General features: G+C 50.7%; 8 protein-coding genes, 2 long non-coding RNA genes and 1 pseudogene across 10 annotated transcripts; 9 read left to right on the forward strand and 2 right to left on the reverse strand.

The window, feature by feature from the left end:
* Nucleotides 1-519: 519 nt before the first annotated feature.
* Nucleotides 520-1,473, forward strand: LOC122677874 (ubiquitin carboxyl-terminal hydrolase 17-like protein 6; the record flags this gene model as incomplete). Its single annotated transcript, XM_043878174.1, has 1 exon — nt 520-1,473. A coding segment is annotated over one exon (954 nt), but the record flags the coding sequence as incomplete, so codon positions are not given.
* Nucleotides 1,474-4,984: 3,511 nt separating this feature from the next.
* LOC122676854 (ubiquitin carboxyl-terminal hydrolase 17-like protein 6) lies at nt 4,985-6,139 on the forward strand (the record flags this gene model as incomplete). Its single annotated transcript, XM_043876406.1, has 1 exon — nt 4,985-6,139. A coding segment is annotated over exon 1 (1,155 nt), but the record flags the coding sequence as incomplete, so codon positions are not given.
* Nucleotides 6,140-9,650: 3,511 nt separating this feature from the next.
* LOC122676855 (ubiquitin carboxyl-terminal hydrolase 17-like protein 6) lies at nt 9,651-10,805 on the forward strand (the record flags this gene model as incomplete). The annotated part of the gene is made up of 1 exon (XM_043876407.1): nt 9,651-10,805. A coding segment is annotated over exon 1 (1,155 nt), but the record flags the coding sequence as incomplete, so codon positions are not given.
* Nucleotides 10,806-12,320: 1,515 nt separating this feature from the next.
* Nucleotides 12,321-15,473, forward strand: LOC122676856 (ubiquitin carboxyl-terminal hydrolase 17-like protein 6; the record flags this gene model as incomplete). Its single annotated transcript, XM_043876409.1, has 3 exons — nt 12,321-12,435; nt 13,088-13,143; nt 14,478-15,473. Coding segments are annotated over exons 1-3 (1,167 nt in total), but the record flags the coding sequence as incomplete, so codon positions are not given.
* A 3,505-nt stretch (nt 15,474-18,978) lies between these two features.
* Nucleotides 18,979-20,133, forward strand: LOC122676857 (ubiquitin carboxyl-terminal hydrolase 17-like protein 6; the record flags this gene model as incomplete). Its single annotated transcript, XM_043876410.1, has 1 exon — nt 18,979-20,133. A coding segment is annotated over exon 1 (1,155 nt), but the record flags the coding sequence as incomplete, so codon positions are not given.
* A 1,515-nt stretch (nt 20,134-21,648) lies between these two features.
* On the forward strand, nt 21,649-24,806 carry LOC122676858 (ubiquitin carboxyl-terminal hydrolase 17-like protein 6; the record flags this gene model as incomplete). Its single annotated transcript, XM_043876411.1, has 3 exons — nt 21,649-21,763; nt 22,419-22,474; nt 23,811-24,806. Coding segments are annotated over exons 1-3 (1,167 nt in total), but the record flags the coding sequence as incomplete, so codon positions are not given.
* Nucleotides 24,807-28,326: 3,520 nt separating this feature from the next.
* LOC122676859 (ubiquitin carboxyl-terminal hydrolase 17-like protein 6) lies at nt 28,327-29,481 on the forward strand (the record flags this gene model as incomplete). The annotated part of the gene is made up of 1 exon (XM_043876412.1): nt 28,327-29,481. A coding segment is annotated over exon 1 (1,155 nt), but the record flags the coding sequence as incomplete, so codon positions are not given.
* A 3,518-nt stretch (nt 29,482-32,999) lies between these two features.
* Nucleotides 33,000-34,155, forward strand: LOC122676860 (annotated as a pseudogene).
* An 8,163-nt stretch (nt 34,156-42,318) lies between these two features.
* LOC122676695 (ubiquitin carboxyl-terminal hydrolase 17-like protein 6) lies at nt 42,319-43,496 on the forward strand (the record flags this gene model as incomplete). The annotated part of the gene is made up of 1 exon (XM_043876272.1): nt 42,319-43,496. A coding segment is annotated over exon 1 (1,155 nt), but the record flags the coding sequence as incomplete, so codon positions are not given.
* Nucleotides 43,497-57,565: 14,069 nt separating this feature from the next.
* LOC122676464 lies at nt 57,566-86,300 on the reverse strand. Its single transcript, XR_006335589.1, has 3 exons — nt 86,138-86,300; nt 83,328-83,334; nt 57,566-57,665 (listed from the first exon to the last, which is right to left on the reverse strand). It is a non-coding gene; the product is annotated as an uncharacterized LOC122676464 (long non-coding RNA).
* Nucleotides 86,301-122,595: 36,295 nt separating this feature from the next.
* Nucleotides 122,596-129,959, reverse strand: LOC122676463. Its single transcript, XR_006335588.1, has 3 exons — nt 129,757-129,959; nt 123,003-123,383; nt 122,596-122,829 (listed from the first exon to the last, which is right to left on the reverse strand). It is a non-coding gene; the product is annotated as an uncharacterized LOC122676463 (long non-coding RNA).
* Nucleotides 129,960-142,325: the final 12,366 nt, after the last annotated feature.

A 142,325-nucleotide genomic window follows, 5' to 3' on the forward strand; every position in this document is an offset into this window, starting at 1 on the left:
GTGACTCTCTAGCAGGCAAGTCTGGAAGGCCAAAGCCCCCCCCGAATCATTTGCATCCTGAGCCCTGTGGTGCAGGGCCAGATCGGAAGTGCGTGCGGGGCTTCGTCATGGGGAATTCCCCGAGAAAAGTGTCGGTGGTGGGATGTCGGGAGTGGGAGTGAGCACGCCCTCGGACGCCTCAGCCAATGAGGAGCTTGTGCGTGCGGGGGTGGGGCTGTGGGAAAGCCATCAAAGGCCCGAGGGGGCGGGGCCCAGGCCCTTTTTCAGAGAAGCACCGTCTGAGGGAAGGAGGCTTCGTCGTGCAGCTGCAGGTAGGAGATGCAAAGACTCTTGGGCCTTGATTGCAGAGACCCGGGGGCTGCTTCGGCGCACGGGGGTGGTGCGTGTCCGTCTCCCTTCAACGTCTTCCCCGGAGGGCAAGGTTGTCGGCCCAGCGCCGCTGGTGCGGATGCCCTTCGGGGACCCTGTGTCCCTGAGGGGCCGTCGCCGGCGGTTGGGCGGCCCCAGCGGGGTGACTTGGCTCCTGGGTCAGCAGGGCTGGCGCCTGGCCACCAAGTCGCCCTGAGTTGGAGGGGGCCGTGGGGGGTCGGGGCTGGGCTTCAGAATCTGGGGAACACCTGCTACGTGAATGCAGCGCTGCAGTGTCTGAGCCACACGCCGCCCCTGGCCAGCTGGATGGTGTCCCAGCAGCACGCCACCCTCTGTCCGGCCCGCACCTCCTGCACGCTCTGTGCCATGCGAGCTCACGTGACCCGAGCCCTCCTTCACCCGGGAGAGGTGATCCTGCCCCACAAGGACCTGCTGGCGGGCTTCCGCACACACCGGCAGGAAGATGCCCACGAGTTTCTGATGTTCACTCTGAATGCCATGCAGCAAGGGTGCTTGAGTGCATCCCAGCCGTCGGGCCATCCCTCCGAGGACACCACCCTCATCCGGCAGATCTTCGGCGGGACGTGGAGGTCTCAGATCCAGTGTCTCCACTGCCTCGGTGTCTCGGACACGTTCGACCCTTATCTGGACATCAGCCTGGATATCACGGCGGCTCAGAGTGTGGAGCAAGCTCTGAGAGAGCTGGTGAAGCCCGAGAAGCTGGACGCTGAAAACGCCTATGACTGTGGCCTTTGTCTCCGGAAGGTGCCTGCCACCAAGAGGTTGACTTTGCACAGCACGTCCCAGGTCCTGGTGCTGGTGCTGAAGCGGTTGACACAGGTGAGCGGGGCCAAAAGGGCTCAGGAAGTGCGCTATCCCCAGTGCCTCGACCTGCAGCCCTACACGTCTGAGCGGAAGGCAGGGCCACTGGCCTACGTGCTCTATGCCGTGCTGGTGCACTCCGGGTGGAGCTGTGAGCGAGGACACTACTTTTCCTACGTGCCAGCGGGCAACGGCCAGTGGTATAAGATGGACGATGCCAAGGTGAGCGCCTGTGACGCGAGTGCTGCCCTGAGCCAGAGCGCCTACGTGCTCTTCTACTCCCGGGAGGGTGCGTGGCAAGGGGGTGCTGGGGGAGGGCCCGCGGCCCCCCTCACGGCTGACCCCACACACGCCGGGGAGCCTGACCCCGCCGGCCCCGGGGAGCCTGCGGGAGACGCCAGCGGCAGAGCTCCTGGGTCCCAGGTGTCCCCGGGGGACACAGAGGTCGAAGGAATCAGCTTAGAGCAGTGGAGACGCCTCCAAGAGCACAAGCGGCCGAAGCCGGCCTTCGACCTCCGGAAGATCCAGTCGGCCCTGCCTGCCGGCGCAGTCGTGATTCACCAGTCCACACACGGAGGAGGGAGACACGGCAAGCTGCCTGAACAGGAGCACGACAGGCTCGACCGGCCCAGCACGGACAGCCCGCCTCCGGGCCCGACGAGCGTTGGCAACGGCCCTTGTGCCAGCGGGAGGGCCCGAGCGACCAAGAGGAAGAACAAGAAGCCGCGGCCATCTCTGGGGCTGTGGCGGTAGGTAGGCTCTGAGGCACATGCGTGAAGACGCCCAGGCACACTCTGCGTGCGGCACTCCCTGTGTGACGCAGCAAGCGTTCCCGGCGAGGAGCGAGTTCCTCTCGGCGGTGTGGCTGGTGCAGCCTCCTGGAAAAAGGCGGGGTCTGCAGTGTGCCCGGGGCCACGGTCTTCACCTGGATCTTGCTGAGCGGCCGAGCTCTCGAGGGCTGGCTCTGCTGGGAAGTTACTGGAGAGGATGGGGTGCGTGAGCGGGTCTGAGCACGGTCCGAGGGCCTCGCACTTCTGTGGGGCTGGGAGAGTCCTCTCTGGATGGGACTTGGGGTGTGGGTTTGCCTTTCTTTCCCCGTCTGCATTCTCTGGCCGCACCGCTGGCCTCTGGTGAGTGACGCGGCAGGGAGACGCCTCCCAGTACGCCCACAGCCAGCCGAGCAAGGAGACGATCTCCTGAGCCCTCCAGGGGGCAGGGAGCAGCGGGTGCAGGTGCGTGAATCGTCTCCTTCTGGCCGGTCAGGCTCTCGAAAACGCCCCAAACGTCGAGCAGGGTCTGGGGAGAAGATGGGCGACCAGGCTCTATGGGTGGAATGTCCTTGGGAGGCGTAGTGCTACCTGGGAAAGGGACCTCCGGCAGGAATGAGGCGGGGATGTCTTCGTCAGCGGCGGGACGCTCGTGCGCAGAGTTGCCTGGGGCTCCATTTCCGGTGCAAGGAGTCTGCTGCAGAAGCTCCAAGTGCCAAACGGGACAAGTGATTCACCGTGCCATGAGCACCACCACCAGCACCACCGGCACCAACACGAAGGCCAAGGGGAGAAGGGCGACCCAATGAGTCCCAAAGAAACTTCTCCGCCAGCATGGCACAGGGGCCTAAGTGGAGATGGGTCATGCAACCGTTCCTTTCTGAAAGCAAAGGTCCTCCCCGCACTGAGGAAAGACCCAAGGCTGCCCTAGATCGTGAGAGCTAGACAACTGGACATCCGACTCTGCCCATCCTATGTGTCAGTCCGTTGTGTCGTCCAGCTTGGCCACGGACAAACGGCGCTGGATGCGATGAGACGCGGCCGGCCTCGGAAGGGTCTGGCGCGGTGGGGAAACTGTCCTTTCCTAGCTGCTTTCCCGCCTGCCTCGTCATCCCGCGACCTGGTGGAGGGGCGCTCGAGGACCCGTATCGATCCCCCCTTGCGGTTTCTTTCTTTCTCTTGGTTGCCGGCTTCAAACCCAAAACCCTCCATCAAACGGTGGACCTGCAATTAGCGATTTAGCATCTCAGACCTAGAGGGACAACTGTGGCTCCTGACCGCGCTAGTCGGCTTGGCAAGGAACAGAGAATGTTCCGCTGGCTTTTTCTCCCCGCATGGTTACCTACAAAGCACCGTGCCCACCACACGCAGAGAGGAAAAAGAATGACGAGCAGTATCTTCCCCCAAGAACACGAACAAGCGTGCCCTGGACTAGGAATTCGAGCCACACACAGGCCGCCCTCATTATCACCACCAATCTTCCTCTGCCCCATCGCCTCAAATGGACTTACTGCTTGCCCCATCCACACCCTCTGAAGACGAAGAAGAAGAAGAAGAAGAAGAAGAAAGAAGATGGAGAAGAAGAAGAAGATGGAGAAGGGGAAGGAGAAGGAGAAGGAGACAGGGAAGGAGGTGAAGAAGTTGGAGAAGGAGAAGAAGTTGAAGCAGGAGAAGAAGGAGAAGAATGGTGATTGGAATGGCGTGGCAGAGGGAATGGGAAGGTCGCCTGATGCTGGGGGAAATCCGTGCAAAAGAGAGACAGATACTGGCTGATCTGGCTTCTCTGTGCCCTAGGAAGGAGGCAAAAGGACAGCAAGTTTGTGAGCAAGTGCGTCATAAAGCACAAAGCAGTAGGGTCCTGGGATGGGATGGGGCAGCGGGAGGTGGGAGGGGTGCAGTAGGCTAAGGAAGAAAGCGGGGTCAGGACCGTCTTTTCCTAGTAAGGATCAACAGAATCACCACATCAGCTATGGGAAACCCATGCACTGTGGATCGCCCGTAGTGCTGGAAGGCAAGCATAATGTCGAGGTCGGGAGAGCAAACAAACATACATGTCTCACACCAAGAAGGAAACCCACAGTCATCCTCCTCCAGGAGGGAAGTCTGTTTATACCTTAGGTTATAGTGCGTTTTGAGCCCCTACATAGGAAAGATGACTCTCGAAGTCAACTAGTATAATTAAAGTAGAAACAGAGAATAAAAACAAGCAAAAAAAATAATAAAATGAATAGAACATAGAAAAAAATTAAAAAATGAACGAATACACAGAAAAAAAAAAAGAAGAAGAAATAAAGAACAAGACAACTAAGATTGCAAAGGGGCTGAAGAAAAGAATCCAAAGCTGCAGCGAGCCTATGGCGTTCTGAAAGAGCTCACTTTGGACCATGACCAACGGCCCCAAAGGGAGAAAAGCATATGTGCCACACTCGCGGCATCTCTTGGTGCTAGGACCCTGAACGCTAGAAGAGTGGCTCGTGAGAAAGCATCGAAATGGGAGTGGACCTCAGTCGAGGGCAAAGTTGAGGCAAGGGTTTCTTGTTGTCCGGGGAGGGGTTGTCCTCAGGCAGGGGTCTGGGCTGGGGAGACCCCTCAAGGGGAGAGGGTAGGTGGGCAGACATATGTTTCCACAAGTGTGTTAGGATCTGAAGGGTGAGCCCACGGAATTCCTCCCCAGCCCGCATGTGTGTGCTGAACTTGGAAGCCCTGCAGTGACTCTCTAGCAGGCAAGTCTGGAAGGCCAAAGCCCCCCCCGAATCATTTGCATCCTGAGCCCTGTGGTGCAGGGCCAGATCGGAAGTGCGTGCGGGGCTTCGTCATGGGGAATTCCCCGAGAAAAGTGTCGGTGGTGGGATGTCGGGAGTGGGAGTGAGCACGCCCTCGGACGCCTCAGCCAATGAGGAGCTTGTGCGTGCGGGGGTGGGGCTGTGGGAAAGCCATCAAAGGCCCGAGGGGGCGGGGCCCAGGCCCTTTTTCAGAGAAGCACCGTCTGAGGGAAGGAGGCTTCGTCGTGCAGCTGCAGGTAGGAGATGCAAAGACTCTTGGGCCTTGATTGCAGAGACCCGGGGGCTGCTTCGGCGCACGGGGGTGGTGCGTGTCCGTCTCCCTTCAACGTCTTCCCCGGAGGGCAAGGTTGTCGGCCCAGCGCCGCTGGTGCGGATGCCCTTCGGGGACCCTGTGTCCCTGAGGGGCCGTCGCTGGCGGTTGGGCGGCCCCAGCGGGGTGACTTGGCTCCTGGGTCAGCAGGGCTGGCGCCTGGCCACCAAGTCGCCCTGAGTTGGAGGGGGCCGTGGGGGGTCGGGGCTGGGCTTCAGAATCTGGGGAACACCTGCTACGTGAATGCAGCGCTGCAGTGTCTGAGCCACACGCCGCCCCTGGCCAGCTGGATGGTGTCCCAGCAGCACGCCACCCTCTGTCCGGCCCGCACCTCCTGCACGCTCTGTGCCATGCGAGCTCACGTGACCCGAGCCCTCCTTCACCCGGGAGAGGTGATCCTGCCCCACAAGGACCTGCTGGCGGGCTTCCACACACACCGGCAGGAAGATGCCCACGAGTTTCTGATGTTCACTCTGAATGCCATGCAGCAAGGGTGCTTGAGTGCATCCCAGCCGTCGGGCCATCCCTCCGAGGACACCACCCTCATCCGGCAGATCTTCGGCGGGACGTGGAGGTCTCAGATCCAGTGTCTCCACTGCCTCGGTGTCTCGGACACGTTCGACCCTTATCTGGACATCAGCCTGGATATCACGGCGGCTCAGAGTGTGGAGCAAGCTCTGAGAGAGCTGGTGAAGCCCGAGAAGCTGGACGCTGAAAACGCCTATGACTGTGGCCTTTGTCTCCGGAAGGTGCCTGCCACCAAGAGGTTGACTTTGCACAGCACGTCCCAGGTCCTGGTGCTGGTGCTGAAGCGGTTGACACAGGTGAGCGGGGCCAAAAGGGCTCAGGAAGTGCGCTATCCCCAGTGCCTCGACCTGCAGCCCTACACGTCTGAGCGGAAGGCAGGGCCACTGGCCTACGTGCTCTATGCCGTGCTGGTGCACTCCGGGTGGAGCTGTGAGCGAGGACACTACTTTTCCTACGTGCGAGCGGGCAACGGCCAGTGGTATAAGATGGACGATGCCAAGGTGAGCGCCTGTGACGCGAGTGCTGCCCTGAGCCAGAGCGCCTACGTGCTCTTCTACTCCCGGGAGGGTGCGTGGCAAGGGGGTGCTGGGGGAGGGCCCGCGGCCCCCCTCACGGCTGACCCCACACACGCCGGGGAGCCTGACCCCGCCGGCCCCGGGGAGCCTGCGGGAGACGCCAGCGGCAGAGCTCCTGGGTCGCAGGTGTCCCCGGGGGACACAGAGGTCGAAGGAATCAGCTTAGAGCAGTGGAGACGCCTCCAAGAGCACAAGCGGCCGAAGCCGGCCTACGACCTCTGGAAGATCCAGTCGGCCCTGCCTGCCGGCGCAGTCGTGATTCACCAGTCCACACACGGAGGAGGCAGACACGGCAAGCTGCCTGAACAGGAGCACGACAGGCTCGACCGGCCCAGCACGGACAGCCCGCCTCCGGGCCCGACGAGCGTTGGCAACGGCCCTTGTGCCAGCGGGAGGGCCCGAGCGACCAAGAGGAAGAACAAGAAGCCGCGGCCATCTCTGGGGCTGTGGCGGTAGGTAGGCTCTGAGGCACATGCGTGAAGACGCCCAGGCACACTCTGCGTGCGGCACGCCCTGTGTGACGCACCAAGCGTTCCCGGCGAGGAGCGAGTTCCTCTCGGCGGTGTGGCTGGTGCAGCCTCCTGGAAAAAGGCGGGGCCTGCAGTGTGCCCGGGGCCACGGTCTTCACCTGGATCGTGCTGAGCGGCCGAGCTCTCGAGGGCTGGCTCTGCTGGGAAGTTACTGGAGAGGATGGGGTGCGTGACCGGGTCTGAGCACGGTCCGAGGGCCTCGCACTTCTGCGGGGCTGGGAGAGTCCTCTCTGGATGGGACTTGGGGTGTGGGTTTGCCTTTCTTTCCCCGTCTGCATTCTCTGGCCGCACCGCTGGCCTCTGGTGAGGGACGCGGCAGGGAGACGCCTCCCAGTACGCCCACAGCCAGCCGAGCAAGGAGACGATCTCCTGAGCCCTCCAGGGGGCAGGGAGGAGCGGGTGCAGGTGCGTGAATCGTCTCCTTCTGGCCGGTCAGGCTCTCGAAAACGCCCCAAACGTCGAGCAGGGTCCGGGGAGAAGATGGGCGACCAGGCTCTATGGGTGGAATGTCCTTGGGAGGCGTAGTGCTACCTGGGAAAGGGACCTCCGGCAGGAATGAGGCGGGGATGTCTTCGTCAGCGGCGGGACGCTCGTGCGCAGAGTTGCCTGGGGCTCCATTTCCGGTGCAAGGAGTCTGCTGCAGAAGCTCCAAGTGCCAAACGGGACAAGTGATTCACCGTGCCATGAGCACCACCACCAGCACCACCGGCACCAACACGAAGGCCAAGGGGAGAAGGGCGACCCACTGAGTCCCAAAGAAACTTCTCCGCCAGCATGGCACAGGGGCCTAAGTGGAGATGGGTCATGCAACCGTTCCTTTCTGAAAGCAAAGGTCCTCCCCGCACTGAGGAAAGACCCAAGGCTGCCCTAGATCGTGAGAGCTAGACAACTGGACATCCGACTCTGCCCATCCTATGTGTCAGTCCGTTGTGTCGTCCAGCTTGGCCACGGACAAACGGCGCTGGATGCGATGAGACGCGGCCGGCCTCGGAAGGGTCTGGCGCGGTGGGGAAACTGTCCTTTCCTAGCTGCTTTCCCGCCTGCCTCGTCATCCCGCGACCTGGTGGAGGGGCGCTCGAGGACCCGTATCGATCCCCCCTTGCGGTTTCTTTCTTTCTCTTGGTTGCCGGCTTCAAACCCAAAACCCTCCATCAAACGGTGGACCTGCAATTAGCGATTTAGCATCTCAGACCTAGAGGGACAACTGTGGCTCCTGACCGCGCTAGTCGGCTTGGCAAGGAACAGAGAATGTTCCGCTGGCTTTTTCTCCCCGCATGGTTACCTACAAAGCACCGTGCCCACCACACGCAGAGAGGAAAAAGAATGACGAGCAGTATCTTCCCCCAAGAACACGAACAAGCGTGCCCTGGACTAGGAATTCGAGCCACACACAGGCCGCCCTCATTATCACCACCAATCTTCCTCTGCCCCATCGCCTCAAATGGACTTACTGCTTGCCCCATCCACACCCTCTGAAGACGAAGAAGAAGAAGAAGAAGAAGAAGAAAGAAGATGGAGAAGAAGAAGAAGATGGAGAAGGGGAAGGAGAAGGAGAAGGAGACAGGGAAGGAGGTGAAGAAGTTGGAGAAGGAGAAGAAGTTGAAGCAGGAGAAGAAGGAGAAGAATGGTGATTGGAATGGCGTGGCAGAGGGAATGGGAAGGTCGCCTGATGCTGGGGGAAATCCGTGCAAAAGAGAGACAGATACTGGCTGATCTGGCTTCTCTGTGCCCTAGGAAGGAGGCAAAAGGACAGCAAGTTTGTGAGCAAGTGCGTCATAAAGCACAAAGCAGTAGGGTCCTGGGATGGGATGGGGCAGCGGGAGGTGGGAGGGGTGCAGTAGGCTAAGGAAGAAAGCGGGGTCAGGACCGTCTTTTCCTAGTAAGGATCAACAGAATCACCACATCAGCTATGGGAAACCCATGCACTGTGGATCGCCCGTAGTGCTGGAAGGCAAGCATAATGTCGAGGTCGGGAGAGCAAACAAACATACATGTCTCACACCAAGAAGGAAACCCACAGTCATCCTCCTCCAGGAGGGAAGTCTGTTTATACCTTAGGTTATAGTGCGTTTTGAGCCCCTACATAGGAAAGATGACTCTCGAAGTCAACTAGTATAATTAAAGTAGAAACAGAGAATAAAAACAAGCAAAAAAAATAATAAAATGAATAGAACATAGAAAAAAATTAAAAAATGAACGAATACACAGAAAAAAAAAAAGAAGAAGAAATAAAGAACAAGACAACTAAGATTGCAAAGGGGCTGAAGAAAAGAATCCAAAGCTGCAGCGAGCCTATGGCGTTCTGAAAGAGCTCACTTTGGACCATGACCAACGGCCCCAAAGGGAGAAAAGCATATGTGCCACACTCGCGGCATCTCTTGGTGCTAGGACCCTGAACGCTAGAAGAGTGGCTCGTGAGAAAGCATCGAAATGGGAGTGGACCTCAGTCGAGGGCAAAGTTGAGGCAAGGGTTTCTTGTTGTCCGGGGAGGGGTTGTCCTCAGGCAGGGGTCTGGGCTGGGGAGACCCCTCAAGGGGAGAGGGTAGGTGGGCAGACATATGTTTCCACAAGTGTGTTAGGATCTGAAGGGTGAGCCCACGGAATTCCTCCCCAGCCCGCATGTGTGTGCTGAACTTGGAAGCCCTGCAGTGACTCTCTAGCAGGCAAGTCTGGAAGGCCAAAGCCCCCCCCGAATCATTTGCATCCTGAGCCCTGTGGTGCAGGGCCAGATCGGAAGTGCGTGCGGGGCTTCGTCATGGGGAATTCCCCGAGAAAAGTGTCGGTGGTGGGATGTCGGGAGTGGGAGTGAGCACGCCCTCGGACGCCTCAGCCAATGAGGAGCTTGTGCGTGCGGGGGTGGGGCTGTGGGAAAGCCATCAAAGGCCCGAGGGGGCGGGGCCCAGGCCCTTTTTCAGAGAAGCACCGTCTGAGGGAAGGAGGCTTCGTCGTGCAGCTGCAGGTAGGAGATGCAAAGACTCTTGGGCCTTGATTGCAGAGACCCGGGGGCTGCTTCGGCGCACGGGGGTGGTGCGTGTCCGTCTCCCTTCAACGTCTTCCCCGGAGGGCAAGGTTGTCGGCCCAGCGCCGCTGGTGCGGATGCCCTTCGGGGACCCTGTGTCCCTGAGGGGCCGTCGCTGGCGGTTGGGCGGCCCCAGCGGGGTGACTTGGCTCCTGGGTCAGCAGGGCTGGCGCCTGGCCACCAAGTCGCCCTGAGTTGGAGGGGGCCGTGGGGGGTCGGGGCTGGGCTTCAGAATCTGGGGAACACCTGCTACGTGAATGCAGCGCTGCAGTGTCTGAGCCACACGCCGCCCCTGGCCAGCTGGATGGTGTCCCAGCAGCACGCCACCCTCTGTCCGGCCCGCACCTCCTGCACGCTCTGTGCCATGCGAGCTCACGTGACCCGAGCCCTCCTTCACCCGGGAGAGGTGATCCTGCCCCACAAGGACCTGCTGGCGGGCTTCCACACACACCGGCAGGAAGATGCCCACGAGTTTCTGATGTTCACTCTGAATGCCATGCAGCAAGGGTGCTTGAGTGCATCCCAGCCGTCGGGCCATCCCTCCGAGGACACCACCCTCATCCGGCAGATCTTCGGCGGGACGTGGAGGTCTCAGATCCAGTGTCTCCACTGCCTCGGTGTCTCGGACACGTTCGACCCTTATCTGGACATCAGCCTGGATATCACGGCGGCTCAGAGTGTGGAGCAAGCTCTGAGAGAGCTGGTGAAGCCCGAGAAGCTGGACGCTGAAAACGCCTATGACTGTGGCCTTTGTCTCCGGAAGGTGCCTGCCACCAAGAGGTTGACTTTGCACAGCACGTCCCAGGTCCTGGTGCTGGTGCTGAAGCGGTTGACACAGGTGAGCGGGGCCAAAAGGGCTCAGGAAGTGCGCTATCCCCAGTGCCTCGACCTGCAGCCCTACACGTCTGAGCGGAAGGCAGGGCCACTGGCCTACGTGCTCTATGCCGTGCTGGTGCACTCCGGGTGGAGCTGTGAGCGAGGACACTACTTTTCCTACGTGCGAGCGGGCAACGGCCAGTGGTATAAGATGGACGATGCCAAGGTGAGCGCCTGTGACGCGAGTGCTGCCCTGAGCCAGAGCGCCTACGTGCTCTTCTACTCCCGGGAGGGTGCGTGGCAAGGGGGTGCTGGGGGAGGGCCCGCGGCCCCCCTCACGGCTGACCCCACACACGCCGGGGAGCCTGACCCCGCCGGCCCCGGGGAGCCTGCGGGAGACGCCAGCGGCAGAGCTCCTGGGTCGCAGGTGTCCCCGGGGGACACAGAGGTCGAAGGAATCAGCTTAGAGCAGTGGAGACGCCTCCAAGAGCACAAGCGGCCGAAGCCGGCCTACGACCTCTGGAAGATCCAGTCGGCCCTGCCTGCCGGCGCAGTCGTGATTCACCAGTCCACACACGGAGGAGGCAGACACGGCAAGCTGCCTGAACAGGAGCACGACAGGCTCGACCGGCCCAGCACGGACAGCCCGCCTCCGGGCCCGACGAGCGTTGGCAACGGCCCTTGTGCCAGCGGGAGGGCCCGAGCGACCAAGAGGAAGAACAAGAAGCCGCGGCCATCTCTGGGGCTGTGGCGGTAGGTAGGCTCTGAGGCACATGCGTGAAGACGCCCAGGCACACTCTGCGTGCGGCACGCCCTGTGTGACGCACCAAGCGTTCCCGGCGAGGAGCGAGTTCCTCTCGGCGGTGTGGCTGGTGCAGCCTCCTGGAAAAAGGCGGGGCCTGCAGTGTGCCCGGGGCCACGGTCTTCACCTGGATCGTGCTGAGCGGCCGAGCTCTCGAGGGCTGGCTCTGCTGGGAAGTTACTGGAGAGGATGGGGTGCGTGACCGGGTCTGAGCACGGTCCGAGGGCCTCGCACTTCTGCGGGGCTGGGAGAGTCCTCTCTGGATGGGACTTGGGGTGTGGGTTTGCCTTTCTTTCCCCGTCTGCATTCTCTGGCCGCACCGCTGGCCTCTGGTGAGTGACGCGGCAGGGAGACGCCTCCCAGTACGCCCACAGCCAGCCGAGCAAGGAGACGATCTCCTGAGCCCTCCAGGGGGCAGGGAGGAGCGGGTGCAGGTGCGTGAATCGTCTCCTTCTGGCCGGTCAGGCTCTCGAAAACGCCCCAAACGTCGAGCAGGGTCCGGGGAGAAGATGGGCGACCAGGCTCTATGGGTGGAATGTCCTTGGGAGGCGTAGTGCTACCTGGGAAAGGGACCTCCGGCAGGAATGAGGCGGGGATGTCTTCGTCAGCGGCGGGACGCTCGTGCGCAGAGTTGCCTGGGGCTCCATTTCCGGTGCAAGGAGTCTGCTGCAGAAGCTCCAAGTGCCAAACGGGACAAGTGATTCACCGTGCCATGAGCACCACCACCAGCACCACCGGCACCAACACGAAGGCCAAGGGGAGAAGGGCGACCCACTGAGTCCCAAAGAAACTTCTCCGCCAGCATGGCACAGGGGCCTAAGTGGAGATGGGTCATGCAACCGTTCCTTTCTGAAAGCAAAGGTCCTCCCCGCACTGAGGAAAGACCCAAGGCTGCCCTAGATCGTGAGAGCTAGACAACTGGACATCCGACTCTGCCCATCCTATGTGTCAGTCCGTTGTGTCGTCCAGCTTGGCCACGGACAAACGCCGCTGGATGCGATGAGACGCGGCCGGCCTCGGAAGGGTCTGGCGCGGTGGGGAAACTGTCCTTTCCTAGCTGCTTTCCCGCCTGCCTCGTCATCCCGCGACCTGGTGGAGGGGCGCTCGAGGACCCGTATCGATCCCCCCTTGCGGTTTCTTTCTTTCTCTTGGTTGCCGGCTTCAAACCCAAAACCCTCCATCAAACGGTGGACCTGCAATTAGCGATTTAGCATCTCAGACCTAGAGGGACAACTGTGGCTCCTGACCGCGCTAGTCGGCTTGGCAAGGAACAGAGAATGTTCCGCTGGCTTTTTCTCCCCGCATGGTTACCTACAAAGCACCGTGCCCACCACACGCAGAGAGGAAAAAGAATGACGAGCAGTATCTTCCCCCAAGAACACGAACAAGCGTGCCCTGGACTAGGAATTCGAGCCACACACAGGCCGCCCTCATTATCACCACCAATCTTCCTCTGCCCCATCGCCTCAAATGGACTTACTGCTTGCCCCATCCACACCCTCTGAAGACGAAGAAGAAGAAGAAGAAGAAGAAGAAGAAAGAAGATGGAGAAGAAGAAGAAGATGGAGAAGGGGAAGGAGAAGGAGAAGGAGACAGGGAAGGAGGTGAAGAAGTTGGAGAAGGAGAAGAAGTTGAAGCAGGAGAAGAAGGAGAAGAATGGTGATTGGAATGGCGTGGCAGAGGGAATGGGAAGGTCGCCTGATGCTGGGGGAAATCCGTGCAAAAGAGAGACAGATACTGGCTGATCTGGCTTCTCTGTGCCCTAGGAAGGAGGCAAAAGGACAGCAAGTTTGTGAGCAAGTGCGTCATAAAGCACAAAGCAGTAGGGTCCTGGGATGGGATGGGGCAGCGGGAGGTGGGAGGGGTGCAGTAGGCTAAGGAAGAAAGCGGGGTCAGGACCGTCTTTTCCTAGTAAGGATCAACAGAATCACCACATCAGCTATGGGAAACCCATGCACTGTGGATCGCCCGTAGTGCTGGAAGGCAAGCATAATGTCGAGGTCGGGAGAGCAAACAAACATACATGTCTCACACCAAGAAGGAAACCCACAGTCATCCTCCTCCAGGAGGGAAGTCTGTTTATACCTTAGGTTATAGTGCGTTTTGAGCCCCTACATAGGAAAGATGACTCTCGAAGTCAACTAGTATAATTAAAGTAGAAACAGAGAATAAAAACAAGCAAAAAAAATAATAAAATGAATAGAACATAGAAAAAAATTAAAAAATGAACGAATACACAGAAAAAAAAAAGAAGAAGAAATAAAGAACAAGACAACTAAGATTGCAAAGGGGCTGAAGAAAAGAATCCAAAGCTGCAGCGAGCCTATGGCGTTCTGAAAGAGCTCACTTTGGACCATGACCAACGGCCCCAAAGGGAGAAAAGCATATGTGCCACACTCGCGGCATCTCTTGGTGCTAGGACCCTGAACGCTAGAAGAGTGGCTCGTGAGAAAGCATCGAAATGGGAGTGGACCTCAGTCGAGGGCAAAGTTGAGGCAAGGGTTTCTTGTTGTCCGGGGAGGGGTTGTCCTCAGGCAGGGGTCTGGGCTGGGGAGACCCCTCAAGGGGAGAGGGTAGGTGGGCAGACATATGTTTCCACAAGTGTGTTAGGATCTGAAGGGTGAGCCCACGGAATTCCTCCCCAGCCCGCATGTGTGTGCTGAACTTGGAAGCCCTGCAGTGACTCTCTAGCAGGCAAGTCTGGAAGGCCAAAGCCCCCCCCGAATCATTTGCATCCTGAGCCCTGTGGTGCAGGGCCAGATCGGAAGTGCGTGCGGGGCTTCGTCATGGGGAATTCCCCGAGAAAAGTGTCGGTGGTGGGAGGTCGGGAGTGGGAGTGAGCACGCCCTCGGACGCCTCAGCCAATGAGGAGCTTGTGCGTGCGGGGGTGGGGCTGTGGGAAAGCCATCAAAGGCCCGAGGGGGCGGGGCCCAGGCCCTTTTTCAGAGAAGCACCGTCTGAGGGAAGGAGGCTTCGTCGTGCAGCTGCAGGTAGGAGATGCAAAGACTCTTGGGCCTTGATTGCAGAGACCCGGGGGCTGCTTCGGCGCACGGGGGTGGTGCGTGTCCGTCTCCCTTCAACGTCTTCCCCGGAGGGCAAGGTTGTCGGCCCAGAGCCGCTGGTGCGGATGCCCTTCGGGGACCCTGTGTCCCTGAGGGGCCGTCGCTGGCGGTTGGGCGGCCCCAGCGGGGTGACTTGGCTCCTGGGTCAGCAGGGCTGGCGCCTGGCCACCAAGTCGCCCTGAGTTGGAGGGGGCCGTGGGGGGTCGGGGCTGGGCTTCAGAATCTGGGGAACACCTGCTACGTGAATGCAGCGCTGCAGTGTCTGAGCCACACGCCGCCCCTGGCCAGCTGGATGGTGTCCCAGAAGCACGCCACCCTCTGTCCGGCCCGCACCTCCTGCACGCTCTGTGCCATGCGAGCTCACGTGACCCGAGCCCTCCTTCACCCGGGAGAGGTGATCCTGCCCCACAAGGACCTGCTGGCGGGCTTCCACACACACCGGCAGGAAGATGCCCACGAGTTTCTGATGTTCACTCTGAATGCCATGCAGCAAGGGTGCTTGAGTGCATCCCAGCCGTCGGGCCATCCCTCCGAGGACACCACCCTCATCCGGCAGATCTTCGGCGGGACGTGGAGGTCTCAGATCCAGTGTCTCCACTGCCTCGGTGTCTCGGACACGTTCGACCCTTATCTGGACATCAGCCTGGATATCACGGCGGCTCAGAGTGTGGAGCAAGCTCTGAGAGAGCTGGTGAAGCCCGAGAAGCTGGACGCTGAAAACGCCTATGACTGTGGCCTTTGTCTCCGGAAGGTGCCTGCCACCAAGAGGTTGACTTTGCACAGCACGTCCCAGGTCCTGGTGCTGGTGCTGAAGCGGTTGACACAGGTGAGCGGGGCCAAAAGGGCTCAGGAAGTGCGCTATCCCCAGTGCCTCGACCTGCAGCCCTACACGTCTGAGCGGAAGGCAGGGCCACGGGCCTACGTGCTCTATGCCGTGCTGGTGCACTCCGGGTGGAGCTGTGAGCGAGGACACTACTTTTCCTACGTGCGAGCGGGCAACGGCCAGTGGTATAAGATGGACGATGCCAAGGTGAGCGCCTGTGACGCGAGTGCTGCCCTGAGCCAGAGCGCCTACGTGCTCTTCTACTCCCGGGAGGGTGCGTGGCAAGGGGGTGCTGGGGGAGGGCCCGCGGCCCCCCTCACGGCTGACCCCACACACGCCGGGGAGCCTGACCCCGCCGGCCCCGGGGAGCCTGCGGGAGACGCCAGCGGCAGAGCTCCTGGGTCGCAGGTGTCCCCGGGGGACACAGAGGTCGAAGGAATCAGCTTAGAGCAGTGGAGACGCCTCCAAGAGCACAAGCGGCCGAAGCCGGCCTTCGACCTCCGGAAGATCCAGTCGGCCCTGCCTGCCGGCACAGTCGTGATTCACCAGTCCACACACGGAGGAGGCAGACACAGCAAGCTGCCTGAACAGGAGCACGACCGCCTCGGCCATTGCAGCACCGACAGCCCGCCTCCGGGCCTGACGAGCGTTGGCAACAGCCCTTGTGCCAGCGGGAGGGCCCGAGAGACCAAGAGGAAGAACAAGAAGCCGCGGCCATCTCTGGGCCTGTGGCGGTAGGTAGGCTCTGAGGCACATGCCTGCAGAAGCCCAGGCACACGCTGCGTGCGGCTCGCCCTGTGTGACGCACCAAGCGTTCCCGGCGAGGAGCGAGTTCCTCTCGGCGGTGTGGCTGGTGCAGCCTCCTGGAAAAAGGCGGGGCCTGCAGTGTGCCCGGGGCCACGGTCTTCACCTGGATCGTGCTGAGTGGCCGAGCTCTCGAGGGCTGGCTCTGCTGGGAAGTTACTGGAGAGGATGGGGTGCGTGAGCGGGTCTGAGCACGGTCCGAGGGCCTCGCACTTCTGCGGGGCTGGGAGAGTCCTCTCTGGATGGGACTTGGGGTGTGGGTTTGCCTTTCTTTCCCCGTCTGCATTCTCTGGCCGCACCGCTGGCCTCTGGTGAGTGACGCGGCAGGGAGACGCCTCCCAGTACGCCCACAGCCAGCCGAGCAAGGAGACGATCTCCTGAGCCCTCCAGGGGGCAGGGAGGAGCGGGTGCAGGTGCGTGAATCGTCTCCTTCTGGCCGGTCAGGCTCTCGAAAACGCCCCAAACGTCGAGCAGGGTCCGGGGAGAAGATGGGCGACCAGGCTCTATGGGTGGAATGTCCTTGGGAGGCGTAGTGCTACCTGGGAAAGGGACCTCCGGCAGGAATGAGGCGGGGATGTCTTCGTCAGCGGCGGGACGCTCGTGCGCAGAGTTGCCTGGGGCTGCATTTCCGGTGCAAGGAGTCTGCTGCAGAAGCTCCAAGTGCCAAACGGGACAAGTGATTCACCGTGCCATGAGCACCACCACCAGCACCACCGGCACCAACACGAAGGCCAAGGGGAGAAGGGCGACCCAATGAGTCCCAAAGAAACTTCTCCGCCAGCATGGCACAGGGGCCTAAGTGGAGATGGGTCATGCAACCGTTCCTTTCTGAAAGCAAAGGTCCTCCCCGCACTGAGGAAAGACCCAAGGCTGCCCTAGATTGTGAGAGCTAGACAACTGGACATCCGACTCTGCCCATCCTATGTGTCAGTCCGTTGTGTCGTCCAGCTTGGCCACGGACAACCGCGGCTGGATGCGATGAGACGCGGCCGGCCTCGGAAGGGTCTGGCGCGGTGGGGAAACTGTCCTTTCCTAGCTGCTTTCCCGCCTGCCTCGTCATCCCGCGACCTGGTGGAGGGGCGCTCGAGGACCCGTATCGATCCCCCCTTGCGGTTTCTTTCTTTCTCTTGGTTGCCGGCTTCAAACCCAAAACCCTCCATCAAACGGTGGACCTGCAATTAGCGATTTAGCATCTCAGACCTAGAGGGACAACTGTGGCTCCTGACCGCGCTAGTCGGCTTGGCAAGGAACAGAGAATGTTCCGCTGGCTTTTTCTCCCCGCACGGTTACCTACAAAGCACCGTGCCCACCACACGCAGAGAGGAAAAAGAATGACGAGCAGTATCTTTCCCCAAGAAGACGAACAAGCGTGCCCTGGACTAGGAATTCGAGCCACACACAGGCCGCCCTCATTATCACCACCAATCTTCCTCTGCCCCATCGCCTCAAATGGACTTACTGCTTGCCCCATCCACACCCTCTGAAGACGAAGAAGAAAAAGAAGAAGAAAGAAGATGGAGAAGAAGAAGAAGATGGAGAAGGGGAAGGAGAAGGAGAAGGAGACAGGGAAGGAGGTGAAGAAGTTGGAGAAGGAGAAGAAGTTGAAGCAGGAGAAGAAGGAGAAGAATGGTGATTGGAATGGCGTGGCAGAGGGAATGGGAAGGTCGCCTGATGCTGGGGGAAATCCGTGCAAAAGAGAGACAGATACTGGCTGATCTGGCTTCTCTGTGCCCTAGGAAGGAGGCAAAAGGACAGCAAGTTTGTGAGCAAGTGCGTCATAAAGCACAAAGCAGGAGGGTCCTGGGATGGGATGGGGCAGCGGGAGGTGGGAGGGGTGCAGTAGGCTAAGGAAGAAAGCGGGGTCAGGACCGTCTTTTCCTAGTAAGGATCAACAGAATCACCACATCAGCTATGGGAAACCCATGCACTGTGGATCGCCCGTAGTGCTGGAAGGCAAGCATAATGTCGAGGTCAGGAGAGCAAACAAACATACATGTCTCACATCAAGAAGGAAACCCACAGTCATCCTCCTCCAGGAGGGAAGTCTGTTTATACCTTAGGTTATAGTGCGTTTTGAGCCCCTACATAGGAAAGATGACTCTCGAAGTCAACTAGTATAATTAAAGTAGAAACAGAGAATAAAAACAAGCAAAAAAAATAATAAAATGAATAGAACATAGAAAAAAATTAAAAAATGAACGAATACACAGAAAAAAAAAAAGAAGAAGAAATAAAGAACAAGACAACTAAGATTGCAAAGGGGCTGAAGAAAAGAATCCAAAGCTGCAGCGAGCCTATGGCGTTCTGAAAGAGCTCACTTTGGACCATGACCAACGGCCCCAAAGGGAGAAAAGCATATGTGCCACACTCGCGGCATCTCTTGGTGCTAGGACCCTGAACGCTAGAAGAGTGGCTCGTGAGAAAGCATCGAAATGGGAGTGGACCTCAGTCGAGGGCAAAGTTGAGGCAAGGGTTTCTTGTTGTCCGGGGAGGGGTTGTCCTCAGGCAGGGGTCTGGGCTGGGGAGACCCCTCAAGGGGAGAGGGTAGGTGGGCAGACATATGTTTCCACAAGTGTGTTAGGATCTGAAGGGTGAGCCCACGGAATTCCTCCCCAGCCCGCATGTGTGTGCTGAACTTGGAAGCCCTGCAGTGACTCTCTAGCAGGCAAGTCTGGAAGGCCAAAGCCCCCCCCGAATCATTTGCATCCTGAGCCCTGTGGTGCAGGGCCAGATCGGAAGTGCGTGCGGGGCTTCGTCATGGGGAATTCCCCGAGAAAAGTGTCGGTGGTGGGATGTCGGGAGTGGGAGTGAGCACGCCCTCGGACGCCTCAGCCAATGAGGAGCTTGTGCGTGCGGGGGTGGGGCTGTGGGAAAGCCATCAAAGGCCCGAGGGGGCGGGGCCCAGGCCCTTTTTCAGAGAAGCACCGTCTGAGGGAAGGAGGCTTCGTCGTGCAGCTGCAGGTAGGAGATGCAAAGACTCTTGGGCCTTGATTGCAGAGACCCGGGGGCTGCTTCGGCGCACGGGGGTGGTGCGTGTCCGTCTCCCTTCAACGTCTTCCCCGGAGGGCAAGGTTGTCGGCCCAGCGCCGCTGGTGCGGATGCCCTTCGGGGACCCTGTGTCCCTGAGGGGCCGTCGCTGGCGGTTGGGCGGCCCCAGCGGGGTGACTTGGCTCCTGGGTCAGCAGGGCTGGCGCCTGGCCACCAAGTCGCCCTGAGTTGGAGGGGGCCGTGGGGGGTCGGGGCTGGGCTTCAGAATCTGGGGAACACCTGCTACGTGAATGCAGCGCTGCAGTGTCTGAGCCACACGCCGCCCCTGGCCAGCTGGATGGTGTCCCAGCAGCACGCCACCCTCTGTCCGGCCCGCACCTCCTGCACGCTCTGTGCCATGCGAGCTCACGTGACCCGAGCCCTCCTTCACCCGGGAGAGGTGATCCTGCCCCACAAGGACCTGCTGGCGGGCTTCCACACACACCGGCAGGAAGATGCCCACGAGTTTCTGATGTTCACTCTGAATGCCATGCAGCAAGGGTGCTTGAGTGCATCCCAGCCGTCGGGCCATCCCTCCGAGGACACCACCCTCATCCGGCAGATCTTCGGCGGGACGTGGAGGTCTCAGATCCAGTGTCTCCACTGCCTCGGTGTCTCGGACACGTTCGACCCTTATCTGGACATCAGCCTGGATATCACGGCGGCTCAGAGTGTGGAGCAAGCTCTGAGAGAGCTGGTGAAGCCCGAGAAGCTGGACGCTGAAAACGCCTATGACTGTGGCCTTTGTCTCCGCAAGGTGCCTGCCACCAAGAGGTTGACTTTGCACAGCACGTCCCAGGTCCTGGTGCTGGTGCTGAAGCGGTTGACACAGGTGAGCGGGGCCAAAAGGGCTCAGGAAGTGCGCTATCCCCAGTGCCTCGACCTGCAGCCCTACACGTCTGAGCGGAAGGCAGGGCCACTGGCCTACGTGCTCTATGCCGTGCTGGTGCACTCCGGGTGGAGCTGTGAGCGAGGACACTACTTTTCCTACGTGCGAGCGGGCAACGGCCAGTGGTATAAGATGGACGATGCCAAGGTGAGCGCCTGTGACGCGAGTGCTGCCCTGAGCCAGAGCGCCTACGTGCTCTTCTACTCCCGGGAGGGTGCGTGGCAAGGGGGTGCTGGGGGAGGGCCCGCGGCCCCCCTCACGGCTGACCCCACACACGCCGGGGAGCCTGACCCCGCCGGCCCCGGGGAGCCTGCGGGAGACGCCAGCGGCAGAGCTCCTGGGTCGCAGGTGTCCCCGGGGGACACAGAGGTCGAAGGAATCAGCTTAGAGCAGTGGAGACGCCTCCAAGAGCACAAGCGGCCGAAGCCGGCCTTCGACCTCCGGAAGATCCAGTCGGCCCTGCCTGCCGGCGCAGTCGTGATTCACCAGTCCACACACGGAGGAGGCAGACACGGCAAGCTGCCTGAACAGGAGCACGACAGGCTCGACCGGCCCAGCACGGACAGCCCGCCTCCGGGCCCGACGAGCGTTGGCAACGGCCCTTGTGCCAGCGGGAGGGCCCGAGCGACCAAGAGGAAGAACAAGAAGCCGCGGCCATCTCTGGGGCTGTGGCGGTAGGTAGGCTCTGAGGCACATGCGTGAAGACGCCCAGGCACACTCTGCGTGCGGCACGCCCTGTGTGACGCACCAAGCGTTCCCGGCGAGGAGCGAGTTCCTCTCGGCGGTGTGGCTGGTGCAGCCTCCTGGAAAAAGGCGGGGCCTGCAGTGTGCCCGGGGCCACGGTCTTCACCTGGATCTTGCTGAGCGGCCGAGCTCTCGAGGGCTGGCTCTGCTGGGAAGTTACTGGAGAGGATGGGGTGCGTGAGCGGGTCTGAGCACGGTCCGAGGGCCTCGCACTTCTGCGGGGCTGGGAGAGTCCTCTCTGGATGGGACTTGGGGTGTGGGTTTGCCTTTCTTTCCCCGTCTGCATTCTCTGGCCGCACCGCTGGCCTCTGGTGAGTGACGCGGCAGGGAGACGCCTCCCAGTACGCCCACAGCCAGCCGAGCAAGGAGATGATCTCCTGAGCCCTCCAGGGGGCAGGGAGGAGCGGGTGCAGGTGCGTGAATCGTCTCCTTCTGGCCGGTCAGGCTCTCGAAAACGCCCCAAACGTCGAGCAGGGTCCGGGGAGAAGATGGGCGACCAGGCTCTATGGGTGGAATGTCCTTGGGAGGCGTAGTGCTACCTGGGAAAGGGACCTCCGGCAGGAATGAGGCGGGGATGTCTTCGTCAGCGGCGGGACGCTCGTGCGCAGAGTTGCCTGGGGCTCCATTTCCGGTGCAAGGAGTCTGCTGCAGAAGCTCCAAGTGCCAAACGGGACAAGTGATTCACCGTGCCATGAGCACCACCACCAGCACCACCGGCACCAACACGAAGGCCAAGGGGAGAAGGGCGACCCAATGAGTCCCAAAGAAACTTCTCCGCCAGCATGGCACAGGGGCCTAAGTGGAGATGGGTCATGCAACCGTTCCTTTCTGAAAGCAAAGGTCCTCCCCGCACTGAGGAAAGACCCAAGGCTGCCCTAGATCGTGAGAGCTAGACAACTGGACATCCGACTCTGCCCATCCTATGTGTCAGTCCGTTGTGTCGTCCAGCTTGGCCACGGACAAACGCCGCTGGATGCGATGAGACGCGGCCGGCCTCGGAAGGGTCTGGCGCGGTGGGGAAACTGTCCTTTCCTAGCTGCTTTCCCGCCTGCCTCGTCATCCCGCGACCTGGTGGAGGGGCGCTCGAGGACCCGTATCGATCCCCCCTTGCGGTTTCTTTCTTTCTCTTGGTTGCCGGCTTCAAACCCAAAACCCTCCATCAAACGGTGGACCTGCAATTAGCGATTTAGCATCTCAGACCTAGAGGGACAACTGTGGCTCCTGACCGCGCTAGTCGGCTTGGCAAGGAACAGAGAATGTTCCGCTGGCTTTTTCTCCCCGCATGGTTACCTACAAAGCACCGTGCCCACCACACGCAGAGAGGAAAAAGAATGACGAGCAGTATCTTCCCCCAAGAACACGAACAAGCGTGCCCTGGACTAGGAATTCGAGCCACACACAGGCCGCCCTCATTATCACCACCAATCTTCCTCTGCCCCATCGCCTCAAATGGACTTACTGCTTGCCCCATCCACACCCTCTGAAGACGAAGAAGAAGAAGAAGAAGAAGAAGAAGAAGAAAGAAGATGGAGAAGAAGAAGAAGATGGAGAAGGGGAAGGAGAAGGAGAAGGAGACAGGGAAGGAGGTGAAGAAGTTGGAGAAGGAGAAGAAGTTGAAGCAGGAGAAGAAGGAGAAGAATGGTGATTGGAATGGCGTGGCAGAGGGAATGGGAAGGTCGCCTGATGCTGGGGGAAATCCGTGCAAAAGAGAGACAGATACTGGCTGATCTGGCTTCTCTGTGCCCTAGGAAGGAGGCAAAAGGACAGCAAGTTTGTGAGCAAGTGCGTCATAAAGCACAAAGCAGTAGGGTCCTGGGATGGGATGGGGCAGCGGGAGGTGGGAGGGGTGCAGTAGGCTAAGGAAGAAAGCGGGGTCAGGACCGTCTTTTCCTAGTAAGGATCAACAGAATCACCACATCAGCTATGGGAAACCCATGCACTGTGGATCGCCCGTAGTGCTGGAAGGCAAGCATAATGTCGAGGTCGGGAGAGCAAACAAACATACATGTCTCACACCAAGAAGGAAACCCACAGTCATCCTCCTCCAGGAGGGAAGTCTGTTTATACCTTAGGTTATAGTGCGTTTTGAGCCCCTACATAGGAAAGATGACTCTCGAAGTCAACTAGTATAATTAAAGTAGAAACAGAGAAAAAAAACAAGCAAAAAAAATAATAAAATGAATAGAACATAGAAAAAAATTAAAAAATGAACGAATACACAGAAAAAAAAAAAAGAAGAAGAAATAAAGAACAAGACAACTAAGATTGCAAAGGGGCTGAAGAAAAGAATCCAAAGCTGCAGCGAGCCTATGGCGTTCTGAAAGAGCTCACTTTGGACCATGACCAACGGCCCCAAAGGGAGAAAAGCATATGTGCCACACTCGCGGCATCTCTTGGTGCTAGGACCCTGAACGCTAGAAGAGTGGCTCGTGAGAAAGCATCGAAATGGGAGTGGACCTCAGTCGAGGGCAAAGTTGAGGCAAGGGTTTCTTGTTGTCCGGGGAGGGGTTGTCCTCAGGCAGGGGTCTGGGCTGGGGAGACCCCTCAAGGGGAGAGGGTAGGTGGGCAGACATATGTTTCCACAAGTGTGTTAGGATCTGAAGGGTGAGCCCACGGAATTCCTCCCCAGCCCGCATGTGTGTGCTGAACTTGGAAGCCCTGCAGTGACTCTCTAGCAGGCAAGTCTGGAAGGCCAAAGCCCCCCCCGAATCATTTGCATCCTGAGCCCTGTGGTGCAGGGCCAGATCGGAAGTGCGTGCGGGGCTTCGTCATGGGGAATTCCCCGAGAAAAGTGTCGGTGGTGGGATGTCGGGAGTGGGAGTGAGCACGCCCTCGGACGCCTCAGCCAATGAGGAGCTTGTGCGTGCGGGGGTGGGGCTGTGGGAAAGCCATCAAAGGCCCGAGGGGGCGGGGCCCAGGCCCTTTTTCAGAGAAGCACCGTCTGAGGGAAGGAGGCTTCGTCGTGCAGCTGCAGGTAGGAGATGCAAAGACTCTTGGGCCTTGATTGCAGAGACCCGGGGGCTGCTTCGGCGCACGGGGGTGGTGCGTGTCCGTCTCCCTTCAACGTCTTCCCCGGAGGGCAAGGTTGTCGGCCCAGAGCCGCTGGTGCGGATGCCCTTCGGGGACCCTGTGTCCCTGAGGGGCCGTCGCTGGCGGTTGGGCGGCCCCAGCGGGGTGACTTGGCTCCTGGGTCAGCAGGGCTGGCGCCTGGCCACCAAGTCGCCCTGAGTTGGAGGGGGCCGTGGGGGGTCGGGGCTGGGCTTCAGAATCTGGGGAACACCTGCTACGTGAATGCAGCGCTGCAGTGTCTGAGCCACACGCCGCCCCTGGCCAGCTGGATGGTGTCCCAGCAGCACGCCACCCTCTGTCCGGCCCGCACCTCCTGCACGCTCTGTGCCATGCGAGCTCACGTGACCCGAGCCCTCCTTCACCCGGGAGAGGTGATCCTGCCCCACAAGGACCTGCTGGCGGGCTTCCACACACACCGGCAGGAAGATGCCCACGAGTTTCTGATGTTCACTCTGAATGCCATGCAGCAAGGGTGCTTGAGTGCATCCCAGCCGTCGGGCCATCCCTCCGAGGACACCACCCTCATCCGGCAGATCTTCGGCGGGACGTGGAGGTCTCAGATCCAGTGTCTCCACTGCCTCGGTGTCTCGGACACGTTCGACCCTTATCTGGACATCAGCCTGGATATCACGGCGGCTCAGAGTGTGGAGCAAGCTCTGAGAGAGCTGGTGAAGCCCGAGAAGCTGGACGCTGAAAACGCCTATGACTGTGGCCTTTGTCTCCGCAAGGTGCCTGCCACCAAGAGGTTGACTTTGCACAGCACGTCCCAGGTCCTGGTGCTGGTGCTGAAGCGGTTGACACAGGTGAGTGGGGCCAAAAGGGCTCAGGAAGTGCGCTATCCCCAGTGCCTCGACCTGCAGCCCTACACGTCTGAGCGGAAGGCAGGGCCACTGGCCTACGTGCTCTATGCCGTGCTGGTGCACTCCGGGTGGAGCTGTGAGCGAGGACACTACTTTTCCTACGTGCGAGCGGGCAACGGCCAGTGGTATAAGATGGACGATGCCAAGGTGAGCGCCTGTGACGCGAGTGCTGCCCTGAGCCAGAGCGCCTACGTGCTCTTCTACTCCCGGGAGGGTGCGTGGCAAGGGGGTGCTGGGGGAGGGCCCGCGGCCCCCCTCACGGCTGACCCCACACACGCCGGGGAGCCTGACCCCGCCGGCCCCGGGGAGCCTGCGGGAGACGCCAGCGGCAGAGCTCCTGGGTCGCAGGTGTCCCCGGGGGACACAGAGGTCGAAGGAATCAGCTTAGAGCAGTGGAGACGCCTCCAAGAGCACAAGCGGCCGAAGCCGGCCTTCGACCTCCGGAAGATCCAGTCGGCCCTGCCTGCCGGCGCAGTCGTGATTCACCAGTCCACACACGGAGGAGGCAGACACGGCAAGCTGCCTGAACAGGAGCACGACAGGCTCGACCGGCCCAGCACGGACAGCCCGCCTCCGGGCCCGACGAGCGTTGGCAACGGCCCTTGTGCCAGCGGGAGGGCCCGAGCGACCAAGAGGAAGAACAAGAAGCCGCGGCCATCTCTGGGGCTGTGGCGGTAGGTAGGCTCTGAGGCACATGCGTGAAGACGCCCAGGCACACTCTGCGTGCGGCACGCCCTGTGTGACGCACCAAGCGTTCCCGGCGAGGAGCGAGTTCCTCTCGGCGGTGTGGCTGGTGCAGCCTCCTGGAAAAAGGCGGGGCCTGCAGTGTGCCCGGGGCCACGGTCTTCACCTGGATCGTGCTGAGCGGCCGAGCTCTCGAGGGCTGGCTCTGCTGGGAAGTTACTGGAGAGGATGGGGTGCGTGAGCGGGTCTGAGCACGGTCCGAGGGCCTCGCACTTCTGCGGGGCTGGGAGAGTCCTCTCTGGATGGGACTTGGGGTGTGGGTTTGCCTTTCTTTCCCCGTCTGCATTCTCTGGCCGCACCGCTGGCCTCTGGTGAGTGACGCGGCAGGGAGACGCCTCCCAGTACGCCCACAGCCAGCCGAGCAAGGAGACGATCTCCTGAGCCCTCCAGGGGGCAGGGAGGAGCGGGTGCAGGTGCGTGAATCGTCTCCTTCTGGCCGGTCAGGCTCTCGAAAACGCCCCAAACGTCGAGCAGGGTCCGGGGAGAAGATGGGCGACCAGGCTCTATGGGTGGAATGTCCTTGGGAGGCGTAGTGCTACCTGGGAAAGGGACCTCCGGCAGGAATGAGGCGGGGATGTCTTCGTCAGCGGCGGGACGCTCGTGCGCAGAGTTGCCTGGGGCTCCATTTCCGGTGCAAGGAGTCTGCTGCAGAAGCTCCAAGTGCCAAACGGGACAAGTGATTCACCGTGCCATGAGCACCACCACCAGCACCACCGGCACCAACACGAAGGCCAAGGGGAGAAGGGCGACCCAATGAGTCCCAAAGAAACTTCTCCGCCAGCATGGCACAGGGGCCTAAGTGGAGATGGGTCATGCAACCGTTCCTTTCTGAAAGCAAAGGTCCTCCCCGCACTGAGGAAAGACCCAAGGCTGCCCTAGATCGTGAGAGCTAGACAACTGGACATCCGACTCTGCCCATCCTATGTGTCAGTCCGTTGTGTCGTCCAGCTTGGCCACGGACAAACGCCGCTGGATGCGATGAGACGCGGCCGGCCTCGGAAGGGTCTGGCGCGGTGGGGAAACTGTCCTTTCCTAGCTGCTTTCCCGCCTGCCTCGTCATCCCGCGACCTGGTGGAGGGGCGCTCGAGGACCCGTATCGATCCCCCCTTGCGGTTTCTTTCTTTCTCTTGGTTGCCGGCTTCAAACCCAAAACCCTCCATCAAACGGTGGACCTGCAATTAGCGATTTAGCATCTCAGACCTAGAGGGACAACTGTGGCTCCTGACCGCGCTAGTCGGCTTGGCAAGGAACAGAGAATGTTCCGCTGGCTTTTTCTCCCCGCATGGTTACCTACAAAGCACCGTGCCCACCACACGCAGAGAGGAAAAAGAATGACGAGCAGTATCTTCCCCCAAGAACACGAACAAGCGTGCCCTGGACTAGGAATTCGAGCCACACACAGGCCGCCCTCATTATCACCACCAATCTTCCTCTGCCCCATCGCCTCAAATGGACTTACTGCTTGCCCCATCCACACCCTCTGAAGACGAAGAAGAAGAAGAAGAAGAAGAAGAAGAAGAAGAAAGAAGATGGAGAAGAAGAAGAAGATGGAGAAGGGGAAGGAGAAGGAGAAGGAGACAGGGAAGGAGGTGAAGAAGTTGGAGAAGGAGAAGAAGTTGAAGCAGGAGAAGAAGGAGAAGAATGGTGATTGGAATGGCGTGGCAGAGGGAATGGGAAGGTCGCCTGATGCTGGGGGAAATCCGTGCAAAAGAGAGACAGATACTGGCTGATCTGGCTTCTCTGTGCCCTAGGAAGGAGGCAAAAGGACAGCAAGTTTGTGAGCAAGTGCGTCATAAAGCACAAAGCAGGAGGGTCCTGGGATGGGATGGGGCAGCGGGAGGTGGGAGGGGTGCAGTAGGCTAAGGAAGAAAGCGGGGTCAGGACCGTCTTTTCCTAGTAAGGATCAACAGAATCACCACATCAGCTATGGGAAACCCATGCACTGTGGATCGCCCGTAGTGCTGGAAGGCAAGCATAATGTCGAGGTCAGGAGAGCAAACAAACATACATGTCTCACATCAAGAAGGAAACCCACAGTCATCCTCCTCCAGGAGGGAAGTCTGTTTATACCTTAGGTTATAGTGCGTTTTGAGCCCCTACATAGGAAAGATGACTCTCGAAGTCAACTAGTATAATTAAAGTAGAAACAGAGAATAAAAACAAGCAAAAAAAATAATAAAATGAATAGAACATAGAAAAAAATTAAAAAATGAACGAATACACAGAAAAAAAAAAAGAAGAAGAAATAAAGAACAAGACAACTAAGATTGCAAAGGGGCTGAAGAAAAGAATCCAAAGCTGCAGCGAGCCTATGGCGTTCTGAAAGAGCTCACTTTGGACCATGACCAACGGCCCCAAAGGGAGAAAAGCATATGTGCCACACTCGCGGCATCTCTTGGTGCTAGGACCCTGAACGCTAGAAGAGTGGCTCGTGAGAAAGCATCGAAATGGGAGTGGACCTCAGTCGAGGGCAAAGTTGAGGCAAGGGTTTATTGTTGTCCGGGGAGGGGTTGTCCTCAGGCAGGGGTCTGGGCTGGGGAGACCCCTCAAGGGGAGAGGGTAGGTGGGCAGACATATGTTTCCACAAGTGTGTTAGGATCTGAAGGGTGAGCCCACGGAATTCCTCCCCAGCCCGCATGTGTGTGCTGAACTTGGAAGCCCTGCAGTGACTCTCTAGCAGGCAAGTCTGGAAGGCCAAAGCCCCCCCCGAATCATTTGCATCCTGAGCCCTGTGGTGCAGGGCCAGATCGGAAGTGCGTGCGGGGCTTCGTCATGGGGAATTCCCCGAGAAAAGTGTCGGTGGTGGGATGTCGGGAGTGGGAGTGAGCACGCCCTCGGACGCCTCAGCCAATGAGGAGCTTGTGCGTGCGGGGGTGGGGCTGTGGGAAAGCCATCAAAGGCCCGAGGGGGCGGGGCCCAGGCCCTTTTTCAGAGAAGCACCGTCTGAGGGAAGGAGGCGTCGTCGTGCAGCTGCAGGTAGGAGATGCAAAGACTCTTGGGCCTTGATTGCAGAGACCCGGGGGCTGCTTCGGCGCACGGGGGTGGTGCGTGTCCGTCTCCCTTCAACGTCTTCCCCGGAGGGCAAGGTTGTCGGCCCAGCGCCGCTGGTGCGGATGCCCTTCGGGGACCCTGTGTCCCTGAGGGGCCGTCGCTGGCGGTTGGGCGGCCCCAGCGGGGTGACTTGGCTCCTGGGTCAGCAGGGCTGGCGCCTGGCCACCAAGTCGCCCTGAGTTGGAGGGGGCCGTGGGGGGTCGGGGCTGGGCTTCAGAATCTGGGGAACACCTGCTACGTGAATGCAGCGCTGCAGTGTCTGAGCCACACGCCGCCCCTGGCCAGCTGGATGGTGTCCCAGCAGCACGCCACCCTCTGTCCGGCCCGCACCTCCTGCACGCTCTGTGCCATGCGAGCTCACGTGACCCGAGCCCTCCTTCACCCGGGAGAGGTGATCCTGCCCCACAAGGACCTGCTGGCGGGCTTCCACACACACCGGCAGGAAGATGCCCACGAGTTTCTGATGTTCACTCTGAATGCCATGCAGCAAGGGTGCTTGAGTGCATCCCAGCCGTCGGGCCATCCCTCCGAGGACACCACCCTCATCCGGCAGATCTTCGGCGGGACGTGGAGGTCTCAGATCCAGTGTCTCCACTGCCTCGGTGTCTCGGACACGTTCGACCCTTATCTGGACATCAGCCTGGATATCACGGCGGCTCAGAGTGTGGAGCAAGCTCTGAGAGAGCTGGTGAAGCCCGAGAAGCTGGACGCTGAAAACGCCTATGACTGTGGCCTTTGTCTCCGCAAGGTGCCTGCCACCAAGAGGTTGACTTTGCACAGCACGTCCCAGGTCCTGGTGCTGGTGCTGAAGCGGTTGACACAGGTGAGCGGGGCCAAAAGGGCTCAGGAAGTGCGCTATCCCCAGTGCCTCGACCTGCAGCCCTACACGTCTGAGCGGAAGGCAGGGCCACTGGCCTACGTGCTCTATGCCGTGCTGGTGCACTCCGGGTGGAGCTGTGAGCGAGGACACTACTTTTCCTACGTGCGAGCGGGCAACGGCCAGTGGTATAAGATGGACGATGCCAAGGTGAGCGCCTGTGACGCGAGTGCTGCCCTGAGCCAGAGCGCCTACGTGCTCTTCTACTCCCGGGAGGGTGCGTGGCAAGGGGGTGCTGGGGGAGGGCCCGCGGCCCCCCTCACGGCTGACCCCACACACGCCGGGGAGCCTGACCCCGCCGGCCCCGGGGAGCCTGCGGGAGACGCCAGCGGCAGAGCTCCTGGGTCGCAGGTGTCCCCGGGGGACACAGAGGTCGAAGGAATCAGCTTAGAGCAGTGGAGACGCCTCCAAGAGCACAAGCGGCCGAAGCCGGCCTTCGACCTCCGGAAGATCCAGTCGGCCCTGCCTGCCGGCGCAGTCGTGATTCACCAGTCCACACACGGAGGAGGCAGACACGGCAAGCTGCCTGAACAGGAGCACGACAGGCTCGACCGGCCCAGCACGGACAGCCCGCCTCCGGGCCCGACGAGCGTTGGCAACGGCCCTTGTGCCAGCGGGAGGGCCCGAGCGACCAAGAGGAAGAACAAGAAGCCGCGGCCATCTCTGGGGCTGTGGCGGTAGGTAGGCTCTGAGGCACATGCGTGAAGACGCCCAGGCACACTCTGCGTGCGGCACGCCCTGTGTGACGCACCAAGCGTTCCCGGCGAGGAGCGAGTTCCTCTCGGCGGTGTGGCTGGTGCAGCCTCCTGGAAAAAGGCGGGGCCTGCAGTGTGCCCGGGGCCACGGTCTTCACCTGGATCTTGCTGAGCGGCCGAGCTCTCGAGGGCTGGCTCTGCTGGGAAGTTACTGGAGAGGATGGGGTGCGTGAGCGGGTCTGAGCACGGTCCGAGGGCCTCGCACTTCTGCGGGGCTGGGAGAGTCCTCTCTGGATGGGACTTGGGGTGTGGGTTTGCCTTTCTTTCCCCGTCTGCATTCTCTGGCCGCACCGCTGGCCTCTGGTGAGTGACGCGGCAGGGAGACGCCTCCCAGTACGCCCACAGCCAGCCGAGCAAGGAGATGATCTCCTGAGCCCTCCAGGGGGCAGGGAGGAGCGGGTGCAGGTGCGTGAATCGTCTCCTTCTGGCCGGTCAGGCTCTCGAAAACGCCCCAAACGTCGAGCAGGGTCCGGGGAGAAGATGGGCGACCAGGCTCTATGGGTGGAATGTCCTTGGGAGGCGTAGTGCTACCTGGGAAAGGGACCTCCGGCAGGAATGAGGCGGGGATGTCTTCGTCAGCGGCGGGACGCTCGTGCGCAGAGTTGCCTGGGGCTCCATTTCCGGTGCAAGGAGTCTGCTGCAGAAGCTCCAAGTGCCAAACGGGACAAGTGATTCACCGTGCCATGAGCACCACCACCAGCACCACCGGCACCAACACGAAGGCCAAGGGGAGAAGGGCGACCCAATGAGTCCCAAAGAAACTTCTCCGCCAGCATGGCACAGGGGCCTAAGTGGAGATGGGTCATGCAACCGTTCCTTTCTGAAAGCAAAGGTCCTCCCCGCACTGAGGAAAGACCCAAGGCTGCCCTAGATCGTGAGAGCTAGACAACTGGACATCCGACTCTGCCCATCCTATGTGTCAGTCCGTTGTGTCGTCCAGCTTGGCCACGGACAAACGGCGCTGGATGCGATGAGACGCGGCCGGCCTCGGAAGGGTCTGGCGCGGTGGGGAAACTGTCCTTTCCTAGCTGCTTTCCCGCCTGCCTCGTCATCCCGCGACCTGGTGGAGGGGCGCTCGAGGACCCGTATCGATCCCCCCTTGCGGTTTCTTTCTTTCTCTTGGTTGCCGGCTTCAAACCCAAAACCCTCCATCAAACGGTGGACCTGCAATTAGCGATTTAGCATCTCAGACCTAGAGGGACAACTGTGGCTCCTGACCGCGCTAGTCGGCTTGGCAAGGAACAGAGAATGTTCCGCTGGCTTTTTCTCCCCGCATGGTTACCTACAAAGCACCGTGCCCACCACACGCAGAGAGGAAAAAGAATGACGAGCAGTATCTTCCCCCAAGAACACGAACAAGCGTGCCCTGGACTAGGAATTCGAGCCACACACAGGCCGCCCTCATTATCACCACCAATCTTCCTCTGCCCCATCGCCTCAAATGGACTTACTGCTTGCCCCATCCACACCCTCTGAAGACGAAGAAGAAGAAGAAGAAGAAGAAGAAGAAGAAAGAAGATGGAGAAGAAGAAGAAGATGGAGAAGGGGAAGGAGAAGGAGAAGGAGACAGGGAAGGAGGTGAAGAAGTTGGAGAAGGAGAAGAAGTTGAAGCAGGAGAAGAAGGAGAAGAATGGTGATTGGAATGGCGTGGCAGAGGGAATGGGAAGGTCGCCTGATGCTGGGGGAAATCCGTGCAAAAGAGAGACAGATACTGGCTGATCTGGCTTCTCTGTGCCCTAGGAAGGAGGCAAAAGGACAGCAAGTTTGTGAGCAAGTGCGTCATAAAGCACAAAGCAGTAGGGTCCTGGGATGGGATGGGGCAGCGGGAGGTGGGAGGGGTGCAGTAGGCTAAGGAAGAAAGCGGGGTCAGGACCGTCTTTTCCTAGTAAGGATCAACAGAATCACCACATCAGCTATGGGAAACCCATGCACTGTGGATCGCCCGTAGTGCTGGAAGGCAAGCATAATGTCGAGGTCGGGAGAGCAAACAAACATACATGTCTCACACCAAGAAGGAAACCCACAGTCATCCTCCTCCAGGAGGGAAGTCTGTTTATACCTTAGGTTATAGTGCGTTTTGAGCCCCTACATAGGAAAGATGACTCTCGAAGTCAACTAGTATAATTAAAGTAGAAACAGAGAATAAAAACAAGCAAAAAAAATAATAAAATGAATAGAACATAGAAAAAAATTAAAAAATGAACGAATACACAGAAAAAAAAAAAAGAAGAAGAAATAAAGAACAAGACAACTAAGATTGCAAAGGGGCTGAAGAAAAGAATCCAAAGCTGCAGCGAGCCTATGGCGTTCTGAAAGAGCTCACTTTGGACCATGACCAACGGCCCCAAAGGGAGAAAAGCATATGTGCCACACTCGCGGCATCTCTTGGTGCTAGGACCCTGAACGCTAGAAGAGTGGCTCGTGAGAAAGCATCGAAATGGGAGTGGACCTCAGTCGAGGGCAAAGTTGAGGCAAGGGTTTCTTGTTGTCCGGGGAGGGGTTGTCCTCAGGCAGGGGTCTGGGCTGGGGAGACCCCTCAAGGGGAGAGGGTAGGTGGGCAGACATATGTTTCCACAAGTGTGTTAGGATCTGAAGGGTGAGCCCACGGAATTCCTCCCCAGCCCGCATGTGTGTGCTGAACTTGGAAGCCCTGCAGTGACTCTCTAGCAGGCAAGTCTGGAAGGCCAAAGCCCCCCCCGAATCATTTGCATCCTGAGCCCTGTGGTGCAGGGCCAGATCGGAAGTGCGTGCGGGGCTTCGTCATGGGGAATTCCCCGAGAAAAGTGTCGGTGGTGGGATGTCGGGAGTGGGAGTGAGCACGCCCTCGGACGCCTCAGCCAATGAGGAGCTTGTGCGTGCGGGGGTGGGGCTGTGGGAAAGCCATCAAAGGCCCGAGGGGGCGGGGCCCAGGCCCTTTTTCAGAGAAGCACCGTCTGAGGGAAGGAGGCGTCGTCGTGCAGCTGCAGGTAGGAGATGCAAAGACTCTTGGGCCTTGATTGCAGAGACCCGGGGGCTGCTTCGGCGCACGGGGGTGGTGCGTGTCCGTCTCCCTTCAACGTCTTCCCCGGAGGGCAAGGTTGTCGGCCCAGCGCCGCTGGTGCGGATGCCCTTCGGGGACCCTGTGTCCCTGAGGGGCCGTCGCTGGCGGTTGGGCGGCCCCAGCGGGGTGACTTGGCTCCTGGGTCAGCAGGGCTGGCGCCTGGCCACCAAGTCGCCCTGAGTTGGAGGGGGCCGTGGGGGGTCGGGGCTGGGCTTCAGAATCTGGGGAACACCTGCTACGTGAATGCAGCGCTGCAGTGTCTGAGCCACACGCCGCCCCTGGCCAGCTGGATGGTGTCCCAGCAGCACGCCACCCTCTGTCCGGCCCGCACCTCCTGCACGCTCTGTGCCATGCGAGCTCACGTGACCCGAGCCCTCCTTCACCCGGGAGAGGTGATCCTGCCCCACAAGGACCTGCTGGCGGGCTTCCACACACACCGGCAGGAAGATGCCCACGAGTTTCTGATGTTCACTCTGAATGCCATGCAGCAAGGGTGCTTGAGTGCATCCCAGCCGTCGGGCCATCCCTCCGAGGACACCACCCTCATCCGGCAGATCTTCGGCGGGACGTGGAGGTCTCAGATCCAGTGTCTCCACTGCCTCGGTGTCTCGGACACGTTCGACCCTTATCTGGACATCAGCCTGGATATCACGGCGGCTCAGAGTGTGGAGCAAGCTCTGAGAGAGCTGGTGAAGCCCGAGAAGCTGGACGCTGAAAACGCCTATGACTGTGGCCTTTGTCTCCGCAAGGTGCCTGCCACCAAGAGGTTGACTTTGCACAGCACGTCCCAGGTCCTGGTGCTGGTGCTGAAGCGGTTGACACAGGTGAGCGGGGCCAAAAGGGCTCAGGAAGTGCGCTATCCCCAGTGCCTCGACCTGCAGCCCTACACGTCTGAGCGGAAGGCAGGGCCACTGGCCTACGTGCTCTATGCCGTGCTGGTGCACTCCGGGTGGAGCTGTGAGCGAGGACACTACTTTTCCTACGTGCGAGCGGGGCAACGGCCAGTGGTATAAGATGGACGATGCCAAGGTGAGCGCCTGTGACGCGAGTGCTGCCCTGAGCCAGAGCGCCTACGTGCTCTTCTACTCCCGGGAGGGTGCGTGGCAAGGGGGTGCTGGGGGAGGGCCCGCGGCCCCCCTCACGGCTGACCCCACACACGCCGGGGAGCCTGACCCCGCCGGCCCCGGGGAGCCTGCGGGAGACGCCAGCGGCAGAGCTCCTGGGTCGCAGGTGTCCCCGGGGGACACAGAGGTCGAAGGAATCAGCTTAGAGCAGTGGAGACGCCTCCAAGAGCACAAGCGGCCGAAGCCGGCCTTCGACCTCCGGAAGATCCAGTCGGCCCTGCCTGCCGGCGCAGTCGTGATTCACCAGTCCACACACGGAGGAGGCAGACACGGCAAGCTGCCTGAACAGGAGCACGACAGGCTCGACCGGCCCAGCACGGACAGCCCGCCTCCGGGCCCGACGAGCGTTGGCAACGGCCCTTGTGCCAGCGGGAGGGCCCGAGCGACCAAGAGGAAGAACAAGAAGCCGCGGCCATCTCTGGGGCTGTGGCGGTAGGTAGGCTCTGAGGCACATGCGTGAAGACGCCCAGGCACACTCTGCGTGCGGCACGCCCTGTGTGACGCACCAAGCGTTCCCGGCGAGGAGCGAGTTCCTCTCGGCGGTGTGGCTGGTGCAGCCTCCTGGAAAAAGGCGGGGCCTGCAGTGTGCCCGGGGCCACGGTCTTCACCTGGATCTTGCTGAGCGGCCGAGCTCTCGAGGGCTGGCTCTGCTGGGAAGTTACTGGAGAGGATGGGGTGCGTGAGCGGGTCTGAGCACGGTCCGAGGGCCTCGCACTTCTGCGGGGCTGGGAGAGTCCTCTCTGGATGGGACTTGGGGTGTGGGTTTGCCTTTCTTTCCCCGTCTGCATTCTCTGGCCGCACCGCTGGCCTCTGGTGAGTGACGCGGCAGGGAGACGCCTCCCAGTACGCCCACAGCCAGCCGAGCAAGGAGACGATCTCCTGAGCCCTCCAGGGGGCAGGGAGGAGCGGGTGCAGGTGCGTGAATCGTCTCCTTCTGGCCGGTCAGGCTCTCGAAAACGCCCCAAACGTCGAGCAGGGTCCGGGGAGAAGATGGGCGACCAGGCTCTATGGGTGGAATGTCCTTGGGAGGCGTAGTGCTACCTGGGAAAGGGACCTCCGGCAGGAATGAGGCGGGGATGTCTTCGTCAGCGGCGGGACTCTCGTGCGCAGAGTTGCCTGGGGCTCCATTTCCGGTGCAAGGAGTCTGCTGCAGAAGCTCCAAGTGCCAAACGGGACAAGTGATTCACCGTGCCATGAGCACCACCACCAGCACCACCGGCACCAACACGAAGGCCAAGGGGAGAAGGGCGACCCAATGAGTCCCAAAGAAACTTCTCCGCCAGCATGGCACAGGGGCCTAAGTGGAGATGGGTCATGCAACCGTTCCTTTCTGAAAGCAAAGGTCCTCCCCGCACTGAGGAAAGACCCAAGGCTGCCCTAGATCGTGAGAGCTAGACAACTGGACATCCGACTCTGCCCATCCTATGTGTCAGTCCGTTGTGTCGTCCAGCTTGGCCACGGACAAACGCCGCTGGATGCGATGAGACGCGGCCGGCCTCGGAAGGGTCTGGCGCGGTGGGGAAACTGTCCTTTCCTAGCTGCTTTCCCGCCTGCCTCGTCATCCCGCGACCTGGTGGAGGGGCGCTCGAGGACCCGTATCGATCCCCCCTTGCGGTTTCTTTCTTTCTCTTGGTTGCCGGCTTCAAACCCAAAACCCTCCATCAAACGGTGGACCTGCAATTAGCGATTTAGCATCTCAGACCTAGAGGGACAACTGTGGCTCCTGACCGCGCTAGTCGGCTTGGCAAGGAACAGAGAATGTTCCGCTGGCTTTTTCTCCCCGCATGGTTACCTACAAAGCACCGTGCCCACCACACGCAGAGAGGAAAAAGAATGACGAGCAGTATCTTCCCCCAAGAACACGAACAAGCGTGCCCTGGACTAGGAATTCGAGCCACACACAGGCCGCCCTCATTATCACCACCAATCTTCCTCTGCCCCATCGCCTCAAATGGACTTACTGCTTGCCCCATCCACACCCTCTGAAGACGAAGAAGAAGAAGAAGAAGAAGAAGAAGAAGAAAGAAGATGGAGAAGAAGAAGAAGATGGAGAAGGGGAAGGAGAAGGAGAAGGAGACAGGGAAGGAGGTGAAGAAGTTGGAGAAGGAGAAGAAGTTGAAGCAGGAGAAGAAGGAGAAGAATGGTGATTGGAATGGCGTGGCAGAGGGAATGGGAAGGTCGCCTGATGCTGGGGGAAATCCGTGCAAAAGAGAGACAGATACTGGCTGATCTGGCTTCTCTGTGCCCTAGGAAGGAGGCAAAAGGACAGCAAGTTTGTGAGCAAGTGCGTCATAAAGCACAAAGCAGTAGGGTCCTGGGATGGGATGGGGCAGCGGGAGGTGGGAGGGGTGCAGTAGGCTAAGGAAGAAAGCGGGGTCAGGACCGTCTTTTCCTAGTAAGGATCAACAGAATCACCACATCAGCTATGGGAAACCCATGCACTGTGGATCGCCCGTAGTGCTGGAAGGCAAGCATAATGTCGAGGTCGGGAGAGCAAACAAACATACATGTCTCACACCAAGAAGGAAACCCACAGTCATCCTCCTCCAGGAGGGAAGTCTGTTTATACCTTAGGTTATAGTGCGTTTTGAGCCCCTACATAGGAAAGATGACTCTCGAAGTCAACTAGTATAATTAAAGTAGAAACAGAGAATAAAAACAAGCAAAAAAAATAATAAAATGAATAGAACATAGAAAAAAATTAAAAAATGAACGAATACACAGAAAAAAAAAAAGAAGAAGAAATAAAGAACAAGACAACTAAGATTGCAAAGGGGCTGAAGAAAAGAATCCAAAGCTGCAGCGAGCCTATGGCGTTCTGAAAGAGCTCACTTTGGACCATGACCAACGGCCCCAAAGGGAGAAAAGCATATGTGCCACACTCGCGGCATCTCTTGGTGCTAGGACCCTGAACGCTAGAAGAGTGGCTCGTGAGAAAGCATCGAAATGGGAGTGGACCTCAGTCGAGGGCAAAGTTGAGGCAAGGGTTTATTGTTGTCCGGGGAGGGGTTGTCCTCAGGCAGGGGTCTGGGCTGGGGAGACCCCTCAAGGGGAGAGGGTAGGTGGGCAGACATATGTTTCCACAAGTGTGTTAGGATCTGAAGGGTGAGCCCACGGAATTCCTCCCCAGCCCGCATGTGTGTGCTGAACTTGGAAGCCCTGCAGTGACTCTCTAGCAGGCAAGTCTGGAAGGCCAAAGCCCCCCCCGAATCATTTGCATCCTGAGCCCTGTGGTGCAGGGCCAGATCGGAAGTGCGTGCGGGGCTTCGTCATGGGGAATTCCCCGAGAAAAGTGTCGGTGGTGGGATGTCGGGAGTGGGAGTGAGCACGCCCTCGGACGCCTCAGCCAATGAGGAGCTTGTGCGTGCGGGGGTGGGGCTGTGGGAAAGCCATCAAAGGCCCGAGGGGGCGGGGCCCAGGCCCTTTTTCAGAGAAGCACCGTCTGAGGGAAGGAGGCTTCGTCGTGCAGCTGCAGGTAGGAGATGCAAAGACTCTTGGGCCTTGATTGCAGAGACCCGGGGGCTGCTTCGGCGCACGGGGGTGGTGCGTGTCCGTCTCCCTTCAACGTCTTCCCCGGAGGGCAAGGTTGTCGGCCCAGCGCCGCTGGTGCGGATGCCCTTCGGGGACCCTGTGTCCCTGAGGGGCCGTCGCCGGCGGTTGGGCGGCCCCAGCGGGGTGACTTGGCTCCTGGGTCAGCAGGGCTGGCGCCTGGCCACCAAGTCGCCCTGAGTTGGAGGGGGCCGTGGGGGGGTCGGGGCTGGGCTTCAGAATCTGGGGAACACCTGCTACGTGAATGCAGCGCTGCAGTGTCTGAGCCACACGCCGCCCCTGGCCAGCTGGATGGTGTCCCAGCAGCACGCCACCCTCTGTCCGGCCCGCACCTCCTGCACGCTCTGTGCCATGCGAGCTCACGTGACCCGAGCCCTCCTTCACCCGGGAGAGGTGATCCTGCCCCACAAGGACCTGCTGGCGGGCTTCCACACACACCGGCAGGAAGATGCCCACGAGTTTCTGATGTTCACTCTGAATGCCATGCAGCAAGGGTGCTTGAGTGCATCCCAGCCGTCGGGCCATCCCTCCGAGGACACCACCCTCATCCGGCAGATCTTCGGCGGGACGTGGAGGTCTCAGATCCAGTGTCTCCACTGCCTCGGTGTCTCGGACACGTTCGACCCTTATCTGGACATCAGCCTGGATATCACGGCGGCTCAGAGTGTGGAGCAAGCTCTGAGAGAGCTGGTGAAGCCCGAGAAGCTGGACGCTGAAAACGCCTATGACTGTGGCCTTTGTCTCCGGAAGGTGCCTGCCACCAAGAGGTTGACTTTGCACAGCACGTCCCAGGTCCTGGTGCTGGTGCTGAAGCGGTTGACACAGGTGAGCGGGGCCAAAAGGGCTCAGGAAGTGCGCTATCCCCAGTGCCTCGACCTGCAGCCCTACACGTCTGAGCGGAAGGCAGGGCCACTGGCCTACGTGCTCTATGCCGTGCTGGTGCACTCCGGGTGGAGCTGTGAGCGAGGACACTACTTTTCCTACGTGCGAGCGGGCAACGGCCAGTGGTATAAGATGGACGATGCCAAGGTGAGCGCCTGTGACGCGAGTGCTGCCCTGAGCCAGAGCGCCTACGTGCTCTTCTACTCCCGGGAGGGTGCGTGGCAAGGGGGTGCTGGGGGAGGGCCCGCGGCCCCCCTCACGGCTGACCCCACACACGCCGGGGAGCCTGACCCCGCCGGCCCCGGGGAGCCTGCGGGAGACGCCAGCGGCAGAGCTCCTGGGTCGCAGGTGTCCCCGGGGGACACAGAGGTCGAAGGAATCAGCTTAGAGCAGTGGAGACGCCTCCAAGAGCACAAGCGGCCGAAGCCGGCCTTCGACCTCCGGAAGATCCAGTCGGCCCTGCCTGCCGGCGCAGTCGTGATTCACCAGTCCACACACGGAGGAGGCAGACACGGCAAGCTGCCTGAACAGGAGCACGACAGGCTCGACCGGCCCAGCACGGACAGCCCGCCTCCGGGCCCGACGAGCGTTGGCAACGGCCCTTGTGCCAGCGGGAGGGCCCGAGCGACCAAGAGGAAGAACAAGAAGCCGCGGCCATCTCTGGGGCTGTGGCGGTAGGTAGGCTCTGAGGCACATGCGTGAAGACGCCCAGGCACACTCTGCGTGCGGCACGCCCTGTGTGACGCACCAAGCGTTCCCGGCGAGGAGCGAGTTCCTCTCGGCGGTGTGGCTGGTGCAGCCTCCTGGAAAAAGGCGGGGCCTGCAGTGTGCCCGGGGCCACGGTCTTCACCTGGATCTTGCTGAGCGGCCGAGCTCTCGAGGGCTGGCTCTGCTGGGAAGTTACTGGAGAGGATGGGGTGCGTGAGCGGGTCTGAGCACGGTCCGAGGGCCTCGCACTTCTGCGGGGCTGGGAGAGTCCTCTCTGGATGGGACTTGGGGTGTGGGTTTGCCTTTCTTTCCCCGTCTGCATTCTCTGGCCGCACCGCTGGCCTCTGGTGAGTGACGCGGCAGGGAGACGCCTCCCAGTACGCCCACAGCCAGCCGAGCAAGGAGACGATCTCCTGAGCCCTCCAGGGGGCAGGGAGGAGCGGGTGCAGGTGCGTGAATCGTCTCCTTCTGGCCGGTCAGGCTCTCGAAAACGCCCCAAACGTCGAGCAGGGTCCGGGGAGAAGATGGGCGACCAGGCTCTATGGGTGGAATGTCCTTGGGAGGCGTAGTGCTACCTGGGAAAGGGACCTCCGGCAGGAATGAGGCGGGGATGTCTTCGTCAGCGGCGGGACGCTCGTGCGCAGAGTTGCCTGGGGCTCCATTTCCGGTGCAAGGAGTCTGCTGCAGAAGCTCCAAGTGCCAAACGGGACAAGTGATTCACCGTGCCATGAGCACCACCACCAGCACCACCGGCACCAACACGAAGGCCAAGGGGAGAAGGGCGACCCAATGAGTCCCAAAGAAACTTCTCCGCCAGCATGGCACAGGGGCCTAAGTGGAGATGGGTCATGCAACCGTTCCTTTCTGAAAGCAAAGGTCCTCCCCGCACTGAGGAAAGACCCAAGGCTGCCCTAGATCGTGAGAGCTAGACAACTGGACATCCGACTCTGCCCATCCTATGTGTCAGTCCGTTGTGTCGTCCAGCTTGGCCACGGACAAACGCCGCTGGATGCGATGAGACGCGGCCGGCCTCGGAAGGGTCTGGCGCGGTGGGGAAACTGTCCTTTCCTAGCTGCTTTCCCGCCTGCCTCGTCATCCCGCGACCTGGTGGAGGGGCGCTCGAGGACCCGTATCGATCCCCCCTTGCGGTTTCTTTCTTTCTCTTGGTTGCCGGCTTCAAACCCAAAACCCTCCATCAAACGGTGGACCTGCAATTAGCGATTTAGCATCTCAGACCTAGAGGGACAACTGTGGCTCCTGACCGCGCTAGTCGGCTTGGCAAGGAACAGAGAATGTTCCGCTGGCTTTTTCTCCCCGCATGGTTACCTACAAAGCACCGTGCCCACCACACGCAGAGAGGAAAAAGAATGACGAGCAGTATCTTCCCCCAAGAACACGAACAAGCGTGCCCTGGACTAGGAATTCGAGCCACACACAGGCCGCCCTCATTATCACCACCAATCTTCCTCTGCCCCATCGCCTCAAATGGACTTACTGCTTGCCCCATCCACACCCTCTGAAGACGAAGAAGAAGAAGAAGAAGAAGAAGAAAGAAGATGGAGAAGAAGAAGAAGATGGAGAAGGGGAAGGAGAAGGAGAAGGAGACAGGGAAGGAGGTGAAGAAGTTGGAGAAGGAGAAGAAGTTGAAGCAGGAGAAGAAGGAGAAGAATGGTGATTGGAATGGCGTGGCAGAGGGAATGGGAAGGTCGCCTGATGCTGGGGGAAATCCGTGCAAAAGAGAGACAGATACTGGCTGATCTGGCTTCTCTGTGCCCTAGGAAGGAGGCAAAAGGACAGCAAGTTTGTGAGCAAGTGCGTCATAAAGCACAAAGCAGTAGGGTCCTGGGATGGGATGGGGCAGCGGGAGGTGGGAGGGGTGCAGTAGGCTAAGGAAGAAAGCGGGGTCAGGACCGTCTTTTCCTAGTAAGGATCAACAGAATCACCACATCAGCTATGGGAAACCCATGCACTGTGGATCGCCCGTAGTGCTGGAAGGCAAGCATAATGTCGAGGTCGGGAGAGCAAACAAACATACATGTCTCACACCAAGAAGGAAACCCACAGTCATCCTCCTCCAGGAGGGAAGTCTGTTTATACCTTAGGTTATAGTGCGTTTTGAGCCCCTACATAGGAAAGATGACTCTCGAAGTCAACTAGTATAATTAAAGTAGAAACAGAGAATAAAAACAAGCAAAAAAAATAATAAAATGAATAGAACATAGAAAAAAATTAAAAAATGAACGAATACACAGAAAAAAAAAAAAAGAAGAAGAAATAAAGAACAAGACAACTAAGATTGCAAAGGGGCTGAAGAAAAGAATCCAAAGCTGCAGCGAGCCTATGGCGTTCTGAAAGAGCTCACTTTGGACCATGACCAACGGCCCCAAAGGGAGAAAAGCATATGTGCCACACTCGCGGCATCTCTTGGTGCTAGGACCCTGAACGCTAGAAGAGTGGCTCGTGAGAAAGCATCGAAATGGGAGTGGACCTCAGTCGAGGGCAAAGTTGAGGCAAGGGTTTATTGTTGTCCGGGGAGGGGTTGTCCTCAGGCAGGGGTCTGGGCTGGGGAGACCCCTCAAGGGGAGAGGGTAGGTGGGCAGACATATGTTTCCACAAGTGTGTTAGGATCTGAAGGGTGAGCCCACGGAATTCCTCCCCAGCCCGCATGTGTGTGCTGAACTTGGAAGCCCTGCAGTGACTCTCTAGCAGGCAAGTCTGGAAGGCCAAAGCCCCCCCCGAATCATTTGCATCCTGAGCCCTGTGGTGCAGGGCCAGATCGGAAGTGCGTGCGGGGCTTCGTCATGGGGAATTCCCCGAGAAAAGTGTCGGTGGTGGGATGTCGGGAGTGGGAGTGAGCACGCCCTCGGACGCCTCAGCCAATGAGGAGCTTGTGCGTGCGGGGGTGGGGCTGTGGGAAAGCCATCAAAGGCCCGAGGGGGCGGGGCCCAGGCCCTTTTTCAGAGAAGCACCGTCTGAGGGAAGGAGGCTTCGTCGTGCAGCTGCAGGTAGGAGATGCAAAGACTCTTGGGCCTTGATTGCAGAGACCCGGGGGCTGCTTCGGCGCACGGGGGTGGTGCGTGTCCGTCTCCCTTCAACGTCTTCCCCGGAGGGCAAGGTTGTCGGCCCAGCGCCGCTGGTGCGGATGCCCTTCGGGGACCCTGTGTCCCTGAGGGGCCGTCGCTGGCGGTTGGGCGGCCCCAGCGGGGTGACTTGGCTCCTGGGTCAGCAGGGCTGGCGCCTGGCCACCAAGTCGCCCTGAGTTGGAGGGGGCCGTGGGGGGTCGGGGCTGGGCTTCAGAATCTGGGGAACACCTGCTACGTGAATGCAGCGCTGCAGTGTCTGAGCCACACGCCGCCCCTGGCCAGCTGGATGGTGTCCCAGCAGCACGCCACCCTCTGTCCGGCCCGCACCTCCTGCACGCTCTGTGCCATGCGAGCTCACGTGACCCGAGCCCTCCTTCACCCGGGAGAGGTGATCCTGCCCCACAAGGACCTGCTGGCGGGCTTCCACACACACCGGCAGGAAGATGCCCACGAGTTTCTGATGTTCACTCTGAATGCCATGCAGCAAGGGTGCTTGAGTGCATCCCAGCCGTCGGGCCATCCCTCCGAGGACACCACCCTCATCCGGCAGATCTTCGGCGGGACGTGGAGGTCTCAGATCCAGTGTCTCCACTGCCTCGGTGTCTCGGACACGTTCGACCCTTATCTGGACATCAGCCTGGATATCACGGCGGCTCAGAGTGTGGAGCAAGCTCTGAGAGAGCTGGTGAAGCCCGAGAAGCTGGACGCTGAAAACGCCTATGACTGTGGCCTTTGTCTCCGGAAGGTGCCTGCCACCAAGAGGTTGACTTTGCACAGCACGTCCCAGGTCCTGGTGCTGGTGCTGAAGCGGTTGACACAGGTGAGCGGGGCCAAAAGGGCTCAGGAAGTGCGCTATCCCCAGTGCCTCGACCTGCAGCCCTACACGTCTGAGCGGAAGGCAGGGCCACTGGCCTACGTGCTCTATGCCGTGCTGGTGCACTCCGGGTGGAGCTGTGAGCGAGGACACTACTTTTCCTACGTGCGAGCGGGCAACGGCCAGTGGTATAAGATGGACGATGCCAAGGTGAGCGCCTGTGACGCGAGTGCTGCCCTGAGCCAGAGCGCCTACGTGCTCTTCTACTCCCGGGAGGGTGCGTGGCAAGGGGGTGCTGGGGGAGGGCCCGCGGCCCCCCTCACGGCTGACCCCACACACGCCGGGGAGCCTGACCCCGCCGGCCCCGGGGAGCCTGCGGGAGACGCCAGCGGCAGAGCTCCTGGGTCGCAGGTGTCCCCGGGGGACACAGAGGTCGAAGGAATCAGCTTAGAGCAGTGGAGACGCCTCCAAGAGCACAAGCGGCCGAAGCCGGCCTTCGACCTCCGGAAGATCCAGTCGGCCCTGCCTGCCGGCGCAGTCGTGATTCACCAGTCCACACACGGAGGAGGCAGACACGGCAAGCTGCCTGAACAGGAGCACGACAGGCTCGACCGGCCCAGCACGGACAGCCCGCCTCCGGGCCCGACGAGCGTTGGCAACGGCCCTTGTGCCAGCGGGAGGGCCCGAGCGACCAAGAGGAAGAACAAGAAGCCGCGGCCATCTCTGGGGCTGTGGCGGTAGGTAGGCTCTGTGGCACATGCGTGAAGACGCCCAGGCACACTCTGCGTGCGGCACGCCCTGTGTGACGCACCAAGCGTTCCCGGCGAGGAGCGAGTTCCTCTCGGCGGTGTGGCTGGTGCAGCCTCCTGGAAAAAGGCGGGGCCTGCAGTGTGCCCGGGGCCACGGTCTTCACCTGGATCTTGCTGAGCGGCCGAGCTCTCGAGGGCTGGCTCTGCTGGGAAGTTACTGGAGAGGATGGGGTGCGTGAGCGGGTCTGAGCACGGTCCGAGGGCCTCGCACTTCTGCGGGGCTGGGAGAGTCCTCTCTGGATGGGACTTGGGGTGTGGGTTTGCCTTTCTTTCCCCGTCTGCATTCTCTGGCAGCACCGCTGGCCTCTGGTGAGTGACGCGGCAGGGAGACGCCTCCCAGTACGCCCACAGCCAGCCGAGCAAGGAGACGATCTCCTGAGCCCTCCAGGGGGCAGGGAGGAGCGGGTGCAGGTGCGTGAATCGTCTCCTTCTGGCCGGTCAGGCTCTCGAAAACGCCCCAAACGTCGAGCAGGGTCCGGGGAGAAGATGGGCGACCAGGCTCTATGGGTGGAATGTCCTTGGGAGGCGTAGTGCTACCTGGGAAAGGGACCTCCGGCAGGAATGAGGCGGGGATGTCTTCGTCAGCGGCGGGACGCTCGTGCGCAGAGTTGCCTGGGGCTCCATTTCCGGTGCAAGGAGTCTGCTGCAGAAGCTCCAAGTGCCAAACGGGACAAGTGATTCACCGTGCCATGAGCACCACCACCAGCACCACCGGCACCAACACGAAGGCCAAGGGGAGAAGGGCGACCCAATGAGTCCCAAAGAAACTTCTCCACCAGCATGGCACAGGGGCCTAAGTGGAGATGGGTCATGCAACCGTTCCTTTCTGAAAGCAAAGGTCCTCCCCGCACTGAGGAAAGACCCAAGGCTGCCCTAGATCGTGAGAGCTAGACAACTGGACATCCGACTCTGCCCATCCTATGTGTCAGTCCGTTGTGTCGTCCAGCTTGGCCACGGACAAACGCCGCTGGATGCGATGAGACGCGGCCGGCCTCGGAAGGGTCTGGCGCGGTGGGGAAACTGTCCTTTCCTAGCTGCTTTCCCGCCTGCCTCGTCATCCCGCGACCTGGTGGAGGGGCGCTCGAGGACCCGTATCGATCCCCCCTTGCGGTTTCTTTCTTTCTCTTGGTTGCCGGCTTCAAACCCAAAACCCTCCATCAAACGGTGGACCTGCAATTAGCGATTTAGCATCTCAGACCTAGAGGGACAACTGTGGCTCCTGACCGCGCTAGTCGGCTTGGCAAGGAACAGAGAATGTTCCGCTGGCTTTTTCTCCCCGCATGGTTACCTACAAAGCACCGTGCCCACCACACGCAGAGAGGAAAAAGAATGACGAGCAGTATCTTCCCCCAAGAACACGAACAAGCGTGCCCTGGACTAGGAATTCGAGCCACACACAGGCCGCCCTCATTATCACCACCAATCTTCCTCTGCCCCATCGCCTCAAATGGACTTACTGCTTGCCCCATCCACACCCTCTGAAGACGAAGAAGAAGAAGAAGAAGAAGAAGAAGAATAAAGAAGATGGAGAAGAAGAAGAAGATGGAGAAGGGGAAGGAGAAGGAGAAGGAGACAGGGAAGGAGGTGAAGAAGTTGGAGAAGGAGAAGAAGTTGAAGCAGGAGAAGAAGGAGAAGAATGGTGATTGGAATGGCGTGGCAGAGGGAATGGGAAGGTCGCCTGATGCTGGGGGAAATCCGTGCAAAAGAGAGACAGATACTGGCTGATCTGGCTTCTCTGTGCCCTAGGAAGGAGGCAAAAGGACAGCAAGTTTGTGAGCAAGTGCGTCATAAAGCACAAAGCAGTAGGGTCCTGGGATGGGATGGGGCAGCGGGAGGTGGGAGGGGTGCAGTAGGCTAAGGAAGAAAGCGGGGTCAGGACCGTCTTTTCCTAGTAAGGATCAACAGAATCACCACATCAGCTATGGGAAACCCATGCACTGTGGATCGCCCGTAGTGCTGGAAGGCAAGCATAATGTCGAGGTCGGGAGAGCAAACAAACATACATGTCTCACACCAAGAAGGAAACCCACAGTCATCCTCCTCCAGGAGGGAAGTCTGTTTATACCTTAGGTTATAGTGCGTTTTGAGCCCCTACATAGGAAAGATGACTCTCGAAGTCAACTAGTATAATTAAAGTAGAAACAGAGAATAAAAACAAGCAAAAAAAATAATAAAATGAATAGAACATAGAAAAAAATTAAAAAATGAACGAATACACAGAAAAAAAAAAAGAAGAAGAAATAAAGAACAAGACAACTAAGATTGCAAAGGGGCTGAAGAAAAGAATCCAAAGCTGCAGCGAGCCTATGGCGTTCTGAAAGAGCTCACTTTGGACCATGACCAACGGCCCCAAAGGGAGAAAAGCATATGTGCCACACTCGCGGCATCTCTTGGTGCTAGGACCCTGAACGCTAGAAGAGTGGCTCGTGAGAAAGCATCGAAATGGGAGTGGACCTCAGTCGAGGGCAAAGTTGAGGCAAGGGTTTATTGTTGTCCGGGGAGGGGTTGTCCTCAGGCAGGGGTCTGGGCTGGGGAGACCCCTCAAGGGGAGAGGGTAGGTGGGCAGACATATGTTTCCACAAGTGTGTTAGGATCTGAAGGGTGAGCCCACGGAATTCCTCCCCAGCCCGCATGTGTGTGCTGAACTTGGAAGCCCTGCAGTGACTCTCTAGCAGGCAAGTCTGGAAGGCCAAAGCCCCCCCCGAATCATTTGCATCCTGAGCCCTGTGGTGCAGGGCCAGATCGGAAGTGCGTGCGGGGCTTCGTCATGGGGAATTCCCCGAGAAAAGTGTCGGTGGTGGGATGTCGGGAGTGGGAGTGAGCACGCCCTCGGACGCCTCAGCCAATGAGGAGCTTGTGCGTGCGGGGGTGGGGCTGTGGGAAAGCCATCAAAGGCCCGAGGGGGCGGGGCCCAGGCCCTTTTTCAGAGAAGCACCGTCTGAGGGAAGGAGGCTTCGTCGTGCAGCTGCAGGTAGGAGATGCAAAGACTCTTGGGCCTTGATTGCAGAGACCCGGGGGCTGCTTCGGCGCACGGGGGTGGTGCGTGTCCGTCTCCCTTCAACGTCTTCCCCGGAGGGCAAGGTTGTCGGCCCAGCGCCGCTGGTGCGGATGCCCTTCGGGGACCCTGTGTCCCTGAGGGGCCGTCGCTGGCGGTTGGGCGGCCCCAGCGGGGTGACTTGGCTCCTGGGTCAGCAGGGCTGGCGCCTGGCCACCAAGTCGCCCTGAGTTGGAGGGGGCCGTGGGGGGTCGGGGCTGGGCTTCAGAATCTGGGGAACACCTGCTACGTGAATGCAGCGCTGCAGTGTCTGAGCCACACGCCGCCCCTGGCCGGCTGGATGGTGTCCCAGCAGCACGCCACCCTCTGTCCGGCCCGCACCTCCTGCACGCTCTGTGCCATGCGAGCTCACGTGACCCGAGCCCTCCTTCACCCGGGAGAGGTGATCCTGCCCCACAAGGACCTGCTGGCGGGCTTCCACACACACCGGCAGGAAGATGCCCACGAGTTTCTGATGTTCACTCTGAATGCCATGCAGCAAGGGTGCTTGAGTGCATCCCAGCCGTCGGGCCATCCCTCCGAGGACACCACCCTCATCCGGCAGATCTTCGGCGGGACGTGGAGGTCTCAGATCCAGTGTCTCCACTGCCTCGGTGTCTCGGACACGTTCGACCCTTATCTGGACATCAGCCTGGATATCACGGCGGCTCAGAGTGTGGAGCAAGCTCTGAGAGAGCTGGTGAAGCCCGAGAAGCTGGACGCTGAAAACGCCTATGACTGTGGCCTTTGTCTCCGGAAGGTGCCTGCCACCAAGAGGTTGACTTTGCACAGCACGTCCCAGGTCCTGGTGCTGGTGCTGAAGCGGTTGACACAGGTGAGCGGGGCCAAAAGGGCTCAGGAAGTGCGCTATCCCCAGTGCCTCGACCTGCAGCCCTACACGTCTGAGCGGAAGGCAGGGCCACTGGCCTACGTGCTCTATGCCGTGCTGGTGCACTCCGGGTGGAGCTGTGAGCGAGGACACTACTTTTCCTACGTGCGAGCGGGCAACGGCCAGTGGTATAAGATGGACGATGCCAAGGTGAGCGCCTGTGACGCGAGTGCTGCCCTGAGCCAGAGCGCCTACGTGCTCTTCTACTCCCGGGAGGGTGCGTGGCAAGGGGGTGCTGGGGGAGGGCCCGCGGCCCCCCTCACGGCTGACCCCACACACGCCGGGGAGCCTGACCCCGCCGGCCCCGGGGAGCCTGCGGGAGACGCCAGCGGCAGAGCTCCTGGGTCGCAGGTGTCCCCGGGGGACACAGAGGTCGAAGGAATCAGCTTAGAGCAGTGGAGACGCCTCCAAGAGCACAAGCGGCCGAAGCCGGCCTTCGACCTCCGGAAGATCCAGTCGGCCCTGCCTGCCGGCGCAGTCGTGATTCACCAGTCCACACACGGAGGAGGCAGACACGGCAAGCTGCCTGAACAGGAGCACGACAGGCTCGACCGGCCCAGCACGGACAGCCCGCCTCCGGGCCCGACGAGCGTTGGCAACGGCCCTTGTGCCAGCGGGAGGGCCCGAGCGACCAAGAGGAAGAACAAGAAGCCGCGGCCATCTCTGGGGCTGTGGCGGTAGGTAGGCTCTGAGGCACATGCGTGAAGACGCCCAGGCACACTCTGCGTGCGGCACGCCCTGTGTGACGCACCAAGCGTTCCCGGCGAGGAGCGAGTTCCTCTCGGCGGTGTGGCTGGTGCAGCCTCCTGGAAAAAGGCGGGGCCTGCAGTGTGCCCGGGGCCACGGTCTTCACCTGGATCTTGCTGAGCGGCCGAGCTCTCGAGGGCTGGCTCTGCTGGGAAGTTACTGGAGAGGATGGGGTGCGTGAGCGGGTCTGAGCACGGTCCGAGGGCCTCGCACTTCTGCGGGGCTGGGAGAGTCCTCTCTGGATGGGACTTGGGGTGTGGGTTTGCCTTTCTTTCCCCGTCTGCATTCTCTGGCCGCACCGCTGGCCTCTGGTGAGTGACGCGGCAGGGAGACGCCTCCCAGTACGCCCACAGCCTACGGAGCAAGGAGACGATCTCCTGAGCCCTCCAGGGGGCAGGGAGGAGCGGGTGCAGGTCCGTGAATCGTCTCCTTCTGGCCGGTCAGGCTCTCGAAAACGCTCCAAACGTCAAGCAGGGTCCGGGGAGAAGATGGGCGACCAGGCTCTTTGGGTGGAATGTCCTTGGGAGGTGTAGTGCTACTTGGGAAAGGGACCTCCGGCAGGAATGAAGCGGGGATGTCTTCGTCAGCGGCGGGACGCTCGTGCGCAGAGTTGCCTGGGGTTGCATTTCCTGTGCAAGGAGTCTGCTGCAGAACCTCCAAGTGCCAAACGGGAGACGCGATTCAGCGTGCCACGAGCACCACCGCCAGCACCACCGGCACCAGCACGAAGGCCAAGGGGAGAAAGGCGACCCCATGAGTCCCGAAGAAACTTTTCCACCAGCATGGCACATGTGCCTAATTGGAGATGGGTCATGCAACTGTTCCTTTCTGAAAGCAAAGGTCCTCCCCGCACTGAGGAAAGACCCAAGGCTGCCCTAGATCCTGAAAGCTAGACAACTGGACATCCGACTCTGCCCATCCTATCTGTCAGTTATTTGTCTCATCCAGCTTGGACCCGGAGAAACGCCGCTGGATGAGAAGAGACGCGGCCGGCCTCTGAAGTGTCTAGGGCGGTGGGGAAACTGTCCTCTCCTAGCTGCTTTCCCGCCTTCCTCGTCATCCCGCGACCTGGTGGAGGGGCGCCTGAGGAGCCGTATCGATCCCCTCTTGCGGTTTGTTTGTTTCTGTTTGTTGCCGGCTTCAAATCCCAAACCCTCTATCAAACTGTCAACCTGAAATTAGCGATGTAGCATCTCAGACCTAGAGGGACAACTGTGGCTCCTCACTCAGCTAGTGTGCTTGGCGAAGAATAGAAAAAATTCTGCTGGCTTTTCACCCCCGCATAGTTACCTAAAATGAACCGTGCCCTCTACAGGCAGAGAGGATAAAGAATGATGAGCAGTATCTTCCCCCAAGAACATGAACAATTGTGCCCTGAATGAGGAAGTCGAGCCATCCACAGGCCGCCGTCATTATTACCACCAATGTTCCTCTGCCCCATTGCCTCAAATGGACTTACTTCTTGCCCCATCCATACCCTCTGAAGAAGAAGAAAAAGAACAAGAACAACAAGAAGAAGAAAAAGAAGAGGAGTAAGAGGAAGGAGAAGGAGACAGAGAAGGAGATGGAGGTGAAGATGGTAAAGAAGGAGAAGAAGGAGAAGAACGGTGTTTGGAATGATGTGGCAGAGGGAATGGGACTGTCTCCTGATGCTGGGGGAAATCCGTGCAAAAGAGAGACAAATACTGGCTGATCTGGCTTCCCTGTGCCATGGGAAGGATGCAAAAGGACAGTAAGATTGTGAGCATCTGCGTCCTAAAGCATAAAGCAGTAGGGTCCTGGGAGACGTTAGGGCCGCAGAAGGTGGGATGGATGCAATAGGGTAAGGAAGAAAGCGGGGTCAGGGCCATCTTTTCCTAGTAGGGATCTACGAAATCAACACTTCAGCTATGGGAAACCCTGGACTGTGGTACGCCCGTAGTGCTGGAAGGCAAGCATAATGTACAGGTCGGGAGAGGAAGCAAACATACATGTGAAACACCAGGAAGGAAACAAACTGTCATTCTCCTCTAGGAGGGAAATCTGTTTATACCTCATGTTATAGTGCGTTTTGAGCCCCTGAATTGGAAAGATGACTCTGGAAGTCAATTAGTGTAAATAAAAGAGAGACAGAGAATGAAAACAAGCAAAAAAAAAAAAAAAAAAATCAGAAAATACAAATAAAAATATTAAAAATGAACGAAGAAGAAAAAAAAAAAAGAAAAGAAGAAAAAGAAAATAGAAAAAGACAACTAAGATTGAAAAAGATCTGAATTAAATGAATCCAAAGGTGCAGCGATCCTATGCCTTTCTGAAGGAGCTCGCTTTGGATCGTGACCGACAGCCCTGAAGGGAGAAAATCATTTGTGCCACACTCAAGGCATCTTTTGGTGCTAGGACCCTGGACGCTAGAAAGGTGGCTAGTGAGAAACCATAGAAATTGGAGTGGACCTCAGTCGCAGAGCTACATTGTCGCAAGTGTTTATGTATGATGTAATCAAATCCCTTGTGTTTATACTGTGGAGGAAACAAGTAAGTTCAACGCATTCATGTCTGATAGAGTGTGTGAAGTACTATAGATGGATGCTCTTAAAATTTTATAGGAGACAGTGACCAAAACTCTCCCCCAAGAAAGTATTGATTGTCAGAGGAGGTCCTACAAAGAACTGAGAAAAGACCAGAAGTGAAAGGCAATGGAGAAAAGGAAAGATATACCCATCTGAATGCAGAGTTCCAAAGAATAGAAAGGAGAGATAAGATAAAAGACCTGTTCCACCAGTTTCCCCGGAGCTCAGAGTGCTTTGTTCTCCACCCCTAATTTCCCTCAGTGGATGTTGAAGGCCGTCCACTTCAGCAGCACAGTGTTCAATCTTCGCTGAAGCAGCTGGCAAATTCCCTGTTGTAGTTCTGCTGCTGCTAAGTCGCTTCAGTCATGTCCGACTCTGTGTGACCCCATAGACGGCAGCCCACCAGGCTCCTCTGTCCCTGTGATTCTCCAGACAAGAATACTGGAGACGGTTGCCATTTCTTTCTCCAATGCATGCAGGCACGCTAGGTCGCTTCAGTCGTGTCCACCTCTGTGCAACCCCCTGGGCGGCAGCCCGCCAGGCTGCTCTGTCCAAGGATTTCTCTAGGCAAGAATACTGGAGTGGGTTGCCACTTCCTTCTCCCCTGTAGTAGTTCAGCCTCTGGCAAATGCTCTTCACAAGTGCCAATTTGTAGTTGGTATAGATATCACATGGAAGTAGAAGAGAGAATGTTAAAAAAGTAAAACAGAGATGCATTAAAACGCACTGTTAGGTTTGTCAACCACAAATTGGCACTTGCAATGGTCACTTGCCATCTACCTCTACAAGGGTTAAATAATGTGCTGCTGTAGCTGCTGATTTTCAATACCCCCTGAAAGGAGCTCAGGGTGGAGAGCAGAAATGAAGCCCTCTGTGCTGTGGGAAAAACTGGTGGAACAAGTCTTCAGAGATATTTTCAGGAATCCAGTTTATAAGGCTAATGTACAGGCCCTGGTTATGGAAACTCCCACTCCCCCAGAGGAAGCCAAGAAGAATAAGGGCCCAAAACCAGTCTTGCAGGAATCCTCGTACCGGAACCTGATTGACTTAGAGACGGAAATTAGGCCCCCGCCATATGCCCCTCCTCTGTTGCAGGTTCCCCCGTGGGGGAGAGCCCCCCCCCCCCGATGAATCAGAAGAAATAAGAAAACCCCGACCCTGGAGAAAGAATAGAGAAAATAGGGGTGAACAGGATCATGGAGACCCAGAGTTACCTTCATCTACTCTACAGGCACTCCCCGTCCTAGTGGGACCAGCTAACCCGGACGGAGAGCGAACCTATCAGTACTGGCCCTTTTCCACGAGTGATCTGTATAATTAGAAAACCCAAAATCCTCCTTTTTCAGAGAAACCCCAAGGCCTCATTAACCTCTTAGATTCCATTTTGTTCACTCATAACCCCACCTGAGATGACTGTCAGCAGCTGTTGCAGGTGCTCTTCACCACGGAAGAACGGGAGCGAATCCTGGCAGAGGTGCAGAAACGGGTCCCGGGGGTCGACGGGAGACCAACCGCCCGGCCTCATCTCGTGGACGAGGGGTTTCCTCTGTTGCGGCCTAACTGGGATTTTGAGCGAGTAAAAGATAAGGAGCGTCTCCGAGTGTACCGCCAGACTCTAATGGCTGGCCTGCGGGCCGCAGCTAGAAAGCCGACAAATTTGGCGAAGGTAAATTTAATAAGGCAAGAGCCCACTGAGAGCCCGTCAGCCTTCCTAGAGAGGCTAATGGAAGCCTTTAGGCAATATACACCTATGGACCCCCAGGCTGAAGAATCACGCGCTGCAGTTCTACTAGCGTTTGTGAATCAGGCAGACCTGGATATTAGGAGGAAATTACAAAAGATAGAGGGGTTAGGAGAACAGACAATACAAGACTTACTGAAAGCAGCTAAAAAGGTATTTAATAATAGAGATACCCCAAAAGAAAGGGAAAAACGACTTCGTCGAGAAAAAAAGAGAGACCAAAAAGGCAGGCCCTAAAAAAAGATCAGTGCACTTACTGCAAAGAACGGGGGCACTGAAAAAATGAGTGCCCTAAGAGGGACCCAAAGAGAGGAATAACCCAGAGAGAGAAAATTTCCCCTAGAACTCGAGTTCTATATGCGGGGGAAGACAGTGACTAGGGGAGTCAAGACTCGGCACCCCTCCCCGAGTCCTGGGTAACCATACATGTGGAGGGGAAACCCGTTGGCTTCATGGTGGACACTGGCGTCCAACACTCTGTTTTAAATAAAAAACTGGGACCAATGTCTAAAAAAACCAGCTTGGTACAGGGAGCCACGGGGACAAAAAAGATATTGTTAGACCACGGAACAGAAAGTAAATCTAGGGACCCATCAGGTGTCCCATTCGTTTTTGGTGATACCAGAATGCCCAGCCCTCTACTTAGATGAGACTTATTGACTAAAGTTAATGCTCAGATCCATTTTGACCCTGGGGGAATGTCAGTCACGGATGGACTTGGACAGCCGATACATGTCTTGTCTCTAGCTTTAGGAGATGAATACAGACTTTTTGTGTCTAAGATCTCAGAGGTTATAACACCAGATATACAACCGTGGGTCCACAAATACCCGTTGACATGGGCAGAAACAGCAGGAATGGGACTGGCTAAACAGAGACATCCGGCCGTCATCGAACTAAAAGCCGAGGCGACTCCTGTGAGGGTGAGGCAATACCCTATGAGCCAGGAGGCTCGGCGGGGGATCACTCCCCACATTCGATGGCTCATGGATGCCGGAATTCTCAAGCGGTGCCAATCCCCTTGGAACACCGCCTTACTACCGGTGAAGAAGCTGGGGAGTACGGATTACAGACCTGTCCAGGACCTATGAGAAGTCAACAAGCGGGTGAGTGACATACACCCTACTGTCCCGAATCCATATACCCTCCTGAGCAGTCTGCTGCCTGAGTACACTTGGTACACTGTGTTGGACTTGAAAGATGCTTTTTTCAGCCTACCCCTGGCGGCCCAGAGCCAGGAAATATTTGCCTTTGAGTGGACTGAGGGGAAAGGCCAACCGGTAGTACAACTAACTTGGACCCGCCTCCCACAAGGGTTCAAAAACTCCCCTACCTTGTTTAATGAGGCTTTGAGTGAGGACCTCTATGAATATCGGACTCGCCACCCAGAGGTCATCCTGCTGCAATATGTGGATGACCTTATGTTGGCTAGAACCACAGAGGAGGCATGCAGCTGTGCCACCGGTGACCTCTTACAGACTCTAGGCACCTTGGGGTATCGTGCTAGCACAAAGAAGGCGCAAATATGCCAGCAAGAGGTCACCTATTTGGGGTATAAGATCAGGCAGGGGCAAAGGTGGCTAACTCAGGCCATGAAGAAAACAATATTGCAGATACCAGAGCCCAAGACCCTCCGCCAGGTGAGAGAGTTTTTGGGGACTGTTAGATATTGTAGACTGTAGATCATGGGGTTTGCTGAGAAAGCCCGGCCCTTATATGAGAGAAGTAAAGAGACCCCAAACTAGACTTAGACTGAGCCAATAAAACAGGCTTTCCAGACACTCAGACGGGCCCTACTAAAAGCTGCCAGCTGAGACTACACTGCCCCCATATTAGCCGTGGGACTTCCACCTCCTGGTATGGGGACTCTGCCGCCAGTCCCTGACTATTCCCTCCCTGACCTCGTTTGGATCAACGAGGATACCACCCTCCAGAAGGATGACAAAATGGATGGTACCAAGATCAAAACAACAACCTGATATTGCCTGCCATCCTGGGTCATCACCTATGTGAACACCTGCACACAACTACACACTTGAGAGAAAAAAAAAAAACCTTGACTCTTCTCCAGACGGCCTGCCTGAGGTTCCCTTGACAAAATGCAACTGTACGAGAGACAATCCAGGCTTGCAAAGCGTGCCAGCTGATGAAGAGTGGAACGAGGTACCGAGGGGGAAGAGCCAGGGCAACACTGGGAGATAGATTTCACTGGGGTAAGACCAGGCAAGTATGGGTATCACTATCTGTTGGTTCTGGTAGATACCTTCTCGGGGTGGGTAAAAGCCTTCCCCACTAAGGAAGAGACAGCAACAGTGGTTGCTAAAAAGATCTTAGAAGAGATAGTGCCTAGGTACGGGCTGCCAGTGACTATGGGCTCTGATAACGGACCTGCCTTTGTGAGCCAGATTGTACAAGGGCTGGCCCAAGCTCTGGGGACAAAATAGAAGTTACATTATAGATATAATCCCCAGAGCTCAGGACAGGTTGAGAATATGAATCCGACCCTAAAAGAAACTCTGACAAAGTTGGCAATAGAGACTGGCGAGGACTGGGTGACCCTCCTTCCCTTCACGCTCTTTTGAGCGCGTAACACCCCTTATAAGCTGAATCTTACCCCTTTTGAGATTCTGTATGAAAGACCCCCTCCTGTGTGTCCTATGTTCGAGAGAAAATGCTTACCACCTCCTACCTTGGGACAATTTCAGCAAACACTGATGGCATTAAGTGAGGTACATAGCCATGTTTAAAAATTAATTCAAGAGATACACGAGGGTCCAAGCAAGGGGACCATCTCCTCACATAATATTGGCCCGGGTGATTGGGTTTGGGTAAAATGACACCAATCTAAAACATTAGAACCTAGATAGAAAGGCCCTTATGTTGTTCTCCTTACCACTTCTACTGCTGTTAAGGTCGACAGGATCGGGCCCTGGGTTCACTGCAATCACGTGCGGCAAGCCACCCCGGAAGAACAGAAAAAGGCTCAAGCAGAATGAGAGACAAAACCTCACCCGTCAAATTCTTTGAAACTGAAACTCGTACGACGGGAGCCCTCTTAACTCTCCTGCTGATAACAGTTTTCATCAGCCCAGGAGCAACCAGCCACAACCCCCATCAGCCAGCTAACCTGACTTGGGTGATCTACAATCCTGAGACTGGAGAAGTGCTTAATTCGAGCTCCAACGTGGCCCCTAAAGGGACATGGTGGCCAGTACTGACCTTTGATTTGTGCGTGCTGGCGGCTGACAGTAATAGGTTTGGTCCCCACCAACTGACCAAGTTCTTTGCTCACGGCTCTTTCAGTCTGTTCACCCATAACTGTGAGCCAAAAGGCCCACAGTACTACGAACAGGTGCCTGTCTATGTCTGCCCGGAGAGAGGAAGGGATCGAAACCAAATTAAAAAATGTGAGAGAGTTGAGTCTTTTTATTGTGCCGCTTGGGGTTGCGAAACCACGAGAACAGTCCATTTCACACCTCCAAGAATCCTTGAGCTCCTTGGCTAAAGTAGTGTTACAAAATAAGAGAGGTTTAGATTTGTTGTTTCTGCAACAAAGAGGATTATGTGCAGCACTGAGAGAAAAATGCTGTTTCTATATCGACCATTCAGGGGTGTACAAAAATCTCTCCAGAAAGTAAGAGCGAGACTAGCCCAGCGGAAGAGAGAACGAGAAGCCCAACAAGCCTGGTTTAAATCTTGGTTTCAGCACTCCCCCTGGTTGACCACTTTGATTTCCACCCTCCTGGGTCCACTCATAATATTAATATTGTTACTGACCTTTGGTCCATGCATTTTAAACCATCTGGTCTCATTTATTAGGGAGCGCCTAAATACCATCAAAATTATGGTATTGAGACAACAATATCAGTCAATTTCACAGGGTGAAGAAGAAGATTCCTCTACTTAAACAACAGACAGGGGGGAATGTGAGGCTGTCATGGCTAACGCCATGACAGGCAGCCTAGATTAGGAGTAGGCCTGGTTTCCCGAGGTAACATAATTATCAGGCCTCCTGGAGCTAGCCAATCAACATATGCCTAGCAAGAAAAAAGGGAACCTATCAGGGGAAAGCTGAAAGCCCCACGTTGGGCCAACAAAAATTACCTTGCAACTGTGTAACCAATCCGCTTGCGCCAACTACCTACTGGGTAACCAATCCGCTTGCACCAACTACCTGCTGCTTTTTTTTGACCTAATAGATACCCGAGAGAACTGGGGCTCGGGGCCTTTCGTCCTCACACCCTTGATGAGGGCGGGAGGCCCTGGCTCGAGTCAATACTAAATTCCCCTATTGCAAGTTACATTGTTTCGAAGAGTCTTCTTTCCCGACCAGGGACTCGGACTACAGGCAGAACACTATTTAATGAACTTTATCAGACATCTGGTTCTTTCTTCAGGGCCATCTCACCTAAAATCGCCCACACTTTCCTCTTAAATAAGACATCTCGATGGACTAATGACTAATCAGCCCATGCTCACACATAACTGTGGTGTCATACATTTGGTATTTTTAATTTTTTGGGGGATGCTTGGACTCAGCTATGGCCATCTAAGGCCCTGACAGAGAGCATGAATTGTAGCTGGACTTAACTGCATCTTGAGCATCCCCATAATGGTAGGCACGGGCATCACAGTCAATGGTCACAGGACATAATTATTATTTCACGACTCAACTTTATAATTCTCTTCCCCCACCTCCATTCTCCCCCCCCCCCCCCGCTTATATAGTTATCACTGTTTTTAACACACTTCTCCCTAGATAATATTTTAAATTTATCACATTTCCAATACTCAAATTAGCACTCCAGGATGAGGTAAGTATTTAAGCGCCTGTCCTCCCTCAATTATGCATAGTTAATGTAGCTTAAACAACAAAGCAAGGCACTGAAAATGCCTAGATGAGTGTATCAACTCCATAAACACACAGGTTTGGTCTCAGCCTTCCTATTAACTCTTAATAGGCTTACACATGCAAGCATCTGCACCCCAGTGAAAATGCCCTCCAAGTTAATAAGACTAAGAGGAGCTGGTATCAAGCACACACCCGTAGCTCACAACACCTTGCTTAGCCACACCCCCACGGGAGACAGCAGTGATAAAAATTAAGCCATAAAGGAAAGTTTGACTAAGCCATATTAATTAGGGTTGGTAAATTTCGTGCCAGCCACCGCAGTCATACGATTAACCCAAGTTAATAGGCACCTGGTGTAAAGTGTGTTAAAGCACCACATCAAATAAAGTTAAATTCCAATTAAGCTGTAAAAAGCCATAATTGCAACAAAAATAAATAACGAAAGTAACTCTACAGCTGCTGAAACACGATAGCTAAGACCCAAACTGGGATTAGATACCCCACTATGCTTAGCCCTAAACACAAATAGTTGCATAAACAAAACTATTCGCCAGAGTACTACCGGCAATAGCTTAAAACTCAAAGGACTTGGCGGTGCTTTATACCCTTCTAGAGGAGCCTGTTCTATAATCGGTAAACCCCGATAGACCTCACCATTCCTTGCTAATACAGTCTATATACTGCCATCTTCAGCAAACCCTAAAAAGGAACAAAAGTAAGCACAATTATAATACATAAAAACATTAGGTCAAGGTGTAACCTATGGAATGGGACGAAATGGGCTACATTTTCTAACTTAAGAAAATCCAATATGAAAGTTATTATGAAATTAATAAGCAAAGGAGGATTTAGCAGTAAACTAAGAATAGAGTGCTTAGTTGAACTAGGCCATGAAGCACGCACACACCACCCGTCACCCTCCTCAAATAGGCACAATACACTTAAACTTATTTATATGCATTAATTATATGAGAGGAGACAAGTCGTAACAAGGTAAGCATACTGGAAAGTGTGCTTGAATAAATCAAGATATAGCTGAACAAAGCACCTAGAAGATTTCACATGTCATGAATATCTTGAACCAATTCTAGCCCACAAATTCATTTACACTAAATTACCAAAATACTATAAATAAAACATTTACCTATTATTAAAAGTATAGGAGATAGAAATTTTAAATACGGCACTATAGAGAAAGTACTGCAAAGGAATGATGAAAGAAAAAAATTAAAGTACAAAAAAGCAAAGATTATCACTTGTACCTTTTGCATAATGAGTTAACTGGTAAAAACTTAACAAAACAAATTTCAGCTAAGTACCCCGAAACCAGACGAGCTACTTATGAGCAATTTACCAAGAACCAACTCATCTATGTGGCAAAATAGTGAGAAGATTTATAAGTAGAGGTGATTGATACACCTAACGAGCCAGGTGATAGCTGGTTGTCCAGAAAATGAATATTAGTTCAGCTTTAAAAATACCGAAAATATGAGCAAATTATACTGTATTTTTAAAAGTTAGTCTACAAAGGTACAGCCTTTTAGAAATGGATACAACCTTAACTAGAGAGTAAAACTTGACAACACCACAGTGGGCCTAAAAGCAGCCACCAATTAAGAAAGTGTTAAAGCTCAACAATAAAATTACATTAATTTCAATAATAAATAATCAACTCCTAGCCTAATACTGGACTAATCTATTAAAAATAGAAGCAATAATGTTAATATGAGTAACAAGAAGTACCTTCTCCCTGCCTGAGTTTAAGTCAGTGCCTGAAAATATTCTGACTATTAACAGCAAAATAAGAATAGCCTAACTATAAATAGCTTATTAATCACACTGTTAATCCAACACAGGAATGCACTTAAGGAAAGATTAAAAGAAGTAAAAGGAACTCGGCAAACACTAAACCCCACCTGTTTACCAAAAACATCACCTCCAGCATAACTAGTATTGGAGGCACTGCCAGCCCAGTGACAACTGTTAAACGGCCGCGGTGTCCTGACCGTGCAAAGGTAGCATAATCACTTGTTCCCTAAATAAGGACTTGTATGAATGGCCACAGGAGGGTTTTACTGTCTCTTACTTCCAATCAGTGAAAACGACCTTGCCGTGAGGAGGCGGGAATATGCGAATAAGACGAGAAGACCCTATGGAGCTTTAACTACTTAGCCCAAAGAAGCAAACTTAATTGCTAAGGAAACAACAACACTCTTTATGGGCTAACAGCTTTGGTTGGGGTGACCTCGGAGAACAAAAAATCCTCCGAGCGATTTTAAAGACTAGACCCACAAGTCAAATCACACAATCGCTTATTGATCCAAAAAATTGATCAACGGAACAAGTTACCCTAGGGATAACAGCGCAATCCTATTCAAGAGTCCATATCGACAACAGGGTTTACGACCTCGATGTTGGATCAGGACATCCTGATGTTGCAACCGCTATCAAAGGTTCGTTTGTTCAACGATTGAAGTCCTACATGATCTGAGTTCAGACCGGAGTAACCCAGGTCGGTTTCTATCTATTATGTATTTCTCCCAGTACGAAAGGGCCAGAGAAATAAGGCCAACTTCAAACAAGCGCCTTAAATCAATTAATGATCTTATCTTAATTAATTTCACAAACGAACTTCACCCTAGAAAAGGGTTTTGTTAAGGTGGCAGAGCCTGGTAATTGTGTAAAACTTAAACCTTTATAATCAGAGATTCAAATCCTCTCCTAAACAAAATGTTTATAATTAATGTTTTAATACTAATTGTTCCTATTCTCCTAGCCATAGCATTCCTCACACTAGTAGAACAGAAAGTCCTAGGATATATGCAATTTCGGAAAGGCCCAAATGTTGTAGGCCCCTACAGCCTACTCCAACCTATTGCAGATGCTATTAAACTTTTTATTAAAGAACCACTATGACCCACCACATCCTCAATTTCAATATTTATTTTAGCCCTAAGCCTAGCCCTAACTATATGAATCCCCCCACCAATGCCATATCCTCTCATCAACATAAACCTAGGAGTTCTATTTATACTAGCAATATCAAGCCTAGCTGTATATTCTGTCCGTTGATCAGGCTGGGCCTCCAATTCTAAATATGCACTAATTGGAGCCCTACGAGCAGTAGCACAAACAGTTTCATATGAAGTAACACTAGCAATTATCCTATTATCTGTTCTCCTAATAAATGGGTCCCTCACACTTTCCACTCTAATTATTACACAAGAACAAGTGTGACTAATTTTTCCAGCATGACCCTTAGCAATAATATGATTCATCTCAACACTAGCAGAAACAAATCGAGCCCCATTTGACCTCACTGAAGGTGAATCAGAACTAGTCTCAGGCTTTAATGTAGAATATGCAGCGGGACCATTCACCCTATTTTTCATGGCAGAATATGCAAACATTATTATAATAAATATCTTCACAACAATTCTATTCCTAGGAGCATTTCATAATCCAATTCTACCAGAACTTTACACAATCAATTTTACTATTAAATCTCTACTACTAACAATCTCTTTCCTATGAATCCAAGCATCTTATCCTCGATTTCGCTATGAACAACTAATGCATCTATTATGAAAAATTTTCTTACCTCTAACACTAGCCCTATGCATATGACATGTATCACTACCCATTTTCCTATCAAGCATCCCCCCACAAACATAAGAAATATGTCTGACAAAAGATTTACTGTGATAGAGTAAATAATAGAGGTTTAAGCCCTCTTATTTCTAGAACTATAGGAATTGAACCTACTCCTAAGAATCCAAAACTCTTCATGCTCCCAATTACACCAAATTCTAATAGTAAGGTCAGCTATTTAAGCTATTGGGCCCATACCCCGAAAATGTTGGTTTATATCCTTCCCGTACTAATAAACCCAATCATCTTTATTCTTATCTTATCAACGATAATACTAGGAACTATCATTGTTATAATCAGCTCCCATTGACTACTTGTTTGAATTGGATTTGAAATAAATATACTCGCTATCATTCCTATTATAATAAAAATGCATAACCTCCGAGCTACAGGAGCATCAACCAAATATTTTTTAACCCAATCAACAGCCTCAATACTACTAATAATAGCCGTAGTTATCAACCTAATATTTTCAGGTCACTGAACTGTAATAAACTATTTAACCCAATAGCATCAATACTCATAACGATAGCCCTCACCATAAAATTAGGAATAGCCCCATTCCACTTCTGAGTGCCAGAAGTAACACAAGGCATTCCCTTGTCATCAGGCCTAATTCTGCTTACATGACAAAAACTAGCACCCATATCTGTACTCTACCAAATCTTTCCATCCATTAATCTAAACATAATCTTAACCATTTCCATCCTGTCAATTATGATCGGAGGCTGAGGAGGACTAAATCAAACCCAACTACGAAAAATCATAGCTTACTCATCAATCGCCCACATAGGCTGAATAACAGCAGTCTTATCATAATATCCCACTATAACATTACTAAATCTGATCATTTACATTATTATAACTTCCACCATGTTTACACTATTTATAGCCAATTCAACTACCACTACTCTATCATTATCACATACACGAAATAAAATACCCGTAATAACCGTCCTAATCCTTGTCACCCTCTTATCAATAGGAAGACTTCCCCCACTATCAGGATTTATGCCAAAATGAATAATTATCCAAGAAATAACAAAGAATAATAGCCTCATCTTACCCACCCTCATAGCAATTACAGCACTACTAAACCTATATTTTTATATACGACTTACATATTCCACCGCACTAACAATATTCCCCTCCACAAATAACATAAAAATAAAATGACAATTTTCTACTACGAAACAAATAACCCTCCTACCTACAATAGTTGTGCTATCTACCATACTGCTACCACTTACACCAATTCTATCAGTACTAGAATAGGAGTTTAGGTTAACCTAGACCAAGAGCCTTCAACGCCCTAAGCAAGTATAATATACTTAACTCCTGATAAGGATTGCAAGACCGTATCTTACATCAATTGACTGCAAATCAACCACTTTAATTAAGCTAAATCCTCACTAGATTGGTGGGCTCCACCCCCAGGAAACTTTAGTTAACAGCTAAACACCCTAGTCAACTGGCTTCAATCTACTTCTCCCGCCTTGAGGAAAAAAAGGCGGGAGAAGCCCCGGCAGAATTGAAGCCGCTTTTTTGAATTTGCAATTCAACATGTAGTTTCACCACAGGGCTTGGTAAACAGAGGAGTATAAACCTGTCTTTAGATTTACAGTCTAATGCTTCGCTCAGCCATTTTACCTACGTTCATCAACTGCTGATTATTTTCAACTAATCATAAAGACATTGGCACCCTGTATTTAATATTTGGTGCCTGAGCAGGCATCGTAGGAACAGTCCTAAGCCTATTGATTGGTGCTGAACTGGGTCAACCTGGAACCCTGCTTGGAGACGACCAAATTTATAACGTAGTTGTAACCGAACATGCATTCGTAATAATTTTCTTTATAGGAATGCCAATTATAATTGGAGGATTTGGCAATTGACTAGTTCCCCTAATAATTGGTGCCCCAGATATAGCATTTCTTCGGATAAATAATATAAGTTTCTGACCCCACCCTCCCTCTTATTTACTACTTCTAGCATCATCTATAGTTGAAGCCGGAGCAGGAACAGGCTGAACTGTATATCCCCCTCTAGCTGGTAATCTAGTAGCACATGCAGGGGTTTCAGTGGATCTAACTATTTTTTCTCTACACCTGGCAGGTGTCTCTTCAATTCTAGGGGCCATTAATTTTATTACAACAATCATTAATATAAAATCCCCTGCTATATCACAATATCAAACCCCTCTGCTCGTGTGATGTGTATTAATTACTGCCATATTACTGCTTCTCTCACTCCCTGTACTAGCAGCCGGAATTACAATACTACTAACAGACCGAAATTTAAATACAACTTTCTTTGACCCAGCAGGAGACGGAGACCCTGTTCTGTATCAACACTTATTCTGATTCTTTGGACACCCTGAAGTATATATTCTTATTTTACCCAGGTTTGGTATAATCTCTCACATCGTAACCTATTATTCAGGAAAAAAAAGAACCATTTGGGTACATGGGAATAGTCTGGGCTATAATATCAATTGGATTTCTAGGGTTTATTGTATGAGCCCACCACGTGCTCACAGTTGGAATAGACGTTGACACACGATCCTATTTCACATCAGCTACCATAATTATTGCCATCCCAACTGGAGTGAAAGTCTTTAGTTGATTAGCAACACTTCACGGAGGTAACATTAAATGATCACCTGCTATAATATGAGCTCTAGGCTTTGTTTTCCTTTTTACAGTTGGAGGCTTAACTGGAATTGTTCTTGCCAATTATTCTCTCGATATTGTTCTCCACGACACATACTATGTAGTTGCACATTTCCACTATGTATTATCAATAGGGGTTGTATTTGCTATTAAAGGGGGATTTGTTCACTGATTTCCACTATTCTCAGGATATACCCTTAATAATACATGAGCCAAAATCCATTTTGTAATTATATTTGTAGGTGTAAATATAACCTTTTTCCCACAGCATTTCCTAGGATTGTCTGGTATACCACGATGCTATCCTGACTACCCAGATGTATATACAATGTGAAATACCATCTCATCTATAGGCTCATTTATCTCTTTAACAGCAGTCATACTAATAATCTTTATTATCTGAGAAGCGTTCACATCTAAATGAGAAGTCCTAACTGTAGAACTGATAACAACAAATTTAGAGTGACTAAATGGGTGCCCTCCACCATATCATACATTTGAAGAACCTACATACATCAACTTAAAATAAGAAAGGAAGGAATTGAACCCCCCATAGCTGGTTTCAAGCCAACATCATAGCCACTATGTCTTTCTCAATTGATGAGGTGTTAGTAAAACATGATATAACTTTGTCAAAGTTAAGATACAGGTGGAAACCCCATATACCTCATATGGCTTACCCCATACAACTAGGCTTCCAAGATGCAACATCACCTATCATAGAAGAATTATTACATTTTCATGATCATACACTAATAATTGTCTTTCTAATCAGCTCGCTAGTACTCTACATCATCTCATTAATGCTAACGACAAAACTAACTCACACCAGTACAATAGACGCCCAAGAGGTAGAGACTGTCTGAACTATCTTACCAGCCATTATCCTAATTTTAATTGCCCTCCCATCTTTGTGAATCTTATATATGATAGATGAAGTTAACAACCCATCTCTCACAGTAAAAACTATAGGACATCAATGATATTGAAGCTATGAATATACTGACTATGAAGACTTAAGCTTCGATTCCTATATGATTCCAACATCACAATTAAAACCAGGAGAACTATGACTACTAGAAGTAGATAACCGAGTTGTTCTACCAACAGAAATAACAATTTGAATATTAGTTTCTCCTGAAGATGTACTACACTCTTGACCCTTACCTTCTTTAGGACTAAAAACAGACACAATCCCAGGCCGCCTAAACCAACCAACTCTTATGTCAACTCCACCAGGTCTGTACTATGGAAAATGTTCTGAAATCTGTGGATCAAATCACAGCTTCATGCCCATTGTTCTTGAACTAGTCCCACTAAAATATTTTGAAAAATGATCTGCATCAATACTATAAAATCGTTAAGACGCTAAAATAGCACTAGCCTTTTAAGCTAGAGACTGAGAGCACAATACTCTCCTTAATGATATGCCACAACTAGATATATCAACATGACTTATAATAATTACATCAACATTTCTAGTCCTCTTTATTATTTTTCAATTAAAAATTTCAAAACACAGTTTCCATTTTAACCCAGAACCCACATCAACCAAAATACAAAAACAAAACACCCCATGAGAAACAAAATGAATGAAAATTTATTTGCCTCTTTTATTACCCCATTAATCCTAGGCCTTGCGCTTGCTACCCTCATCGTTATGTTCCCTAGCCTACTGTTTCCAACATCAAATCGTCTAGTAAATAATCGTCTTAGTTCTCTCCAACAGTGAATACTTCAACTTGTATCAAAACAAATAATAGGAGTCCATAATGCCAAAGGGCAAACATGAACATTAATACTTATGTCTTTAATTTTTTTTATTGGGTCAACAAATCTCCCAGGTCTATTACCCCACTCATTTCCACCAACCACACAACTATCAATAAACCTGGGTATGGCTCTTCCCCTATGAGCAGGAGCTGTAGTTACCGGCTTCCGCAACAAAACTAAAGCATCACTCGCCCACTTCCTTCCACAAGGAACACCAGCCCCATTGACTCCTATGCTGGTCATTATTGAGACTATTAGCCTTTTTATTCAACCAATTGCCTTAGCCGTATGACTAACAGCCACTGTTACTGCAGGACATTTGCTAATTCACCTGATTGGAGGAGCCACACTTGCACTAATAAATATCAGTACCACAATAGCCCTCATTACATTTATTATTCTAGTACTACTTAAAATTCTTGAGTTTGCAGTAGCTATAATTCAAGCCTACGTATTTACCCTCCCAGTCAGCCTTTACCTGCATGACAATACATAATGACACACCAAACCCATGCCTACCATATAGTAAATCCAAGTCCCTGACCCCTAACAGGAGCTCTATCAGCCCTCCTAATAACCTCTGGTTTAATTATATGCTTTCACTTCAACTCAACAATCCTACTAACACACGGCCTAACAACAAATATACTTACAATATATCAATGATGACGAGATATTATCTGAGAAAGTACCTTCCAAGGACACCACACTCCAACTGTCCAAAAAGGTCTCCGCTGTGGAATAATCCTTTTCATTATCTCCGAGGTCTTATTTTTCACTGGATTTTTCTGGGCATTCTATCACTCAAGCCTTGCCCCAACACCCGAATTAGGCGGTTGCTGGCCCCCAACAGGCACTCACGCACTTAACCCCTTAGAAGTCCCACTACTTAATACCTCCGTGTTACTAGCCTCAGGAGTCTCTATTACTTGACCCCATCATGGCCTTATAGAGAGAAACCGTAACCACATATTACAAGCCCTATTTATTACCATTGCACTAGATGTCTATTTCACACTACTACAAGCCTCAGAATACTATGAAACACCTTTTACTATCTCAGACAGAGTTTATGGCTCAACTTTCTTCATAGCCACAGGCTTCCACGGCCTTCATGTTATTATTGGGTCCACTTTCTTAATTGTCTGCTTTTCTGCCAATTAAAATTCCACTTTACTTCCAGCCACCATTTTGGCTTCGAGGCTGCTGCCTGATACTGACATTTCGTAGACGTAGTATGACTATTCCTCTATGTATCTATCTATTGATGAGGCTCATATTCTTTTAGTATTAATTAGTACAGCTGACTTCCAATCAGTTAGTTTCGGTATAACCGGTATAACCCGAAAAAGAATAATAAACCTAATACTAGCTCTCCTAACCAATTTTACACTAGCCTCACTACTTGTTATTATTGCATTCTGACTTCCTCAATTAAACGTCTACTCAGAAAAAACAAGCCCATATGAATGTGGATTTGACCCCATAGGGTCAGCTCGCCTACCCTTCTTTATAAAATTTTTCCTATTGGCTGTCACAGTTCTTCTTTTTGACCTAGAAATTGCACTCCTTCTACCACTACCATGAGCCTCACAAACAAATAATCTAGGTACAATACTCACCATAGCCCTTTTCTTAATTTTACTATTAGCTGCAAGCCTAGCTTATGAATGAACCCAAAAGGGACTAGAATGAACCGAATATGGTACTTAGTTTAAAATAAAATAAATGATTTTGACTCATTAGACTGTGATTAAATTCATAATTACCAAGTGTCTCTAGTATATATAAATATTATAATAGCATTTATAGTATCCCTTACAAGATTATTAATATATCGATCCCACCTCATGTCCTCCCGCCTATGCCTAGAAGGAATAATATTATCCCTATTTGTAACAGCCACCCTAATGATCCTAAATTCACACTTCACCCTAGCAACCATGATGCCTATTATTTTACTAGTTTTTGCAGCCTGTGAAGCAGCACTAGGATTATCACTACTAGTAATAGTATCAAATACATATGGCACTGATTACGTTCAAAATCTTAACCTACTTCAATGCTAAAATATATTATTCCTACAGTAATACTCATACCCCTGATCTGATTATCAAAAGGCAATATGATCTGAATTATTTCTACACTCATAGCCTATTAATTATCCTCACAAGCCTTCTCCTTATAAATCAATTTAGTGGTAATAGCCTCAACTTCTCATTAGTGTTTTTTTCTGATTCCCTGTCAACACCACTATTAATTCTAACTATATGGCTTCTTTCCCTAATACTAATAGCAAGTCAACACCACTTATCAAAAGAAAATCTAACCCCCTCAAAAGCATATATTACTATATTAATTCTGCTACAACTATTTCTAATTATGACCTTCACTGCTATAGAACTAATCTTCTTTTATATTCTATTTGAAGCAACACTAGTCCCAACACTCATTATTATTACTCGATGGGGAAATCAAACAGAACTTCTAAACGCCGGCCTCTACTTCCTGTTTTATACACTAGTAGGCTCTCTTCCACTACTAGTCGCATTAGTTTATCTCCAAAATATAATTGGATCCCTAAACTTTCTAGTGCTCCAATACTGAGTACAGCCTTTATCCAACTCCTGATCAAGTGTTTTCATATGACTAGCATGTATAATAGCCTTCAGAGTAAAACTACCGCTATACGGCCTCCACCTTTGATTGCCTAAAGCCCATGTAGAAGCCCGCATTGCAGGCTCCATGGTCCTTGCAGCAGTCCTACTAAAATTAGGAGGATATGGCATACTACGAATCACAACATTCCTAAATCCACTTACCGAATTTATAGCATATCCCTTTATTATACTATCCCTATGGGGCATAGTTATGACCAGCTCAATCTGTCTCCACCAAACAGATCTTAAATCGTTATTGCATGCTCCTCTGTCAGTCATATAGCACTTGTCATCGCAGCCATCCTCATCCAAACACCTTGAAGCTATGTGGGAGCCACAGCCCTAATAATTGCTCATGGCCTCACCTCATCCATGCTTTTCTGCCTAGCAAACTAACTATGAACGAATCCACAGTCGAACAATAATTCTAGCCCGAGGTCTACAAACCTTCCTTCCACTAAGAGCCACCTGATGACTCTTGGCAAGCCTAACCAACTTAGCTCTCCCCCCAACAATTAACCTGATTGGAGAGCTATTTGTAGTAATATCTACTTTTTGATGATCCAATATTACAATTATTTTAATAGGACTAAATATAATAATTACTGCCTTATATTCTCTTTACATATTAATCACAACACAGTGAGGAAATATACTCACCGTATCAATAATATTTCACCCTCCTTTACACGAAAGAATGCCCTCATATCATTAAACATTTTATCCTTATTATCACTGAACCCAAAGATTATTCTAGGACCCTTGTACTGTAAATGTAGTTTAAAAAAAAACATTGGATTGTGAACCTAATAATAGAAGCTTATATCTTCCTATTTACTGAAAAAGTATGCAAGAACTGCTAATTCCATGCCCCCATGTATAATAACATGGCTTTTTCAAACTTTTAGAGAATGGCAGTAATCTGTTGGTCCTAGGAACCAAAAAATTGGTGCAACTACAAGTAAAAGTGATAAACCTATTCTCTTCCTTCACATTAGTTACCCTGCTTTTACTAACTATCCCCATCATAACTACACGTTCTGATAACTATAAAACCTCTAACTACACATTCTACGTAAAAACAACTATCTCAAGTGCCTTCATCACTAGTATGATTCCCACAATAATATTCATTCACACAGGTCAAGAAATAATTATCTCAAACTGACACTGACTTACGATCCAAACTGTCAAACTATCACTTAGCTTTAAAAAAGATTATTTCTCAATAATATTTGTGCCAGTAGCTTATTTGTCACATGATCCATTATAGAGTTTTCAATATGGTATATAAACTTAGATCCCAACATTAACCAATTTTTTAAATACCTCCTCCTATTTCTCATTACCATATTATTCTCGTCACCCCAAATTATCTATTCCAATTATTTATTGGATGAGAAGACGTGGGAATTGTATCATTCTTACTTATTGGGTGATGATATGGACGAGCAGATGCACATACAGCGGCCCTGCAAACAATTCTATATAACCGCATCGGTGATATCGGTTTTATCCTAGCAATAGCATGATTCCTCATTAACCTTATGAGTCCTAAAATGGACTTACTGCTTGCCCCATCCACACCCTCTGAAGAAGAAGAAGAAGAAGGAGAAGGAAAAGAATGGTGATTGGAGTGGCGTGGCAGAGGGAATGGGAAGGTCACCTGATGCTGGGGGACATCCGTGCAAAAGAGAGATGAATACTGGCTGATCTGGTTTCTCTGTGCCATGGGAAGGAGGCAAAAGGACAGCAAGGTTGTGAGCACGTGCGTCATAAAGCACAAACCTGTAGGGTCCTGGGATGGCATGGGGCAGCAGCAGGTAGGAGGGGTGCAATAGGCTAAGGAAGAAAGTGGGGTCAGGACCGTCTTTTCCTAGTAAGGATCAACGGAATCAACACGTCAGCTATGGGAAACCCGTGGACTATGGAACGCCCGTAGTGCTGGAAGGCAAGCATAATGGCCAAGACGGGAGAGCAGACAAACATACCTGTCACACACCAAGAAGGAAACCAACAGTCATCCTCTTCCAGGAGGGAAATCTCTTTATACCTTAAGTTATAGTGAGTCTTGAGCCCCTACATTAGAAAGATGACTCTAGAAGTCAACTAGTGTAATTAAAATAGAAAAAGAGAATGAAAACAAGCAAAAAAAAAATAATAAAATGAACAGAAAGTACAAAAAAAATTAAAAAATGAAAGAAAACGGAAAAAAAAAAGAGTAGGAGAAGAAAGAAAGAACAAGACAACTAAGATTGAAAAGGAGCTGAAGAAATGAATCCAAAGTTTCAGCGAGCCTGTGGCTTTCTGAAGGAGCTCGCATTGGACCATGACCAACGGCCCTGAAGGGCGAAAAGCATATGTACCACACTCGCGGCATCTTTTGGTGCCAGGACCCTGAACCCTACAAGAGGAGCTGGTGAGAAACCATAGAAACTGGAGTGGACCTCAGTCAAGGGCAAAGTTGAGGCAAGGGTTTCTTGTTGTCCGGGGAGGGGTTGTCCTCAGGCAGGGGTCTGGGGTGGGGAGACCCCTCAAGATGAGAGGGTAGGTGGGCAGACATATGTTTCCACAAGTGTGTTAGGATCTGAAGGGTGAGCCCACGGAATTCCTCCCCAGCCCGCATGTGTGTGCTGAACTTGGAAGCCCTGCAGTGACTCTCTAGCAGGCAAGTCTGGAAGGCCAAATGCCCCCCGAATCATTTGCATCCTGAGCCCTTTGGTCCAGGGCCAGATCGGAAGTGTGTGCAGGGCGTTGTCATGGGGAATTCCCCGAGAAAAGTGTTGGTGGTGGGATGTCCAGAGTGTGAGTGAGCACGCCCTCGGCGGCTCAGCCAATGAGGAGCTTGCGCGTGCGGGGGTGGGGCTGTGGGAAAGCCATGAAAGGCCCGAGGGGGCGGGGCCCAGGCCCTTTTTCAGAGAAGCACCCTCTGAGGGAAGGAGGCGTCGTCCTGCAGAGGCAGGTAGGAGATGGAAACACTCGTGGGCCTTGTTTGCAGAGACCTGGGAGCTGCTTCTGTGCACAGGGGAGGTGCGTGTCTCTCTCCCTTTAACGTCTTCCCCGGAGGGCAAGGTTGTCGGCCCAGCGCCGCTGGTGCGGATGCCCTTCAGGGACCCTGTGTCCCTGAGGGGCCGTCGCCCGCAGTCAGGCGGCCCCAGCGGGGTGACTTGGCTCCTGGGTCAGCAGGGCTGGCGCCTGGCCACCAAGTCGCCCTGAGTTGGAGGGGGCCGTGGGGGGTCGGGGCTGGGCTTCACAATCTGGGGAACACCTGCTACGTGAATGCAACACTGCAGTGTCTGAGCCACACACTGCCCCTGGCCAGCTGGATGGTGTCCCAGCAGCACGCCACCCTCTGTCCGGCCAGCACTTCCTGCACGCTCTGTGCCGTGCGAGCTCACTTGACCCGAGCCCTCCTTCACCCAGAAGAGGTGATCCGGCCCCGCAACGACCTGCTGGCGGGCTTGCACAGATACCAGCAGGAAGATGCCCACGAGTTTCTGATGTTCACTCTGAATGCCATGCAGCAAGGGTGCTTGAGTGCATCCCAGCCGTCGGGCCATCCCTCCGAGGACACCACCCTCATCCGGCAGATCTTCGGCGGGACGTGGAGGTCTCAGATCCAGTGTCTCCACTGCCTCGGTGTCTCGGACACGTTCGACCCTTATCTGGACATCAGCCTGGATGTCACGGCGGCTCAGAGTGTGGAGCAAGCTCTGAGAGAGCTGGTGAAGCCCGAGAAGCTGGACGCTGAAAACGCCTATGACTGTGGCCTTTGTCTCCGGAAGGTGCCTGCCACCAAGAGGTTGACTTTGCACAGCACGTCCCAGGTCCTGGTGCTGGTGCTGAAGCGGTTGACACAGGTGAGCGGGGCCAAAAGGGCTCAGGAAGTGCGCTATCCCCAGTGCCTCGACCTGCAGCCCTACACGTCTGAGCGGAAGGCAGGGCCACTGGCCTACGTGCTCTATGCCGAGCTGGTGCACTCCGGGTGAAGCTGTGAGCGAGGACACTACTTTTCTTACGTGCGAGCGGGCAACGGCCAGTGGTGTAAGATGGACGATGCCAAGGTGAGCGCCTGTGACGCGAGTGCTGCCCTGAGCCAGAGCGCCTCCGTGCTCTTCTACTCCCGGGAGGGTGCGTGGCAAGGGGGTGCTGGGGGAGGGCCCGCGGCCCCCCTCACGGCTGACCCCACACACCCCGGGGAGCCTGACCCCTCCGGCCCCGGGGAGCCTGCGGGAGACACCAGCGGCAGTGCTCCTGGGTCGGAGATGTCCCCGGGGGACACAGAGGTCGAAGGAATCAGCTTAGAGCAGTGGAGATGCCTCCAAGAGCACAAGCGGCCGAAGCCGGCCTTCGACCTCCGGAAGATCCAGTCGGCCCTGCCTGCCGGCGCAGTCGTGATTCACCAGTCCAACCACGGAGGAGGGAGAAATGGCAAGCTGCCTGAACAGGAGCACGACCGCCTCGGCCATTGCAGCACCGACAGCCCGCCTCCGGGCCTCACGAGCGTTGGCAGCGGCCCTTGTGCCAGCGGGAGGGCCCGAGCGACCAAGAGGAAGAACAAGAAGCCGCGGCCATCTCTGGAGCTGTGGCGGTAGGTAGGCTCTGAGGCAGATGCCTGCAGAAGCCCAGGCACACTCTGCGTGCGACATGCCCTGTGTGACGCACCAAGCGTTCCCGGCGAGGAGCGAGTTCCTGTGGGCGGTGTGGCTGGTGCAGCCTCCTGGAAAAAGGCGGTGCCTGCAGTGTGCCCGGGGCCATGGTCTTCACCTGGATCGCGCTGAGCAGCCGAGCTCTCGAGGGCTGGCTCTGCTGGGAAGTTCCTGGAGAGGATGGGGTGCGTGACCGGGTCTGAGCACGATCCGAGGGCCTCGCACTTCTGCAGGGGTGGGAGAGTCCTCTCTGGACGGGACTTTGGGTGTGGGTTTGCCTTTCTTTTCCCGTCTGCATTCTCTGGCCGCGCCGCTGGCCTCTGGTGAGTGACGCGGCAGGGAAACGCCTCCCAGAACGCCCACAGCCAGCGGAGCAAGGAGATGATCTCCTGAGCCCTACGGGGGACAACTGGAGCGGGTGCAGGTCCGTGAATTTTCTCCTTCTGGCCGTTCAGGCTCTCGAAAATGCCCCACACGTCGAGCAGGGTCCGGGGAGAAGATGGGCGACCAGGCTCTATGGGTGGCATGTCCTTGGGAGGCGTAGTGCTACTTGGGAAGTGGACCTCTGGCAGGAATGACGCGGGGATGTGCTTGTCACCAGTGGGACGCTCCTGCGCACAGCTACCTGGGCCTCCATTTCCAGTGCAAGGAGTCTGCTGCAGAACCTCCAAGTGCTGAACGGGAGAAGCGATTCACCGTGCCACGAGCACCACCACCTGCATCACCGGCACCAACACGAAGGCCAAGGGGAGAAAGGTGACCCAACGAGTCCCAAAGAAACTTCTCCACCAGCATGGCACAGGTGCCTAAGTGGAGATGGTCATTCAACCGTTCCTTTCTGAAAGCAAAGGTCCTCCCTGCACTGAGGAAAGACCCAAGCCTGCCCTAGATATTGATAGCAAGACAACTGAACGTCCGACTCGGCCCATGCTCTCCGTCAGTCAGTTGTCTCATCCCGCTTGGCCCCAGACAAACACCGCTAGACACGGTGAGACACGGCCGGCCTCCAAAGTGTCTGGGGCAGTGGGGAAACTGTCCTCTCCTAGCTGCTTTCCTAACTGCCTCGTGATCCCGTGACCTGGTGGAGGGGCGCCTGAGGACCCTTATCAATCACCTCTTGCGGTTTATTTCTTGCTCTTGGTTGCTGGCTTCAATCCCAAAACCCTCCATCAAACGGTGGACTGGGAATTTGCGACTTAGCATCTCAGACCTAGAGGGCCAACTGTGGCTCCTGACCCCGTTAGTCGGCTTGGCAAGAAGCAGAGAATGTTCCGTTTGCTTCTCTGCCCCACACGGTTACCTACACCGCACCGTGCCCTCCACACATAGAGAGGAGAAAGAATGATGAGCAGTATCTTCCCCCAAGAACACGAACAAGCGAACCCTGGACGAGGAATTGGAGCCACCCATAGCCCGCCCTCATCATCACCAACCACCCACCTTGCTCCGCCCCATGGCCTCAAATGGACTTACTGCTTGCCCCATCCACACCCGAAGAAGGAGAAGGACAAGGAGAAGGAAAGAACGCTGATTGGAATGGTGTGGCAGAGGGAATGGGAAAGTCGCCTTATGCTGGGTGACATCCTTGCGAAAGAGAGAAAAATACTAGCTCATCTGGCCTTTCTGTGCCATGGGAAGAAGGCAAAAGGACAGCAAGGTTGTGAGCACGTGCGTCGTAAGGCACAAAGTGGTAGGGTCCTGGGATGGGATGGGGCAGCGGGAGGTGGGAGGGGTGCTATAGGCTAAGGAAGAAAGTGGGGTCATGGCCGCCTTTTCCTAGTAAGGATCAACGGAATCAACACGTCAGCTATGGGAAACCCGTGGACTGTGGAACCCCATAGTGCTGGAAGGCAAGCATAATCTCCAAGATGCCCATGAAAGTCCTCCCCAGCTCGCCCGCATGTGTGTGCTGAACTTGGAAGCACTGCAGTTTCTGTCTAGTTTCTCTCTATAGTCTTGGGACAGGCAGCCGGCATCTCAGCCCCTGCACCCCTCTGCTCCACTAACACCCAGAGCCCCTGCAGGCAATCAGAACTCTGACTCTGAAGGCCTGGGATCCCTATGTCCACAGTCTCTTCCTTCACATCAGGAGCCTGTAGCAATTCACTTGGTTTGCCCATCATCCATGCCCAGAGCTGCTGGCTCTAACATACGCCTGTGTAGTCCTTCTCTCCATAAGCTTTGAGCTGATATCCCAAGGGAAGACCATTCCCCTCACAAAGCAGGGATGAACCATGGGAACAACTTCAAATTTGCACCTGGACCCATTATACAAACTCTGTGTGCACACTCAACTCCCAAAGACACTACCCTTTTCACTGTGCTCTCTGCATGGCATGGACATTGCTTACTTGAAGAATCCAGGCTCACTTATGTGGCAGGAAGAAATACGAAGTACACGCACATACGCACGCGCGCACACACACGTACAAACATACCCCAGGAGCTAATCTGTACTCCTGCTAAGGCTGGCAATGGTGGGAGCAGAAAAGAGATCATTGTTGCTATTTCTTGGGTCTTCTGAGTTGACAGACCCTGGTTGTTTTACTGATTTCACCCTGGGGGAGTGCGGGCTTGGAGCTCCCTAGTCTGTAGTTTGCTGTCCAGCGCCCTGCACTCTATTTGGTCCACTCTACCCTTTCTCCCCAATACACAGTCACCATTAAGAAGTAAGAATCTCCACATATTGCACTGAATTTTCAAATTTGAACAAAGTTTAAAAACACAGAGAGAAATTGAATTATTGTGAAGAAGATAGTGAGAAAATTTTGTTTATCTTTTTTGTAGCTTCCAAAATGTTCAAGTATAGTCTATAAAAGCTTAATATTTTTTTTAAATTAAGAAAATTAAATAACCCCTTATTACTCCTTCTTGCCCATGAACACCTCTGTCCCAGCTTCTGTCACACTGAGCTCACCCGACAGCATGCCTGTTCCCCTGGTTTGGAGACTTCTTTCACACTCATCACTGTCATCTATGCTCACCACATACCTGAGGCCATGGTAGCCCTTCACATGGCAAATCAGGGGATTTTTTCCCCAGTGAGCCTGAGGGACGCATTTTTTTTTTTTTTCTTTTAATAGAAACTTCTCCCATCTGTCCTCTCAAGTCACAGCCTTTATGGATGCTGTAACAAGTGGATGTGAATGATAGAAAGAGGCTGTTTCCATAACAGTCCCTGAGCTGCCATACACCTAACAGAGTGGTGGATGGTACTGGCACTAATATTTCCTGGGTGGTGTTAGAAGATCCAGGCTGAAAGGAGAAGCTGAACAATTTGGCAAGACACAGATCAAACCAGGAATGACAGCAAGTCCCTCTCATTGTTTCAATGTCAAGACTCAGCCACCACCGTCCTCCTCAGCATCCTTATGCAGGACAGTTGAAATACTGACCAGATAAAGCTGAGGAGGCAGAAAACAGTCATGAGAGCCAAGCCTCCAGAGCCCTGCTAGATACCCCAGGCATGAGTCCCCAACCACTCACCTGGCGGGGGGAACCCTCCTACCAAACCGCAGAAATATGGTGACCCCTCCTCTCTCTGGGGTCAAAACACTATGAGCTACTCCCCACATAAACAAGGTAGTAATGTTTCCATTTTACACAGAAAAAAAATGAACGTCATGAGCTGTTATATTCTGATTAGACCTATTTGTTCAGAGTTATTTAATTAATATTCAATTTCTAGGATTTACATCAAATCCCAGGAAACCCTCAGAATGATCACTTGGGGAATCTTGACTCCACAGAACAAACACCAGTCTCAAACATTTCCATAACTAATTCTTGATCAAATGCATCCAACTTTGTTCTCCAATACCCACCGAAGTGGTTTAGAGTCCCCCGTCCTTCCTGCTGTGCCCTCCCCTGACCCTCTGGATGCAACTGCCTTCAGTCATCTTGACTCCCCCCAGTATGGGAATCCGGCAACTTTGGAACCTTAACCTTAGTTCCGTCATCCATGGCCTCAGATATGTGGCCAAGCCACTGTGAATCTTTTCACTGGCGGGTGAAACAATCTAAGGAGTCATGTCTTGGTGGAAGATCAAGCACTCTGGTGCACAGAAAAGCTCGTAAATCCCCTTGCACAGGAAAGAAGCGGAAGTATGTACATCATAAGTCCCCCACAGAGCAGACATGCTCATCAAATACAGAGGAAGTTTAATTTGGGGTGAAATTTAGTTGACACCTTCAGAGACATTGGTGAAATACTACATAGATTTCTGCCTTACTAAATATTATTGGCAGAAACAGTCTTCATTTCATAAATTTTGTACAGGAGAGTATTTGTCTTTAAGGAAAAAAATTAAACTAATTACATTCTTCTGAACAAATTTATGTGCCCACTCAAAGCATATTCTGACATTTACTTGATGCTCTCCATTTCACCCTGCTCATCTCCAGGTTTCCCATTTTCCCAGAAGGGTGTGCTTCCTCTGAGTACAAGTGCCACCTACTCTCTTGTCTTCATAAGATAGCTCAGGCCTGAACCATAAGTTCAGCCCTTGAAATAAACACCTCAGATGATCTGATGGCCACAGGAGAATGAGAAGCTGTCGCTAATGTGGTGAGAACTTGGGTTCCCTCCCCAACTAATCTTCTGCCAAGTCTCCCCCTGGCTGAGCGTTATCATCCTAAATGATGTCTGTGGGCAGGAGCTGATGTGAAAGAAAAGAGGGTGTCCAGAGGCCCAGCACCGCCTCATCCTCTCCCCCAGCAGCTCTAATTCTGGGCCTGGCTTCTTTTTTTGTTTGTTTTACCATGAGTACTGTTTCCAGCCATCCTAGGACTTCCTTTAGAGTAGTTCTTGAAAGGTTCCCCAACCACCATTGGCCTCACTTGTCACTGCTATACTTCCCTTCTGAAACTAAATTCAGTTCTTTCAGAAAGATTGAGTCCAGGGACTTCCCTGGTGGTGCAGTGGTTAAGAATCCACCGGCCAATGCAGGGGACACAGGTTTGATCTCTGAACTGGGAAGATCCCACACGCCACAGAGCAGTGAAGCCTGTGCACCCCGACTGCAAGGTCCAGCCTCAGCAGGATCCAGGGGGTACCCACGGGATGAATGGCATGGGTGAGAGAAGACACATGAGACCAGCCTTGATAGGGCCAAGTCTGAGAGGGGGAGAGAGAGAGAGACCAGACGGGGGTTGCAGCCGAGTCTGGCAGGGCCTGGCAATCTTTATTTTTTACCGTGGCTTTTATACCCTAAGTTAGTACATCTCTAAGGGGAAGGTAGTTTAACATTACATCAGCTTGTTCTTTATGAAACCAGGGTGTTTTCTGCATACTTCTTTGTTTCTGAGGGTCTTGTACATTATCTTCTGGCCTTGGGGCCCATTAACATTTTATGCAGGTCAGGTGAATGTAAACCTATTTTCCATTTCTGTGGTGACCTTAACGGAAAGGTAGCAGTCTCATAGGGCAGCAGTACAGAATAGAAGTATAACCTTGTTAACATAAAAATTAATCCTTCTGCAGAAGTTGTCAGCTGAGTTTATCTAAGAAGTTTACCCCACACTGACTCTGTGACTTTGGTGAGGCAGGCAGCCTCTGCCTAGACTCCTGGGTGACAATTAACAACCATCTCATTGTTACCACACTAGGGCTAAGCTCTTATTTTTCTACATCTGTAACTATATTAACAATGGTTTGTATAACACAACCTTAGCACCTTAAGAGCAAAACACAGCAAGCAAATGTTAACCCAATAGCCACTTTTAGAATGATTTTTCTTGTGTTTTCTAATAGGGCTTCCTCACCCCCCGAAGGGCTCTATGTCTATTAGGGCCTTTGTATGATCAGGTTCTTTATGTTATTTTGTGATTAGGGTATTATAAGCAATCATGCAGATTAGTACCAAGGACATAAATGCATTTGCCATACAAACTGAAATGCCAGCAAAGGAGTTTAAATTAAAACACTCCTTTCACCCTGGATACTCTCATAAAATACCACCACCCAGGAAACTTATTGATTAAAGTTTTAAATCAATTCTTATTTGGGAAGAGATTGGGGAAGGCCTTCTGCCTGTGTCACAGAAATTAGGGAGTAGTCTATTGAAGCAAGCATCAGAAAGACAGATATCATCTTTAAGGTGAATGCCGGGGGCAGCTTTTCGGAATCCCTGAAAACCTGATCTGCCTTGCCTGTCAGGTTTTCTCCCTCATGGCCTTGTCATGGGTGGGATCTCATGTGCCGGATCCCGGCACCCGACTACTGAAGTGTGCACACCCTGGAGCAGGCGCTCCACACCCAGAGAAGCCACCAGAGAGAGAAGCCGGGCACCGCAGTGAAGAGGCGCCTCTGCAGGCCACGAAGGCCACACTGCTGAAAGCTGGTGTGCGGCAGTGACGGCCCAGAGCACCCAAAAGAAATTAACTAGTTAAATTTTTAAAAGACTGAGTCCAGAAAAAAAAAAAAATTAATGACATTTCATTTCTCTTTATTTTCATTCTTCTGCTGACATTCTGTTCTTGATTCTGTTAGATATTTAGAATGCTTACAAAACTCCAGGTCACAGAAAAGGAGGAATTCCCAGTTAGAGTTCAGCGTCTCAGGGAACAGGTACACATCTCTTCTGCTGAACAGTCCAAGGAGATGTGAGGGTAGCAATGAACCAAAACCATCAGCAAACCCCAAGAGGAGAGCAGCCCATGGAGCCCAGAGCAGCTGTCTGCAGGCTCACCCCAGGGGCAGCAGAGGGCCCGCAGGCTGGCTGGGCTTCCTGAGCCCCAGACTGTGGGGAAGGCTGTGGTCTTTCAGTGATGGTTCAGACTCCCCATCAGGAAAACCAGGCCTGACCTCAGCATCTCTGACTCAGTACATACCTTCAGGACCCACCCCAAGTCTGCCCTCTCCTCCTCTCAGGCAGAACGAATCGACTGCAGGCAGTGCGGGCTAGGCCACTGATCATCCTGGGTGCTAAGGCCAGGGATGGGCACATAGCTCACCACTTGTGATTCTCAGGATCATAAGAACTTGCCTACTTCCTCATTCAGGGTGAGGAACAGCAGTGGCTGTGACAGGCAGGACTTCCCAGTAAGGCAGAGGGACAGGCTGAGTCAAGGAGAAATGACAGGAGCCTGTCTGTGTGGGAAGCTGACCAGGGCGGCGTGACCAGCCCCTCTATTCAGGGGCAGGCTGACGCCCTTGTCACCAGAAGCAAACATGAATCAGCTGGGGTCCCAGGGCTGTGACTCACAGCAGGTAATGACTCCAGGTTCTTGGTCCTTGTACCAGGCGGGCACTTGTGAATTGGGGATTGCCACGGAGAGCCAAGACAGGTGGACGGTCAGCCCATGGAGCCTGCAGACCTTGACACCCACTGGGGCGAACACAGAGAGAAGGGCTGAGAGGTCACCAACTCTCACTGAGGGGAGGCGGCAGGAAGCTTGGCCTGAGTCTCATTCCTAGGACCTACCTACAAGGTTAAAGACTGACCTGACCATTACTAGATTATTCTTAACAGAAGCCCAGCGTTCCTACTATACCCAGTTTCTAATGGGCCAAGGTGAAGATGGAAGAAAATGTTGGCATCATTCCTTTTTGGATTCATTGATAAATTCATCCAATATTTACTGGACATTTTTATCACTAGTGATAAAGATCAAAATCTGTCTTTGAGAAGCTCATTCTCTGCTGGTAATACAGAAAGTAACCCCCATCCAGGGCAGTGGAGAGTCCACTCGCCCCGCCCAGGAGTCTGGAAGCCCTGACAGTCTCATAGTGGAGGGGAGGCTCAGGTAAGTCTTTAAAAGTGAGACTTTTTTTTACCCGGAGGCAGAGGCAGCTAGTGTGAAGAACAAGAACATTTGTGAAAATGAACCTCATTTCCCCTCTTCTCCTCTCAGGTGCTCAGACCACATGGGACCCTGTGCATTTCCTTGAAATCTCCAAGCACTCTCTAGGCACAGAGCATTTCCCTTTTCTCTGTGATTCCCCTGAAACACACTTCTCTTCCAGGGATAGATAGCTCACTCCTTCATTGGCTTCAGGCCTTTACTGAAATGCTTCCTCCTTCGGGAGAGTTTCCACACCACACATGGAAAACATCAGCTCTATCTTCCTCTGTCTACTGTCCTGCTCTCTCGCTCTCTGTCTCATTTTTTGTATCTCTGACAGCCTCTAGGGATGGGGCTGTGGGTGGAAGGAGATGTGGGGAGAGGGTAGGGTGGTATCTTCTCCCCACAGGCTTTGCTGGAAAAGAAACTGTTTTTCTTCAGAGACAAGGCATGAATATAAACTGCAGGTAAATTGAAACTTAAATTGAAGATATTAATAAATTGAACAATAAATGTGAAAGCAAAAAACATGAAACCTTTTGGAGCATACATAACAGAATGCTATTATGATGTGTGGGGGATGAAGAACTTCTTTAAAAAGCCAAACAAACTGGTGAGCAAAAGATGGATAAATATGACCATATTACAAGTAACAACTGCTGCTCATCAAAAGATATCATAAAATGAGGAAAACAAAAACCAGGGAGTGGAAAGTGACATGTGCAACAAGTGTAAAGACCTTTCACCAGTAAACGTTTCTAAAAAGTAGAAGTCAAAAACACATTAACAGGCATTGCATGGAAGGTGAAACATGGAAGTCCAATGAACATTTAAAATGTGATCAATTTCATTTGTGATAAATTAAATACTAATTAAAATTGCAACCAAACACCATCTCACAGCTCACAGTTGAGCAAACATTTATGAGTGACTATGAAAAAGCTGGCTCAGATGTGGAGCAGAAGAAGTTGTCATTCATTGTCAATCAGAATATCAACTGTAGTGACATAGCATAGCTGGACAAGTGAACACCCTCAGTTTCATTAATTCCCATCCATCTCATAAAATAGATACGTGTGAAACATATTCTTAACAGCAGAGAGCTGTAAACAATTCCAATATCCAGCAACAATAGAATGGATAGATTTTGGTACATTTAAAGTATGGGCTACTATAGAGCAGTAAAAGTAATTCAATAGCTTGCATACGAATGAATGAACCTCAGAAACCGATACCACACACAAAAGAAATATTATGTCACAAAAGGATAATCACTGTGATTCTACTTACATAAAGGGACAAAAGCGGAAAAGCCTGTGTACTGTTTAGGAACTCATGTGCATGTGCAAATCTCAAATTAAAGGCAGGGAGTGTCATAGAATTGAGATATACAGAAAAATTAGAATCTTTTTTAATGAGAGTGGGTGTTGAGAACATGAGAATCTGCTTCACTATTATTCTGCAAATTATGTACTTTTATTACCTACAAGGCTTTCTTTGTATAATCTATTCCTCAGTAAGATTTATGCCACACATCAAAATAAATTCCAAGTGGCATTTAATATAAAATTTGATACCATTAACCTTAAGAATAAAGTATAAATATGTATGCAATCTTGAGATGGGGAAGACCTTGATAATAAAATATAAATATATATGCAAGCTTGAGACAGGGAAGACCTTGATTAACTCTGATGGACTGGGTTTTGTCCCCCCAGGTAGATGTGTTGAAGTTCTAACCTGCAGAGACTCAGAATGTGACTGTATTTGCAGACGGAGTTTTTAAAGAGATAAATAAATTGAGGCCTTTAAGTTGTGCCCTAATCCAATATGACTCTTGTCCCTGTAAGAAAAGGAAGTTGAACACAGAAAGAAACCCCAGGGATGGGTGTACACAGAGGAAGGATGAAGTGAGGACACAGAGGAAGTGGTTGTCTGCAAGTCAAAAAGCAAGTCCTCAGGAGAATCAACCCCAACCACACTATGATCTTGGATGTCCAGCCTCTGGAGCTGTAAGAAAGCAAATGTCTGCCATTCAAGCTTCTGGGGATATGCTATTTGGTCATGGCAGCCCCAGAAAACTGATATATAAGCATTACATTGAATGCCAAACTACATAGAAAAGTCTTCATGGGTTTTACTACAACCTTGCTAAACTCTTACATGTCAAAAAATAAAAGGAAAATTACAAATTCAAAACTATAATACGTTTGACAAAAGCTTGACATTACCAATACATAGCTCCTACAAGTATGTAATAAAACAAGTAATCTAGCAAAAAGTTTGGCAAGACCCATAAGCTGAAATGTTCATGTAAAGAAATACAAATGTTTGTTAAAAAACAGAAAAAAAAAGTCAACTTCCTTCAACAAGTTAAGGTTGAGATATTATTTTGTATTCCATTAAGAGAAAAGAGCCTCATAAAATAATAGCATACAGATTTAACAAAGATTGTAGCTATCATCCTCAGCAGATCTAAGTATTCAATATTCCTTCTTGTTTCGTCCTTTGACGTTACATATAGATCAAAGAGCTGTAAAAATGATTTATGTTTGGCATGGAAATTTTAAGCCTCACTTCTGGGGATTTATACCAAGTAATTAGGTAAATATTTTGACTATTAGAATACATACTCTAAAATGAGAAATAATCTTTATTCTCAACATAAGGATTTTGTTAAACAAAGTATAGTAACTTTCACACCATGGAAATGTTTAAATTGGAAAGGACATAAATCAAAATATGAAGCAAGATCATCTTTGATAGATTTTCTGAGCTGTATGCAGGTAAATTTAAATGTCATCTTTCATAATTACCAATATTTTTCAAAGTTTGCTATGATAAAATATAGATTGCTTTGATAATAATGTGGTGGTGGTTTAGTCGCTAAGTTGTGTCTGACTCTTTGTGAACCCAGGGACTGTAGCCCTCCAGGCTCCTCTGTCCATGGATATCCCAGGCAAGAACACTGGAGTGGGTTGCCATCTCCTTCTGCAGGGGATCTTCCTGACTCAGGGATGGAACCCATATCTCCTGCACTGCAGGCAGATTTATTACAGCTGAGCCTCCAGGGAAGCCCAAGAAGTCTATAAAGTCACTTCAAAAGCAACATGAAAGCAACTGCTGAGGGGTCTGAGTAGACTGGGAAGTGGACCTCCCGTGGGTCTGAGGCCAGGACAGGGCCATCTGCATCTGAACCGTGGTCACTCTCACTTGCTCTGCAACCTTGGTTGGGTTTCTAAAAGTGCTGAAATCTGAGTTCTGTCAGCTGCCTGAGAACCTTGTTTCCAGAACTCAAAGGGCGCAGAGTGGGCACAGAGAAAGGCTGCTTCTCACCAACTCCTCCAACCTTGTACAGTGAGAAGTAGATTTTTAAAGTTGAGAGTAATAAGGTCTTTTTGAATCAGGGGGGATGCAGAAGTGAAACAGGCCAGAGAAATGGAAAATCCAAAGGAGGACTAGAATCCAAAGGAAGCTAAGCATGATCACCCTGTGCTCAGTATCACGAGTCATTCCCTGGGATTTGGGGGGTTGCTAGCTACCCTCACTATGCGAGGAAACCCTCACTCTGCTAGCTACCCTCACAGATGTGACAAACAGACTCATTGGAAAAGACCCCAATGCTGGGAAAGATTGAAGGCAGGAGAAGGGGATGACAGGCAATGAGGTGATTCAATGGCATCACCGACTCCATGGACATGAGTGTGAGTAAGCTCCAGGAGTTGGTGATGGACAGGGAGGCCTGGTGTCCATGGGGTCACAGAGAGTTGGACATGACTGAGTGACTGAACCAAACTGAGCTACCCTCATATAAGTGCCAATATATGTCTTATCTCGTATAATTTCCCACACAGCTCTATGATGCAATAGGATTGTCATTTCTGCTCTAGAAGTAAAGAAACAGGTGATTAAAGACAGTAGGTGTCCTGTCCAAAATCACACAAGTAGACAGGGTAGCCATAGGATGTGGAAGTTTGTGTAATTCAGAGCCAGCTTGTGTCCATCCGCCCAGCATCCCTGTTTCTAAATGCATTCGCCCCGACTCACACAAGCACAGGCTTGGGGGCTGAAAATGACCAGCTTCTTACTTCAGCATTTGACAACATATTGCTGTCACTTTCAACTAGGTATCAGAAGGAAGAGAAAGATGGAAAACTAACTACATGGAACACGTTGTGATATCAGGTCATTTTTCTCCTGGTTAATGTTGTCTTCTTCCAGTGGCGATTCCCCTGGTTCTGCATGCTCATCTTTGTCGGACGGTGCTTGGCTGGCGGTCAAGGTGGAGGTGCAAGGCCCCAGGAGCCCCCTTGGGCCTCACCCTCTCAGCTCAGCTGTCTCCAGAGCATCTCCAGATCTAAGTGAGATAGTCAGCACACAGCCCTCCCACTGTTTCCCTGAGGTGCCTCTGCCTGCAGTCCCTTCCTGCCCACCGGGAGGGCCTTTCCTATTTACCCACATCTTCCCTTCCCTCTCTCTCAGGAGAGTGGCTTGTGAATTGCTTTTCAGAGGATACATATTATCGAATTACCTTTCCTCATTCTAACTCCCTGATACAAAGAAATTCTTCCTACCACTAGGGAGGCCATGTATCTTTTAAAAAGATACATTTTTTAAAGAAAAAGTGTTAAATTTTGAAGAAATTCTTCCTACCAGTAGGGGCCCATGTATCTTTAGAAAGATACATTTCCCTGCCTGCTCATTGCTTATTGCTGGTATAACAAACCAGCACAAGCTCATTTTCTCATCCGTATGAAGAGGTCCAATATGGATCTCGCTGTGTGGGCATCGAGGCGTCGGCGGGGCTGCGTTCCTTCTGGAGGATCGGGGTCTGTTCTTTCTAGGGGTCACCGCACTGCTCACTTGTGGGCCCAGCAACCACTTCAGGCCCACTGTGGCTCGTGTCTGCACGTCTCCTTCGCCAGCTGTGACCCTCCTGACTCCCGCTCTGACTTCTGAGCACCCTTGGGGCCACACTGCACCCACACCAGTAACCCAGAAGGGCCTCCCCAGGTGTAGGTCCTTTCTGTAACCACACCCACACACGTCCCTTTTGCCATGTGAGCTAACACAGTCACAGGTTCTGGGGATTAGGACCTGGACATCTTTTGGGGGGAGGGAGCTGTTGATCACACTATTCTTTCTGCACAACTTGAAAGAAAATTACTTTAAATAATTACAAAGTAACTTCACAGCAGCTCAGAGTATAATCAACTACTAAAATATGATATACAGATAATAAAACAATTGGGTCACAATGCGGGTCAGAATAAACAGACCTAGAAGAATGCTTTCCTAATTTTTCACCAGCAAGAAACAATGATCAGACTGTATTTGGATGACACCTGTCAGGGCCGTGTCGTGAAGCATGAGATCGGGGAGGGTGTGTGGGGTGCGCACAGACAGGGCTGAGCCCCGAGGGTCCCAGTGACCGCAGGCCCAGAATCCACTGGACAGCGAGGCCTTCTGAGGGTTCAGGCAGGAGGAGCCCAGACACTAGGGCGGGAGTTGGGTGGGCAGGATGTGGCTGCGGGTGTGGGGGTCCCTGAGATGCTGAGGCTTCTCACCACCTATTTGTGCAAGTGCCCCACCATCTTTAACTCCTAGTTACTGCGTGTCCTGATCTGTAGCGTCCATTCAACACAAAAGCACAACGTTTTAACAGCAGCCTGGCAGGGACTGCAGAGGGCGGTCCGGGCCGCTGAGATCAAGAAGCTCCTGAGAAACGGAGCACCGGCGCTGAGCCCGGAGCCCAGGGGACTCCTCCCGCCCCGCCCCTCGGTGATCCCCGGCCCCGGAGCTTCCCGCTGGGGTCCTCTGCGGGGGAGGCCCGGGCGCCCGCACGTCTGAGCCCGGAGCCCGGGGTGGGGGACTCCTCCCGCCCCGCCCCTCGGTGATCCCCAGCCCCGGAGCTTCCCGCTGGGGTCCTCTGCGGGGGAGGCCCGGGCGCCCGCACGTCTGAGCCCGGAGCCCGGGGGGGGGGGACTCCTCCCGCCCCGCCCCTCGGTGATCCCCGGCCCCGGAGCTTCCCGCTGGGGTCCTCTGCGGGGGAGGCCCGGGCGCCCGCACGTCTGAGCCCGGAGCCCGGGGGGGGGGACTCCTCCCGCCCCGCCCCTCGGTGATCCCCAGCCCCGGAGCTTCCCGCTGGGGTCCTCTGCGGGGGAGGCCCGGGCGCCTGCACGTCTGAGCCCTGGGCCCCGCGACCGAGCTCGGGGACAGGCCGCGCACCGGTTCTCCCGGTCCTCCTCCCGCACGTTCCAGCGGTGGCGGCTGAGGCCCCAGGTCGGGCCCGGGGAGGCGAGCGGGCGGGGGACACGCGGCCCCGTCGGTGGCCGCGTGCGGGGAGCGGGTGCAGTTTCTCCCCGCGGGGCCAAGCCCGTTCGATCGGAAGTCCTTAGCCCGGCAGAGGAGCCGCTGTGCCGCCGGCGGGGCCCCCGTGTCCTCCTTCCCGGCCCGCGGGGGATTCGGACCGTCTCCGGGGCCCGGAGGCCACCTGGCTCTCTTCTCGCCGCCTCCAGGCTGCTCGGGGCGCACTGGGCTGCCGGGTTCCCGCGCCCGCTGCGGCGGCCAGGGACCCGGAGCTCCTGCAGGGATGGCACTCCGGATCGCGCCCGGCCCCGGGCCCTCCGTGCGAGTCGCCTGCCCGGCGGCGAAAGCAGGGCTATTTCTTGCTCATGGTCCTTTGCTGGCACCTGACATGAGTTGATTCTCAGTCACTATTGAATGGATGATTGAAGGATGAGTGACAGGGGTGTGCTGGAAAGGGCCTGGCTCTGCGATGATCTGGAGATGCCACACATCTTTGGAGGATTTGGAGATTCACCTAGGTAATCTCTAACATCCATCAGCTCTGACATGTATTAATCTTTGGGCTTACCCCCAAGCCTGTTCCATTTGCTCCTGGATATTTGGTTGAACATTGGTTGTACTCAGTGACTTGAGATTCAAGATTAGGCTGTGGATAAGAAAGTTAAAAGGGACAGCAGTTTGGTTGCAGATAAGTACACACATAAAATAATCTACATAATTTCTGTGATCTTCTTTAAGTTACACAATTCAGAGAATAGCCACCACAATCACATAGTCATGCACTTGGCCAGATACTGGGTACTAAATTACCATAGCCAAAGAACCAAGTGTTATCTCTGAAGGTCTGGGAACTAGCCACATTTGGCCAATGGAGAACTTAACTTATGGCAGTTTTTATCTTTTGCTAAGTATAGACACTGGAAAGGGATAGATGACCCTCCAAGGGGACTAATCAAGCAGGTTAAAACTTGTACTCTAGAAACACAAGGGATCCTCTCCATGGGAATGTCACTTTATTCAAAGCTTTCAACATCCTCTGAAATGGGGAACATACAGGGCAAAACTCTGCCAGCTATACTTGCAATTAAAATTTGCTTGTGGCTTTTTATATGAGTGGATTCTCCTTCATATCTGTCCGTAGATTCCAAGATCCTGATTAATGTTTCCTGAATTACAGAAGTCAGTTCTGCATCACCTAGGATTAGGGCAGATTCAAACCCACTCTTGTGGTTTAATGTAAAAACAACCTTCTGTAAAGGCCTATAGAACACATGGTCAGCTGACTCTGTGGCTAAAATCTGCGGAAAGTCTCTTAGGGAGTAGTTTTCCTGCCAGATGTTGGATACTACAAGGGAAGAGTTTCAAGTCTGGACTTGTGTTTCCAAACAGTTGCTTTAATTAATGCAGTGTTTATCAAAGGTGATGTCCATTATCACCATTGTTGGAAACAGAGTCATTACTGAATGACCACACCCTTTTCTGATATGGAGTGGAAATGCCCCAGGGCCACACACTGGGGCTGGGAGAATCTGCCCCATGACAGGCGGTGGGAGGAGATCACTTTCTTTTCTCACCGAGTTTACCTTCCACTGAATGATCATTCTCAGAGGCAGCCCCAAGACTCCACATGGAATGTCGAAAGGGTAACTGATCCAGGACCTCCTAAGACCTGCACTAGCCCTGCAGACCGACAGAAAAAGGGTGATCTAACTTACACGTGGCATCTTAAAATAAATAAATAAATAAATAAAAACAGAGCACCAAGGTCATTAATACAGGACACAGATCACTGGTTGCAAAAGGCGGGCTGTGGGGGTGTGAGGAGCGGGTAGAGGTGGTCAAGAGGAACAGACTTGCAATTATAGAAAAATAACTCATGGGATCATCATGTGTAGCATGACAACTATAGCTAATAATACTATTTTTTTTTTTTGCTTTTTTTTTTATTTGTGCACTTAAAAGTTCCTAAAAGAGTGTATTTAAAAAGTCTTCATCACACACACAAAAGTTGTAGCTTTGTAAGATGATGGATATGAGATGGACTTATGGTGATCATTTCAGAATATATACAGATAAGGAATCATTATGTTGCACACAGAAAGCTAATATAAAGATAAAAGTCAAGTATGCATCAATTAATAAAAACAAGAAAACGGTGGAAGGACGATGTGCGCTCTCACAATTGCTGAGAAAGATAAAGCATTGAGCTTTGCATCAGAGTCTGCAGTCTTCCTTCCTCTCATCAATGGGAAGGGTACGTACAGCCTTGGATACAGCAGATGGGATAGGCCTGGGGTTCTGCATTTCTCATAAGCTCCTAGGAAATGATAATTCCTGCAGATTCCTGGCTGCACTTTGACTAGCAAGGTGTTAAAGCTCCTGAGGGTGGAGATTAACTGCGCTGGTTTCTAAGGGATCCAGTTACAATTATGATGAGTACAGCACAGGGGCTTTTTTGGCCTTCATTCCTGACAGTGTGAACAGCTGCGGGGTGAGCTGAGGTGGCGATTCTGTGTGCAGAGAAGAGGAAGATGACAACTTTCATCGGTCTAGAAATGATGTGGTTTCATGTTCATATACCAACATCTGCAGACAGGTGGAGCCCACTAGCAAAACCTTCAGAAATAAAGGCTAAAATAACACTATGATTTTTTTAAATTATTATTTTGGAATGCTATCCACAATAAATAAACTAGATTAAAACAAAATGATTTTATGCCACAGCTCAAGTGGTTCAATTACCTGGGAGTTTTTTTTCAAGTTTTATCTTTTTTTTTTTTTTTGGATTGTGTCTAATCTTTTATTTATTTAATTTCAAGTTTTATCTTGAATTAATCTTGGAGGGCTCAGCAGGAACCCTTCTTAGAAGTGTCTGCAATTACATGAGGGCTTGCCTGAGTGTGTCACTGCTTGTCCAAAGCTCTGGTGGCAAATAAAACATGAATGACATAGGAAGGACCCTTTACTACACTTGTTAAAATATGGCAGGGACTTCTTTGGGAAGCTATAAGTTCTTGGTCACCGTGAGGAATAGAAAGTGAGCCTGCAGAAGACGCAGATGGGCCACAGGAGAGGAGCCAGCCGAGCTCCTCGCCCTCTCAGCTCCTCTGATAAAGGCTCTGTCTGACCCCCAAGACCCTCAGACACGCCTCCCGAGGGAAGCGGGTCCTGAGAGGCCTGGTGTGGGCCCCGGTGCTCTTCTCTGACCTGGGGGAGGAAGCGGTGCGCTCAGGAGAGACCCTGGGCGTGGAGTGAGGACCCCGGGCTCGGGCTGGGCCACTTGCCGAGGGACAGCATCCCCGCGCTCCACTGGGGTCAGCGTCCACGGGGGTAAGATGAGCGGCCCGGCCGCTCTGGGGTGTTTCTCACGGTCCCTTGATGCTTCAACAGTCCTTGGGCCCCAAGAAAGCTGGCAGATGTCGGAAGTGTGTGACCTCGGGCAGGACTCAGCGGTAAAGAATCTGCCTGCCAACGCAGGAGACAGGTCCGGCCCAGGAAGCCCCCACACACAGGAGCAGCTGAGGCCACGCACCGCGACTGTCCCCGGTAGAGCGCGGAGCTGCGACTCCTGCGGCCCGTGCCTCCCGGAGCCTGTCTCTGCAGCAGGAGAAGCCGCGCGAAGAGAAGCCCGAGCCCCACCGCTGGAGAAAAGCCCCCACGGTAGTGAAGGCTCGGCACAGCCAAAGTAAATGAACAAAAAAAACTATTTAAAGAGAAGAGGTGTGTGGCCTCTGGGCCCTGAGCAGCCCCCTGGAGCCCGTGGGGAGGTTCTGGCCGAGGCCGTCTCCACAGACGAAGGTGCCGTGGGGCTCGGGGCGCAGCTGGCCAGTGACACCCCGAGAGGACTGCCCTCTTCCTGCCCACCTTCTCCGCCAGCAGGCTGGCAGGGGGGCAAGTCCTGGAGCCTGTCCTCACTCCGAAGTCTGGGCGGCCTGTACACGGGGTCTGTGTGAAGCGGCACAGGGCATTTCCGTCTGTTGGTCCCTCCTCTGTCCCTCCCCGGCTTGGAAGACCCGTGGAAGGCAGGGCTGGTGAGCTCTGCACACGGTGATCCTGGGCCCCCGAAGCCCCAGCAGCAGCAGACCCTGGGGAGTGACCGGGAGAGGGAGCCGGGCTGGGTGCACCGGAGAGCGAGGGGCTCTGCTGGGAGATGGAGAGATGGGGAGGGGGGCTTCCTAGAGCAAAAGCTGCTCCCCCACAGCATGGGCAGGGCCTGAGATGAGACCCAGATGGCCCTGCAGGCCTGACGGGGGAGCCGCAGGCCTCAGCCTCTGAGCAGGTGAGCAGTGAGCACCTCTGGGCCTGAGCGAGTCGTGGAGACTGGATTCCGGCCCTCAGGAAGCCCTGGGCCTCAGAGGGGCGTCAGGCAAGACATAAGTGCCCCAGCTTGTGCCAGGTGCTCGCCGAGAAAAGCCACACAGGGCCAGAGGAAAGGCAAGGAGTGACAGCACAGCCTGAGGGAGCCACAGGGAAGCAGCAGAGCGGTGGTTTCCAAGCCAAGGCCTCGGAGAAACGCAGCTCAGCAGCCAGGGACCCGGGGCCAGGGGCCAGCGGTAGGTGCAGCAGAGAGAGGAAGACCCCCTAAAACGGCAGATGTGAAGGCAGAGTGTTCATCTAAACTCCTGGATGATGTCAGAGGCGGCGTGGACTGTGAGGTGGACACAGCGGGTGAAGGCTGGCCAAGGAAGGGGGCAGGGGAGAGAGCGAAAGACGGTCAGAGCCTGGCTGTGGATGCCACTCTCCTTCCAAGGGAGATACGAGTCACTCAGATGCTGTGAGTAGAGAACCAGTTAAAGCAGATGAGTTATCACAGGGAGAAAGATAACGGGAGGCAAAGAGGCTGCAGCCAGAGGGCGGTCAGGAGCCCAGCAAAACCACCGGTGAGAGGAGCCTAGACTGAACTCAGGAGGCAGAGACCTGGAGGGAGGAAGCCCTTCAGAGCAGTCCTGGAGGAGGAGAAGGAGGAGGCAGGACAGCAGGAGCATGGAGAGCAGCTCCTCCAGATGCTGAGGACCCTCGTTGTTTGGGGATGAAGGGAAGCTCAGAGAAGTCAGTCCCTGCAAGAGGAAAGACTTGAGCTCTAATCTCTGTCCAGTGTTTCCCAGATGCTACTCTCCATCAGTTCCCTAACGAAGGCTGTGTTTTAAAACTAACATGAATTACATTACTGTAACCCAGTTATCATCATCACAAAAGCTTTGAAAGTGTTTAAAAGCTTGATCATTAAAAATTGAAATAAACAAGTGACCAAACTGAGCTAAAATAATGGGCAAATGACTGCACCATTATTCACAATAATCAAGTTGCCCATTGACAGATGAATGCAGAAAGATAAGGTGTATACACCCATATTCCCTGATAGCTCAGTTGGTAAAGAATCCACCTGCAATCTAGGAGACCTGGGTTCAATTCGTGCCTTGGGAAGATCCCCTGGAGAAGGAAACAGCTATCCATTCTAGTATTCTGGCCTGGAGCATTCCATGAGCTATATACTCCATGGGGTCTCAAAGAGTTGGATACGTCTGAGTGACTTTCACTTCATTTCACTTCATACACACATATACTGAAATATTATTCAGGTTTCAAAAGAAGTCAATCCTGCTCTTTGCAGGGACATGTATGAACCAGGAAGGACATTATGCTAAGTGAACAAAGCCAGAGGCAGAAAGAGAAATCCTGTGTAATGTCACCTATACAATGAATAAAATAGTCAAACTCATCAATGCAGAGAGTAGAATTGTGGTTGCTTGGAGAAGGAGAAGGAAAATGGGGAGCTGCTGCTCACCAGGTAAGACATTTCAGTTCTGCAAGATACACACCTTCTGGAGATGTGCTGTATATACTTTGTCTATAACTAATGAGATTATGTTGTTGTGTAGTCACTCAGTCATGTCCGACTGTGACCCCGTGGACCATAGCCCACCAGGATCCTCTGTTATGGGATTTCCCAGGCAAAAGTACTGGGTTGGGTTGCCACTTCCTTCTCCAGGGTGTCTTCCCAATCCAGGGACTGAACTGAAGTCTCCTGTACCGGCAGGCAGATTCTTCACCTCTGAGCACCAGGGAAGCCCCAATGACACTATGTTCTACACTTAGAAATTTGTTCAGAGTGTAGATCTCACTAGACTACTGTTGAATGTTCTCACTACAACTTAAATATAATATCCACAGAAGATCTGAAAGGACTTACTTCAACAGACATTTCTCTAAGGAGATATACAAATGGCCAACAAGCACAGAGAAGAATGCTCAATGCAAATAAAACTTACAGTGAGATACCACTTCTTACCCATTAGGATAGCAATTATCAAAAGTCAGAAATAAGATGTGTTGGTGAGAATGTAGGTGAAAATTGAATCTTGTGCAGAGTTGTTGACAATATAGTGTAGTACAGCCATTGTGGAAAACACCATGGCCAGTCCTTAAAAAATTGGAACTAAACTTACCACATGATCCAGGAATTCCACCTCTGGGTGTATATTCAAAAGAACTGAAAGCAGAAGTTTGAACAGATGTTTGTGCAGCAAGGTTCATAGCTGCATGATGCACAATAGCCCACAGGTGGAAGGAACCCAAGTGTCCAGTAACAGAATGTGGAGTATGCATAACCTGGAATATTGTTCAGACTGAAAACATAAAGGGAACCTTGTCCCAGGCTACAGCGTGGATGAACTTTGAGGACATCATGCTAAATGAAATAAGCCAGACACAAAAGGGCAAACACTTCACGTTCATTTATAAAAGGTACCCAGGGAGTGAAACTCTCTCAGTCGTGTCTGACTCGGAGACCCCATGGCCTGAATTCTCCAGGCCAGAATACTGGAGTGGGTAGCCTTTCCCTTTTCCAGGCGAGCTTCCTAACCCAGGCTCGAACCCACGTCAGCCGCATTGCAGGGGCATTCTTTACTAGCTGAGCCACAAGGGAAGCCCATGAGGTACCTAGAGTACTTAATGACTCGAAGTAGTCAAATTCATAGACACAGAAAGTGGAATAGTGGTGGGCAGAGGCTGGGAATAGGGAAATGGGGACTGGTTCAGTGGGTGCAGAGTTTGAGTTTTGTAAGAAGAGTTCTGGAGCTGGGTTACACAATAATGTGAATGCACAGGTCACTGCTGAACTGGCCACTTAAAGTGGCTAAGAGGCTAAATTTTAGGTTATGTGTATTTTATCTCAATTTTAATATATAAATAATTATTTATTTATCTTGTTCCATGTCCAGTTCTAACTGTTGTTTCCTGACCTGCATACAGGTTTCTCAAGAGACAGGTCAGATGGTTCGGTATTCCCATCTCTTTAAGAATTTTCCAGTTTACTGTGATCCACACAGTCAAAGGCTTTGGCGTAGTCAATAAAGCAGAAACATGTTTTTCTGGAACTCTCTTGCTTTTTTGATAATCGTGGATGTTGGCAACTTGATCTTTGGTTCCTCTGCCTTTTCTGAATCCAGCTTGAATATCCGGAAGTTCATGGTTCCTGTTCTATTGAAACCTGGCTTGGAGAATTTTGAGCATTACTTTGCTAGTGAGCGAGATGAGTGCAATTGTGTGGTAGTTTGAGCATTCTTTGGCATTGCCATTTTTGGGATTGGAATGAAAATGGACCTTTTCCAGTCCTGTGGTCACTGCTGAATTTTCCAAATTTGCTGGCATGTTGAGTGCAGCACTTTCACAGCATCATCTTTTAGGATTTGAAATAGCTCAACTGGAATTCCATCACCTCCACTAGTTTTGTTCATGGTGATGCTTCCTAAGGCCCACTTGACTTCACATTTCAGAATATATGGCTCTAGGTGAGTGATCACACCATCGTGATTATCTGTGTCATGAAGATCTTTTTTGTACAGTTCTTTGTACTCTTGCCACCTCTTCTTAGTATCTTCTGCTTCTGTTAGGTCCATATCATTTCTGTCCTTTATTGAGCCCATCTTTGCATGAAATGTTCCCTTGGTATCTCTAATTTTCTTGAAGAGATCTCTAGTCTTTCCCATTCCATTGCACCAAGGGCAACTCATACTTAAATATTTCTAAACACATTCATCATATCTTTTAAAATCTTTTGGATAGCTTTAATCTTTGACATTTTTCAGCTTTACTGTTGGGAATCAGTGTGACTTTTCCTTTCAGAGAGCATTGTTTGATATGCTTGGTCTTTTCCCACAGATCTTTTCCCCAGGGTTAATTAGTAGAATCAGATAGTGAGTCACCTTTTTCATCAGATGAAATGTGGATAAGAAAGAAATTTGTTTTACAATTAATATTTGTACACAGAGTGTAGAGTCCTAGTCACCAAGCTTCTCACTTCTTTCCAACTCAGCATGCAATAGACTCTTGTTCTAGCCATCCAGCTCCCAGGGACAGCCATGCCCGTGAGTTCTGGCCAAGCTAAATTGAGTAGAAGTTCCATTGGCTCTGAACAGGCCTGGTCTGAAAATGTCCCACAAAGCATCCTTTTCCCTTTCTAACTGAGCAGAATAGACCCACTGCCAGGGCCAGCTTTAAAACCACAGGTTGTTGATGATAAACCTATAACTCAAAGGTACCATGGCCCCTGAATCCTTTTGTTGAAAGAAAATCAACAAGCAGAGTCACTTGATATTTGAAAGCCTCTGTTCAAGTAAAGGTAAGATTTTATGATGTTCATGCAACTGATATTTTCTTGTTTATATGCTACAGTGAGTAACTTTAACTTACAGATTATGGAATAAAAAACTAAAAATTCTTTCAAATTCTGAAATAGAAAATAGTTTTTGAATATTTGAAAAGATAAAAAATACACTTGTTTATTTAAAAAACATTCAGCATGCTCTCTCAAGCATTGCTTTGGAATTTCAAGATGTACATTTGTGCCCACATGCTAAGTCACTTCAGTCATGTCCGATTATGTGTGACCCTATGGACTGTAGCCTGCCAGGTTCCTCTGTCCATGGGATTCTCCAGGCAAGAATACTGGAGTGGGTTACTGTGCCCTCCTCCAGGGGATCTTCCTGACCTAGGAATCAAACCCGTATATCTTACAACTCCTGCATTGGCAGGTGGGTTTTTTTTTTTTTTTTTTTTAACCAGTAGAGTCACCAAGATGTACATACACCAAGATGTATATACATCAAATATAATCCCATAATTTTGCTTTCAGACATTTTATAGTCAGTATAAAAATACAAAAGTGGCCACCACTCCTGCTTTGGATAATTGAAGTTGACGTGCGGTGGATATGGGTGGAGAGGCAGGAGGTGTGGCTCATCTTTGTTTCTGGGAACACTCTTAGTTCTGGCTTTTGACAACAGGATCTTTATAAGCAGCAGCTTTTGAAACATACTGGAAGATTGACCATATGGCTGGGTAGGTGGGAGATTTGTTTCTTTTGTTTGGTTGCTAAGTCATGTTCAAATCTCTGCGACCCTGTTGGCTGTAGCCTGCTAGGCTCTTCTGTCCATGGGATTTCCCAGGCAAGAATACTGGAGTGGGTTGCCAATTTCTTGTCCAGGGGGTCTTCCTGACCCAGGGATCGAACCTGCCTCTCCTGCACTGGCAGATCGATTCTTTACCACTGAGACACCAGGGAAACCCAGTAATTTTATCTTTGTAACTGTGTTGCTTGCAGTTATTTTTAGTTATTAGGTCATTAAAAACTCTGAATAATATTTCTCAATCCCAAGAGTATCTGATTGAAGACCAAGAAGAAACAGCTTCTATATACAGAATTTTCTAAATCCACCTGGAGCCAAGGAACTTCTCAGCCCAATCTGTGAAGCCTTAATCCACAATCTGTAGCAACCAACCCAGAAAGCCTGGTCACAACCCCTGCAGGGTTAAACCTCAATAGTCAGACTTTAATCACTGACTGACAGCTTCCTTATTTTTAATCATCCTTCCTATTTAGAACCAAAAGGGGGAAACCAAATATGTTCCTCAAACACACATAGAGGAGGCCCATCCTTTATCCAGTCCTCCCCCAGCTTTCCTGCATCACAATCTCTGATCACAATATGCTTCCTTTTTTTCTACCAGAAAACCAACCCATGCCTATGCCTGACTCTGGGAGATAGCAAAGGATAGAAAGGCCTGGTGACCTGCAGTCCATGGGATCACAAAGAGTTGGACCCAACTTAGTGACTGAACAACAGCAACCACAATGCCTGAGTCTCTGCCGAACAAAAGGGGTGGTAACTGAGTCCTTCTCATTATGGAGCAAGAGTGCAATAAACAGTGCTCATTCTCTTTAGGTAATTTTTGTTTGCCTACAGATGTTAGAAGAGAGAACCAAATAAAAGTCAGGACAATATGTGCTGCTTGTGTTAAATCTTAAAAAAAAAAAAAAAAAAAAAGGAATCCTTTATCTATCACAATTTTTAAGTTGAAATCTAATTCACATAAAATTTATCCTGTAAAATACAACTGAATGATCTATCATCTGTTTACAAAGTGGTGCAACTATCACCACTACCTAAATCAGAGCATTTCATTTCCTCACAAGGAAAGCCACTATCCATTCAACAGTCACTTCCCCTTCCACCTTCCCCCAACTTCTGACAATTTGTGTGCTTTTTGTCCCTAATGATTTGCCTGTTCTGCATATTTAAAGTGCATGGGTTTGTACAACAGTGGCCATGTATGCAGAATTCTTACACTTGGTGTTATGTCTTTGAGACTCATGTATGGTTTAGCACGATTCATTTCTCTGTTTGACTTGAGAATTTTCCTTTCTAGGCCATTATAATACATACACACACACACACACACAACCAAGTTCTTTTCTTTTTAATTGCGAAAAACTCACAGGATATAAAATTACCATTATGGCAATGTTACGTGCTCAGTCCACGTCACTAAGAACTGTCTTTGTGCAGGGACCCTCTTTGCTGCACTGGCCCTGAGCCACCAGCTAGCACAGCACACCAGCCCAGCCATGACACCCCATCTCGGGACCCTCCGTACCACCCACCCTACCAGGACTCCACACAGGCCTCCCCACGGCGGCCTAAAGAGAGAACTCCATGGTGGGGTGGGCAGTGGTGGCAAAGGAGAGAGATACCCAGGAGAAGGACAGGAGAGGTGGGTGGAAGAGCCTCCCATGCTGAGCTCCCAAGGCTCAGTCGCATGCTCGCCAGACCAGCCCTACTTAACTGCTGGGGTCAGCACCGGTCAGACTGGTGGGGAGGTGTGACCCTGGACGCCAGCAGCTTCAGCCAGACACCCGACAGTCTACACTGCAAACCTGCCAGGCCAGCTTCAGTCCCCGGGCCCGTTGCAGAGCCCCAGAGCCCCAGCCTCATGTGGGGGCTATGCCAGCCAGACCCTCCAGAGCTCCACATCCCCAGCTCTCAGGAGAGTCCCCTGAGCTCCCAGGAGATCGTGTCCACTCAGGATGTATGACAAGCGGCGTTAGGCTGGGACCAGTTGGACATGGCCACAGTGAGACCAAGTTTCTCTGTATCTCTTCTGCTCCTGAAGGGCCCACTCTCTGACTCGCTCATACCTTGCTTTGTCCAGGCGTCCCCCCAAATACAGCCAGGCTGCAGGGAGGGGTTTCAGGGCAGAGCAAGAGCTGCAGTGTCTCATGGTGAGCAGGGCTGGCCACAACTCACCCTCGACTCTGAGAGAGCATCACTGTGGGTCAGAAACTGACCCTCTGAAGGCACAGGTGACTGCTCCTGGATCACACAGGGGCCTTAGAACTTAGGTTTGTCTTGTGACCTCTACAGCTGTCTCTAAAGGATGGACCATCTAGCAAGGAGACAAACTGACCCCTCGTAATCACAGTCAGATTGGTTAAGGACCAAGTGGGTGTGGTGGGGCTGTGGGAATGGGGATGGGACCTGCCTGCTTCCATTGGTTTCCCACCCCCCACTCCCCTGACCTTCTCCTCCTCAATATCATAACTTGTATTGGGCTTTCTTGGTCCAGACACAGCAGAAGTGATCATTCAGTTACTCAGTATTCAGTGGAATAGTCATGAAGTGACATCAAGTGTAAAAAGAAATAAAACTGAAAATAAAATCCATCCAGAGAGGTAATATTTTAGATGAGGTTAGTGTCAGAGAAGACCCTTGGGCTCTGGGTAAAGTCTCCCTGAAACTCTGGCCCTGAACAGGGAGGGAGAAGAAGATGACACCTTTGGTGAATGTGACCTAAGCCTGGTTTGTGTTTAACCAGGTCATTGATTGGATCATTCCTCATCGTCACATTTTCTGAGCCCCATTCTGCATGTGTTCGAGGTCCTCACAGGGCTCACAAGCTGGAGAGCTCATTAAAGTGTGGTTAAAGACTTGAGGGGCCCTGGGTGAGGCAGAAAATGGTGCGGGCAGAGCAGGGGATGGAGAAAGGCATCGTGGACCAGGTGAGGTCTGAGCTGGGTCTCCAAGGGTGAGTGATCAGTTAGCTAGGGCCTGGCTCTGAGCAGGACTCAAACACACAATGAATGACTAAATGAATGAAAGTGGAAATCTTCCCAGGAGAGCAAGAGTGCCAGCTCTCTGTAACTGAGTCCAAGCTTGTACTGCTCACCTCACGACAGGCCAATTAATTGAGAGATGAGTCGTTGGTGCAAGGACAGCGGCTTTATTCAGAAACCCAGGACTCTTGTCCCAAGGACCCATCTTACCTGAATTAGAATTCAGGCTTCTTTTATATTTATATTAATGTGGCTGCTGGGGCGGGGGGAGGGGGGAAATCAAATATTTCTTCATTCCAATCAGCCTCCAGAGGGGATGTGTTCATTTCTGCCTCCCTGCTTTGACTCACAGGAGAGTCTGCTCAGGAGGTTTCCTGTGAGCTGAACAAAGTTATTTTAGCTTGGTCCTCATTACCTGTCATGCAGGGTTCCCAGAGATGGAACTTTATGTATAAGCTTATAGGCAACATTCCTTTAGCTGTTACCTCATAATAGGTAGACTAGGAAGGGTCCTTGTCTATAACGCATTCAGGCCAAAGCTCGGAACTGCAGGGCACACGGGGGCAGTGGGGAGATGCCCCGCGGGGTGCCCACTCCACCCCCTCAAAGTCATCTTGCTGAGGAAGCAGCCTGTGTCTTGACTCCCCGGGGGCACCTGTCTGCGCTCTTCTCTCGGACAGGGCTGTCAGAAGCAACAGTCAGCTGGGCTCCTCCCTGATCAGGCCCGAGGACACCAGCTGCCTCACCTGAAAGGGGTCAGTCTCTTAGTCATGTTTGAAGCTTTGCGACCCCATGGAATATAGCCCGCCAGGCTCCTCTATCCAAGGGATTCTCCAGGCAAGGATACTGGAGTGGGTTGTCATTTCCTTCTCCAGGGGATCTTCTCCACTCAGAGATCAAACCCAGGAGGTCTCCTACATTACAGGCATATTCTTTACCATCTGAGCTACCAGAGACATGCATAAGAAACTGCTACTCCCAAAACTGGGGTCAGAAGCCTGGGTGTTTGGTTCAGGCTCTACGAGACATTTCACATCCTCCTAGTATCTCCTCTCATCTCCTTGAGAAACTCTCATGTCTCAGGACACCTCTAACCAATACTCTGCTTTTGGTGGGATCTAGTGCTCAGAGGTTAATATTTTCAGCCCAGAGAGACACAGCCTGTGCTTTAGACATGAGAAACCCTCCCATCTAGCCCCAATCCATCCAAATCTCTCCCGTTCCCCAGATCCCACGGCCAGCAGACAGTCCCTGAGTCTGTTCAGCAGACAAGCTCCCACAGTGTCTGGCGCTGAGGCTCCTCCCGCCCCCGTGTCCCCTCGGCCCTGCACGATGAGCTCACAGTCCTGGGAATGGAGGGGCCCCTCTGCACTTCTTCTGTGGCTGCTGCTGGGCCTTCTTCCTCTTTCAACCAGAGCAGGGAGCTGGGCTCATCCACGCCCGGGAGTGGGGGTGGGTAGGAGGGGACGAGCGGTCAGTCCCTCTGTCTCCCGCGGCCCTGGGGGAGGAGGCGCTGGGGGCGCAGGGCGGACGGGGCTTGGCCTGCTCAGCGGTCAGGACTCAGGGTGCATTTGGGGAAGGCTGAACCTACTGGGGAATGTTGATGGTGACAAACTCTTTCCATCTCTGTAGGAGCTGCTCCAGCTCACCAAGCTCTCTCAAAACTAGCACCCATATATAAACAGCTTTCATCTGGCAACAGGAGGTGGGCTGAATATTTTCTAGGAAACTCCTCTCTAACCTCTGGGAAACATTCTGACAGGGTCTCTGATGATGCAACAGAGGTCCGGTTTGGTTAAGAATCAAGAAGGACTCACTGTTTGGCACATGGATCTCCTTGCTATGTAGCAGCCCTGATGGGACGGGAGTTTGGGAGAGAAAGGACACATGGATGTGTATGGCTGAATTGTTCCCTTTGGTGTTCACTTGAAATTATCACAGCACTGTTTGCTAAGTGGCTATACCTCAAATAAAAAACAAAAGTTAAAAAGACAACAACACAAGACCAAAAACTCAGAAAAAGAAGACTGGATGATCTGGACATTGGCTTCAAAAGTACATTTTGGTAACACAGAAAACTACAGTGTTTCAAAATCCTAGTTTATGATTTAGAATCTATGATATTTAGATGACTGATCAATTGTGTAATACAGGCACCAATAAAAATACAAGCTAAAGGCTAACCGGTTTTAATATCATTTTCTGTTTTCATAAAATTTTCACTATAGACTGAGGCCAGGGCACATGATATCTGTTTGTGTGTCTCCCTCCCTCCACCTCCCTCTTGCTCTAGTTTTAAATTTATGTCACTAGAGAGTTCACTCCAGCTCTCCTGCAACACACACCTTCATTCTGTAGGAGAAGTGATAACACTCGCTTACACTCGTGTAAGTGAGGAGGTGACGCATGGTGACAGAATGAAGGAGACTGGTGGGAGACCCGGCCTGGCCTCAGCCTGGGGGCTTTGCCCCGACACTCGCTACCCGGTTCACTGCTGACCCGTAACAGGGGCCTGGAAAAGCCTGTGAGGAGCCCTGGCTAAGAACCTTCATGCTCGTCTCGCCATTTACATCGTGAGCACGAAGTTCTCAAAGATCTTCAGATTTCTGATTTTTTCTGATTTCTTTAGTCTTCATTAGTCTTCTCACCAGGGGTGTCGTTAACTAAATCAGCCTATATGTTATTAATATTAACATATATTATTGGTTTATAGATATTATTATAATAAAACAATAATAATACATCACATTTAATATTTACTTGCATTATATATACATATGTTTATATAGCATTATATTAAAATAAGTTAAATTAATAAATATAAATAAACTAGCACAACAATATGAGTATATATTACTCCTCAGAGGCAGGCCTTTTTCTTTTGTATGGTCAGCTCTTCCTACTGACCATATTGTGTTTGCCAGAAAACAATGAAGACTGAGGCCAGAGTGAAAGTGAGGGGAAGGCAGGCAGAGAAGACCCAGCCTGAAATTACAGGGGAGACACAATGAGTCACTCAAGTGAGAGAAGTGTGCTCCCGAGACCAACCTGAACTGCAGCCTTAGTGAGGGGAGCGGATGTGACCCCTCACCCGGCCCACCGGCCCCTTCTGGGGAGGCTGAGCAGGAGGAAGCCTCCTCCAGGTCTCTCCTCCGGCTCCTCCCGGGGACCCTCTCATCCTCCCCAGTCTCTGCTGCGACCTTTGTCCTTTGCTGCCAGCAGGCCGTTCACTGCCCTCCGCTGTTCTCCTACCGGCTCTCTTTCCTTCCCTTCCTGATTCTCTGGGCTGCTACTGGCCAGGCTGGAGACGCAGGCATCACAAGACCTCCCTCCAGCCAGTGAGCTGTCCTCGCCCCGCCCTCCTCCTTGAGAGCTGGGTTAATGGGGTGCCTGGGGTTTATTACTGAGGCTTTCCTTGCTCTCAGATTCCTCCCTTCCAGATGCTGAGATGTGCAGGGCAACTAAAGACATTTCTGCATTTCCCTGAATGTGGATGCTAGATGAACCTAGTTTGCTTAGAGCAGAATCATATTGTTCTAAACAAAGATTTTTGTATTCCCCCAAACAGGAAATGGTGACACCTCAAAGTCATACTGTTACATGACAAAAGCAAGTTGTAAAACAACACACATTATTTGTCTAACTGAACTAAAAAATGATACTATATTATCTGTGTAAATAATATATATATATATATATTTGCAATATATATATTTGAAAATGTTTTTTTAAAAGCTGGAGGAATATATACAAATGAACCACAGACACCTTGATGGGGATGAAAGAGAAATTTTACTTCTACTCTAAATTATCCAGTGTTTTTGTGTGTACTTTTAATTCAGGATGAACTTGAACGAGAGTGTATATTGCTTGTATGAAATAAACACTTTACATATGATTGTACAGAACTAGCTTATCATAAAAACTGAACCAATGTATTTCAGAGTGAAACAAGTGATAAGCTATGTGGAAGAGAATGAATATTTGATGGAGAGTTAAAGACAGAATGAGCACACGAGCAGCCCAATCAATGAAATGCGGGCTGCACACTGCTGTCTCCTCCAGTCACTAGAACATCCCTTGAACACTTGCTGGGTTTAAGTCAGCCTGGAAATCAGTTACCTGTCCAAGGCAAGTCAGAATTTATGCCAGGCCCATAGTAAAGACATGTTTTAACTAATTTGGCTGCCAATATCTCTGAGGGGAAGAATATGTACACTTTATTCTCAAAACTTATTTTGGCCTGTCCTATAATGGATTATTTCATTAAAAACAAAACACTCAAACTAACATTGAAAACCACCGTTTTGGTGTACCTTAAACCTTTTGCCATTTTACAGCTTTCTCCTTTTCTGTCATCTCTTAAACACATGCAAAACAAATACAGTGGAGTTCCCTGCAGGATCGTCTACTCAGGGAGCTCTGGGCATCAGTCCTTACTAGGAGTTAAAGTGGCAAAGAGCATTTTTGCTGCAGAATTCTAAAGGTATTTTGGTGTTGGATAATCTGGACCTGTGGAAATCATATGATAGCCTGATACTGTTTCTTACAACTGCTGCAGTTCAATGATTTTCAATATCTTACTTTCTGTAAGCAAATATTGAGAATGCTCAGGAGAGAGCCTAAATATAATGACATAACTCGTTATAAATAGCATGTAAGTAGAAAGTGTAGTTAGATGTGAGTCTAACTTACCTTAATATCCTGGTTCCTGTGGCTCCCAGTCCATAAGACTCAGACTACATTCCTTGGGCATTTCTATGGAGTGGACAGTAGGTGGCACTTTCAGACTGTTTAAAAAACAGTTCACTGGCTTTGGCTTGTTTGCTTGCTTTTTAACAGTTTTACCACCATTGCACAGAAAAGAAAGTAATTTCGTACATATGTGTATGAAGTCCAGATCAATGTCTTGGGAGCAATTTCAGAACACAAAGCTATTTAACTGAATCTGTAGGAAGCATTTACAAATAACCACACACAAAAAAGACTTTACCTTTCTGTAGATCCAAACTGCAAAAAGAAAGTGAAAGTCACTCAGTCATGTCCAACTCTTTGTGACCCCTTGGACTGTAATCCCGCCAGGCTCCTCTGCCCATGGAATTCTCCAGGCAAGAATGCTGGAGTGAGTTGCCATTCCCTTCTCTAGGTGTTGGGAGCCACCGGGGTGTGCCCAAACCGAACCAAGGTCGCGGGACGAGAGAGGAACCTGCAAGGCAGCTCTTTCTCGCACGGGGCTGCCCCGGGGGCCCAATATGTCCCCTCTGGAGTCGCCAGGATGAGAAAGGAATCTGCAAGCAGCTCTTCCCCTTGAGATTGTCCCGGGGGCCCAGTATGTCCCTTTCTTCCTTCTGTCTTACTGTTGTTGGGCTTTCTATTAATTTTTGGAAATATAATATATAGTAATAAGGCCTCCCTGGAAAAGTCCAAGCCTTTTTTGGAAATGCTCATGATTGCTCTGGCTCAGGACATGACCATAAACATCAAGTCAGCAAAGAAAAGGTCAGAGGTATAGTCTGGCTGCTTGCTTAAAAGATTATAATGTTCTAGAATAGAAAAGAGTAGAGGCATTTAGATTTAGAAGTAGATGCACTGCATCAGTTTACTTGCTCCTTGGTTGAGAGGGTTTTCTTTATTGCTATTTCCTTGCTGCTATTTGTTTATTGTTTCCCTTTCTTTAAACAACATGAGATTATGGATATTTTTGTAGAGTTAGGAAATGGGGTGCATAGATTTCAATAGAAGATTTATATTAACCAGCTTCACTGCCATTATCTCACTATTAATAGAGGTGTTTTGCTGCTTTAGAGGTGTTTTTGCTGTTTGATAGTTAATCATTGTAAATTGAGATTTTGTGGTTTCAGGTAAAGAAAAATATCAGGTTTTTCTCATGGTACTATTCTCAGAAATGTCAAACATGTTACTGTGACCCTTCCCATGTATTGTTTTATTGTCCAAAGAATTTACACTGTACCTGAGGTTTGTAGGACATTGTTTTTGTTAGAGTGAAAATGTTAGGCCATTGAGGCAAGAAGATTATATACAGGAATTTAAAAATAAACCCTGTAAATCGGAAACATTCTAGATGAATGCATAGGGGAAAAACATGGGAAAGAAAAATATTGACAGATGCATGAAACGATATCGGATATAATATGTGGTGACTTAAGGGGAAGGAAACGTTCATTCTATACAAACTGAGCTATCCTAAAAATAAAAAAAAGCTACCTCTTCTACCCAACCTTCTGTGTGTGTCTGTCTTCTTCCTTGCCAATGCCACTCATCCCTTGGGTATTCCTGGTCCTGCCGGGGCTGGACCTCGACATCTAGGGAATCTTTCCAACAAAAATTATCCAGGATAAAATGCTTTTGGTGTTTGTGTCACAAATACTCTTTGCTACTTTAATTTTTGATAATGACAGAATCTCAGGTGGACCTAGGCCCTGTCCTAAACTAATTTGTGTCCTGTAACCCTGGTCAGACACATAGATTATAAGTTTGGTTTTTCTTGTTTGGAAACAATTTGACCCAGCTCACAAGTGAAAAGCAAACTACTAGACCTTAAAATGTTCCAGTAGAGTACAACCAAATGCTGTTGATTCTAGGTACTTCATAGGATGTTTTTAAGCCTTGTCAGCCACCAGATTCTCTTGATTCTGAAATCTGGGTTTACTAGGGCCTGGTAGCAATGGAAGTGTGATGAAATCACTGCAGCAGTGTTCTGCTCCAATGCACAGGATCTGGACAGACTAGGAACAATGATAAAATATTCTGAAGGGGTGAATCCAGGGCATTTAATCTTATCTGAACAAAAGCTTGTGCACAGACGCATTTTATGCATCACTTCAGGGCGCCCACAGGCTCCCTGGGCTCTCCAAATCCCTCAGCTTAAGAGCTCCTGGCCCGGGAGTGAAAGAAAACAAAGGCAGCCCTTCCATCTTGCCCATTCCGACCTCTGGTCCCATCACAGCCTCACCCCTGAGAGGGACGGTGGACGCTCAGCTCGCTGTCCCAGCCGCACGGCTGCCAGCCGAGTTACAGGCGCGGCCCTGCCCAACGGCCTGCTGCTTCCTGCCTGCTGCCGGGCGTTGTGAGAAGGCCCCAAGGAGATCTAGGAAAAGCAAAGGGGAGGCCAACTCAGCAGAGCGGCCTGGAAAAGCGAGGGAGCTAAAGAGACAGGAAGCACGAGTCAGGTCAAGGAAGGACCCACTTCCGGCTGTGCTGATAACGGACGTGGCCGAAGCGTCCTGCTCCCTGCGCGCGCGTCTCTGCGTCTGCAGGCACTTCCGGTTTGCCTCACGGTGAGAGGCGACTGCTTGTCAGAAGGCAGATCTTTTCTGTCATCAATAAACTGTTTTCCTTGCTGTCAGCCCTGTAATCTGGCACTATATGCTCCTTGTTCTATTGGCTGCTAACATTTCTGTAAAAGGAGATCTCACTGTCAAGAGTTCAAAATTCCAGTGGTCTGTGAAGTCCCACCACCAATACACTCTCCAGAGTTGTGTTTGAATCAGGTAAAAATGCTCATTACAGACTTAGGATTGAACATACTAATGTGAGAACATGAATGAATTTAGAACTTTTAGAAAGTCTAATTTTAAAGGTATTTGTTTATCTTTAAAGCCCAATGAGAAAATTTTACTCTTGCTTATCTTGTCTGAGGAATAACCATGGACAGATACTGAAAAAAAGCTACAAAATTTGAGGCTTTGAAGAATGGAATTAAAAGAGAATGGGTCTCATGTAGAGTAACTCCTTTGGGATGGAGATGTTGAGAGGAGAAACAAATTGATTCAAGAAAAGATCTTATTATTAGAGCTGAGGTCATCTGTCATTTAGTCAAATTTACTTTTCTGCATGCCAGATCACCTTATACAGACTTGTACAGACACACAATACAACTACCATCTCCACTCATACACAGAGAGGTGCCCTCGCCACCGCTTCAGACCACCTTGTGGGGCACTCAAGATGCTCAGGACTCCATCCCATGTGTCCTGGGGAAGTGACTCCTATGAGGTCCAACCGCTGAGCCTAGTTTTACTCTGTTTTCAAACAGCCCTTTAAATCCCCGAGGGCAGTGCTCCTCTCTCTCACCGCATAAAATGTCCCCCCATGTGTCACTGCTCCTCATCAACATGGCTGCTGGTTTTATAATCAGTCTTAAGATATGGTCACCTGATTCTAATATTCTTTATTGTGCTGAAGTCAGTCAAGTGTTTTATACCTTACTAGCATATTAATATGTCATCTTCAGAGAAATAATTCAAGTATGAAGTCAAATGATTATCCTCTCCATATGAAGTATATAAATATAGTCTCTGGGCGATGGTGAAGGACAGGGAAGCCTGGTGTGCTGCAGTCCATGGGGTCAGGAAGAGTTGGACATGACTGAGTGAGTGAGCAATGATAAAATATTATCTCAGTTCATAATGAATGTACAGTGCATAGGGGAAAGTGGGAGAAAAGTATTTTAAAAATTGGATCGAGCTTAGCTAGTAAAATTAGCAGTGGTAGATGTTGATTGAGGAAAGAACATAATGAATTATGTATTATGGAATTTTCCTCTTATGTGAAAAGAAAAAATCAACGGTCACAGAACATTCTCAAGAGTAGACATATTTATTTATTTATAAACAGTTTATTTTCTGTCAACCGACTTCCATTTTACGAGTTTGTGGGGTTTCCATGATGGCTCATGGTAAAGATTCCTGCCAATGCAGGAGACATGAGTTCAATCCCTGGTCCAGGAGGATCCCACGTGCCTCAGAGGAACTAAGCCCTTGCACCACAATCATTGAGCCTGTGCTCTAGAGCCTGGGGTCCTCAGCTGCTGAGCCCACTCTCTGCCACTACCGCAGCCCATGACAGGAGAAGCCGCTGCGAGGAGAAGGCCGTGCCCCGCAACCAGAGAGTGCGCCCCGCTCACCGCAACCAGAGCAAAGCCCGTGCAGCAGCAAGGACCCAGCACAGCCCCACCCAAGGAAAGAGCCTGTGCAAGACCAGCCGAAGCCCACTCCGTCTTGTCCCTCCCCACCCCGTGGCCTGAGCAGTGGGCGCTGCAGGCCAGCCCTCGGGGGCACTGCGGAGTGGGCATCGAGCTCGCCTGCCCGCCTGTGGACTAGGCCACCACCTCAGATGGAGCAGCGTTGCACTCAGGTGCTGACGTCACCCATTCACCGTGACGTCCTCCTTGGTCAGAGCCTGCTCACTGCCACCTGCCTTTCATTTTAATCTCTTCAGAATGTGCAGACGTGGCGATCAGACACGACCTCCCGAGTGTTCACAGGAAACGGTGCCGCGCACGGGCAGAACTGCCCGGGTGAGCACCCGCCATCAGACCCACCGACTGAGCTCCTTTTATGCCGGGAATGGGTCGTCTCCAGAATGCAGAGGAGAGTCTGTGTCACACAGACCGATGGTGAGAAGTTCACAGGAGTCTTGGCTCCTGGACGCTGCCTGGGTCTGGTTAGTGGAGGCTCCAGGAGTGAAGCGGCCGATCACAGGAGCGGCGGCAGCAAACTGCCGCACAGCTCGCTGCCGAGGGTTCGTGGAGGACGCAACGGTGACAGAGCTGGGTTTTCAATGGCAACAATGGCATGAGCTGCCGACAGAAGTTTCTCCCATGTTCTCTTCGGATTCCTAATGTAGACGCCCTCACTTTTCCTTCTGTAGATGTCCTGCTCCACTGGGAAGTAAAGTCTGGTGCCACCTAAGTGGGCTCCTGCTGCAAGGAACGTGATGATGTCCCCCTGCATTTGCCGGACATCAAGGACCCAGAATAGTGTAAAAGATTCACTTCAAGGTATGACAAGAGTCCAGACAGTGCCATGTGGACCACTGTCTGGGTAGTGTGGGAAAAGCCTGAGAAGATGTTTTAGAGAAGCCAGGTAATCTTTCTGATAAAACAAACTTGACTTTCATTCAGTTGGTAGAAATAACACTGTGAGCTTTATTCTTTAGAGGTTTAACATTTTTTTATAATGTTTTGACATTTATGACAAATTTATAATACATGTACAAGGTTCAAGAACCTAAAAATATAAAATATTTTATATTACGTTTTTCCTCCTACCCCCTCCCTTCTTGTGAAAGCTCTGCTGCTTTCACAGTCAGTCATGGTGTTTCATTTCCCAGGAATCTTTCCAGAGATTTGAATTTTTAAGAAATTATTTATTTGGCTGTGCCAGGTGTTAGTTGTGGCCTGTGGGACATTTTCCATGGGAACTCTTAGCTGTGGCATGTGGGGCCTAGTTTCCTGACAAGAGATTGAGCTCAGGCCCCTACAATGAGAGTGCAGAGTCTTAGCCACTGGACCAGGAGAGATGTCCCAGAATGTCATTTATGCAGACACAAGCAACTATGAATATCATTTCTTCTTCATTCTATATGGTGGTGCTAGTGGTAAAGAACCCACCTGCCAATGCAGGAGACAGAAGAGACTCGGGTTCAATCCCTGGGTCTGGAAGATCCTCTGGTGAAGGAAATGGCAATCCACTCTAGTATTCTTGCCTGGAGAATCTCCATGGGGCAGAGGATCCTGTGGGCCTACAGTCCACAGAGTCACAAAGTGTCAGATATGACTGAATGACTTAGCACACAACCACATTTAAAGACATAAATGGTAGTATACTGTGCACAATGTTTTATTATATCGTGCTTATATTCAGCTGACAATATCTTGGGGAAAACTCTCTCTTGGTACACTATTTTCTGCAATTCAGTCCACTGAATGGATGAGGTACTATAACACACTTTACTGGTCCACATTGGAATAAACACTAATATTCAGTTACATCTTGACATCACAAAAAACAATGTAATGCATAACCTTAGCCTATGATATTCCACTGCAGGAAAATGTATAAATTTCTAATGCATTGAATAATGTCTAACGTTCATGTGGGACTGAGAATCCCCACCAGCTAGAGTGAAGAAACCTCCTTGAATATGTGGGGCATTCAACCAAGGCAGAAAAAATGCATATATTAGAGCTGAAACTAAAAAAAAAAAAAAAGAAAAAAAAAAAAAAAAGAAAGAGGGAGAGAGAGAGAGATATGAAACTAATCAGAAGCCTTAAAATAAAGGGAACACAGACTTGTACTAACAAACCTTAGCAATAATTCTGAAAAGTGTGTGCTATGCAAGTAACCATTGCCTACCAGGAAAAAAATAAATTAACACTTTCAGACAACATATAAATAAAAGAAAACAAAAGCATTTCTACCACCCAGGAAACTTTAAGACGTTTAGGAGTTCTGTGTCAGACAGCAGGTCTGATGTATATTTCATTTTATCTTATACCCACTCATAAAAAATGAATGTAAACCCCTTTATATACACTTCAAATATTTTAGAATATTCAAGAAATTGACTACTTTTTGGAGAAATATGACTTGTCAAGACCATTAATTAAAGCAACTAAAGCAAAAGAAAAATGAGCAAGGAAGGCTATAAAGTAAAAATTTTCCAGAATTACTTCTGAAAATCATGTAAAAGCTATGCAAGCAAAGAACAACTGGCTACAAAAGTACCACATAGTTTCAGAGAATCAAGAATAGAAGAACAGAAGACATCTGTATTTTGTGAATATAATTTAACCCTGCTGTCAGAACTTGACGTAAGTGACCTAAAACAAAAGCACACACCAATTTCACCTACTATTCTTGGCCTCAAAATCCTAATCTATTAAATACTAATAAATGCTATATGAACATTTACAGAGAAATTCTCCATCTCTAAAAAAATTAGGTTTACTCACAAGTTTTGTTCTTTTAAAGTAAGTCAAGTTGTATATTCTAAGAAGTGCTTGCTCCAGAAGACGTGGAATATATGTGCAATGGAAAACTACTCAGCCATGAAAGTGAATGAAATAATGCCATTCGAAGCAACATGGATGAACATGGTGATTTCATATTAAGCGAAGTAAGTCAGATAGAAAAAGACAAACATCGTGTGATATCACATTTGTGGAATATTGAAAAATGATGCAAATGAACTTATTTACAAGACAGAAGTAGAGTCACAGACATAGAAAACAAGCTTATGGTTATCAAAGAGGATCACGGGGGATGTGGGGAGAGGTAAATTGGGAGTTTGGGATCAATATGCACACACTACTGTATATAAACTAGGTGGACAACAAAGACCTACTGTATAGTGCAGGGAGCTATACTCAATATCTTTCAATGATCTATAATGGGAAAGAACCTGAAAGAATATATAGTCTCTCAAAGAGTCATGTCCAACTCTTTGGGACCCCAGGGTCTGTAGCCTGCCAGGCTTCTCTCAAAGGAAGGGTCACAAAGAGCTGGACACAACAGAGGGACTAACATTACATCCCTACTACTATGCTCATTCTTAGCCAACTTGGAGAAAGACATGAACTCCTTATCAGTGCCGCATTAAGTTTTGCTCTAAGATGCCTGCCATATAGGGAACAATTTGAACATATTCTGAATTTCAGTTGTGCTTGCAAGTAACTTTGTGAGGACAAACAGCTGGTGGATGAAAGCACAGCTGATCCAGAGGATCCTAACCAGGCAGGAAAACGCAAAACACACTTAACACACAATCAAATAGTAAACTGACCGAGGACATTGCAGCAAGTCATACTCCTTCATTCTCCACTTGTCCACACGTAATTGTCTACAGTCTGCTGTGATTCTTGGCTACTTTAAAATAGAGTGTATTAATAGGAAATTTGAGACATAATAAGGCAAACAGATCAGGAGACATCTGTCATTGAAAAGAGAGTCGATGGATTACAGCTCCCAAGAGGAGGGACAGGCCACGCCATTGGGTCACACAGGAAAGGACCGGAATTGTCCGGAGAGGGAGGGAGAGGAATTCAGTACAGGGGCCTTTACTATGACTCCTCAGGAGGCAACAGTGAGCTGGGTGTGCAGGTTCATGACTGACTAGTGTGTGTGGTTCTAGCAGCCATCCTTGGTGTCTGGCTCTGGTGACAAGGGAAGGGGGACTGAGGCCCGGAGCACAGCTAAAATGTCACCTCCTCAGAGATACGCCCATAGTGCTGGAAGACAAGCATAATGATCAAGACAGGAGAGCAAACAAACATACCTGTCACACACCAAGAAGGAAAAAACAGTCATCCTCCTCCAGGAGGGAAATCTCTTTATACCTTAAGTTATAGTGAATTTTGAGACTTAAATTAGAAAGATGACTCTAGAAGTCAACTAGTGTAATCAAATGGAAAAATAGAATGAAAACAAGCAAATAAAATAAAATAAAATAAAATGAACAGAAAATACAAAAAAAATTAAAAATAAGTGAAATAGCAAAAGAAAAAAAAAAGAAAGAGAAGAAGAAGAAAGAAAGATAAAGACAACGAAGACTGAAAAGGAGTTGAAGAAATGAATCCAAAGTTGGAGCGAGCCTATGGCTTTCTGAAGGAGCTCGCTTTGGACCATGACTAATGACCTGGAATGGAGAAAAGCTCATAAGCCACACTCCCAGCATCTTTGGTTCTAGGAGCCTGAACGTCAGCAGAATGGCTAGTGAGAAACCATAGAAATTGGAGTGGACCTCGGTCGAGAGCAAAGTTGAGGCAAGGGTTTCTTGTTGTCCGGGGAGGGGTTGTCCTCATGCAGGGGTCTGGGGTGGGGAGAGCCCTCAAGGGGAGAGGGTAGGTGGGCAGACATGTGTTTGCACAAGTGTGTTAGGATCTGAAGGGTGAGCCCACGGAATTCCTCCCCAGCCCGCATGTGTGTGCTGAACTTGGAAGCCCTGCAGTGACTGTCTAGCAGGCAAGTCTGGAAGGCCAAAGGCCCTTGGAATCATTTGCATCCTGAGCCCTGTGGTCCAGGGCCAGATCGGAAGTGCGTGCGGGGCTTCGTCATGGGGAATTCCCCGAGAAAAGTGTCGGTGGTGGGATGTCGGGAGTGGGAGTGAGCACACCCTCGGAGGCCTCAGACAATGGGGAGCTTGCACGTCCAGGGGTGGGGCTGTGGGAAAGCCATGAAAGGCCCGAGGGGGCGGGGCCCAGGCCCTTTTTCAGAAAAGCACCCTCTGAGGGAAGGAGGCTTCGTTGTGCAGAGGCAGGTAGGAGATGGAAAGACTCGTGGGCCTTGTTTGCAGAGACCCGGGGGCTGCTTCGCGCACGGGGGAGGTGCATGTCCGTCTCCCTTCAACGTCTTCCCCAGAGGGCAAGGTTGTCGGCCCAGCGCCACTGGTGCGGATGCCCTTTGGGGACCCTGTGTCCGTGAGGGGCCGTCGCCGGCGGTCGGGCGGCCCCATCGGGGTGACTTGGCTCCTGGGTCAGCAGGGCTGGCGCCTGGCCACCAAGTCGCCCTGAGTTGGAGGGGGCCGTGGGGGGTCGGGGCTGGGCTTCAGAATCTGGGGAACACCTGCTAGGTGAATGCAGCGCTGCAGTGTCTGAGCCACACGCCGCCCCTGGCCAGCTGGATGGTGTCCCAGCAGCACGCCACCCTCTGTCCGGCCAGCACCTCCTGCATGCTCTGTGCCGAGAGAGCTCACGTGACCCGAGCCCTCCTTCACCCGGGAGAGGTGATCCGGCCCCACAAGGACCTGCTGGCGGGCTTCCACAGACACCAGCAGGAAGATGCCCACGAGTTTCTGATGTTCACTCTGAATGCCATGCAGCAAGGGTGCTTGAGTGCATCCCAGCCATCGGGCCTTCCCTCCGAGGACACCACCCACATGCCTCAGATCTTCGGCAGAACTAGGTGGTCTCAGATCCAGTGCGTCCACTGCCTTGGTGTCTCGGACACCTTCGACTCTTATCTGGACATCAGCCTGGACATCACGGCGGCTCAGAGTGTGGAGCAAGCTCTGAGAGAGCTGGTAAAGCCCGAGAAGCTGGACGCTGAAAACGCCTATGACTGTGGCGTTTGTCTCCGGAAGGTGCCTGCCACCAAGAGGTTGACTTTGCACGGCACGTCCCAGGTCCTGGTGCTGGTGCTGAAGCGGTTGACACAGGTGAGCGGGGCCAAAAGGGCTCAGGAAGTGCGCTATCCCCAGTGCCTCGACCTGCAGCCCTACACGTCTGAGCGGAAGGCAGGGCCACTGGGCTACGTGCTCTATGCCGTGCTGGTGCACTCCGGGTGGAGCTGTGAGCGAGGACACTACTTTTCTTAGGTGCGAGCGGGCAACGGCCAGTGGTATAAGACGGACCATGCCAAGGTGAGCGCCTGTGACGAGAGTGCTGCCCTGAGCCAGAGCGCCTACGTGCTCTTCTACTCCCGGGAGGGTGCGTGGCAAGGGGGTGCTGGGGGAGGGGCAGCGGCCCCCCTCACGGCTGTCCCCACACACCCCGGGAGCCTGACCGCTCCGGCCCCGGGGAGCCTGCGGGAGTCGCCAGCCGCAGAGCTCCTGGGTCGCAGGTGTCCCCGGGGGACACAGAGGTCGAAGGAATCAGCTTAGAGCAGTGGAGACGCCTCCAAGAGCACAAGCGGCCAAAGCCGGACTTCGACCTCCGGAAGACCCAGTCAGCCCTGCCTGCCGGCGCAGTCGTGATTCACCAGTCCAGCCACGGAGGAGGGAGAAACGGCAAGCTGCCTGAACAGGAGCACGGCCGGCTCGGCCGTCCCAGCACGGACAGCCCGCCTCCAGGCCTCACGAGCGTTGGCAACGGCCCTTGTGCCAGCGGGAGGGCCTGAGTGACCAAGAGGAAGAACAAGAAACCGCGGCCATCTCTGGGGCTGTGGCGGTAGGTAGGCTCTGAGGCACATACGTGCAGAAGCCCAGGCACACTCTGCGTGCGGCACGCCCTGTGTGACCCACCAAGCCTTCCGGCGAGGAGCGAGTTCCTCTCGGCGGTGTGGCTGGTGCAGCCTCCTGGAAAAAGGCGGGGCCTGCAGTGTGCCCGGGGCCACGGTGTTCACCTGGATCGCGATGAGCGGCTGAGCTCTTGAGGGCTGGCTCTGCTGGGAAGTTACTGGAGAGGATGGGGTGCGTGACCGGGTCTGAGCACGTTCCGAGGGCCTCACACTTCTGCGGGGGTGGGAGAGTCCTCTCTGGACGGGACTTTGGGTGCGGCTTTGCCTTTCTTTCCCCGTCTGCATTCTCTGGCCGCACCGCTGGCCTCTGGTGAGTGATGGGGCAGGGAGACGCCTCCCAGTACACCCACAGCCAACGGAGCAAGGAAACGATCTCCTGAGCCCTCCAGGGGGCAGGGAGGAGCGGGTGCAGGTCCGTGAATCATCTCCTTCTGGCCGGTCAGTCTCTCGAAAACGCCCCACACGTCGAGCAGGGTCCGGGGAGAAGATGGACGACCAGGCTGTATATGTGGAATGTCCTTGGGAGGCGTAGTGCTACTTGGGAAAGGGACCTCCGGCAGGAATGACACAGGGATGTGTTCGTCTCCAGCGGGGTGCTCGTGCGCAGAGTTGCCTGGGCTCCATTTCCGGTGCAAGGAGTCTGCTGCAGAACCTCCAAGTGCCAAACGGGACAAGTGATTCACCGTGCCACGAGCACCAGCACCAGCACCACCGGCACCAACACGAAGGCCAAGGGGAGAAAGGCGACCCATGGAGTCCCAAAGAAACTTCTCCACCAGCATGGCACAGGGGCCTGAGTGGAGATGGGTCATGCAACCATTGCTTTCTGAAAGCAAAGGTCCTCCCCGCACTGAGGAAAGACCCAAGCCCGCCCTAGATTGTGAGAGCAAGACAACTAGACATCCGACTCTGCCCATCCTATCTGTCAGTCAGTTGTCTCGTCCAGCGTGGCCCCAGACAAATGCCACTGGACGCAATGAGATGTGGCCGGCCTCTGAAGTGTCTGGGGCGGTGGGGAAACTGGCCTCTCCTAGCTGCTTTCCCGCCTGCCTCGTGATCCTGTGACCTGGTGGAGGGGCGCCCGAGGACCCTTATCGATCCCGTCTTGCAGTTTTTTCTTTGTCTTGGTTGCCAGCTTCAAACCCAAAACCCTCCATCAACCGGTGGACCTGCAATTTGCGATTGAGCTTCTCAGACCTAGAGGGCCAGTTTTAGCTCCCGACCCCGATTGTCTGCTTGGTAGAGCAGAGAAAATTATGCTGGCTTTTCATCCCCACACGGTTACCTACAATGCACCATGCCCTCCACACACAGACAGGAAAAAGTGTGATGAGCAGTATCTTCCCCCAAGAACACGATCAAGGGTGCCCTGGATGAGGAAGTCGAGCCACACACAGGCCGCCCTCATTATCACCACCAATCTTACTCCACCCCATCGCATCAAATGGACTTACTGCTTGCCCCATCCACACCCTCTAAGTAGAAGAAGAAGAAGGAGACAGAGGAGAAGGAGAAGGAGAAGGAGGTGAAGGTGGTGAAGAAGGTGAAGAAGGAGAAGAATGGTGATTGGAATGGCGTGGCAGAGGGAATGGGAATGTCGCCTGATGCTGGGGGAAATCCGTGCAAAAGAGAGACAGATACTGGCTGATATCGCTTCTCTGTGCCATGGGAAGGAGGCAAAAGGACAGGAAAATTGTGAGCACGTGCGTCATAAAGTACAAAGCAGTAGGGTCCTGGGAAACGTTGGGGCCGCAGAAGGTGGGAGGGGTGCAATAGGCTAAGGAAGAAAGCGGGTCAGGGCTGTCTTTTCCTAGTAAGGATCTACAAAATCAACACTTTAGCTATGGGAAACCATGGACTGTGGAACACGCGTAGTGCTGGAAGGCAAGCATAATGTCCAGGTTGGGAGAGGAAGCAAACATACATGTCACACACCAAGAAGGAAACCAACAGTCATTCTCCTCCAGGAGGGAAGTCTGTTTATACCTCAAGTTATAGTGCGTTTTGAGCCCCTGAATGGGAAAGATGACTCTGGAAGTCAACTAGTGTAAATAAAATAGAAAAAGAGAATGAAAGCAAGCCAAAAAAAAATAAATAAAATTAACATAAAAATATTAAAAATGAACGAAGCAGAAAACAAAAAAAAAAAAAAAGAAAAGAGAAAGAAAAATACAACTAAGATTGAAAAGGAGCTGGATTAAATTAATCCAAATTTGCAGCGAGCTTATGCCTTTCTGAAGGAGCTCGCTTTGGACCGTGAACAACGGCCCTGAAGGGAGAAAAGCATATGTGCCACACTCGCGGCATCTTTTGGTGCTAGGACCCTGAACGCTAGAAACGTGGCTGGTGAGAAACCATAGAAATTGTAGTGGAACTCAGTCGCAGAGCTACATTGACTGAAGTGTTTATGTATGATGTAATAAAATCACTTGTTTTTATACAGTGAAGGAAACAAGGAAGTTCAATGCATTTAGGTCTGATAGAGTGTGTGAAGTACTATAGATGGATATTCTTAAAATTTTACGGGAGACAGTGACCAAAACTCTCCCCCCAAGAAAGTATTGATTGTCAGAGGAGGTCCTACAAAGAACTGAGAAAAGACCAGAAGTGAAAGGCAATGGAGAAAAGGAAAGATATACCCATCTGAATGCAGAGTTCCAAAGAATAGAAGGAGATATGAGAATCTTAACTGAACAGTGCAAAGAAATAGAGGAAAGCAATAAAATGGGAAAGAGTAGTGATCTTGATGAACAAATTGGAGATATGCACAGTGTGATACTTGCCAAGCTGAATTTTATTTGGGGCAAAGTGAGGACTGCAGCCCAGGAGACAGTACCTCAGATACCTCTGAGAGATTGCTCCAAAGAGGCAGTGGGGGAAGGTCACTATATAAGCCTTTGGTGAAGGGGAGTTCAGTGCAATCAAGCACTTATTTTACAAAAGGTTTTCTGCTGGTCACGAGGAGTTGATGTCACCATGAAGGGATTTAGTGATTTTCTAGATATGAAGAAATGTAAGAATTAGGATCAAGAAATCAGTTCCTGAAAATATCTGACTCTCTAAAAGACCAGTTCCACCAGTTTCCCCGGAACTCAGAGTGCTTTGTTCTCTACCCCGAATTTCCCTCAGCGGATGTTGAAGGCCGTCCACTTCAGCAGCACAGTGTTCAATCTCCGCCGAAGCAGCTGGCAAATTCCCTGTTGTAGTCCTGCTGCTGCTGCTAAGTCGCTTCAGTCATGTCCAACTCTGTGTAAGCCCATAGACGGCAGCCCACCAGGCTCCTCTGTCCCTGTGATTCTCCAGACATGAACACTGGAGTTGCTTGCCATTTCTTTCCCCAATGCATGCAGGCATGCTGAGTCGCTTCAGTCGTGTTTACCTCTGTGCGACCCCATAGATGGCAGCCCACCAGTCTGCTCTGTCCAAGGATTTCTCTAGGCAAGAATACTGGAGTGGGTTGCCACTTCCTTCTCCCCTGTTGTAGTTCAGCCTCTGGCAAATGCTCTTCACAAGTGCCAATTTGTAGTTGACATAGATATCACGTGGAAGTAGTAGAGAAAATATTGAAAAAATAAAACAGAGATGCATTAAAATGCACTGTTAGGTTTGTCAACCGCAAATTGGCACTTGCAATGGTTACTTGCCATCTACCTCTACAAGGATTAAATAATGTGCTGCTGTAGCTGCTGATTTTCAATACCCCCTGAAAGGAGCTCAGGGTGGAGAGCAGAAATGAAGCCCTCTGTGCTGTGGGAAAAACTGGTGGAACAAGTCTTCATAGAGATATTTTCAGGAATCCAGTTTATAAGGCCAACTCTAGTGTCTCCTCATCTCTACAAAAGTGCTAAAATCCTTCATGGTGGTTCATTTCCTAGAAGGGGAAATAAGATCCTACTTCAAGACTAAGACTGTGTCCCCAGTGCAGGGGGCCCAGGTTCCATCCCTGGTTAGGGAATTAGATCCCACTTGCCACAACTAAAATATCCCATGTGCCACAGATAAGTCCTGGCACAACCAAGTCAATAAATAAATAAAAAGACTGCTATTCCTTCCAGAACATAAACACAGAATCCTGGCCCCAAGCAGCTGAGATGCATATCAAAGGAATGATTTCAGTGAGCCCAGATTCTTGTATCTTCCCATACATAGAAAAGTGCTAAATTAATTCACCTGAGATATCTGTTTTTCTTTTAATTAACAGTAATCTTTGATGTTCTGACGACCTGCCCTTTGTTGCAAAACTTCTATATAACCTGGCTCCTCTCACCTCACAGCAGTTCCCTTAGGTTTTCTTGAGGTGCTGCCTCCCTGTCTTGCAGTCCTAAAAATTCCTGCTATATAAAACGTAACTCTAAACTTTTAGGTTGTGCATAATTTTTAAGCAAGGACTTCACTGTCTTTAAAGGAATAAAATTATTTGTAATCTATGTAATATATACTTCTTAGGGGGCTTCTGTGGTGGCTCAGATAGTAAAAAATCCACCTGCCAATGCAAGAGATTCAGGTTTGATCCCTGGGTCTGTTTGGGGAAGCACACTGACTGAAACCACCCACCCTGGCCAGGCACCATAGTAACCATTTGCATGAGTTGTTTTATGACAGGAGGTCCTCGTAAGGAACACTGAACTAATAAGCCACCACCAACCGGAAGAGTTCAGGAAAGGTCAAAAGGAGACCCCACGTGTCCGACCACCTCCCAGAATCCCCCTCTCTGACATCCATCTTGGCTGAGCAATGTGTGCACCACCAGGAAGGACTCTGAGTCAGATGATTGGCTAAAGACAACCTGGAAACTAATCCCGTCACCATAAAACCGAGACTGAGAGCCACGCAGCAGATCAGTTCTCCTGGGTTCTCTTACCACCTGCTCTCCACCTGGGCGCCCTTTCCCAGTAAAATCTCTTCCTTCGTCAGCACATGTGTCTCCTCGGACAATTCACTTCTGAGTGTTAGACAAGAGCCCACTTTCGGGCCCTGGAAGGGGTCCCCCTTCTTGCAACAGGTCAGGAAGATCCCCTGGAGAAGGAAATGACAACCCACTACAGGATTCTTGCCTGGGAAAACTCATAGACAGAGAATTCTGGTGGGCTACAGCCCACGGGGTCGCAAAGAGTCAGACACAACTAAGTGGCTTAAAACAACAACATCTGCAACAACGACATCTGCTTAGACTTGCTTATGTCTTGTCTATCACATCTATCCATGGAGGATGTTTTATGTAGACCTGAGAAAATGTGTATTCTGGTTTCGTTGGATGGAATGTTCTATATATGTCTCTTAATTCAATTTGGTCTAAAGTTTGGTTTAATTCCAACATGTCATTCTTGATTTTCTGTTTGGATGATCTATCCATTGCTAAGAGTGAGATGTTGAAAACCCTTACATTTTTGTAATTTGTCTATTTTTTTTTCACATAGATCTGTTATTATTTGCTTAAAATACTTAGGTGATCCAATGTTGTTTTATATATTTGCATATGTATATGTGTGTGTGCACGTGTGCATGTATGTATACTTTTTGGTGTATTAACTCCTTTGTCATATAATGGCCTCCTTTGATGTTTGTTATTCTTTTTTCTTAAAGTCTATTTTGTCTGATATAAGAATTACTATGCCCCCTTTCTTTCTGTTTTTATTCCTGTGAAATACCTTTATCTATTCCCTCCCTTTGAACCTTTGTATCCCTAAATCTGAAGTGAGTTTCTTGTAGATAGCATATAGTTTTTTTTTTTTTTTTTTTAATCATCTATGTCTTTTTATTGGTGAACCCACTCTATTTGCTTTTAGACTGGATATTGATATGTAAGAACTGACTCCTGCCATCTGAATGATTGTTTTCTGGTTGCTTTTTGTCTCCATTGATTCCTTTTCCCTTTGTTTCTGCCTACTTTTGTAAATGGTGGCTTTTCATCATGGTATTGTTTCCCCTTTCTATATTTCTTGCATCTACTCTAGACTTTTACTCTGGTTACCATGAAGCTTATGTTAAAATTTTATACCTAAAACAGTTTGTCTTGTGCTGATTGCAGCCTCTCTCCATTAGCCAATAAAGTTGCTCCACCATTTAACTCTTCCTCTGAATGTTCTGATGTCACAGTTCTCTCTTTTATGCTGTGTGTTTGTTAATAAGGTATATTAGATATAGTTACTTTTAATCATCTTTTCCTTGAAACTTTATACTTGAAGTTGTTAATATACCGTTGTTCTAAGTAATTGGAATTAACTAAATCTGACTATGTATTTTTACCTTACCTAGTGTGTTATATACTCTTGTGTGTGTTCATGTGTTACTTTGCATCTTTTTCATTCTGCTTGAACTTCTCTAGTATTCTTTGCAAGGCAGGTCTTGTGGTAATGGACTCCCTCAGCTTTTCTTTAAGAACGCCTTTACTTTCCCATCATATTTGAAGGATAAGTTTGGTGAATAGAGTTTTCCTGGTTGGCAATTTTTATTGCTCTGCCTTCTGAGTATTTCATTTTACTGTCTCCTGGCATGTAGTTTTCTTCTGAGAAATCTACTAATATCTTTGTGGGGTTTCCTGTGTCAGTTACAGTCATCCCTTTAAGTAAATCAGACATTCCTATTTTAGATAGGAAAATTTAATCAGTATTTTGTAACAACAGTAAGGAAAATTGTCATGGTCTGGGCCCCGGTTGGAAAAGAATTTCCTGACATGAGACAGAGTGAGAGGGAAATGAAGTTTATTAGAGTGGGTGACACCATTAGAGCTGTGGGCCAGCTCAAGAGAGAACCATCGTTGAACAGGGGTCCTTAGTCCAATTTTATACCCAGGGTAGAGGGAGCAGGATAGGGGTCTTGCCGGTCATTTGCTGATTGGAAGAGGCACATCTCCTGGGGGGAAGGGGGAGGGCGGAGAGTAAGGCAAAGACCTTCTCCCTATGGGGTAGGAGGGGAGACAGGTTATATTGCTCAGGAGGACCTGAAATCTGTTAATAGTTACAATATGGGGGAGGGAAGGATGAGAAGGGTCTAGTTTTCCATTCCTGCATTCCGTTCCCCCTTGGTTTTATCTGCTCTTTGGTCCTTGGGTCACTACTTTCATCCCTCTCTTTATTTTTAGGGCCAATTCTTCGGCCCCTTTTGATACCCTGCTCACGTCTAACTATCTAACTATTTCCCTTCTCAGGCATTTGGGAAGCCAGTCTCAGGGGAAAAGGGGCGATGACCACTCTGACTTCTTCAGGCTGTACAGGGGTGTTGTGCCTTTATGGAGGGAGATGAGAGTCCATGGAATGATAAGGCGGCTTGTTTCAGCATTGTCTGGGTGTTGGCCAGGAATATTCTTGTCAAACTATCACTTGGAGATTTGTTGTATTCTAGAATAAACACATTTAACAAAAAGTTAAAAATACATGGCCCAAAGATTAAGAGAAGTAGAAAATCTCCCGAGGAGCTAGCCAGGAGAACCAGGACTAGACATTGGTTCGTGACATTAGTGTTTCTCTAGGTATAAGAAGATGCAAGAATTTGGGCTCATAAAAATTTTTACCTGAAAGCATCTGACTCTCCGAAGGTCAGTTCTTCTGGGTTTTTCCCAGAGCACAGAGTGCCTTATTTCTTATCTCCATCCTGAACTCCTTTCAAGGGGGGTTGAAGGTCAGCAGCTTGCAGTGGTCATGATGAAATCTTTGTAGAGACAGCAGGTAAGTGCCAACTTCCAGTCAACATGGTCTCTTCACAGCCACATATTTGACCATGCTTTGGGGGCATTTCATGGCCTTTGTGTGCCAGGTCTAATGAAGATTCCATTGACAGGCCACTCTGTGCTGTTACTAGACCAGACCTTGCAAGTAGCAAGTCTCTGGACCATACCTGTCTCACTAGACTCTTGGCCCAGGAGAATATTCCCTCTTGTTGCTTCTTCCCACATCTAGAATTACATTATTACAGTCATTGATCTCATATGGAACTGCATGTCAGCATTTTATCACAGGTCATTCACACATTTAGTAATATAAGAAACAATCTTCTGAAACAAGCAACATGGAAAATAATACAGCTAGCCATATTAGTAAGGTCACAAGCCAGAATTTAAGTCAAGAAATTTCATTAGGTAGAGCCCAGTATACCCCAGGTCATCTGACATTGTTAAATGATTATAGTCAGGTGTCAATCTTCTGGTTGTACATCGTGGAGGATCTGACCTTTATCCAAAGATTAGTTACTGAGATAAGCTTTCAAAACAAACTTAGAGTGTCCTTTTTAATAACTTAAATCTTTTAGCAATATAACATAACAACAAAGAACTATCTCAGAAGTGAGTCGTAGTAAACACAGACCTTAACTAACAAAACTAGAACTTAATATTAAGTGAAACATAATTTTTTTTTTTTTTGTCATTGTGAGGGCATTAACCCTGTAGCCAGGGAAGGCGTTAACCCATTAAATAAAAATGAGGTTTGTCAGGGAGCCAGGAAAAACCAAGCGGCTGCCTTGGATTTCCCATAGCCCTGACTCTTTGATTTACAGCTACTGTTCCCGCATTTTTAATTCCCCATTTTAGGAGTAGATTGTTGTCATGTTTTAAGGACATCAGAATAGCAAAAGTCTAACAGTGAGGGGTTATTTTTATGTGGAAGCAGAATGAGCTTTTACATGCTCCATAATCTTAAATAATGCTTATTTACTTTACCAAAGTAACAAAAGATTTTTAAAAAATATATAAATCACTTATAGGCAAAGAAATTCATAATCTGTTTTTGAAAACCTCATTCTAAGAAAACTTATCATGTGGGTATGAGAGGTCAAGTAGGGGTCGTCTAGGAAACCTGATGGAGAGAGAGGGGGCCAGGAGACAGGGAGGCAACAGGAAGACATGCGGCATGAGTCCCTGAAATCCAGATTCCGACTGAGGGCCATGGAGGGCTGGACATAAGGAAATTGGGAGTTCTCTCACTGCTTTTGGCCACAGCTAGTGTGCCTTTCAGAGGCCATTTTTGGGGGTCCCCCATGGCGCAGGAGCACCGCAGCGGCGACAGCGCAGGAGTTAGGCCGAGAGGACCTACCCCACATCCAAGGTAAGGAGCAGCGGCTGTGCTTTGCTGGAGCAGCCATGAAGAGATACCCCAAGTCCAAGGTAAGAGAAACCCAAGTAAGACAGTAGGCTCTGAGAGAGGGCATCAGAGGGCAGACAGACTGAAACCACAATCACAGACAACTAGCCAATCTGGTCACATGGACCACAGCCTCATCTAACTCAATGAAACTAAGCCATGCCGTGTGGGGCCACCCAAGACGGACGGGTCATGGTGGAGAGGTCGGACAGAATGTGGTCCACTGGAGAAGGAATGGCAAACCACTTTAGTATTCTTGCCTTGAGAACCCCATAAACAGTATGAAAAGGCAAAAAGAAGACGTTAAAGATGAGCTCCCCACGTTGGTAGGTGCCCGATATGCTACTGGAGATCAGTGGAGAAATAACTCCAGAAAGAATGAAGGGATGGAGCCAAAGCAAAAACAACACCCAGTTGTGGATGGGGCCAGTCATAGAAGCAAGGTTTGATGCTGTAAAGAGCAATATTGCATAGGAACCTGGAATGTTAGGTCCATAAATCAAGGCAAATTGGAAGTGGTCAAAGAGGAGACGGTAAGAGTGAACATAGAGTTGGACTATAAAGAAAGCTGAGCACTGAAGAATTGATGCTTTTGAACTGTGGTGTTGGAGAAGACTCTTGAGAGTCCTTTGAACTGCAAGGAGATCCAACCAGTCCATCCTAAAGGAGATCAGGCCTGGGTGTTCATTGGAAGGACTGATGTTGAAGCTGAAACGCCAATACTTTGGCACCTGATGGGAAGAGCTGACTCATTTGAAAAGACCCTGATGCTGGGAAAGGTTGAAGGCAGGAGGAGAAGGGGACAACAGAAGATGAGATGGTTGGATGGCATCACCAACTCGATGGGCATGAGTGTGAGCAAGCTCCAGGAATTGGTGATGGACACGGAGACCTGGTGTGCTGCGGTTCATGGGGTCATAAAGAGTTGGATACGACTGAGTGACTGAACTGAACTGAGTTTGTATTGGGGCCAGGCCTTTTGCAGGGCTAAATTTTCCAGGTTCTGAGAATGTAGCCAAGGGGTGAGTCTGAGAGAGGCTCCCGGGATGTACCAGAGCCCACTCTTAGCCTCCCTGCCATGAGGTATTGAGAGTCACCGGCTGACAGAACGGTGTCCCTTTTGTCCCAGTGATCTCCCCGTGCGATTAATGCACGAAAATGGCCGACCGACCCAACAGTCGCACCCGACAGTGAGAGGTGACCCCTAAGAACCGTGCAGCTAGGGCACCGTGTGACCCGGGCAGAGACAGACAGATTCCATACTTTGCACAAGTGCACGGGGAACATTCTCCAAAATTGACCATATGTTAGGCCAGAAAATAAGTCTACCATAAATAGACTCAAATCATACACAGGAATTTTTTTCCTGTCACAATGCAATGAAACTAAAAATTAGTAGTAGAAGGAAAAGTGGGAAAATCCACAAGTATGTGAAGATTAAATACACTCTTAAATAACCAGTAGGCAAATAATAATAATAAAAAAGAACTTAGAAAATACCTGGAGACAAATGAAAATATAAACAGAACATACCAAAATGTATGGGTTCTGCAAAAACATCACCAACAATGAAATGTAAAGCTGTTAATGCATACATTAAAAAGAAAGTTCAAATAAGCAACCTATCTTTACACCCAGGTAGAAAAGGGAGATCAAACCAAACTCAAAGCTAGAAGGAGGAATGAAAATACTAAAGATTAGCTCTCAGATAAATATACAGAAGAGGAAAACCAAGGAAATCAATTTTAAACAAAAGTTACCTCAAACAGGTTAACAAAAGCAACAGATCTTTAGCTATATTGACTAAAAAAAAAAGACAACTAAAATCAGTAACAAATGAGGAAACATAACTGCTGGTATGACAAAATAGAACAAGAAGGGAGTACTGTAACCTAGATGAAATTCTGTTATTTAAGCCTCAGTCTGTGGTATTTTATTCTGGCAACCCTAGCAAACTACCATAGCCTTATCCTCTTTCTTGCAAATAGAAGTTATGAAAATGGTGCCAAAACCCACATAGTTTATAAAGTATCTGAAAGGAGGAAAAGAGAAAAGGACAAGTTACCTAGGGTGTTGAGAAAAATTTTTTTCTTTGGTTCTTACCAAAGTTAAAATAAAAACATCAAAACCACCAGAAAAGACTAATGAATAGACATTTTAGAGTAGGCAAACAACAGCCGTGGTAAAACAAACTGGAAATTCATTCAGTTGGTAAAAATAGTAAAATAATGTTGTAAAATAAAAACAGTAAAATGCATTTTATCCTTGGGAGGTTTTAAAAAATTCAATGTATTGAAAATTCCAAAGAGGTTATAATACAGGTACATGATTCAAGATACTGAAAATATACTTTGCTTTAATTTGTGCCTCCTATCGTTTAGCCTGTTTGTCCAGGGCCATCTGCCCTTCACAGGTAGTATTTTGTTTCTTATGGATCCTCCTAGAGTTCCTTATAAGCAAACACGAAAATATATTTCTCCTTCATTCCATGATTAAAAACACAAATAGTGGTATATTAAGCATGGTGTTTTGTTACATGCTGCTTTTATTTATTTGACAACACCTTGGAAACTGTCCTCTCTCAGGACATAATCTCCTGAACGGAAGTGCACTGAATGGATGATGTACTATTATAACACACTTGGCCCATCCACATTGGGATGAACACGGATATGCAATAATCTGTTTACATTACAAACAATGCTGCAATGTATAATTTTACCTGTGTTACTCTGCTGCTAGCAAAAGTGTAGGATATATTTCTAAAGGATTTGTAACCTGGAGTATTTGCAACTGAGAGGGCATTTGATAAGATGCTACCAGTAAGATCCTTCTGAGCCAGCAATGAGCCTTGCTCTTTAAACTGCAACTTCTCTATCACAGCACTCCTGCACCTGTGTTTAAAACTGCTTTCCAACGTGTTCTAACCTTCAGAAACCCCCTACAGTCTTCCCTTTCATCAGCACTGCCCTTTATTCTCAGTGTGGTTACAACCTCACTGGGTACATGCCTGTTGTCTCCACTCTTCTCTGGGCCCATCACTGCTCAACTCACTCCATTAGAGCTGGAGCCAGTGTGGCCAGATAACTCGAGTGTAGAGAAATGGGTCATGGATTTGAACCAGGGAGCCTGGTGCCCAGGAGAGAGGGAGGGCCCGTAAGGGATGTAACTGGGGAGAAGGAACGGTGTATTAGGTTTTTATTCAGGTGAAGATTCTACAGAGCCCAGACATGGGAGCAGGAGTCTTGGTTGGAGATAAATCCTTGGGAATTTGTATCCAAATATCACAGCTGAAATGGGAGCGGGGGGCTCCAAAGGGAAGAGCATGTGAGTGAGTCTGCTGTGAACCTGCTGTGAGTGCCGGGGAGAGACACATGGGGAAGGACACAGCAGAGAACCAGGAAGGCAGCAGCAAGCGTTCCGAAAGGAAGGAGAGCGTCCTGGCCATAGGACGTGTCACAGAAGCACATGCCGCAGAAGTGTGGGGGTAAATGGAAAGGGGGGTTAGAAGTCATTAATCAATCCTGGCAACTTGCTTCATGACCAGCTAAGGGCAGAATCAGACCATAGGATACAGAAAGAGAGATAAAAATTGGTAGGTAAAACCCATTCATGTTCAAGTTGAGATTTTGTTAAGATGCTCTTTTAAGGAACATAGAAATACAATCTCAGATGGGAATCCCAGGATCACAGGCTGCCAGCACTGAGCTAGGCCCTGATTCTTCCCCGCCCCCCGCCCTCCGCCCTCCTCCCTCCTCCCCTTCACCATGTATGCCTCACTCATGTCAACTGAGCCAACATGTGTTTCTACCCTCCAAGTTGGTGCCCATCTCAGGGCCTTTGTATTTGCTCTTCCCTCTGCCTAGAATGCCGTTGTCCTAGAGCTTAAAGTGGTTGCTGTTTTCTGCTCATCTGGTTGGCAGCTCAGATATTCACCTCTCAGATGAGCATTCTTGGACCACCCCATCTAATGCTGGTGCTTCCCCTTTACCATCCCATGTGATCCTGATTTTTTCCATCATTGTTGTTTAGTCACTAAGTCATGTCTGACTCTTGCGACCCCATGGACTGCAGCCTGCCAGGCTCCTCTATCCATGGGAGTTCCCAGGCAGGAATAGTGGAGTGGGTTGCCATTTCCTTCTCCAGGGGATCTTCCTGACTCAGAGATTGAACCCATGTCTCCTGCTTGGCAGGTGGATTCTTTACCACTGAGTCACCTGGAAAGCTCAGTTTTTTTCTTTATAATGCTAATCAAAACTTTCCCCCCAATTAAAATTTTTATTTATAAGAGTCTGTGTACTCCAGAAAGTCACATGAGGTCAGGGTCCCTATCTATTCATTCATTAATGTGCCTCCAGTGATTACAATTCTCAGTTGATAAGTATTTATTGAGTAATGAATGCAAGAGCCTTAAAGTCCCTTTAATTCAAATCCATGGATTAGAAATGAGAAGTGAGCTGCCAAGTGTCACACAGGTGGCCACCTCAAGCCAATCCAGAGATAGTGAACTGCACACTTACAGCAGAATGAACTGCTAGTGGCTGAAAAAGAAGATGGACACGGGGATTCAGGAAAAAAAAAATTATCCACAATATAACCTGTAGAAAATTTAGTGTGACTTATTAGACCAGCAGATCTTATTATGAAAAACAGGGGCAAAAACTGCCTCAGTGACTTGATAGTACCTGAAGGATTGAAATTCAGAGACTCCTAAGACCTACCCAGGATTTATTGGCATAATGTTCTTCTAGGGGGGAAAAAGCCATCTAAGTGTGTCTCCTGATATTTCCTTTTATTTTAACATGTTCATGAGCAAAACAAAGAATATGAAACAAAAGACAACTTGAAGCACGTGTGACTAGGCGATTTTAAACTATTGATTCAAAAGTATAATTTTCTCTTAAAATGTGATTTCTGCTTCTAAATACACAGTGTCTGGACTTCCTCACCTACTACTGGTAATTAGAAAGCTGAACAAAATACATGAAGTGAGCCTTGAGTCAGAATGCTTGGCCAGAGACAACCTGGAAACCAACCCATCACCGTAAAACCTGAGACTGCAAGTCAGGTGGCAGAGTCCCCTTGGGTTTCCTTTCAGTTTCAGTTCAGTTCAGTTGCACAGTCGTGTCCGACTCTTTGCGACCCCATGAACCGCAGCACGCCAGGCCTCCCTGTCCATCACCAACTTACCCTGCTGCTATCCTCCTGGTTACCTCTTCCCAATCAAGTCTCTGGCTTTGTCAGCATTGTGAGCCCACTCTAGGGCCCTGGAAAGGGTTCCCTTCCTGCAACAATAAGAGGAACAGTGTCTAGACTTCCTCACCTACAATTGGGAATTAGAAAGTTGAACAAAATACATTAAACAACTGTTCTCACACCCTGAACAGCAGGCAGTGTTAGGGTTCCAGGGTTAGGTTCCTGGAGTGAAGCTGAACACACATGTCAACCTGACGACTCCGCAGCTCTCTGCCTTCAGGCAGTTTTCATGCTGCAACTACAGGGCAAGGGGCCCATAAACATTCCTGCTAAACTCTGAATTGAGAACACTGGTGAGTTGGGAGGCCTATCATCTGTGTGGCAGGGTATTAAAAAGGAGGGAGATACTCAGAAAGTTTCGCAGTTGCCTGATGATCCCTTTAAGTCTTTATAGAATATCAATCTGAGGACACACAGGTCATTCCATAATGAATAAAAACACAAAAACATAAAACATTGGTCTCACAAGCAAAAAATATAACAATTCCTTCTACATTATTTTTTTTTTCAAAATATGGCAATTAAATGAAGGTGAGCAGTACACACATAAATAAATGGATATGTTTCTAGAAAGCAATTTTTTCAAGATGTCAATAAACCTCTTGTCATTCCAATTATAGAATTCTACTAAAAAAGTGAAAAAGTAGTGTGGAAATATGTCTTTGCATACAAAAGGCATTCGAATAACTGTAGTATCTTTCTTAAAATTTTTTTTTAATTGGTGGGAAATTGTTTTACCATTTTGTGTTGCTTTCCCTACAACAATGCAAATTAGCCATAATTATTTATATATATGTATATATTTGTGTATCACTTGCTTCTTGAGCCACTCTCCCCTCCTTGAATAGCTTTAGTTTTAGGATGGAAAAGTTATAAGGAGCGCCCTATATTTAATGTCTAAATAGTAAGGAAATCGTTAACAATGTCACACATGTTCCTGACTCAATATTATGCCTCCATTATCATGTTTATGAAGATTTAAAAATACAGATCAGTAAGTGCATTTAGCAGCTACTCTTTGCATTGCAAGGGATCAGCCACAACACTTGCATTAGGCTGCGACTAGGGGTCCGCGTAGGAGTGGTAGCAAAACAGGAAGGCACAGCCTGCTCAGAGCTTGTGAGGTAGGGAAGCTGGAGGCAGCCTGGACAGGAAGAGGGGTGCCCATGGGATTGCTTAGAGGAACGTATTCCCCGCGATTTGTTTCTAGTTGGGAAGGATACAGGAGAAAAGAGGCACTGGCCAAGACCAGACCTTGAGGACTCAGGCTGCAGAGTTTAGGGGTCTGGACTTCCAGAATGGTTGCTCCAGGGCATGGGGCAGGCCCCGTGGGTGGTAGAGAGTTTCCTCTGCTTTTAAACCAATATTTAGACATAGTGAAACTCCTCTTTGGTCATCTTCAACTGAGCAGCTATTCTGTGGATAAACTTTATAATTACAGACAACGGTAATAATTACAGTAATGTAACAATAATAGTCATTTTCACTATTATGTATTTCAGTACTCCAACAATTAAACCCACACATAACCAATGTACAAAAACCTAAGTTGTCTGGCCATCTGGTCGACCTGTCTGTGGTGACCATCCAGCTACAACCAAACAGCATAAACGCCAGTAGTATAAACGCTGATCTGAGGGCAGAAATGGCACAGCACCCCCGCTCTTCACTCATTTCCTCCTAGTCCACCGCAGGCTGCATTCCTCTCCCCAAGCGTCCTCCCATCCACTCGTTTTCAGAGGCTTTTCCAGGACTAAAGTTAGCGCCAGGATCGCGTCTCCCCTCGACTCTCACCGGACGGCCCCCTCCCGCTTCCTGCGTCTGAAACATTTGGAGCTTCCACCACCGCACCCGTATAAGATTGAAGGCCCGCATTGGGGGCCTCCTTGCTTGCCCACCACGTTCCCTGTTGTCAGCCGCCGTGAGGAACCCGTGTGTAGGGTCTGCATAACCACCCAGCCCATAAGGGGAACAGAAGGGACCACAGGCGTTTCCCACAAAGACGCAGTCTACCCCGCCCCTAGGCCCTGGTGAGTATATGGGCCCCACGGGGCGGGGAGACCCGAGAACAGGCAACGCGGTGACGCCCCAACCCGCAGCCCAGCGTGTCCTTGTTCAGCCGTCCGGCCCGTCTTTACTCCAGGGGAGGACGCCCGGGATCTAAGGACAACCGGCGGGAACTCAGCGCCGTCCGCCAACGTAGACACACGGCCACTCCCAGGCGAAGCAAACAGAAAATGTGGACTCAGAACAACGCGCGGGTGGGCACGTTCACTCTCTTCTGGCCGCGAGACATAACCCAGGCGGCCCCCGCGGGCAGAGAAAACGTCCGAAACGCTCTCCAGCTTCTAGACACACCGACCGGCCTCGCCACGTAAATCTTCCCTTCAGATCCACCAGGAGCAAGACGCGTATTAGCCCTTAAACGGGGTTCCGGCTCACACGCTAACGAGCCCCCCGAGCACGGACTCGGGCGCTGGTTAAGCCACGGAGTTTGGAGCAGGAGGACTGAGGAGGGGAGACGAACGCCCCTAACGGTGACCCAGGAACCTGGCCGGCTAGCAACAAGCACTCCAGCACGGAAGACCATCTCCCTGCCCGCCTCGAGGCTCCGCGGATGGAGGGACTCGGGGAGATGCTGGTCGACCCGAGTGATCGGCAGTAAACCCCCTTCGCCGCAGCGCCGGGCCACGTTACGAGGCCCTGCAGATCCAATCTTCAGCAAGAGCAGGCGTGCCGAGACCTCCGCAGCACCGGGGTTATCACTACCAGTGCTGCCGGCATCTGGAGCTCTGTGCTGCGTTCGCCGGCTGAATCGCAGCCCTAATGAAGGCAGCCGAAGGAAAGAAACAAAGCGGCCGCCGGGGGCGCCCGACAACCAGTTCGAGCGTCCCCGGGACGAGTTGCCGTCGCCGGCAGGCCGCAGCGGCACAGGCCGCCCGAACGCCCGAGCTCGCCCGGGGCCTCTGCCTCGGAGGGGGCTCCCCGCTCGGGACAGCGCGACACAGAGCGCCCCAGGCGGCAGACAAGGGCGGACGGAGAGCGGGAGGCCGCGGCGGAGAAGCCCTCCCCGCGAGATTGCAGGGCCCAGGCCACCCTGGGCAAGGGAGATTCTGCCCGTGGCTGGGCTGTGTGAGCTGTAAGCTCAGTGAAAGTAAAACAGAAAAAAAGAAACCACGAAAGACATTTTATTCTGTAACTTCAGAGTTGAGATGTTACTAAAGTATAAAAAGACAAGGCTCAGAAACCATAAAGGAAACGACTGAAAAATTGACTACCTAATCGGTCTTTCAGTCTTTACCAAGCAAAGTCAGATGACAAGAAACGGGTGTGCGGAAACATTAATGCGACTACATGTATATTAAGTATGTTGATATCAGCATTAGTTAATAACAGAATATTTAGAAAACATGGCAAGAGACCAGTTAAGTAAATTGTCAGAGCATTCACATAACACAAGACTATCAATTTGCTTTTCGGTTTATTGTTGTTATTTAAATAAGTTAGATCTATAGGTATTGACTTGGAAAGACGTCGAGGGCAAACTGTTAAATGAAAACGATTTTAGCACTTTTAGTGGTATATATATGCATTTACCTTTTTAAAAAATGAAGTAGAAAAGTAAAGAGTTAGAATATTTAAAGAATAGCTTCTTTAAAAAGCACGAATCAAGTTTTTCCTATATCCTGGTGTCTGGACAGAAAGACGTACCAGAAACAAAGATGGACCACGCTACGTGCTTTTCTGCTCCCTCCTACTATAGTCTTGGGACAGGCAGCTGACATCTCAGCCCCTGCACTCCTCTGCTCCACTAACACCCAGAGCCCCTGCAGGCAATCAGAACTCTGACTCTGCAGGCCTGGGATCCCTATGTCCACAGCTCTTCCTTCACATCAGGAACCTGTAGCAATTCACTTGGTTTGCCCAATCATCCATGCCCAGAGCTGCTGGCTCTAACATACGCCTGTGTAGTCCTTCTCTCCATAAGCTTTGAGCTGAAATCCCAAGGGAAGACCATTTCCCTCACAAAGCAGGGATGAACCATGGGAACAACTGGAACTTTGCACCTGGACCCATTATACAAATTCTGTGTGCACACTCAACTCCCAAAGACACTACCCTTTTCACTGTGCTCTTTGCATGGCATGGACATTGCTGACTTGAAGCATCCAGGCTCACTTATGTGGCAGGAAGAAATACAAAGTACACGCACATACGCACGCGCGCGCACACATGTACAAACATACCCCAGGAGCTAATCTGTACTCCTGCTAGGGCTGGCAATGGTGGGAACAGAAAAGAGATCATTGTTGCTACTACTTGGGTCTTCTGAGTTGACAGACCTTGGTCGTTTTACTGATTTCACCCTGGGGGAGTGCGGGCTTGGAGCTCCCTAGTCTGTAGTTTGCTGTCCAGCGCCCTGCACTCTATTTGGTCCACTCTACCCTTTCTTCCCAATACACAGTCACCATTAAGAAGTAAGAATCTCCACATATTGCACTGAATTTTCAAATTTGAACAAAGTTTAAGAACACAGAGAGAAATTGAGTTATTGTGAAGAAGGTAGTGAGAAAATTTTATCTTTTTTGTAGCTTCCAAAATGTTCAAGTATAGTCTATAAAAGCTTATTTTTTTTTAATTAGGAAAATTAAATAATCCCTCATTACTCCTTCTTGCCCATGAACACCTCTGCCCCAGCTTCTGTCACACTGGGCTCACCCAACGACATGCCTGTTCTCCTGGTTTGGAGACTTCTTTCACACTCATCACTGTCATCTATGCTCACTACACACCTGAGGCTACGGTAGCCCTTCACACGGTAAATCAGGGGATTTTTCTCCAGTGAGCCTGAGGGATGCATTTTTCTTTTCTTTTAATAGAAACTTCTCCCATCTGTCCTTTAAAGTCACAGCTTTTACGGATGCTGTAACAAGTGGGTGTGAATGATAGAAAGAGGCTGTTTCCATATCAGTCCCTGAGCTGCCATATGGCTAACAGAGTGGTTGGTGGTACAGGCATTAATATTTCCTGGGTGGTGTTAGAGGATCCAGGCTGGAAGGAGAAACCAGACATTTTGGCAAGACACAGATCAAACCAGGAATGAGAGCAAGTCCCTCTCATTGTTTCAATGTCAAGACTCAGCCACCACCGTCCTCCTCAGCATCCTCATGCAGGACAGTTGAAACTGACCAGATAAAGCTGAGGAGATGGAAAGCAGTCATGAGAGCCAAGCCTCCAGAGCCCTGCTAGATACCCCAGGCATGAGTCCCCAACCACTCACCTGGTGGGGGGGGAGGGCCTCCTACCAAACCACAGGCCTGCAGAAATATGGTGAACCCTCCTCTCTCTGGGGTCAAAGCACTATGGGCTACTCCCCACATAAACAAGGTAGTAATATTTCCATTTTACACAGAAAAAAATGAACGTCATGAGCTGTTATATTCTGATTAGACCTATTTGTTCAGAGTTATTTAATTAATATTCAATTTCTAGGATTTACATCAAATCCCAGGAAACCCTCAGAATGATCACTTGGGGAATCTTGACTCCACAGAACAAACACCAGTCTCAAACATTTCCATAACTAATTCTTGATCAAATGCATCCAACTTTGTTCTCCAATACCCACCGAAGTGGTTTAGAGTCCCCCGTCCTTCCTGCTGTGCCCTCCCCTGACCCTCTGGATGCAACTGCCTTCAGTCATCTTGACTCCCCCCAGTATGGGAATCCGGCAACTTTGGAACCTTAACCTTAGTTCCGTCATCCGTGGCCTCAGATATGTGGCCAAGCCACTGTGAATCTTTTCACTGGCGGGTGAAACAATCTAAGGAGTCATGTCTTGGTGGAAGATCAAGCACTCTGGTGCACAGAAAAGCTCATAAATCCCCTTGCACAGGAAAGAAGCAGAAGTATGTACATCATAAGTCCCCCACAGAGCAGACATGCTCATCAAATACAGAAGAAGTTTAATTTGGGGTGAAATTTAGTTGACACCTTCAGAAACATTGGTGAAATACTGCATAGATTTCTGCCCTACTAAATATTATTGGCAGAAACAGTCTTCATTTCATAAATTTTGTATAGGAAAGTATATGTCTGTAAGGAAAAAATTTAAGCTAATTATGTTCTTCTGAACAAATTTATGTGCCCACTCAAAGCATATTCTGACATTTACTTGATGCTCTCCATTTCACCCTGCTCATCTCCAGGTTTCCCATTTTCCCAGAAGGGTGTGCTTCCTCTGAGTACAAGTGCCACCTACTCTCTTGTCTTCATAAGATAGCTCAGGCCTGAACCATAAGTTCAGCCCTTGAAATAAACACCTCAGATGATCTGATGGCCACAGGAGAATGAGAAGCTGTCGCTAATGTGGTGAGAACTTGGGTTCCCTCCCCAACTAATCTTCTGCCAAGCCTCCCCCTGGCTGAGCGTTATCATCCTAAATGATGTCTGTGGGCAGGAGCTGATGTGAAAGAAAAGAGGGTGTCCAGAGGCCCAGCACCGCCTCATCCTCTCCCCCAGTAGTGCTAATTCTGAGCCTGGCTTCTTTTTTTGTTTGTTTTACCATGAGTGCTCTTTCCAGACATCCTAGGACTGCCTTTAGAGTAGTTCTTGAAAGATTCCCCAACCACCATTGGCCTCACTTGTCACTGCTATACTTCCCTTCTGAAACTAAATTCAGTTCTTTCAGAAAGATTGAGTCCAGGGACTTCCCTGGTGGTGCAGTGGTTAAGAATCCACCGGCCAATGCAGGGGACACAGGTTTGATCTCTGAACTGGGAAGATCCCACACGCCACAGAGCAACGAAGCCTGTGCACCCCGACTGCCAGGGTCCAGCCTCAGCAGGATCCAGGGGGTACCCTCGGGATGAATGGCATGGGTGAGAGAAGACACATGAGACCAGCCTTGATAGGGCCAAGTCTGCGAGGGGGAGAGAGAGAGAGAGACCAGACAGGGGGTGCAGCTGAGTCTGGCAGGGCCTGGCAATGCTTTATTTTTTTACCGTGGCTTTTATACCCTAAGTTAGTACATCTCTAAGGGGAAGGTAGTTTAACATTACATCAGCTTGTTCTTCACGAAACCAGGGTGTTTCCTGCATACTTCTTTGTTTATGAGGGTCTTGTACATTATCTTCTGGCCTTGGGGCCCATTAACATTTTATGCAGGTCAGGTGAATGTAAACCTATTTTCCATTTCTGTGGTAACCTTAACTGAAAGGTAGCAGTCTCATAGGGCAGCAGGACAGAATAGAAGTATAACCTTGTTAACATAAAAATTAATCCTTCTGCAGAAGTTGTCAGCTGAGTTTATCTAAGAAGTTTACCCCACACTGACTCTGTGACTTTGGTGAGGCAGGCAGCCTCTGCCTAGCACTCCTGGGTGACAATTAACAACCATCTCATTGTTACCACACTAGGGCTAAGCTCTTATTTTTCTACATCTATAACTATATTAACAATGGTTTCTATAACACAACCTTAGCACATTAAGAGCAAAAACACAGCAAGCAAATGTTAACCCAATAGCTACTTTTAGAATAATTTTTCTTGTGTTTTCTAATAGGGCTTCCTCACCCCCCGAAGGGCTCTATGTCTGTTAGGGCCTTTGTATGATCAGGTTCTTTATGTTATTTTGTGATTAGGGTATTATAAGCAATCATGCAGATTAGTACCAAGGGCATAAACACATTTGCCATACAAACTAAAATGCCAGCAAAGGAGTTTAAATTAACACTCCTTTCACCCTGGATACTCTCATAAAATGCCACCACCCAGGAAACTTAGTGATTAAAGTTTTAAACCGATTCTTATTTGGGAAGAGATAGGGGAAGGCCTTCTGCCTGTGTCACAGAAATTAGGGAGTAGTCTATTGAAGCAAGCATCGGAAAGACAGATATCATCTTTAAGGTGAATGCCGGGGGCAGCTTTTCAGAATCCCTGAAAACCTGATCTGCCTTGCCTGTCAGATTTCCTCCCTCATGGCGTTGTCATGGGTGGGATCTCGTGAGCTGGCCTTTTCAAAACCCCTGAAAACATGATCCGCCTTGCCTGTCAGGTTTTCTCCCTCATGGCCTTGTCATGGGTGGGATCACATGTGCCGGCTCCCGGCACCCGACTACTGAAGTGTGCACACCCTGGAGCAGGCGCTCCACAACAAGAGAAGCCACGACAGAGAGAAGCCAGGCACCGCAGTGAAGAGGCGCCTCTGCAGACCATGAAGGCCACACTGCTGAAAGCTGGTGTGCAGCAGTGACGGCCCAGAGCAGCCAAAAGAAATGAATTAACTAGTTAAATTTTTAAAAGACTGAGTCCAGAAAAAAAAAATAATGACATTTCATTTCTCTTTATTTTCATCTTCTTCTGACATTTTGTACCTGATTCTGTTAGACATTTAGAGTGCTTACAAAACTCCAGGTCACAGAAAAGGAGGAATTCCTAGTTAGTGTTCAGCGTCTCAGGGAACAGGTATACATCACTTCTGCTGAATAGTCCAAGGAGAAGTGAGGGTGGCAACGAACCAAAACCACCAGAAAACCCCAAGAGGAGAGCAACCCATGGAGCCCAGAGCAGCTGTCTGTAGGCTCACCCCGGAGGCAGCAGAGGGCCCGCAGGCTGGCTCGGCTTCCTGAGCCCCAGACTGTGGGGAAGGCTGTGGTCTTTCAGTGATGGTTCAGACTCCCCATCAGGAAAACCAGGCCTGACCTCAGCATCTCTGACTCAGTACATACCTTCAGGACCCACCCCAAGTCCGCCCTCTCCTCCTCTCTCTCAGGCAGAACAAGTCGACTGCATGCAGTGCTGGCTAGGTCACTGATCATCCTGGGGTGCTAAGGCCAGGGCTGGCTACATAACTCACCACCCGGGATTCTTTGTGTCAAAAGAACTTACCTACTTCCTCATTCAGAGTTAGGAACAGCAGTGGCTGTGATAGGCAGGACATCCCAGTAAGGCAGAGGGACAGGCTGAGTCAAGGAGAAACGACAGGAGGCTGTTTGTGCAGGAAGCTGACCAGGGTGGCATGGCCAGCCCCTCTGTTCAGGGGCAGGCGGACGCTCTTGTTGCCAGAAGCAAACACAAATCAGCCGGGGCCCCAGGGCTATGACTCACAATAGGTAATGACTCCAGGTTCTTCGTCCTTGTACCAGGCGGGCACTTGTGAATCTGGGATGGCCACAGAGAGCCAAGCCAGGTGGACGGTCAGCCCATGGAGCCTGCAGACCTTGACACCCACTGGGGCAAAAAAAGAGAGAAGGGCTGACCAGTCACTAACTCTCAGTGAGGGGAGAGGGTGGGAAGCTTTGGCCTGAGTCTCATTCCTAGGACCTACCTACAAGGTTAAAGACTGACCTAACAATTACTAGATTATTTTAACAGAAGCCCAGTGTTCCTACTATACCCAGTTTCTAATGGGCCATGGTGAAGGTGGAAGAAAATGTTAGCATCATTCCTTTTTGGATTCATTGATAAATTCATCCAATATTTACTGGACATTTTTATCACTAGTGATAAAGAACAAAATCTGTCTTTGAGAAACTTATTCTCTGCTGGTAATACAGACAGTAATAACCCCCATCACAGGGCAGTGGAGAGTCCACTCGCCCCGCCCAGCAGTCTGGAAGCCCTGACAGTCTCATAGTGGAGGGGAGGCTCAGGTGAGTCTTTAAAAGTGAGACTTTTTTTTACCTGGAGGCGGAGGCAGCTAGTGTGAAGAACAAGAGAATTTGTGAAAATGAACCTCATTTCCCCTCTTCTCCTCTCAGGTGCTCAGACCACATGGGACCCTGTGCATTTCCTTGAAATCTCCATGCACTCTCCAGGCACAGAGCATTTCCCTTTTCTCTGTGATTCCCCTGAAACACGTTTCTCTTCCAGGGATAGATAGCTCATTCCTTCACTGGCTTCAGGCCTTTATTTAAATGCTCCCTCCTTGGAGAGAGTTTCACACCACACATGGAAAGCATCAGCTCCATCTTCCTCTGTCCACTGTCCTGCTCTCTCTCTCTCTGTCTTATTTTTTGTATCTCTGACATCCTCTAGGGATGGGGCTGTGGGTGGAAGGAGATGTGGGGAGAGGGTAGGGTGGTATCTTCTCCCCACAGGCTTTGCTGGAAAAGAAACTGTTTTTCTTCAGAGACAAGGCATGAATATAAACTGCAGGTAAATTGAAACTTAAATTGAAGGTATTAATAAATTGAACATTAAATTTGAAAGACAAAAAACATGAAACCTTTTGAAGCATATATAACAGAATGCTATTATGATGCGTGGGAGATGAAGAACTTCTTTAAAATGCCAAAAAACTGGTGAGCAAAAGATCAATAAATTTGACCATGTTAGAAGTAACAACTGCTGCTCATCAAAAGATATCATAAAATGAGGAAAACAAAAACCAGGGAGTGGAAAGTGACATGTGCAACAAGTGTAAAGACCTCTCACCAGTAAACATTTCTAAAAAATAGATGTCAAAAACACATTAACAGTCATTGCATGGAAGGTGAAACATGGAATTCCAATGAACATTTAAAATGTGATCGGATATAAAATTAACACACAGAAATCCCTTGCATTCCTATACACTAACAATGAGAAAACAGAAAGAGAAATTAAGGAAACAATACCATTCACCATTGCAACAAAAAGAATAAAATACTTAGGAGTATATCTACCTAAAGAAACAAAAGACATATACATCAAAAACTATAAAACACTGATGAAAGAAGTCAAAGAGGACACAAACAGATGGAGAAATATACCATGTTCATGGATTGGAAGAATCAATATTGTGAAAATGACTATACTACCCAAAGCAATCTATAGATTCAATGCAATCCCTATCAACCTACCAATGGTATTTTTCACAGAACTAGAACAAATAATTTCACAATTTGAATGGAAATACAAAAAACCTCGAATAGCCAAAGTAATCTTGAGAAAGAAGAATGGAACTGGAGGAATCAACCTGCCTGACTTCAGACTATACTACAAAGCCACAGTCATCAAGACAGTATGGTACTGGCACAAAGACAGAAATATAGATCAATGGAACAGAATAGAAAGCCCAGAGATAAATCCACGAACCTATGGACACCTTCTCTTTGACAAAGGAGGCAAGGATATACAATGGAAAAAAGACAACCTCTTTAACAAGTGGTGCTGGGAAAACTGGTCAACCACCTGTAAAAGAATGAAACTAGAACACTTTCTAACACCATACACAAAAAATAAACCCAAAATGGATTAAAGATCTAAATGTAAGACCAGAAACTATAAAACTCCTAGAGGAGAATATAGGCAAAACTCCCTGACATAAATCACAGCAGGATCCTCTATGACCCATATCCCAGAATATTAGAAACAAAAGCAAAAATAAACAAATGAGGCCTAATGAAACTTAAAAGCTTTTGCACAACAAAGGAAACTATAAGCAAGGTGAAAAGACAGCCCTCAGATTGGGAGAAAATAATAGCAAATGAAGCAACAGACAAAGGATTAATCTCAAAAATATACAAGCAACTCCTGCAGTTCAAATCCAGAGAAATAAATGACCCAATCAAAAAATGGGCCAAAGAACTAAACAGACATTTCTCCAAAGAAGACATACAGATGGCTAAAAAACACATGAAAAGATGCTCAACATCACTCATTATCAGAGAAATGCAAATCAAAACCACAATGAGGTACCATTACACGCCAGTCAGGATGGCTGCTATCCAAAAGTCTACAAGCAATAAATGCTGGAGAGGGTGTGGAGAAAAGGGAACCCTTTTACACTGTTGGTGGGAATGCAAACTAGTATAGCCGCTATGGAAAACAGTGTGGAGATTTCTTAAAAAACTGGAAATAGAACTGCCATATGACTCAGCAATCCCACTTCTGGGCATACACACTGAGGAAACCAGATCTGAAAGAGACACATGCACCCCAATGTTCATCGCAGCACTGTTTATAATAGCCAGGACATGGAAGCAACCTAGATGCCCATCAGCAGACGAATGGATAAGGAAGCTATGGTACATATACACCATGGAATATTACTCAGCCATTAAAAAGAATTCATTTGGATCAGTTCTAATGAGATGGATGAAACTGGAGCCCATTATACAGAGTGAAGTAAGCCAGAAAGATAAAGAACATTACAGCATGCTAACACATATATATGGAATTTAGAAAGATGGTAATGATAACCCTATCTGCGACACAGAAAAAGAGACACAGATGTACAGAACAGACTTTTGGACCCTGTGGGAGAAGGTGAGGGTGGGATGTTTCAAGAGAATAGCATTGAAACATGTATATTATCTATGGTGAAGGAGATCACCAGCCCAGGTTGGATGCACGAGACAAGTGCTCGGACCTGGTGCACTGGGAAGACCCAGAGGGATCAGGTAGAGAGGGAGGTGGGAGGGGGATCGGGATGGGGAATATGTGTAAATCCATGGCTAATTCATGTCAATGTATGACAAAAACCACTATAATATTGTAAAGTAATTAGCCTCCAACTA

Source organism: Cervus elaphus, chromosome 20 (genome assembly GCF_910594005.1).
Source record: "Cervus elaphus chromosome 20, mCerEla1.1, whole genome shotgun sequence".
Lineage (NCBI taxonomy): Eukaryota > Metazoa > Chordata > Mammalia > Artiodactyla > Cervidae > Cervus > Cervus elaphus.